This window comes from Leuciscus leuciscus (assembly GCF_965113295.1).
Source record: "Leuciscus leuciscus genome assembly, chromosome: 3".
Taxonomy (NCBI): domain Eukaryota; kingdom Metazoa; phylum Chordata; class Actinopteri; order Cypriniformes; family Leuciscidae; genus Leuciscus; species Leuciscus leuciscus.
In genome coordinates, this window is record NC_138727.1 from 8,707,954 (window position 1) to 8,829,849 (window position 121,896).

Genomic DNA, 121,896 nt, shown 5'->3' on the forward strand with positions numbered 1-121,896 from the left:
ACTGCAATCTCTAGAAAAAGCTAATAAATAATATTAGCTAAGCTAATAAAACAATTTCAATTCAAATTAATGTTTCATTATGTTTAATTGTAGTGTGATATAATGATCAATAATAACACATTTTTAGCATCTAAGCACATCTAGGCACTTTTTTACACCTGGGGTGGGCGATATGGCAATAATATCACAATTTTTGTTTTGTTTTTCAGAAAAAATCACGATTTTATCATGATTCTTTTTCATGTTGGTTTTACTATTTTGCATGTGACTGAGCATTACAGCCAAACTAATGTCCCTATTTTAAAAACAAAGCCTTATAACAAAATATAGGTAACAAAATATAAAATAAAAAAGAATGGCAGACATTTAGGTCAAAGTGGCGAAGCTAAAATCTTTGTCACTATTTTCTTTGTTATTAAAAATTAAGAACAGAGATACATATTACACATACACAACTTAATATACAAATGAAATAAACAGTGCTTTATTTTTTCAGCTATAGGTGTATTTAACAGTAGAATTGAAGAAAGTAATTAAATGGACAAATATGAAAATAAAACACAACAGACTTAAAGTTCTCAGTCAAGAGCAGTGAATGATTTCCTCTGTGTGTTTTGTTGTTTTATTAACATTAACGGCATAGTTCTCCCCCCAAAAAGTCATAATTTACTCTCTTAAGTTGTTTTAAACCTGAATAAGTTTCTTTCTTCTGTTGAAAATAAACGTTATTTGAAAGAATGTCAGTAACCAAACAGTTGATGTACCCCAGTGACTTCCATAGTATATTTTTTTCCTACTATGTATGTCAATGGGGACCAGCAACTGTTTGGTTTTGGGTGAACTATCTCTTTAAGGACAAGCGGCAGCATGTTTATTATTAGGGCTACTGTCTCTGTAAGAACTGCACGCGACGCGTCTAATATACACGCATATATATATTGCAAGCAGATTTTAATTAATTTTCTCTGTTTGCTTTCACTTTAGACATAACCAACTTTGTTTATGTAAACATTGTCTGTATTTGACAGTATTAGCGCAATATTAGACTCACAAGATAACTTAGTCCAGTAACAGGCTTTTAGTGCATGTGCGCGTCGAGTGTACGCGCTCAGTAAAGCGCATATTTGAACAGCGCATCAGCAGCGAATGACATGTTTAACCGGCAAGGCTTTAAAGCACATGCAAATAATGAACTTTTGTGAACTGCAGTGTCCCGTTCCTCTGCGTTCACATTTGATGTGAATATACGTCGTGCTGCAGTGTAGACTATAGATGAAGGCGCCGCAACTGATAAAATGCGCAGTTGTAAGACTTTCCCTCTCTGCCGTGCGTGCGCGCCCGGCGCGCTATCGGTTGGTTTGGACGACAGTCTCGCATGCGTGCTCGCTCTAGGTTCTGGGAGATTTTTAACTAATTTGCGCCATAACTAGTGGTACATCCAGTAGTTAAGAGCCTGAATTGTTTATAGTAATTCTGAAATTTAGTGCACATGAGTGAAAAAAAAATAGAGCACAGAAGAATGTCTATTTTTGCGTGAGATTTCTTTGTTGAGCGTGAGAGCGTGAGATTGAGGCTGAATGCGTGACTGTCACGCGAGATGCGTGAGAGTTGGCAACCCTGCTACTTAAGTGTGTGTCTGTGCGTGTGTGTTTATGGGCTACTGTTACAGACCAACTGGAAACTTTGGTCCATCTGTTACTAAAATGTGTTCTCTCCACAATTAGGTCTAATGGAGATTCCCTGGTAGAGAAGTTCTAAGTGCCGACCTCATCCCAAGCCTATTAAAACTTGCTAAAACACACACACACACACACACACACACACACACACACACACACACACACACACACACACACACCAACAAAGGTAATTAACTGTGACCAGTGCTTCACACTCTTCAAATTAATGATAGACCTTTTATTCCTTGCTGTGCCCGAGGAACGGATCCACTCGGAGTAGGTAAGTCTACTAAGTGAACTAAAAGTAAAAATTATTCAAGGGTTAGACATCCGCCCCCCTGGAGAGCAATTAGTGAGACTTATAGGGTATTTTAAGAAGAAATCACAGGGCGAGTATTTGAAAAAGATATAATCTGGATCAAAAGTGAATTACTTGACTGGATATTTCCAATTTACAGTGACATTTGAGGAAGTTAGAAAGTCACTTGTCTGCTTCCCACACACACACACACACACACACACACACACACACACACACACACACACACACACGAGCCACAGTGCTTTACCTGGGATGTATGTTCAACTTTGGCCTGGGTTGAATAGAATTGATTATATTGATCAAATGATACAAATTATAATAATAAATATAATAATAATACATTTTATTAGAATATTTAAAGAGGACATATTATGCATTTTTACATTTTCAACTTTCTTTAGTGTTTAATGTTGCTGTTTTCACTCCACTTAAAGTCCAGTTCAAAGGGAGTTGTTCTCTATATAAGTGCACACTATTTCTGAACTCCCTGAAATTCCTCAATTGTAGTCTTGATTTATTTTAATTTTTTTAATAATTCCCATCCATGGTATATGCAAAACGTTTTTACTGTTTTGAACTCACAGTTATGGTAAGGCGTGAGATGTTCGAAACACACACAAAGCAGTTGACCAATTACAACACACTGGTTCAGCCGTCCAATCAGAGCACATTGCGCTTTTGGAAGGAGGGCCCCTTCCTTATAATAGAATATATTAAAATAGAAAACAGTTATTGTAATATTTCACAATAATGTTTACTGTATTTTTGAATGAATGCAGCCTGGGTAAACATAAGAGACTCAAATACATTCAGATGAATATTTCTGACTTACGAGGATATGATTTCCAAATTTGTGACAAAATGTGACAGGGCTGAAATAATGACCCCAATAACTTTTATGGAAAAAAAAAAAAAAAAAAACTATATCTTTTGTGTTCCACTGAAGAAAGCCATAGAGGTTTGCACCGACATGAAGGTCAGTAAATGATGACAGAATTATGATTTTTGGGTGAAGTGGCCCTTTAATAGAATTGACCATTGAAATCCCCATATCTAAATATCCAATGTCTATGTATCAGTTCTGGCCCCGGTACTTCAGGCTTGAAATATGATTTTTGCAAGCTCAGCACAGCAGTAACCTTATCAAATGAAACTTCAGGCACAAATGGCACAGTTTTCTTGGAACAACCCATATGCAGTCACCCATTTGTGACTAATAGGTACTGTGTGTGAAGTTGTCAGGACGTCATGTATTGTTAGGCACGATCTTGAACCTGAAGAGCTGGAAACAACCAAACAAAAGTTGTCAGCCCATCAAACAGCAGCTTTTGTCACAATGACCCAATATTTTTTTAAGTGAGATGCTCTTTGTGTGTTGTTTCTGAAGTTTGGTCCACGGGTAGTCAGTATGTCAAGATGACATCATCGCTGCAGCCCACACTCTGACAAGTCAACACTCAGGAGATGCATATTAAATGTTGAGATATCACATTAAAAAATAAATATATAACACTCGCCATGAATTAAACATGTGGGGGCCACCTGTGTAATGTTCCAGACTTTCAACTGTCTTGTCATCCCCATCTCTCTCTCTCTCTCTCTCTCTCTCTCTCTCTCTCTCTCTCTCTCTCTCTCTCTCACACACACGAGAGAAACTAGGTCTTTGCATCTACTGACAGCTACATGAAATGCCCAGCAAAACAGGAAATGTTCCTTATTTATTCCCAAAATGCACAAGAGAGAAGCTAGAACAAGCAAGAGTAATGAAGTGTATAAATTCTTTCCATTTTAATAATAACAGCTCTACAAATAATAGCTCATGCTTTTTTCCATTATCCAATACACTCTATGATGTATGCAGTTTAATGGTGACACCTAAACATATCGAGTACATTTTAAAGCTGTAAAATTCACAAAACAACTTCATATATTACAGTCTGTTTCAAAGAGGCTGAGAGTAATCCGATTTCCCTCTTTTTGCACACGATTATTAATTGTGTCCAGCTTACTCCGTTTCTTAAGTTGATGTTAAAAATGATGAATATTGATAAGGAATGAGTAATAGTTGAAGTTCTTGTAACTAATCAGTATAATTTCACCATTCTCAAATATTTAGTTAGAAATTGAACAAATATGTTAATATGTTACACCTGTGCGACGCAACCGGTCTCGTATCTCTCGCGGAGGAGAGGAAGCATAAAAGGAGGAGCGACGACAGCGGAGGACGAGACATTTATGTTGTGTTTTGTTTATATGTGCTTTAATTTCGTTTTGTATTCGTTTATGTTATGATTATTAAAGTGTGTTAAATGTTCACCGGTTCCCTTCCCTTCTTCCCATAACAACATACCTTTACTACAAGTATACCTTAAAGCTACACTGTGTGATATTTTCCCCCATCTAGCGGTGAAATTTTATATGACTACCCAGTGAATATTAGTTTCTGTTCCTTTCAATTTCGAGGGCGTTTTAACTCCTACGGTGGCGTATTATTCCAAGATTAACATGGCTTCCAGTTCGACTTCTCCAATTGCGCCTTTAAAACTATCACCTGTGATCCGTCGCAGCACAGATTTATGTTACAAGGTAAACAATACTTTTTCACCATTGACGTGAGGAAAAGTAACGCAAGTTATACTAGAGGTCGTTCTGGCGTTATGCACAACCATGCTATGGTTAGACAAGCAATTATAAAACTTAGAATTTACACAAATAGGCTGGATTACCTCTCGAGAGGAAAGCAGGCAACTTCAGTGTCCGTTTTAAAATCTTTGCTCCTCGAGCTCTTTCCATCTGGGAAAAGTTACTCAAATATTGACTTTGGTCTTGCTGATTTGCGTTGACGTTTTAATTCTCTCTTTCGCTTCCTTGGCGACTCTGCTACATGTCCTCGAGAATAGGCGTGATCCTCCATCATCAATCTTTCAAATCTGCCGGCAGTCGCGAGTAATCTCCCCCTCGCATTCGTCACGGTGTCACTGAGTGTAAAGCGCGAAAGGCGAAGCTTGAATTTACAGGTATGTCCCTCTTTGGCTAATGTAGTTTCAAGATGGAGGGGCAACATGGCGACCGGCATTCGAACCCCTCACCCGTATGTACTTTCAATGGCAGATTATAAACTTACGAGAATACTTTATTACTTGAAAGAAGTAAATATACATTAATGAGCACATATATTTTTGAAAGAACTAAGTGTTTTTTGCTAAGAATCATCTAAAAAAATTACACAGTGTAGCTTTAAAAATATAATTTGTTATTCAAATGCTCATTTCTTTCTGTGGAATAAACGTAATAAAAATATATAAATCTTAGACAAAGATTAACTATTGGATTTTTAGACATTTATACATGTCCAACACAAACAAGCACTTAAATGATATTAAGAGATTTTACTTCGGTAATGCTTAACTGAATTAAATAATTAATGTATTATATATATAGCTACGTGAACAGATATTTTGCATTATAGCTGTTACTATTTTGTGAATTATTCACAATTGGAATACCATATCGACCAATCAGCATCCAGGATATCCATGTTTTAAAATACATAGCTAATTTTTGGAATGCGCCAATATTTAAATTCTGGCTAATACAGAAAAGCAGACATTTACAACACTGAACGGAATTATTTGTTAGATTGTATACATACTTCATGGCCAAAAATAGCCGAACAGTTTATCAAAATGTGCTTGCTGAACATTTAACAGCTACTATTCTTCTGGGAAGACTTTCTACAAGATGTTGGAACATGGCTGCAGGGATTTGCTCCCATTCAGAATTGAGCTTCAGTGAGGTCAGATACTGATGTTGGGTGATGGGGTCTGGCACACAGCCGAATTCATCCCAAAAGTGTTCAGTAGGATTCAGGTCTGGGCTTTGTGCGAGTTCTTCCACACCAGACTCAGCAAAATCCGTTGTGCATTGTCATGCTGGATCAGAGCATGCTTTATTCTGCTTAAAATAAGACTGCATGGCTGCACACACATACACTCTATTGCCAAAAGTTTTGGGACATCTGCCTTTATATGCATTCCTGATCCGTAGGGTTTAACATGGAGTTGGCCCATCCTTTGCAGCTATAACAGCTTCAGCTCTTCTGGGAAGGCTTTCCACAAGTTTAGGAGTATGTTTAAGGGAATTTTTGACCATTCTTCTAGCATGCGCATTTGTGAGGTCAGGCACTGATGTTGTACGAGAAGGCCTGGCTCTCCGCTCTATTTCATCCTAAAAGGTGTTCAATCGGGTTGAGATCAGGACTCTCTGCAGGCCAGTCAAGTTTCTCCCCACCAAACTCGCTCATCCATGTCTTTACAGACCTTGCTTTGTGCACTGGTGCACAGTCATGTTAGAAAAGGAAGGGGCCTTCCCCAAACTGTTCCCACAAAGTTGGGAGCATGAAATTGTCCAAAATGTCTTGGTATGCTGAAGCATTAAGAGTTCCTTTCACTGGAACTAGGGGACCAAGCCCAACCCCTGAAAAACACACCCACACCATAATCCCCCCTCCACCAAACTTTACACTTGGAACAGTGCAGTCAGGCAAAGACCCGTTCTCCTGGCAACTGCCAAACCCAGACTCATCCATCGGATTGCCAGACAGAAAAGATTCGTCACTCCAGAGAACACGTCTCTACTGCTCTAGAGTCCAGTTTCGGCGTGCTTTACACCACTGCATCCACTTGGTGATGTAAGGCTTGGATGCAGCTGCTCGGCCATGGAAACCTATTCCATGAAGCTCCCTACGCACTGTTCTTGAGCTAATCTGAAGGCCACACGAAGTTTAGAAGTCTGTAACTATTGACTTTGCAGAAAGTTGGCCTACCACTTTGTGGCTGAGTTGCTGTTGTTCCCAATTGCTTCCACTTTGTTACCACTAACAGTTGACCGTGGAATATTTAGTAGTGAGGAAATTTCACAAATGGACTTATTGCACAGGTGGCAACCTATCACGGTATCACACTTGAATCCACTGAGCTCCTGAGGGCGACCCATTCTTTCACAAAAGTTTGTAGAAGCAGTCTACATGCCTAGGTGATTGATTTTATACAACTGGGGCCATAGAAGTGATTGGAACACCTGAATTCAATGATTTGGAGGGGTGTCCTAATACCTTTGGCAATATAGTGTATCTGAATACATGCAGCCATGGGCGTCGGAAGCAAAAAAAAAGTGGGTGGGTCCTCCCCCAGAAAAATGTTACTTACACCATTTCATGTATTCTGATGCCTTTTAATTAAACAAGTAAACTAAACTCGCATCCACGTCGTGCATTACATGCACAGCTATCCGTGGATTAACCTGCTGATACCATGGTCATTTGCCAGCATTGACAACTTAAAGCTGTTATTGATGTCTGCAACGCAATATTTGACTGGAAGAGTACAACGGGCGTTTTTTTCGTCAGTTGCGGCTCGTTGAGAAATATAATGTAGCTATTTCAGCGGAAATGGAGTTTAATTCATTAGGGCATTCCTCAAGTGGAATGGATTTGACTGACGATGCTCTGAAAAGCGAACAGCTATGCGCTGAATGTAAAAGTAAGCGGGTCCAATATCATTGGTCTTAAAAAGTGGGTGGGTCTTGTCCCACCCATATACAATGGTTCTGACGCCCATGCATGCAGCAGATATACAGTATCTGAACCTGTTAATTAAAAGTGGGTGTTCACATACTTTTGGCCATGCAATGCGTTTATTAGACACCCTTCAGGCTTACCGTTTGAAAATGAATCAATTTATGTCAATTCCATTCCACAGAGTATTACTCTTTTATTGTATTGAAATTGAATTTCATCACGTTCTGCTTGATGGTATGTCTAATGGCGATATATTTAATCCAAACATTTTGACTTCTGCCTCCACCCGGGAACTCACCTAAAATAACACCAATTTGCATGCATTTGCATAAACTGTTCCCATTTGGCGCGTTTTTGAACGCAAAATTAGAGTCCTAACTTGGCTTTATTTGTGTGATCTCTCTCCCAAGTGACTATGAATGAACATATTCTGATAGACTGACACTCTCTGGGCACATAAGTGTATTCGCACTCAAACACATAATTGGGTTCACATGCAATATATCAGATTTAATATAGTTCACTTGATTCATTTTAAAAGGCTTCCAAATGGAATGTGAAATAACTTGCACTGCACATGAAGCCTGTATGTATAATGCATTATGATGGGATTCTTAATGCACTATAATGTACTCATTGTGCATTATAATACACCTTATAATCATATGTTATATAAATCGTAATCATTTTTTGAATAGTTGTGAACACAATCATATACATATAAATGCATATGATTCACGTTCAACCAACACATTGATCATTATAAGCTGTATGGCATTATGAAAATCTTTACAAATGGTTCAAAAAGCCTATAATTAACATGCTTTTATTAATCTTCACTGAAAGGCAATGATATATGCACAACGTGCCATCATTGACACAGTTAAGTGAACAGATATTTTTCATCCGTTATAATTTTTTGTATTATTCACAACTGAAATACTGTATGCCAATCAGCATCCAGGATATCTGTTTTAAAAATACTTTGTTAATTTTAGGAATGCACCGATATTTAGAATTCTGGCTGGTACAGAAAAGCCGATAGTAATTCTCATGTTATGCTCAATGGCCGCAGCCATTCCTCCCTGTAGCCCAAGACTAGTTGCCCACTGAAGCTAAGCAGGGTTGAGCCTGGTCAGTACCTGGATGGGAGACCTCCTGGGAAAACTATTGCTGCTGGAGAAGGCGTTAGTGAGGCGAGCAGACGGTACCCGTGTGGGTCCTGACTCTCTGTGGTCAATACAAATCCAATGGCATTTCTTTTAAAACGTGTAGGAGTGAATACCCAGCAGTGTCCTGGCTAAATTCCCTCCATTGGCTTTTATCAATCATAGCCTCCTAATAATCCCCACGCTTTGAATTCTCTCTTTCACTCGCTCTCCTCTCCAGCAACGCTTTGGGTGTACAGCAGTACTGAAAGCGCTATATAAATGACATTATATACATGTTATGATTCCTAAATGCATTTGTAGCATATATATACCAGCTGATTTTAATGTTACATATTTATTTGTTAAGACAAAATAGTATAGAATGTAAAAAAAATGTTTCTTGTTATAAGGTGACATACATTTTATTAAATAAATAGTTAAGAGTATGATGAAAGGTAGTCAAAATCTAACTATAAGTGGAAATGCACAATTAAATATCCAGTATCTCTAATATCAGCCAATAACTCAGCCAAAAAAATATTAACACTACATAAAATTATTTTGTGTAAAATGCAGATCAGGACTTAATTGTATTAATAATTAACTGGATCGTAAAAATTGGTGTTACATATGAATGGCACCAAAACAAATGTTTTGCTAAAACAGTGACAGAAAATTAACATTCCGAAAATTGACTGGAAATTTGATTACAGATCACGAAAGGCTAAATAACCTTTTGGAATAATGTGCACCGACAAACCGTTCACAGTAAGACCCAGAACTTAACTAGGGTCAATTTTGATTTCAAACGTGCACTGGCTCCAATATCCTGTACTTTGATTCGCCACATAATGCGACATGTGGAAATTTGGTCACACCGCATATGGAGGCCTGGAAGGAAAGTCTCACACATCTATCTGAAACACACGCACACACACACACACACACACACACAATCATAAAAGGTGGCGACTCTGAGAGTGAAATTTGAAAAGAGAAACCCTTGCATGGTGTGCCACGTGTGCAACGCTCCCCTGCTCGCCGAACGTCATCCTCTACCTCCTTCTCTCCATCTCTCTTCCTCCCTCCCTCTCTTGCCTCAAACTATCTTCCTCTGTATTTTTAGTATTGAAGAGTAGGCGTCGCGCCCTTATGAATTTTCATGGGTTCTTCTATGTGTAGGCAGAGCGCGCTCTTCTGGCAAAAGCTCAGAAATACTCACTCACAAATGCATGCACACAAACATACACTCATTCTTTCGAAACTGCAACCCAGAAGAAACTCATCATCCTCTCCTGTTTGGCACAAACACGCACACGTATACACCCACCACCACAAGAGCGAGATACAGTACACACCTAACACTACATGAACATTCAATGTCTCACAGTAGATTAAGCCAATAAGAAATGACTATCTAAAAATGGATATATCTGGGTCTCTCGGTTTCCTCGCAATCCCCCACACAGAAAAAAATCCCTTGACTCTTTACAAGCTCCATGTTAGTGACATGATAATACAATGTTAATCAGGTTTGGTGGCAGTCGTACTTCAGAGATTTATTCGGAGTCATTGACCTCTCAGTGTAAGCTCACACGTATGTGCGCTCACACGCTCGCAGTCGTGCGGCAAAGCGCACACGCACGATTACACGCATCCTGAACTTCCGCAGTACTTACTGACAGCAACCCCGCGTATATGAAAGTCATGTGTGAGTGTACATGCTAATATGTGAGCATATTATAGCTGTTCTTTTGCTCAAGGGGATATCACAAACGTCCACATTAGGGGCTTAATTATGCTAATTCTTCAAATTTGATTAATTTAGTGGCATTATAAAAAAAAAATGTGCTTGAATGTGTGTGAGCAATTAGTATCTCCAGATTCTCTCTCTCTGATATGGATCAATGTAAACACGTGTGGGGATGTGTGTGCAGTCTTACTGTAGGCTATAATGTTGTGCATATGGATAATGTCCCGATTAATTAGATTAGGATAAACTGACTGCAGATTTACGTCCGTGTATTTGAGGGTGTTTGTTTAAAGCAAATGATGAAAACTTCTTTGATAGACTCTCTTCTGCTCTTCGCACTGACTCCTCTCAGGCTCACCACAATACATCTGGACCTTTTAGCCCAGTGATGAGTAAAAGTAATGCTTTCACCCGTGTGCATCACTAAACACACTATGACACATGCATACACACTGCGAGAGAGACAGACTCCAGATTTCCGGAGAGGGAATGTATGGAGGCGTTTGGTCCTTGATGTACATTAAAACATAACAGATATTATAAATATAACTGTCAAAAGCAACAACAACAAAAAAATATATAAAAAAACAACAGCTCAAACATAAGGAGGGAGAGAGGAGAAGACAGATCAAATACAATGAATTTAATAAAAGTTAAATTAAATAGGTTTATTTAATATAATAAATAAAATCAGAAAAGGGTTTTAAGTACCCACCCAGAAAAAAGAAAAAAAAAAAGAAAAAAAATAGTACACTACAGTGTTATCATTCATTTAAATTATTATTTTTAGTAATTGAAATTAAGTGGAAATTACATTAGATTAAAAAACTCAACCAAAACGAAAATTATAAATATTGCCTTTGCAGCTCTTGAAATAAATAAGTTGAAGAACTAAAATTACTAAAACAAAAACTAAAAAAAAAAACTAAAAAAAAATCAAATGAAAACTGAAAATTGTAAAAACAAAACTAAAAAAAACCCTGAAAAAAAAGGCTTGTTCAAAATAGTAATAAATACTATAATAGTATATAAATAATACTAACAACACTGGATTGCAATGAAAAAAAGAAGAATCCAACTGTCAACAATCACATACTCAAAACTAATAATAGGCCTATAAATACAACTGTCAAATGTAAAATAAATAAAACAAAAAAGAGAGATCAAATAAAATAAAATAAACTGTTTAAATGAAAGTATCTAACTTCAAGCTGAGGGATGTTGAAAGATACTTTTTATCCACTTCATTAACACAGTAGGTATGCTTTGTATCAGTGTATCACTGAAATCATATAATTCTGCAGTATGGCCTACAGCGTGTCAAATGACAACCCAAGTCATTGTAAATTATAGCATTGAGAATCAAACAGTTCTGTAGTGCACTTACATCCTCCCATTGAGTTTCTCGCATGAAGTGCATTCCCTGCCATTAAAGTGCTCTCAAGAAATAGTAGGCCACAACTGGTTGAAATCTGTAAAGCATGCAAAGTGGTCTTTAAGCATCCATGAAAACAGTGATAGAGAAATAAAACTAGAAATTACCAAAGTCCTTTATTTCAGACCAAAGGGTCTTAATGAATACATAAAACATCATAAAACATGCATAAACATATAATAAATAACCATTATGGAGAAAAATGTTAAGAAATATGTCTGAACATGTATTATATGGTACAATTATATGATTATGTATTATTATATGGTACAATTCAGCCAAAGGCAAGTGAATGCTTGTTAAAGCATTCTAAAATTGCTAAACACGTCTAATTGCCTTTTTCTGAATTTGTTTTGAGAAAAAAAAAAAATCTAATTGGATTTTGAGTAACATTTTGAATATAAATATTGATTTCAAATAAAAAATTTTTTTTTTTTATCAATTCAGCTCTATATTGTAGAACTCACATTGACTGCATATTAAAATACTAATAAATAAATAAATAAATAGATAAATCAATTTAAAGCTGAAGTGTGTAATTTCTGTGCCAACAAATGATTATTGTAAAAAATAATTGTATACAAACAGGTTTCCTGAAAACTCCCACCATATTATTAGATGGACGAACACCCACTGAGTGTTGAGTCAATGTTGGGGTGTCAAACAAGTAAACAGAGCAATGTTTTGAAAGCAAATCTAATAAAGTTACACACTTCACCTTTAACCAGGACAGTTGGGATGTTTAATTATATTAATCTGAACAATAAATCAGAGACATTGTCTTACTTAGACACACTTTCTTATCTACCCAAAAAGTCACATACAGTCTTCACATATACTAGTCTTGGACATCTGAAGGAACAAGTGAACATAAACAGCATTTGTCAACTGACAGTGCGCACACACACACACACACACACACACACACACACTTGTACATCTATCTTTATGAGGACATTCATTGACACAATGCAATCTCTAGACGCTTACCCTAACCTTACCCATCACAACTAAGTGCCTAACCCGAACCCTAAACCGACCCTTAACCTAATTATAACCTTATCCCTAAAACCAAGTCTTGACCCTCAAACAGGCCTTTAAAGGGGTCTCAGAAAGTGAGGACCGGCCAAAATGTCCTCACTCCAATGGTCTAAATCTCAAACTGGTCCTCACAAAGATAGTTGTTCAAGTACACACACACACACACACACACACACACACACACACACACACACACACACACACACACACACACACACACACACACACACACACACACACACACACACACACACACACACACACACACACACTACAGTGCAGTGCATCAGCCTAACTAACTATATCGTTTACCTTGCACAAATATTCTGACTCGTTTATATATATGAATTTATATACTAGTATTAGCAAAACTAGTGCTGGATTCAGAGCATTTCTTACTTCTCTGAGCCAACTGTTGTGCCTATGAGATGCCAGATTTGTCAGGGTCTTTTGGCAACTACACATTACAGAAAAAAAATAATAAAATCCAATGCAAAGTTGTTTTGAAAGATCTGCCAAAAGCCCATCTTGTATCAACATCATTTTGTTTCGTTTAAATGGAATGGGCTATATTTCTCTGTAACAACATGACCAGGCTTATAGCAGATGCAAAATATGTACAGTATTGGTAATATTTATTTGATTTTGCTGCAGATCGTCAGCATTAAATATTAGTTACTGATACTACCAATATGTTCGCCTTTGTTGCACACAGAATCACTGTGGTCCTCACAGAGGTCTCTTTCATTTCTGCACAAATGATAAACCACAAATCATTTGAATTATTAAGCAGAGCTGAAAATAATTTTTTGGAACCGGTCATGCTTACAATTTTCATCGGATGGACGATAAATTTGGCGAATGTTTCCCTTTGACATTGAAGGAGGGACCGAGCCAGTCTACAGACAGGACTCTATCACCGAGACTTGGGTCAGGATGCCATTCAGAAACCACTCACAATAGTCTGACATTATGGCACTGCTTTCAGCATGGATAAGAAGCACACAATATTTCCTGTTTGCTATTTGACAAGTGCTAATGTAATTAGCAATTTTCCAGTGATTATAAGTAAGCTGATTAACTTGGCAAAAAAAACACAAAAAAAACAGTGGTTTTCTGCAGTTGAGTTCAAAGAAAATATGCACTACAATTTCATATTAAGCTTCATTTTATAAAGCAAAAATCCATTGTTATGCTCTTTTGACCAAAATATGTGAAAAACTACCTTTTAGCTTCACTAGCAAGGGACTACTCGTCTGCCAACCTGTCAGTTTGATCTTTTGATTTACTTGCATAGTTAAATTTCACCTAAAAGAATGAAACATACTGTTACTGGTCATTTTAAAATAACCTAAATTGTGGTTTAAACACTCAAGTGACAGTAAAAATATATTTAAAGGGAAACTTTGAGAAATGGAAGCAGTTACATCTCACCATTACCATTTGACTTGAACATTTTCTTCTTCAGTACATAAATGACTTGCTGTAAACAAACCTGCTGGAAAAAAAATAAATAGAAAAATAAATAAAACTTTCTCATCCAGTGAAATAAATGCATGTCAAAACAATACGAATAATAAGACCAAATAATATGTTGCACTCTATCATGTCTGTTTTAAGCTGACTCTATACTCTCAGGTCTACGCGTGGTTTTAACACACAATTTTTTCCAAAATTCTCCAAAACACACGAATTCAAATTCCACAAGGGAATTGTAGGAATACAGTGCAATTTTTGTGAGAAATGAAACGCAACATTATCATAATTTAACATTATTACACATTATTATTAAATTTTAATATAATCAATTGTAGATCAAGCAAGCGTAAATTAGTCTAAATTTGCATAATGGAAGCGATGCAAATGATGTAAAACAGCTCAATGTGCAAATAGATTTATTCAGATGGTCAAATCTACCTGTAAATACAAACTCATACTGGTTGTGTAAACCACTAAAATCTAACCACAACCCATCTACTCTTGACATTGAAATATCCCACGGTGTCTTGGATCTGGATGTTGTTGTCTACATTCAGATGTTCACAAGTGAGATGTTGATGCACACAGGCGAGGCCTTCTCCATGGAGGCTGATATGAAATATGAAATATGAATATGCTAGTACTTCGTAGACATTAATGAGGTTAAAAACAAACAGCTAATTTGAATATTTCTTGGGAGTGTAAACACAAGAATGCCAGTCCGGATACATCGGCAGAACCAAAATGGTTGGAGGCAAGCGTGTAGCATTATGACAGACTAACCTTATGAAAAATGCTTTTCTTTTCTAAAGCCACAATATATACGCTTTATTATTTTCAAACTGTGTTTGTGTGGTAATTCTAAAATACACCCTGAAATGTTAACCTCACTTGCTTCAGACACAGCATTTACTGAATACACAGCAAAGAAAGTTGATCCAGTTAACATTTGGTCATACGACAGTTTTATGTTTGTATTCAAATGAAAATCAAAATCACATCTGAGATGAATCCATATTTTCACATTCACTGTAAACATATACTCCCATTCACATCAAAATCAAAAAGGAACAATTCTAAAAGTTTGACCATAGAGAAGATTAACATGCTGCTATCTTTTGTCTTTTAAATATATACGCAATTAAATCACATTAATAAATTAATTCCACGTGTATAACAATTCATAAAATGAAAGGAACTAATAATAAAACATATTAAAACTAGGAAATTTCATACATAAATATAATATTGCAACCTGATATTGTGCATATCGCTGGAACGACCATTATAATTCAAAACAACCAAAAATATTTGTGAAGTATGAGTTTGTGGTTGGATTCTACAGGAAGTGATGTGTTTGTGTGTTTGAGGCAAACAGGAACTTTTAATATCTCGGTGGTTCTGTACTGACATCATTAGTTGGTGAGGGCTTTTATATGGTCTACGCCTTCTCAGGCGTCCCTTACGACCACAAGAAAGACATTATACCTCTTTTTCTGTCACTTCCCTGCGTTTCTTTCCTCCCGTCACAATAAATATACTTTGCACACCTTTCAGATATTTGGCAGTGTATAAAACGGTGTAAAAACTGTCTACCACTTTTCTCAATATTCTAGACAACTATAGAAATATGCTCAAGATGATAAAATTTAGATGAATGAACACTGACACTTACTACACTGTTGTGCTGTGAGCAGAGGAGTGTCTTCCTGCATTTGCGCTCTGCATGCAGGCAAGGTACGGACAGATTCAAGGGTGGGGAGGGTCATTGACTTTTTCCTCTTGGTGTAGACACAAAGGAGTCACAGGCCTTGTGTGCACCGTGTTTTCCTTCTCTGAAATCCTCTAGTGTACTTGATTTCAGAGATTACACTCGAGACTAATCATTCAGGTAGTGCATTTTGTCACAGTTCAGGTTGGGATTCTAATCTTAGTACTATAAGCAGTCTTTTTGGACTGTGTCTCAGCGCAGCTTTTACACCGAAAATGCATTCGTACACGCATTTATAACAGATGTTTTGCCACCTTTCCAAAAACTCAATCAGGTTTGGATCTGCTAAGCAATTATTTATTTAAGAGCATGTCATTGTGTGCAAGTGCACACCTGTCATTTATGCCATTACATTGTATGTGGTATTCGTTTTTTGGTCAAGAGAGATTCTATTATTATACCTAACGTTGTCCTTTCTGTGGTTCGATATCATGTATTGTTTGTGCCTCTTTCATGTGCATGTGTATTTGTGTGTGTGTGTAAAAGTGCAGAATGTGGATATTCACGTATGTTTTATTTATTCAATTTTTTGGTTGCTCATGTTGCGTGAAAAAGGAAACTCTTTGGAGCTGCCCCTGTACTTCCAAGCAGCTTTCGCTGCTCTTCCTTCGCTCGAAGGCGCGAGAGCGTCCTGCCCACCATTTCTGATGTTTTCTGGAAGACACAGAGCTGCCGCTCAACTAGAGGGGAGGACCTGATGTAAAGTTGAACTCTGGTTTCTGTTCAGACAGATTAAGTCCAAGAAGGGAAACAAAATATATTCCAAACTTGCTTGCCTTATAGTCATAAAGCCTTACAATCCTGCCAAGAGTTCCACGGTTAAGCCATATCCTGGTGGAAATATCCATGCATGTCTTTTCATAGTCTCTCAGACCTCTCTCTCTATCAGACATCAGACTCGATGCTCGGCATCCTCTTGTAGATACGCCGAGCGCCCCCAGCGCTCATTGCCCTGGGGGCAGTGTATGTGCCGACAGGGGGAGGGGCTACATAAGGCATCACATGCTCGGGGTAATAGAGGTCAGGGGTCACCATCCCCACACCGAGCATATTGCCATCAGCCTGGCCTAATGTGAGCGGCACCAGCTGCTTATAAATGTCTGTGGAGCTGCGGCCGTGAGCTAGACGCTGGTCGTCACGAAGCGTCTGGAGAAAGGGGTTTTCTGTCGGGCGCGCTGGATACATCGACTTGCTGCGACGACCAATCCCGAGTCCACTGACACCCACACTCCCGAGGGTGTGGTTTAGGTGCACAGACTGATTTTTTAGGGGCTTGTCTGGGATCAAAGTCGCCGAGGGCATGTTGGCATACGGCGTGCTGTCCTGCAGGCTCACCCGCCGCGAATTACTCTTCTGTGGCAGGTTCTCATACGAGTGCTGGCGGATGATCACGCCCTCGTTCTGGTAGTGACTAATAAGACCGTCGCCCTCTTGGTCACTCTGGGGAAGATAGGCTGTGAAGGAAGCATCAGGCTGGGGGAGAAAAGGAGAGAAGGACCTGTCAACACTTCCACCGCCAGTGCCCCGTCCATCTGGATGGAGGAACTGGTCTTCGCTGATGTCGTACAGGTTTCCAGAGTGCAGGCAGGCATCACAGCGATACTGAGGGGACCGTACAGTGTAAAGCCCGGAGTAACTGGACACTTTCGACAGGCAGCTTCGGCAGTGTGTCTGTCGTGGATCCTGAGTAGAAGCAGGCCCGCCGGCGATGCTCCCTGCCCCGCCGGACTTTCCATACGTGTTGTATTTTTTATCCTTCGCAACGGCGGTTTGCATCACGTCTGGTTCATGGGCCTGGGAGAGCAGACTGCTGTTCAGCTGCAAAATTGGCTGCTGCTCGGAGGAAGAAGGTGGCCGGTGCTTAGTGTCACGGTGGTCGTTGAAGATATCTGGGTAGTGCAGCCCATGCTCCTGGTCAATGGAGTCAATGGTATAAATCTGACTCCCCTGGCTGCTCTGAGAGTATATCTGAGCGCTGTGGTTGCTCTGCTGGCTGGGTTGGCTCCGCAATGTTGAAAGCTCCACGTCGCTCAGGTCCCGCGGTAGGCGGTTCCGTTTTCGAACCGTTTCTTTTAACTTGTGCTGCTTCTGCAAGTCCACCCGACCAGAGCAATCTGACATATCCGAGCGGGCAGGTGCATCTTCGGGCAGGTAGCGCTGGCTCTTCATTGGTAGGGTCTCGGTAGGCTGCGGGGCAGATGGTGGGGAATTTCCCCCAGGTTCTGGGTTCTGCCGTAGGGTCTCCACAGACTTCTTCCACAGAGCACGTGGCTTGGAGGCAGGAGGTCGTGTGGTCTCACCTCCGCCTCCTGAGCCCCCATTTCCAGCAACACCTGGCTGAGAATCCGTCAAGCTTAGGGCACGTTGCCCTGGCAAGAGAGTGTTGTTAAGTGGCTCTTTGTGACGGTTGCTGAGCATGGTGCTGGTATTGCTATAGGGCATGTTTTTCTGGGTGAGGTTGTTGCCTTTTCCTCCGCCCATAATTTCCAGCAAGCCCTGGGTAGGTGGGAGAATGCTAGTCACAGGGCGTTTGGGTGAGGTAACTCCAAGGGTGGTGATCTCTTTAGCCGATTTCAGAAGGTGCAACATGTTGGCCTGAGGGCTGAAGCCCAACTCTGGAGCTTTCTTCATTTCGATATGGACACCGTGAATGCAACTCCAAATCCCCTATAGGAGGAATGGAGACGGAAATGTTAACAGAAAGAAGTTCATAAGTGGAGGCTAACACCAAAAAGTATATATTAGCACAATATTTCTCAATATAGTCTCTCTGTATTTTTTCTGGGTTCTGAAATTCTATAAACCGATGGAATAAAGTAATATATCCTGCTGTGACAAACAACCGCACCCTGTAACTTTATTCCAGAGACGGCGGCTGGTGCTATTATATTCTGTTATATAAGCTCTTTCTTATTTCACAGCAAAAAATGTGTTTGTCAGCACATAAGCAGCAATCCCTACTCTGATGATGCTTTAAGATGACTGTGGTAAACAGCCACCATGACATGTTAATATTTCAAGATTGAGCAGATAATGGTTGCCTTCAGCAACGGAATCTCTCTAGTTAATTTACCGTAGTGTTTCTGTGACATACCCTGCTGATAGTGAAGAGAATTCCTGGCCGACCAGAACAGAGACCAGTGAAACAGTAACGTAGCCTCCAGTAGAAGAGGTGCTCCCAGACAAAAGTAATTAGCGCCAGAGCCATGGCAGCCGCAAGCATATAGAACACACCAGCCATATTATCCACATCCAGTTGACTGCTCATCACTTCATTCTTCTCATTATGACAGATACCAGTTAGCCACTGAGCCTCCAGCTCCTCCATCTCACCTAATACACAACACAAAATTACAGTTAATGGTTATGCATAGAAAAAACGATGCGAGCTGTTTACCTGGGAAGCATTTTTAAGCATTTCAGGCAACTTCCCAACAGAAAGGCTATATATTTTAAAGCAGGATCTCCAACGCATACGCTTAATGGATAAAGCACTACAAGATTTATTATTATTTAATGACTGCTAATTTGCATATTTGACTGCTGTTCCTGGCAATCAATCTCCTACACTGTAGTAGTTTTGCTCACTTTGTTGAGTGGAGTTTGCAAGTCTCTTATGCTCACCAAGGCTGCATTAACTTCATCAAGTAAAACAGTAGTATTGTGAAATATATGTTAAAATAATTTAAAAAAACAGTACAACATCACTCAAGTCTTCAGTGTCACAGTGAACAACTTATTTTAAATAGTCTTTTATCATATTATATATACAGTATATATATATATATATATATATATATATATATATAGAGAGAGAGAGAGAGAGAGAGAGAGAGAGACATATGTCTGTGTGTGATTTGTTTAATTCTAATTAGTATTTCATGTAAATGTATTAACTTGACTGAAAAATCTATCTATCACAATATGTGGGATATACTGTTACCTAGTACATGTCTTGTCTACTCATCAGATCACCCTAACAGGGTTTATTTTGCAATAATGACGACTAACTGTACATGATCCCTTACATATTTGTGTGTGCTATGTAAGTTTTGTGCTCCTCAGAGTATTGCGTCAATAACATGCCCTAAGTTAAAATCTATCCAAATCATGCACTTCATGCTATTTATGTGGCATCTGGGTGAGCGTTAACAGATTTGATTCCTATGTAGTGTGTTTTAAATAAATAATTCATGAAATTTCATTTCATTTAGAATGCTGTAGAGAGCAAGGAATCTCACTAAGGTTTGTAACAGAGATATTGTTTAATACAGAGGTCATGAAATAAGTGAAATAACAAGAGAGAAATGCAGAAAAACACTTATACCATCTCCAATGATCCCGAGGATAGCAAGGTCGACCAGCCGTTTCCAATAGGATCCTTTCTGCAGGGCAATGCCATATCCTGTTGTGGCAAAGATGTAGCCACTGCCAATAGTTACTAGCTTACAGCCATCATCACGCCCCGCCATGTAGTTGAGCACAGCCGCATCATATATGAAAGCATCCAGTTTACTGTATAAACCAATAAAGCACAATTATTGGCTTATATACATTTACAGAAATATTACGTCTACCAAAAAATAACCTTTTTGACCATGCAAGAAAATTGCATATCCCAGCCATACCCAGTCTTGAGGCTGACCAGTGCATCCTGAACTCCAGTTTGATGGTATTTCACCATGTACTGGTGCATGTCTGGGTAGTTTTTCCTGATGTTTCGCTCTGTGCTCCCATTAGGCACGGTCCCAAAGCGAAACGGTGGTGAATAGGAATAGGGACTCTGAAACTATGAAAGAGAAAGACATACATCAATTACATAGAGAGCTGTGAGGGCAGCTTAAACAGATACATGGAGAGAATCAATACAAGCTCAAATACAGAAATAAATCCAGTGAGATAAACCTAGTAACTGGTGTAGTTCAGACGCTCCATCTTGTAAATTTATAATGACATACGGATGCTCTCTTAAAACCTAGTGAGCTGCCAACCAGACATTGCACTGGAAAATATATTTTGTCAGGTAGCCTAAAAACTGTTCTTCATGCTGTAACATCTCAATTAACTGGCTTTATTCAAAACAGAGAAATTATTTACTGAAACAAATGGAATACATTAGGTTACACCAAAAAAATGTTTTAATGTAGAAATAGCTTCCTATATCACCAAATGTATATTTTTACTTTTTTACGGGGAATTTTAAGCATGCACTCAATGGATAAGGTAATCTCACAACGGATTTGTGATGAGCTAAGCAACAAATCATAGGCAAGATGGCTGACAGAGCCAAAGATGTTGTTTATAAATGTGTATAGTTCAAAAGTTGGGGGTCAGTAAAATCTATGTTTATAAAGAATGTATGTATACTTTTATTATGCAAAGACACATTCAATTGATAAGTGTTACTAAAAGGACAATTATAATGTTACAAAAAAACCTATAAATAACTTTCATCAAAGAATCGTAAAAAAAATGTATCACGCTTTCCACAAAAATATTAAGCAGCACAACTTTTTTCAAAATTATTAATAAGAAATGTTTCTTGAGCACCAAATCAGCATATTACAGTGATGGTAACATTTTATAATAACTGCACGCTGTTAATCGTTAGTTAAGCATTAGTAAACAGTTAATTCGTCATTTATAAAGCATTAATAGACATTAATAAGCAGTTTATAAATAATGCAATAAATTCTTTATTCTTGATAAACATATAAAGGAAATTTAAAGGCTCAGTTACACACTTCTAAACAGAAAAAGGAAACAAAACTCAACAGTGATACAGAACATAGAAATATTTAAGATGTATGAATGTACATTTAAATAATTTATTAATAGGAATATTTACTTACACTTTCTAAGTGATCTTATGAACCTCTGACAACTCCTAAATAACTGGTTTGTAAATAATGCAATATTTCATTTAGAAATTGATCATTAATAAAGTATGAAAATACAATTATTAAACACAATATAGATATGCTTATAAATCAAGAATAAAGCATTTATAGCTGTATTTATAAACTGCTTATTAATGTATATTAATGCTTTAGAAATTATGAATTAACTGTTTACTAATGCTTAACTAATGATTCATAGAGTGCAGTTCTTATAAAGTGTTACCGACATGGGTAAATATATCAAAGAAGAAAACACTAATAATATAAAAAAATATATACAAATATTCAAAAACTTTACAAAATGTAAATGACCCCAAACTTTAGAACAATGATGTGTCAGACAGAATAACCCAGTCACATATTTTAGTTTTTAGGTATACATATGTATATAGGTTAGAGAAGCAGTAGAGAGTAAGACAGCTTACTATATTTAAAGACACAAAAAATTACCTTTCTGTCACTGAGGCCTGTGACTTGGTCCACAAATTCCTCTTGGATCATAAAGGCAGCCAAGTTGGCAGTGTAGCTGGCCAGGAAGATCACAGCGAAAAAGGCCCATACGGATACAATAAATTTACTGGTAGTGCCCCTGGGGTTCTGTACTGGGACAGAGTTGTTGAACACCAGACCCCACAGCAGCCAGACTGCTTTACCAATGGTGAAGGAGGGTCCATGAGGGTCTTTAGAAATGTATAACAGAAAGAGGGAAAGTAGTGTGTGGAGTGAGTAGCAAGTTACAAGAGAATCGCGGTTCTACAGGTACTCAAGGTGCTAATTGTTTAAATGCTTAATGTTCAGATTTTTACATTTTAATCAAGCATCCTGTCTGTTTTAGATCATCTTATAGCAGACGGTTTTTGACTGTATATGGTTGATGTTGTGTATCATACCTTTGCCCTGCGCCAGGTTTCTATTGAAACCGAGCGGACTGATGAATTCAAAGAGGAAAACAGCGATTGCTGTGACGATGAGTAACATGACAAACATCATAACCCACACTGAAGCACTGAAGGGTTCTGAGGGAGGAGAGAGAATTGAGAAAATGCATGGGGGAAGGCAGAGATAAGAAAAACACTGATTCCAGAGGGATTTCAAAGATATAATTTAATCTAATACCTAGAAACGCAGAGGGCGACACTGTTCCATTGCTACGTGACACCATCACGCTGATGCCTGTCTCGACAAATGGGACAGAGAAGTCTATGACCTCTGACCGCTCTTCATTTATGGTCAATGAGCCCACGGCCATTATCGCCTTTTTATTGTATACCTACAGAGCAGGGAAAAGAAAACACCTCAAGAAAAAGAAATCACACTGAATGAAACAGAAATACACAAAAGTGGATGGATGGATGGATGGATGGATGGATGGATGGATGGATGGATGGATGGATGGATGGATGGATGGATGGATGGATGGATGGATGGATGGATGGATGGATGGATGGATGGATGGATGGATGGATGGATGGATGGATGGATGGATGGATGGATGGATGGATGGATGGATGGATGGATGGATGGATGGATGGATGGATGGATGGATGGATGGATGGATGGATGGATGGATGGATGGATGGATACCATAAAAAGATGATAGACAGACCAATATACAGATCGATAGATAGACAGACAGATTGATAGAATGATTGATAGACTGAACGATAGAATGACTGCTAGACAGATGGATATATAATAGATAGACCAATAGGTAGAACGATAGATAGAACAATAGATAGATACAATAACCGTTATATAGACAAATAGAACGATTAGGGCTGGGTACCGAACTTCGATACTTTTATGGTATCGAAAAAAATACTCCAATTCTATGAGTATCGAAAAATTCTTTATCTTTCGGTGCCAAATTTCGGTTCCATCTGAGCGCGTAAGCGCAAGCTTATCTGTCCTCTCTGCATATTGACAAAGAGCGGAGCTCCGACCCACACACACACGGAGAGGTGCGGACGGATTAAACTGTTTGCAGTTTTGCTGAAGTCACAGAGAGTCACGGTTGGTCTCAAGTGTGGTAACAGTTTTTTAAAACTTCACGCAGACAGCGTTTGCTGCGATATGATATTAATTTAATGGCGAGCAGAAAGCGGTCGCGGTGCTGTTGACGTTACACTTCCTCTTACTAAACAAGCAGCCACAATGGTGTTTTCTCTCCCCTGATGACTGACTGACAGGCAGTCATTTTATTAATGTTAGGCTATGTCTACATTAATCCGGATACATTTGAAAACGGCGTTTTCGTTTATAAACGCTCTCCGTCCACACTAGCGTTTTCAGGCGTTTTCGGACGTTTCAGTGTGGATGAGAAACTTTTGAGAAACGCCTGAAAACGCTTAATTCACCTTACTGCGCATGTGTTAATCCCCACCAAAGATCACTGATATGATTCAGATGGAAAAATAAATAATGAAGTTATCGCGCAATTCGTCTGACAGGATAATTTTATTTAGTAAAATATCTCACCATTCACTGATGCGGTCCAGGTCGCACGCAGTCACCGTATGTTTGGTCTAAAACGCAACTGCTCTCATGTATTGCCGCGTTTTCAAATGTATCCACTATGGAGTGCGTTTTCAAAAAAGCTTCATTTTCATTAATAAAAACGCCGTCTCCGTGTGGACGGAAGGCCAAAACGGAGAGAAAAATATACGTTTTGTGGACATGCTAAGTGAGTAGTTTTACCAGATTTTTTATTTTATTTTGATAACTGTTTTGATTCACAATTAAGGTGGAAAATAAAAGCTTTGTGTTTAATGTATTTTTGTTGATGTTGAAATTAATTTTAAAACATATGGTATCGAAAAAAGTATCGTTAGGAATCGGTATCGAAACTGAGGTATCGAAATTGGCACCGGATCGAAAAATTCTGAACGATGCCCAGCCCTAAGAACGATAGAACAACAGATAGATAGATTCGCTCATTAGGTCTTTTAAAGCGACTAACCTCCCCCAGATAGATAGATAGAAACAAATAGAACGATAGATAGACAAATAGAACAGTAGCTAGAACAATACAACAATAGATAGATAGAACGATACAACAATAGATAGATAGATAGATAGATAGATAGAGATAAATAGAACGGTAGATAGATAGATAGATAGATAGATAGATAGAACGGTAGATAGATAGATAGATAGATAGATAGATAGATAGATAGATAGATAGATATAAATAGAATGGTAGATAGATAGATAGATAGATAGATAGATAGATAGATAGATAGATAGATAGATAGATAGATAGAGATAAATAGAACGGTAGATAGATAGATAGATAGATAGATAGATAGATAGAACGGTAGATAGATAGATAGATAGATAGATAGATAGATAGATAGATAGATAGATAGATAGATAGATAGATAGATAGATAGATAGATAGATAGATAGATAGATAGATATAAATAGAATGGTAGATAGATAGATAGATAGATAGATAGATAGATAGATAGATAGATAGATAGATAGATAGATAGATAGATAGATAGATAGATAGAGATAAATAGAATGGTAGATAGATAGATAGATAGATAGATAGATAGATAGATAGATAGATAGATAGAGATAAATAGAACGGTAGATAGATAGATAGATAGATAGATAGAGATAAATAGAATGATAGATAGAACGATAGAACGATAGAACGATAGATAGATAGATAGATAGATAGATAGATAGATAGATAGATAGATAGATAGATAGATAGATAGATAGATGGATAGATAGATGGATAGATAGATGGATAGATAGATAGACCTGCTCGTTAGGTTTTTTAGAGCGACTAACCTCCCCCACCATGCCGTTCCAAACATTATTGATCTTCTTGCCATGTTTGCCATTTGAGACCAGGTAAAGATCATAGGTGAACTTTACATTTCTGGCAATCTTCTTCAGGATGTCTATACAAAATCCCTTGCAGCACTTCTTGACATAGGTGCCGTCCGTGACATTACTGCAGCATATACAGGCACAGAGATTTAGAAACACAGCTGATACTGAGAAAGATTGAAGAGAGCTCAATCTAATAAGTTCTAAATATAACACACTAAAAAGTTCATAACCACATTAGAGACAACACAATTATTCCACTATTCCCCAGTAAAAGAAAGCTCTCATGCTGAAGGTTAAGACAGGATGTATAATGCCTGCGGAACCAATTGGTTTATTCAAAACTGGTATTATCTGCTAAAGTTGTTCTTTAAAGTTAAATAAAAAAATAACTTACTCTTTAATGTGTTTCCTGCAAGGTACAGAGTTACGCATACATGTGCCAGTAAGAATGTCCACATCATCCACTATAACAAAGGGTCTTTCCTCTAGAGTCACAATGCTCAAGTGGTTCTCATCAGCGTCCGCGTCCCCGAACGAATTATAGCGCGGCCACACTGGAAACTTCAACTTCAATGTGTGGTTTTCCCATCGTCCCATCTGTAGAAATACACAAACAAACATTGACTCACAAATAAACAAGGTTTGAAGGTTCTTCTCAAGTGCCCTCCATTATTATGTTTTGGGATGAAAATGTGATTTTCCGCTCTTCAAAGCAAACCTAAAAATTGTTATTAGGAAAACACTGCATATTTTATCCGGCAAGCAAGTAAGCCACAATCTAACACTGGGACCAGATCTATCTTTCCTTCAGTCTTCCTCCTCCTTTGTCATCTCATTCTCTCTTTATTTACTATCTGCTTATGATTAGTTGACATAAAACTTATCCATTACATTACATTACATTTAGTCATTTAGCAGACGCCTTTATCCAAAGCGACTTACAAATTAGGACAAAAATTCAGCGAGTCATCATAAAGAGGCAAAAACAACAACAACGCAAGAAGTGCTCAAAATACGAAGTTCAGGTATTATTCAGAGTAGCATAAGCCTGATAAGTGATGTTTCAAAGGGAAAGGATTTTTTTTGGATTTTTTTTTTAATTTTTTTTATAAGGTTATCCAAGAATGTTTTTTCAATATGTAGATATTAGTTGTTTTTTTTTCTTCTGTTTTTCCATTTCATTATTTATATTTTCATTTCTGTAACTAATCAAGATTTCAAGTGTTTTTTTTTTCTTACATTTTTGCAGTACATTTTAAATCAGAGGTTCTCAACTAGTGATTTTTGACCCAGAAATTAGTTGCAGGTCTTTTCTGATGGATGGGGTTTTACTTTTAGCAGGAAAACAAACAAACAAAAAAACAATCCTAAATGCAAATATGGTAATACAAATATTAACCTAACCATATAATCGACCCCAGTCAGGATAGAAAAATGAAAATGTGCTTATCAATTTTTAAAAGGGTGGAGAAAATTCTTTCTATATATTTTGTTGATGACTTTAAAGGCCGGCCAATCAAACTTTATGGTATTTTGATGCAAATTCATCTGTCTCTTGCTAATATGACTAATACCAATATTATATTTGGCCCTGTATTTGTTCCATGTGTTAGGCTGGTAAATCACACTTGGTCTGCTGTTTATGCATTCGCAAAATTCTCAGTTTTCCTTATTCAGCCTATGTCATGTTAATAATTTCGCACATTGTTTGGCCTCTGTGATTCATGCTAATCCGATTGTTAAGTCTGACGTCACGCGTGACGTTTAGCCTTTTCCGGGTCCAAGCGCTCCTCTCGTCCAGAAATAACAATAGAGACAGAGCGTATTTAGGCCACGCCGACACACCCAGGGGGAAAACAATCAAACAGTCTCCATTGACTTTGCATTGCGAGAGGCTGCCTCCTTGTCATTTCTTGCTTCTAACAAAAGACAGACAAATGCCTAAAAGCTGCTGTGTGACAAGGTGTACAGCAAACAAGCTAAAAAACCCAGACATACGTTTTTATTAGCTCTCGACCTCAAAAAACGAGTGTTTAGTACATAAAAGTGGATACAGGCAGTTAAGACAGAGCGTCACGTGTCTCATTACTCTGAGAACTAACGTACGCCCGCCGGAGGAGACCGTAATCGGCAACACAGGATAGTTTATCTTACAGAAATATAATATATAAAACTGACATTTGGATATTTGACTCACCAGTGACCAAATGTTTAACTTACTGCACACATAGTGGATTTTAGTGCATACTGAGTGTCAGGATCCCACAATTTACCCATTCGTTCCAGCCTGTATCCACTTTTATGTCCTCAAACGCTCGTTTTTTGGGGTCGACAGCTTATGAAAAATTATTTCTGGGTTTCTTAGCTTGTTTGCTGTACACCTTGTCACATAGCAGCTTTTAGGCATTATTCTGTATTTTGTTAGAAGCAAGAAATGACAAGGAGGCAGCCTCTCGCAATGCAAAGTCAATGGAGACAGTTGGTTTGTTTTCCCCCTTGGTGGGCGTGGTCTTCAGATTATGACGCGTTGCGCTCTGTCTCTATGGTGGAACCTGTCAATTTATTTACGATCACGTCCTTCTTAGTGAGGCACCCTTGGCGGTCAAAAAGGGTTTAAATTCCTTTAACACCAACAGAGTGGTTAGTGTAGCTCATCACTCAGGTGGCATAATTAAGGGTAGAGTCCAGGCATCAATGAAAAAGAAGATTTACGAGGTTGAAGTGAGTTAGCTCGGGACACGGGACACAGCACTGCGGCATTGTAAAAACACTCAATAATAACCAAAACACTAGCGAAAGCGGTAGGTAGGTAGAGAGGACCTGGACTTTGGACCCGGAAAGAGTATTATCGGAGAGTGGTTACGTCACGACTTAACAACCGAATATTAATCAATGTCAGTGTTGGATTTCAAGATTTTTTTTTTTTTTTTTTGTACAATAAACAATTTTGGTCGCAACAAGATAATATTGGGGTCTAAATGGTCCTGCGGGATAAAAAAATTCATTTTTACAAAAGTACGTAAGTGTCTTAAAGGCACAATATGTAAGATTTTTGCATAAAAATATCCAAAAAGCACAAGCACAGTGTTATATATTTTGTTCACTTGTGCATTTACATTATCCCAAATGTTTCCAACCATTTAAATCCAGAGAAATTTGCAATTTTAACCAGTGTAACATCCCTCCTCATTGCGTCACCTGTCGATGGAGTCATGTCCTCAGTTTCTGCTTTTACTGCTATAGAAGCATGGCGACACAGTGAGTCTCATGAAAATATGCGGAAGTAGAAGTTCCTAGCACACCACTGTTGTTGTTTCGCACAGTCGTCATGGACCACAATTACTCGTTATCATTTGCAGCAGGTTCTGTCGCCAAAGATAAGTTGGTAAGAAACGTAAACATATGGGTGAATCAAATGACCCAAGAGAGATTTGGACAAGATGAGAAATCAAACACAGATCAGTATTGGTGTGGGATTTCCTAGATAAAAAGAGCTTCGGGACAAACTTCGACTAGACAGAGTTGCCGATCTTGGATGCGTTTTATTCATAGACTGTAATAAATATGGACGTAGTGCCAGTGACGTCACCCGTAGGTTTCTGAAGAGCATTTTTGAAGCTAAAAGTGGGAGGAGCCTGCCGTCGCCATCTTGGGAGCACGTCACCGCGCGTCACTCCAGCAGGGCTCGCAAAATTTCAAAATCGCTGGTAGCCCTCCGGGCAGGCACTCTTCAGATTTTGGTAGCCCGAAATGAATTTTACTAGCCCAGATAAAAAGACAATTTTCAATGTAGAAAATTGGTTTTGAGTCAAAACAATGAATCACAAAACAAAATATCAACAAATATGCATCTGGTTCTAACTGAACTGAAATGTGTGTGACAAGTATGGAACATGAATCAGTCATGTCTGTGGCTCAGCCCCCAATGAGGGTATGATCTTTTTTTTTTTTAAAGTAACACTTTAGTTTAGGGTATAATACGCACTCATACTCAGTCAGGGTGGTTCGGGGGTACCCCGAGAAAATTTTGATTTCTCTGATCTACATATGTGCATTTTAAGATGTTTTTAAGGCCAAAAAAAATGGATAACAATAGCTTTAAAACCATGTAAGTGGGCAGCTGATTATTTTTCTCTCCTCATCAGCGTCACACTCCTATTCTCTTTGTCTTCCCCTCCTAAAGCTGAGCTTTGACTGATATAGGCTTTTCATTTTTGTCTGTCAGTGAAGTAAACATAGGGTCATCTGATAGGTTGATTTATGAATCATTTTCTCAGACACATTAATTTACTGAAAGCTACTAGGAAAGCTAGGTAGCCTAAGTTTATTAAATTCATTCACAGTATGTACACATTCATTATTGATCTTATTCCTAATACAGGGCCGTAGACAGGGCTTTATAATCAAAGAGGTCCTACATTTAAGGTTATTAGTGGGTTAAATTTTGTTTTGTTTTTCTGATATGTCCATTTCAAGACATTTTAAGGCCAAAAAAGGATAAGAAATAGCTTTAAAACAACGTCAGTGGGCAGATTATTTGTCAATAATCTACTTTTTTTTTTTTTAAATCAAGACTTAAAACGCATCTTTTTAAAATGGCTTTTAGTACCCAGTAGTATGGTGGCACTTTTATACTTTTATATTTATTTTCATTTTTTACTTTAGTTTTTTATTCTCTTATCTATTACTGTACTTGTTTTTCGGTGTGTTGTTTTACATTGTTGTTTAATCTGTTGTAAAGCACCTTGGTTCACCTATCGGTCGATGGAAGGTGCTATATAAATAAAAGTACATTACATTACAATACCTGCTCTCACTTATCCATCACTCTTTCTTTTTCTCTCAGTCTCCTCATCTTGCCCTGTCTCTTCCCCTCCTAAAGCTGAACTTAATTTACTGAAGGCTACAAATTGTATATTAATTCTCAACATGTACACATTCATTATTAATCTTGTGCCCAACATGAAAACGGCTTTGTTAATGCTCTGTTAATGTTCCCTCACAATGACAGCAAACTAATTATTAGTCACGTTACATAGGCCTATTTTCAGTTCAAAATGGCGAAATTCGACAAAAGTATATTCGATTGTCTGATAATTTTTGTCATTCGTTTCACATTTATGACCTAAAAAAAACTGTCAAATATGAAATGTTTAGTTTAGCTACTTACATCTTATCTCGCACTTGACCGTAAACTGAAGTGAGTCGCTCTCTGCTCAAATTCGCGCTCAGAAGCTTCTGTGTATATAAAGCCCGCCTACTTTGATTTGATTGGTCATCTCAAATATTCTGACATTGACAGACCAATGAGACTCAGATGAACACACGAACACACACACCCTGTCCTCTGTTTCTGACGTGTGCTCTGCTCGGCGCTGCTGCGGATTGAAGATGAAGAACGCGCTGAATCTGATTATAACAAGACTGAAGCGAACAGTATTTCAGATAGCCCGTCGGGCAGGCCGGTTATGCATTTTGGTAGCCCGAATGGAAAACAATATAGCCCCGGGACGTCGGGCAGGCGATTTTGCGAGCCCTGCTCCAGGGTAACCAAAAATGGGCAAAGAGGCGGGACATGGGTGGAGCTGAGGTGCCTGGTTGCTGAAAACACACCCGCCTAGCTCGACGTGATCGAGTTTAGTTATTATACTATAATAGTTAAAAGACATAGCTGAAAGTGAGACTGTGTATTGTGATGCTGTATTATTCTGCTAGTTTAAAAATGTATTATGAAGTAACTTACAATATTGCTGTGAGCTTGTGACAGTAATTATTGTGCATACACAATTGTGCATCAGTAATTCTGATTTTGGCCGCCTCTCAAATGGGTCAAACTATAAATATTACCTAAGAAGTCCAAGTAAATGCGCTAGAAATCCACGCTCATTCAAGGATGTGCATTTATTTCATCGACGGAGAAAGCACTGACACCTGCAGGATTTCATCAGACGGTACTTTTTATTTAACACTAAAATATTAAATAAGCATATATAGTCTATCTGTTCCGTGAGAGCAATGGTACCGCAGAACGAGTGTAGCCTCTATATCTATAGACATTTTTAAATCTGAAAACTCCAAAAAGCAACGAAATTGTCAGACACCCATGAGTGCATGTTCACAGAGGAAAACAACTGAAAAACAGCGCTGATTCTCTCGATACTCAACAATGACAGAATCCAAAAGAGTGGGCGAAGGTATAATGCATGTATTAAATTGTATGAAATAATCCCGAAAAAAGCACTAACATGGCAGAGATGCAAAGTTCAGCAGCTGGAATTAGCTGAGGTAGTAACGTGACGCTAACAGACAGCAGACAAACGGCTAGTAGTGACAGCAGCGGCAATCCCCCTGTCACTCAAGTGGCCACGCCCTTAATTATGCAGAACTTTAAGGCTTAATATAATTTGAATGGATGAGTTATAAAAAAATTCACCCCCCTCACAGTTGTAATGAAGGGCAAAATTAGCTATATAGACCAAAACTACTTTTTGCACCAGGCTGTAAACATATTTTTTTCTGCTGTAAAGTTTGGCATTTTAACATGGGGGAGATACAGATTTGACTCCTTTCTGCAACCAGCCTCAAGCGGCCAATCGATGAATTGCAGTTTAAGTCACTTCCGTGTTGGTTTCAAGAGAGAGACAGGGAGGTTGCCGCTTGGTTTTATTAGATAATTGAGCCACTGTTTGGATTGGTTATAAACCTTAACAAGGTTAGTCTTATTGTTTGAAAGTCTTTTTTTCTTAATTAACTGCAAGTAACATGTATATATTTATTGACCAATTAATAATCAAGTACAGATAATCTGATTAGTTTAGTAATATTAGTATTAGTAAGTAATATTAGTAATAAATTTATTCTGATATATATGATATATTATTGCACTTGGTTTGTAAACCACTAAGCTTGGTTTGCTTAGGTAATTAACACTGTTTAAAGTCCCCCTGTGGTGAAAATCAAGCATTTAATGTTGTTTATATGTCTATGTGGTGTTTTAATATGCTTTAAGACAAACCGTGAGCAAATTCATAAGTCAACACCATTGCTGAGTATTTTCTCCTTAAAAGTGCAGTGAACCAAAGACAGTCTCAAAAACGCAGTTTGAAATCGCTGGTGTTTCTGACGTCACAAACTACCTTGTAAACAATCAGGTCAACGTGTGATCGTAAACGAGTGGATCTCTGAGCTGGTGAGCGAGAGGGAACGGTGAGTGGGAACGAATATTTGCATATTCATATAACTGAGTATACTAAATGAGGCAAATTACATTCAAGCTATTTTAAGGCATGAAGACATTTTTTTCCAAGGAAAAAACTTTTAAATATGTAATTTTAGTGATCAAAGATGAATTTTAAGGGATAAAATTATTGACTACAAGGGGACTTTAACAAATCTAACAAGTGAACAAGTCTATGGCAGTGTATTTAAATAGCCTACAGTAGAGTAGTAATTTAGCATTTAACATTACGTTACTTGCAGCTGATTAATTAGAATGAAATAAAAATCATGTGATCAAACTTAACGGTTGTAAAACTTCATTTCATTACCTCATCCATGAACATGATTTGTGAGTCCCAGCGGATTGATTTCCATCAGTAGTGGAGGTGAAGACGACAACTCCCATCATTCCACGCTCCTTCACAGCGTCATCAAGCTACGCCTTTGTTATTGTTTTGAATATGTGCCCTCTAGCGGCAAAAATTACATACTGTGCCTTAAAAACTGCATGCGTACTGATTACAACAGAAAAATGCTGTTTAAAGTAGTTTTAGATAGCACACCTAACCGCTGTTACTGCTTGAAATGTCATGTCAGCTAACCCATGTAACAACATAATGTATCAAGTTTACCCCATGTGTGTGCTCTGTAGTCTTTGCGCAATGGTCGTGTGTGCCATCATGTACGTGTGCTCGTCTATAAGCTCCGATAACACGATCGGCTCACACCCTGTTCTAGCCCCGCTGCAGTGAGAAATGATTAGTGTCACACTTTTCACACAATCACTGCAGGGTTTTAATGTGAGTGTGTGTGTCTTCACACACACACTGCAGGGCACTGTCAAAACACACAGCATCCAACACACCTCAGAGAAATAACAACTCATTAAAAGAACGCATGAGTGAGCAAACGATTACGAAAACGAGTGTGTGAAGCGCCGAGATAGAATAGGAGAACATGTAAAGCTAATTAGAGAAAGAGAGCAAAGACAGAGAATAGATTACTGTACAAAAAACAAGCAAATAATATATGCTAATAGCCAAAATAGAGAGAGAAACGAAAAAGGGCAATAAGCAGCAGAATCGAATTGGATGGAGACACATGTGCACTCTTCTCCAATTTAATGCTGGGAATAATTTCACAATAAATCAGTAATGAAACCATTGCGTTAATAAGGGCTATTTTGACTCTTTATGACTAAGTAAACAATGTTTTAAGTCATGTGCATGAAAAAACCCCGGGCTGTGAAATGGGAAGTACAAATGAAATGTTCTTTTTCACTAATAGCAAAGCCCAGTGCATTTTCAGTCACAGTCACAAAAAGGCTTTGAGCAAGTAAACAGAATATTGATTACTTATGGTTCCTGAATCCCCTTAAAGGCAAAGCTAACAGAAGAAAATGAAGATTCGGGAGGGATATAAAGATTAAAGGCTCTTTATCTTACCTTCTCCCATTCCCTCTGCGTGTTCAGAACAATGACAACCAGTTTGGGATTGACTTGGTAGCCATCGTCCATGAATGAATGATCTTTACCCCCTAGATTGACTCCCATCATATATCTGCAACACACATAGACACAGAAACCACAAACAGTTTAAACTCAACAAGGGTATTAAATGCTTTAAGGTTTACTTGTCATATTGCATTCAGACCAAAGTGTTTAGGGGCATGCAAGTCATTTAATGAAATATAAGTGAAAAGCTCAAAGGTAAGCAATATAAATCACATCTGATTGAATGCAATTTGGTGTCTTATCTATTTTACAAAGACATTAAATTACTTTTGTAATTTTAAATTACTTAGACAAATTGATCTATCCCCGTTCCATGTTTTTGTAGCCAAAACCCCAAATTCAATGAGAAAGCACATGAGCAATGTCCTACAAATGCATTTAGACTCCCAACTAATTCATTTTAAATGGACAAATTATGCATTGATGGATTTTTTTTTTCCTATGCTATCTTTCAAAGCATTACAAGTAAAGTATTTTAATGTGAAATTAATGTAAAAGTATTCTTAAACACACACACACACACACACACACACACAAACACACACACACACACACACACACACACACACACACACACACACACACACACACACACAATATGTGTTAACAATAACAATTAAGTATTCAATCTCCACAATTTATTATTTTGTAGAAACACCCTTTTCTCCAAAGACAAACACTTTCTGGGGTGTGTTTGTAAGAGCTTCAGACACACTGCAGGTGTTAATTTGCCCTTTAATTTAATTCTGGCAGATTTACTCCAGGTTGTTCAGGTTAATAGGATGACACTTATGCCGTTTGAAAAATAAGATTCACAGACTGACATTGTAGGACATTCAACTTTATGTTCTTAAAGGGATAGTTCACTCAAAAATGAAAATTGTGTCATCACTTACTCAACCTCGTGTTGTTCTAAACCTGTATGGGTTTCTCTGTTCTGTTGAACACAAAAGAAGATATTTTGAAGAATGTCGGTAACCAAACAGTTGATGGACCCCATTGACTTCCATAGTATTTTTTTTTCCCCATTATGGAAGTCAATGGGGTCCATCAACTGTTTGGTTACCGACATTCTTCAAAATATCTTCTTTTGTGTTCAACAGAACAGAGAAACCCATACAGGTTTAGAACAACACGAGGTTGAGTAAGTGATGACACAATTTTCATTTTTGAGTGAACTATCCCTTTAAACCTCTCTAATGTTTTTGATAATTTTTTTGTGATCAACAATGGCTTTTTTGTTGCAGAAACAGGTTATCTAACAGTGTTACCCTATATTTTTCAGCATTTCTTTTTCATCCATTCTGTAGCCAAACGATAGCTTTGTACTGTACAAGTAACAAATTAACACCAAGTTATTCACTCATAAATCTTCACCTCTGCATGGACTGCTTTCAGGGAGCTTCTTGACAGGAGTCAAAGACTTTACATACACAAAGAAGGTGCACTTACATTACTTATGAATGGGAGAAAATGCAACTTGCAATATGGCATAATAAGTCCCGCTTTCTAAATATAAGAGCTAATCGCTAATTGGTAAATTCATCGCATCTCTCATCTGAAAATCCGCGCTGTGTGAACACAACCAGACTGGACAACTAGTTGTGTCACATCATACAGTCTGAGTGAGCCGCTCTGCACTGTACAGACGCGTGTCTACCATGTGTTGCATGGTTTCATGTGTGGTTTCGGTAACTTACAGCGACGGAGACATGAGCTGTATATGTCATCTGAAGGTTTTAGATCCAGTCACTGTTCTCCACCGGAGGTGCTCCAGTCAGATTTGTGTTCTATGTGCGACTCAAATGCTCCCCTTTCCTCCAAGATATAAAAGCTGCAGTCAGTTAATAAAAATTTGACAGATGAACTCGCGTCTCGAATGGACTCTTGTCGTGTCAGAAGTGATAAGACTTTTCAGTTTTACGGATGTCACCATCTTTGATATTACTTTGGTCTCTGTCGCTATGTTAATGCCAAGAGAATATGGGCTTCACTCCTGTTGCATATACAGACGCTACTGCAAGCTGCTGTTGAACAGGACATTTTCAGACTCACACCTGCAAGTAAATGTGGTTGTCAATGAAAAAAACTGACAGTGTGAACGTAGCCTTTGAGCTTAAGAAACAACATTTACGGGTCAGTTAATGTAAAATGTTGTCGCTAATTTGAAATATGTTATTTAACTGTGCACTCAAAAAATGAAGTTTTACCTCTTGTTAAATTTAATTAATTAAAATAAGCAAAAGTAACACAATTGTTTAATATTTTGTCACAACTTAATTTAATTGTGTTCAATCAACCTAATATATTTAAAACTGAAGTTTACTTACTTAATTTGTGTGAAAACTACATGAATCACTTTTGTTGACAACTAACTGGGCAGTGGATCTGTAGTTCCCAGCATGCTTTGCAAGGGACTGCATTAGGAGGGTAAATTTAGGGATTAAAGTGTTATTTTATGTGTTTTTCTGTAAATGGAAAGATGTTGTTAGTTAATGTTAGTGTTTAATATTCAGTTATGTTAGAAACTTAGAGGACTTTCTGTAATGTTTTTGAATTTTGTGGTTACCATTATGCAGAAGAGTGGCGACTGTGTTTAGTTTAGGGCTGTGGGCACTCAGTACACACTATACATGCATTAAACCTCATTCGCAGACCTGCAAAAGTAATATTCAATATTACTCTGTAAAAAGTGGTTTTAATTAAACTGAACACTAGTAGCTTCTATCATTGGATATAATTGAGAGTCAAATTAGCTAAAATTATAATGTTGGCGATTTTAGGCAGGACAAAAATTAAATGTAGTCAACCTGACAAAACTTTATCTAGCAGGAATGACTAAATGAATTTAAGTTCATACAACAAATCATTTCAAACAAATTAGATTTTGTTGGGAAAATGTAATTCATTTTCGTGGAAAAGTTTTCCTTAATTTAAGCAAGTTCGTTCAACAGCTTATTTTTTTGAGTGTGAGTTCGGCAAGCAGTTTTTGAGATTTCAAACAGATATGACTTGGTCTTGGATGCCTGAAATGGCTGTCTAGAGGTGTTGCAAATACGCCCACCGAGTGCACAGACTTGCCCTGAAAGAGACTTAGCAGGGGCTCAACAGAACCAGTTCCCTTTCAAAGCCTTAATATTATTTAAAAATTCACCTTTTGGGTTCGACGGAAGAAAGAAGGTTGCACAAGTGTGGAACAACATGACAGAATTTTCATGTTTGGGTGAACTATTCATTTAATTATTTTTTTCCTAAAACGTTCAGACACTAATTAAAACATTACCTTAAAAAAAAACACACATTCTAAAATCTGACAAATTGGTTTCTTTTGCAACATCATCCTCCCATATGGCGCTATGATAATGCTTGACTGCCCATTCCATCTTTTACTTTGTTCTCAACTGCTGAACTCTGTAACCCTTTCAAAGCGATCACTGGCCTCTCTCACACATATCTGCTTGTTTGTGCAGAGTTTTGAGGAATGACCTTTTCTAGATGGTGTCTGGGGGGGTTTGTGATAGTTTTCACTTCTTCATAATTGAACAAACACCGCTGGGACATCCAAAGACTTGGACATTGTTTTCTAACCTTTTCCTAAAGCATTTGTCTAACATTATTTCTGACATACTTAGAATGCTCTTTAGTCTTCATTTTCACAGCTGTCCGTTCGATTAACAAGCTGAATAATTATACCGCAGCCGTGACAATTTTGTTTATCTAGGAAAGGTTATAATGACTCACAGGTATAATCCAGTTGTACATGTTTACATCCTCATCCATGAAATTTGTTTTGACTTTTAAACGTTTAACTTTAACTCAAACAAACTGCATTTTATTAACTAAAACTATTGACAACTGAAATAAAATCTAATATAAATGTTTGATGAAATGTTGCCTTGTCAACTTATTTATTTAAAACAACAAACTAAAAGTGAAATAAAAATAATTTGAAGCTAAACAGAAATATTAACAAAAATAATACAAATTACAAAAGCACATAAAATTACTAAAACATATTTAAATTGAACACTGAAAATATAAAATATAAAAGCTTATTCAAAACATCAATAAATAATACAATAAATAATACTAAAATAACACTGGATGATATAATCTCTGGATAATTTAAAGATGTGTGTAGCGTACGGGGGTCAGGGGACATGATTAAATGTGATTCCTTTCTTAATGCATTGTTTTTTTTTTTAACATGATTAATTGTACTAAATTGGCAACCATATAATTTGTCAATTTGCAGCATCTCCAACTTATTGGACACTGCATACGCATAAAGCATATTTTAGTTTGTATAAAGAATAATGACACGTTGATTATACTCATTAATTTAATGTTTCGGTGTTTATTTTCTGTTATTTACTTTACCTTCATGTTGCTCCAAACCTGTATAATTTTCTTTCTTCCGTGGAAAATAAAATGAAATTAACATCTTGACATCTGCCCTAAATCTCCTGGAAAAACAATCAACATCTTTTCAATTAATTGTTGATCCAGTTCACAAAACTAGTTCACAGGAGGGGAAGATTATCATTACACATATGGCTTCAGAAAATTTGGGAATACAAGTTTTATGGACTACTACAATAATACATGAACAGTGCTTTTGCATCCTTTGAAGCTTGAACGCTTCAGTCCCCATTCATTGTAAAGGCATGGAAACGAGCAAGAAATCCCGTTATTCAAAATATCTCCATCTGTGTCACATGGAAGATGGTCACACGGGTTTTGCTCGGCATGAGGGTGAGTAAATAATGACAGAATGTATATTTTTGGGTGAACTAATCCTTGAAGGGTCTGAATACTTTCGCACAGCCCTTTTCAATCACATACACTCCACTGAACAACAGAAGCTCAGTACTATATCTCTGTCTTCTCCATATAACGCACAATAAAGATTAGCTCAGCTGTGCACTACTCAGATGGCACAAACATACACACTCTCTTCGGAATTTAATTAAGAAACAGGAAAATAACTAGGAAATGAGGTTTAGCTTCAGGCAGAAATGAAAAGAACAGGGTCGGAGCTACACCTGCTACTCAGATACAGCTTATGTTGTGCGTGTTTGTTTGTAAGTGTGTCTTATTCTTATATTAGAGATTTCCACAGCACAAATTGAAAATGGATTTTTGTCATAGCTGTCACATAATATTCCCTTTAATAAACAAATCATTCTGTGCATCTCATCTCACTGATTAAGAAGTAGAGAGACGGGGTAATGTAATAGACTCTACACAGGGTGACCTTTATTTTCCATAGTCTTCTGAAAATTATCGAAAGCTTATGACTAATTATGTCACTGACAGTTAGTGGTTTATAAAATGTCATTTCAAATGGCTTTTTGTACACAGAGCCTCTTTATGATCTCAATTAACAGTGAAATGTTAGTCCGAGATTAGAGGTATAGTAAAATGCATATTAGGTGATGATAGTTCCACATGGAGCCGCAATTACTATTAATCTTTCTCTGGTCAGGGTCTTTGTTAGTGCTGTGCTAATCGTGACAAATTATTGCAATAGACTGCAATATATTAAAGTCCCCCTGTGGTGAAAATCAAGTTTTTAATGTTGTTTATATGTCTATGTGGTGTTTTTAATGTGCTTTAAGACAAACTATGTGCAAATTCATAAGTCAGCACCATTGCTGAATATTTTCTCCTTAAAACTGCAGTGAAAAAAAAGACTGTCTCAAAAACACGGTTTGAAATCCCTGGTGTTTCTTATGGAAGCATTTGGGTAGCAATATTCAATTTGAAATGTAATATGCAAAATGACGATGCAATGTGTAAAATGGCAATGCATTTCTGTATTTAAATTTACATTTTCCTTTACATTTGTGCAACGTTGGTGCAAAATGAAAATGAAAAATCAATTATATAAATTTACATTTGCCATTTCATACACTAGGTTTAATATGTACACTTATTTTAACGCTTTATAAGTTGCAAAATGAAAATGTAATACAGAAATGATAAGATATGTCTAACATGTTCAAGCAAAAACTGTAGCAAAATTTTCCTTAATTGCATTTACACTCACATTTAAGACACTTGAACGATTGCATTTTCATTAAATGTCCCGCAATGAATGTTGCCAAATTCAATGTGCAAATTGAAAATGCATTCTGAGCCGATCACGTCTCACGATGTTGGAACGTCTGGGATCATTTTCTGCCTAATTAGGCGTCAACACCCGTTTGGTGTCAACATTATGCTGCGCTGTTGTTGCCGGACTGTGTTAATGATGGTTTCGTTTTGTATAAAATATTCTCATTGTCTGATACACATATGCTTATCTTTATTCTTATTACTATTAACTATAATTACCCAATAATGTTGGAGATCATAGAGCTTTTCCTTACAAATGCATAGGCCTATTACTCTGAGATTACAGAATATGACGGGTCAAATTCATAGCTACCGAAAAATGTGACCGCTCTATTTATTCATAACTGTAATGTTCAATAAAGTGACTCATGTGATGTATGACCATCTCCCATTTCTATTTTATTAAGCATATTGATCAGATATTGATAAATTGGTAACATTACAGTAGGGTCAGAGAATCTGACGGGTCAAATTCATAGAAGACTAGCCTTTTTTGGGTGAATGTGGAACAGGTCGGGGGCTGGTGACGTCATCATCTATAATTCAGTGTCTAATATTTTAAAAAACGAAGCAGCACAAACAATTTTTTTACCGGCACAAACAAATGAGACTATTTTGCGTGATGTTGGAGCATGTGGGGGGCTGAGTGACCTCAGAATGAACAATAAAGAGTGAATCTGTGAGCTGGTGTGAGTGGAGGCGGGGCTAATTAGCATATTCATGGTCCGCGTGAAGTAAGGGTGTAGTGTTGCATTCAAGCTATTTTAAGGTATGAAAAAAAATTCACAGAAAAAAAAAAACGTTTAAATATGTCATTTTGGTGATCAAAGATGAGTTTTAAGGGATACAATTATTGACTACAGGGGGACTTTAAGGCTTTGTAATACAAATATCACACAGATGTATAAACAAATACATTTACAATAAATATTTAGGATAAAATAAAATATATTTGCATGAGTTACAAATATATTATGTCCACAATGTTGTTTTTTGGAAACCAGCCAAACTGTTATACTGTAATATTATAATATTACTGTAATATTATAGTAATATAATTTTTTTTACTATGCATTAGTAATACATTTCTGTGCTCATTTCTTTCATACATCATATTAAGGCAGTTCAATAAAACCCATAAGCCTTTATTTCACATGAAAGAAGACCTTTGAATTTCTTATGTTCTTCATGATAGTTTTTCAACAAATTATTCATTCCCTTAGAAAAAGAGCAAGTGGTTTATTATATCTCTTCAGTGGTGTGTCATTGACTTTGGATGATAACATAAAGATTTGCAATTATATGAATTAAGTAACACTGCAGCACTTTATGTTCACATTGCATGTTAAGCCTTTTAAATTTAAAGCATGGTTATCACAAATAACTGTGATCAGGCATTTATGTAATAATCCTGACAGACCAATCACAAACTGGGAATTAAAACCTAGAAACAACCATAAATACCCTAGCAACCACATGTGCTAAAACTCATGGTAACACTTTCTATGAAGACCATGAATAATGAACTATAGCTCCATTTATACTTATTTATAAGTATTAATATTCTATATATATGTTGATAAAGACTCATTAAGACATATACTGCATTACAAGAACAGTTATAGTTACATTTATATATTTTTTTATAATTACTTAAGTCATGCATTTGCTTTTTCAATGTGCTTTTTCAAAATCCATTATACACTGATTTATAAGTATTAATTAGTCAGTCTTGTGGGAATGTGTTTATAAAGATGCAGCCTGCATTGTTATAATGTTATTATATTATAGTTACAATGACTTTTTAGTATTTCAGATTTATTTCTGTCAAATAAGTGAATATATTGTTATTAATAGCCGTGTTGTGTTTATAATACAGTTACTAACCTCTATGCATCATTGATAGCTTTAAGTACAGTGAAAACATAGGATGCAATTTTCCTAAAGCAAATGTTAAGAAATCATGAAAATGTGCTCATTATACATTTTAAGTTGTTTATTTATAAATGTAACTAATGAACAATAATAATAAAAAGAAAAAACAGAAATCATTAATGTCAAAAATAAAATAAAATAAATATTTTTTAATGTTACTTACTAGCAAAAACACTGAATTTTTTTTTTTTTATACATTTCAAACTGCTATACCATGTATATGGCTGAGGAGATATAGATTTTAACTATTCAAAATTACCATTCATGACTTCTAAGGCAAACATTAGCCATTAAAGACAATTGATAACTAATTGGTACAGCAAACAAGTGTCTCTGGTACGATTTTATATTAGATCATTTATAAATCAGTGTATAAAAGATTATGAGCATGCACACTGAAAAAGCAAATGCATGACTTATAAATATTTTTAAAAAATAAACATGTTCTATAACTGTTCTTATAATACAGTATAGGTCTTAATGAGTCTTTATAAATATATTTATAGAATAGTAATATAAATACTTACTTATAAATAAATATAAATGGGGCTATAATTCATTATAAGCATGGACTTCATAGAAAGTGTTACCAAACTCATGATAATTTTTCAGCAAAAAATTATTAATTATTAACTGAATAACAGAGACCTTTAAATGGCATTTCGCTAGCACAGACTATGTAAGCGAACACAGGTTTGTCAGTAATAATACACAGGCTGACATATCCAATGCAACCAAAGAACTGGCCCAGCAGTTATTACGTTGTTTTGTGTGCCGAAAGATAATAAATATGAGGTCAACAACGAGGGAAAGCTACAACATAATGCTTCAGAATCGATTTTCAGAGATCTTGCCTTGCCTACAAGCGAAGCAAGTAAACAAGGCCAGAATCAAAGGACAGCAAGCGCAGAGGAAAATGTCTGATGAAAAACAGATTGGTGTTCACATAATACAGCGCTGCTACCGCTAAGGTGTTTAATGTTTTAAAAGTATATCAAACGTGGAAAATACCCCCCGATGAAGTCGACTTCAAATCTGTACAGTGAGAAATACAATATGTGTGACTTAAATCAAACCTGAGCGAGGGAAAGAAAAAAAAAGGGAAAAAAACCCACAAACAGCAGTTCTCAAGATGAGCTGATGGTAATCGATGCCATTTAGTTAATGTGTCAGACTGGGAATAATTTGGAGTAAAGAAGTTGCCACAACTCTGGCAAAACAAAAGGCAGACACTTTTGCCTTAGGCTGTGAAATCACTCAAGCTCTTGTCAGCCTCATGGCAGCGTCTTCTGTGTAAAGGTGATAATGTTGCAGGAGGTGCTTATGAAAGGAGTTGTTGTGTTTGTGATTGAGCAGGCACTGCAGGTCTGGGTTGGGCTCACAACAAACAGTGAGATAAACACAAACACAGACCGAGCTTACAGAACTCTCCAACTAAATAAAGTTTACACATCATAACTAGGGGTACATGATTTAACAGAGACCGTATCACCGTATTGACTAAGGATGTGCAAAACTATACACAAATCTGCATGCACATCCAAAGCGCGCACACAGAATGTGATTTTAATGTGATTTTAAACCATTCAAGCACAATGAGACTCACGCACTGTTTTCTGGTCTGCGCACACATCCAAAACGACAAGCGCAAGACGCCTCTCATACAGTATAGTATGCGATACTGAACTGAGTTCTCCTCCAAGTCTTTTTGCACTTGAACTGACAAATACACACAAATATGTCAAAATATCCTCGTAAACACAGTCGGTTATGTCTCAAGTGAATGCAAACAGTTGACAAAGAAAACGCATGTGTAATATATTGGATCCGTGCAGCTCTTAAAGGGGTCATGAACTGCATTGTTTTATTGTTTCATAATGTTTCCTGGGGTGCACTTACATTGTTAGTATGATTTTTACTTCAAAAATGGTCAGAATTTAGAAATAAAAGGCATTTTTCCTACCCTGATTTTAGCCTCTGATTTGAACGTTCTGTTTGAAGGGGCGTGTCTGCTGTGAGACTTAGTGTAAACGCCCACTGCTATGATTGGCTAACAGCTTTGCATATGAAATAGCTAGTATTTCACGTGGAACCCTCTCAAAAACTTTAAGCACGTTTTTGCTATTACAGCTCTTACTGGCGAAAAGTGATAATTATAGCATTACAATTAGATATATGGCATTATTTTTAGATCGTGGCATGAAAGGTTGCATTGATGAGCATAGCCAATCACAGACATGTATTCAGCGATCTCGTCATTGCAATTCGATTTCTGCACACTAATGAAAGCTTTCATCATAACAAACACAATGTAAAAAAGAGATTTGTTGATTATTACGGGAGTTTTGGCGCGAGTCCAGAACTCAGTCACTGATAAACAAGCGCTGTTTGATTGACAGCTCCAGCTATTGTTAACGAAGCGTTCATTGATCGCTTTCTATAATTCAGTCAGTTTAAATAACTGATTATTTACACCCTACTAAGAAAAACAATGTGAAGTTGACCGTTTAGTCACTGCTTTGATTTACTGACAGAAAGAAGAACATCTGACTGTAGCTATATGAATAATTTCATCAGAAATCACTGGTCACAGATCAGGCATTAGAATGAACAGGGTTACTTACATGTTGTGGCAATACTGTCTGTAAAGCCTGCGCTTCTTTGGGGACTGATTTACCAAAGAATCAAGTGAAATGTACCAAATATGAATAAATAATGTTCAACTGGAGACATTCACATTGTTGAAAATAAAGATCCACATTCCTAGCATTAGGATCCTTCTGAAGGTAATGTTATTTTTAGTCCAGTGAGTGACTCTATGCTCTTCTCTCTTCCTCATCTCACTAACGCCAGTGGGCGGGGCCAAAGTTGATGATCTTCTGCAGAGGCGGTCTTTCACTACCTTATTAAGTCATAAAGAGGCCCATTCCAGAATGAGTCGTTCACTGGCCCTGGTAACAATAAAAGCTGATTTTGGACTAACAAGAAAGTTTTCAGTTCTTAAACTTTCAGGATATTCTTATAATATGATAACCTCTTATACGTCAAAACCTCAAGGACATTTTTATTTCTCAGTTCATGACCCCTTTAAAGTGACTGCAGCCTAATATTCCTGCTAGTACCGTCTCTATAATAACATTAATCAAACAACAAAAGACAGAGAAAATTCACTCGCTGTTCTTGATTTATTTATAAAGTTTCTGTTTCTTAAAACACTGTTTATTTCGGTCATATCTTTGTTCAGTTGTATTTATTTGTGAAATAAATTTACTTGTCTTTAATAATGCCGGAAGTTTTTATTAGTTAGGCTAGTTGTTTTTACTAAGGTATTTTTAAACCATAGGCAAAAGTTTCTTGTGTAAGTGTTCTTTAGCCTGTTGATTTTTGTTCATGGTATTCAGCTACAATGATATGTTTTGTAATAAGACTTAGAAATAATGTGAATGATATCTACGTTTTTTTTTACCTTGTTGGAATCGAAATTAGGAATCGATAAGAATCCAAATCGATAAGCAGAGTCAGAATCAAAATCGTTAAAATTCAAACGATACCCAACCCTAGTTAAATGTAATTTATTAAAATATAAGTTGACTAAATTGCTATAACTTTTATTGCACAAAAACTCTAATTAAATCTAATTCATCACATCCAAAGATCAAAGCCCTCACAAAAACAGGAACCTTCAGATTATTAAATAATAATGGTTAGAGGTCGACCAATAATATATTTTGCCAATACCGATCACAAAAAATTGGACAATTTGGCCAATAACAATATTAACAATAATATAAATGAAAAAGAATGATTCACTCATTAAAGACATTCACTTGCTTCATTCCAGAATGAATCAATGTTTTTGAACAAATCACTTATGTTACTGAAACCCCACCACTAACACATTGGGCCCTATTTTAACGATCTGAAACGCAAGTGTCAAGCGCAAAGCGCAAGTAACTTTGTGGGCGGGTCTTGGGCGCTGTTGCTATTTTCCCGGCGGGATAAATGACTCTTGCGCCTGGCGCAAATCTAAAAGGGGTCTATCTATCTATCTATCTATCTATCTATCTAAATGTATGATTTGCAAAAATGAAAACTGCTGCTTCTGTGTAGATGAGAGAATCAAAGTGTATGCGCGTTGTGCACACGCTACATTGATTATGGCCAAGCATGCGCTCTTAAAATAGCATATGAATAACATGCGCAACGCGCCACTGACTTTAAACTAGTTTTTTTTCGGTCAGTGGCGGAATTGTTTTCTAAACGTGCAAAATAGCATCAGGGAACGTTTGCGCCAGAACACGCCTCCTCTTTGCGCTGAACCGCCCCCGGGAGCGCAAGTGTATTTCTTAGTTCATGCCACCAAAACCACCACAGCCAATTAATGTGTAAATTAAAGTGCTCTATATGTATATATTTAATTATTTCGGTCTTAAAATGCGTTAAAATAACATTTATTGGGGTTTCTTCAAAGGTAGCGTGTTTTTTCAGTAACTGGTGATGACGTCATAAGAGGAACTCGCAACCCATACTCTGCTAGATTCTTACTGTATTATGGCTATTTGGAGAACGACTGAGGATGTGGGAAACCATCAAATTCTTTATGGACCACAGCCCTACAATTTTATTAATGCTTGGTGTGAGGAGAATGAGTGGAGGGTTGGCCATGTGTCCTGGTGAGTAGCTACGTTAGAGCTAATCTAGGCTAGCCTGGTGCAAACTTAACCCCGATAATATAAGGGAACAAGCCAGTCTTTTCAAAAGTTTGCCGTCATGTAGAATAGCAAGGAGGGACAACGACTGAAGACATTATTTACTTACATGGTGTCAGTCCAAATCAGAGCTGTAGAGATGCACACACTGCACAGGCACCAATCGCTAGTCTCATCGACGCCTCAAACGTCATGTAATACCCTTCCTCAATCCACGCTATTTCTCACGATTTAATTAGCGATGTTTATTGTCAGAAAAGAAAAAGAGAGATCGATGTCCCCATCACTGTGTTTGTGTGGGCTATGTCACCCAATTGAATCAGCAGTGGAGAGTATGTGCTGCCGTGAGGTGAACGCGTTATGGAGTTTAGTGGAACAGCTCGACCTGTGACCGGCTGATCTGACGTGCCTGAACCCGGTGCCTGAACCCGTTTGTTTTGCGAATAGCTTATTCTCATTTCAGGCAGGATCACGGTCCCCTTGAAGTCAGCACACACGAGTATGTTTACAGCGGAGTTATTTTATCCATAATTTTTTTATCAAATAAAACATACAACCAACTTTTCTGTAGTTATGTAAGGCATCTATAGCTATGACTATGCCGGTAACTCTACTAGTGAGTTCCTCTTATGACGTCACGCCCCATCTAGTGGAAGGGAGCGGGAGCGGTTAAAACCACTGTTAAAAGTGCCAACTTTTCATATTATATTCAGCATTTTGGTATAAAAAAACAATGGTGGGCGGTTCTTATCTTTATGTTTAATAAACACATTGCATTATCTTCGTGAAAAATGTAACCTGCAATTTACACTTTAACCGACGTGCATCTGTGGAGGGAAAAGCGCGCTTTGCGCGGGTGCAAAATAGGAATGATACATGCGTCGGTGTACAAAGTCAATTGCGCTGGGTGCAAGATAGGGCCCATAGACTGTAAGTCTAGAAAGCGCAAACACAGACAAGTGAAGTGATGCAAACAATTAAAAGTTGGAACTCTGCTTGACCAACCAAATTCGAGAACGGAAACTAACTTTTTATATAATTTATACTATTTTCATACAATTGTATATAACAGCAGCACTTATTTGCTTGTGTGATATTACTTGCAGGGTTTCCGTTGTCCGGTAATTACCGGACATTGGCCGGAAAAAAAATGAAATGTCCGACAAAATTAAATCTCTCCGGTCAAATTGTCCGATTAAAATGACCTAATAATCCCGCCCCCCTAACACAATCTGAATAAGCCTAAAATGTATAAAACAAAAATACACCGACCTTTGGCTTTTATAAAGGAACAGGCTCTACCGTTTGAAAGTTATTAAACAACATCGCATGCTGCATTTCAAATAAAGCGCACGCCTAAAACGGCTGTAATATAGACCTAAACAACGACAACGAACGAATGAGTGAGACGTTTCAAATATGGCCAGGCCCAGGCAGACTAGCCGTAAAAGCTTTTTTCAGAGGCCAGACGCGACGGACGATGGTGAATCAGGAACGCCTGAAGCCTCAGATGTCCAGACAGCTCCACCACCACCGGAGAAAAAGCAGAATCGGATCAAGACGAAGCAGCGAAGTCGCCTTGCGGAGAACAAGGTTACGCGGCTTATGCGCATTGCAAGTTGCGGAGAGACACTAGCCGCGTTTCCATTAGGCTACCCTTCAAATTGAAATTGCGAATTAAAAATACGCACAATGGAAACACGTTAATTTCGCAAAAACTCCCGTTTATCGCAAGAACGTTTTTATGCTCGCATGAGGTGGTTTTTCAGGCAATTCGAAAAAGGAATATTTCGCAAAACTGCAATGGAAACAGTTTTTGCGCATTTGCAGTCACCTGACTTAGAAGACGCGGTGTGTTTGAGGTCCACGTATAGCTAGGCAAATAATAATCATTTTATATTATTTTATTATATTATAACATTTAATAAGCTATATTTAGAAGACGCTTTTATGCAAAAAAGGAACAAAGCTAAGTGTGGAGCGCGCACTGCATGGCACGGAGGCGCGGGCGTGACCACTTGCATTTTCCTATTAACAGTGGAAACAACTTAAAATACTCTGTCATTTCTGGTCATACAGAAAATAATAATACATTATTCTCAACTACTTTTATTTGTGTAAACTCACAATAACAAGAAAACGTTGTGCTTTTGTAAAATAAAAAATAAAAAATCAGACGCACTTTCATGATCTCCATAAACTGGAGCGTGAGAATTGAAACAAAATATAGCCTAGGCTAAAGCTTGAAATGTCCACTTTAAAACGAACAAATTCGAATCGAAAGCTAATACCTTCTGATTATGTACCTAATCTGTATGAAAGGTGCATTTCTCTCTAAAAGCGCATCTGCTTAACAGCGGAGATGGAGATGTGATTTTAGCCGACACTTAGAAAACAATAGTTTATTTATAATAGGCTATTAATGGCTCTTCTCATTCAGCACTGCGGGAAAAACATCAATTCCAGGTTCTAATTTGGCCTTTGAAAACCAGTAAAATCTACATGTTTTCCATATTAATTTGTGAATATGTTAAATGTTTAATAAAGGGGCAAAAAGTCATAAACAAAAATCAGAAAATGCGTCGGTATTTACTTTTTTTGCGCAGCAGTTTGTGTAGCCAGTTCAAATTAAAATTTTGGTGTTCAACTTTGCGTTTTAAAAAGACAACAACCGTTCATTTTTCGTTTTTCAATTACGGGTTAAAAAAGGAAAAACGAATGGACAAAAGTAGCCTACATGGATCGTTTGGACAGAATACGAGACAGAGTGCTTTATTAAATTCATAAAAGAAACAATAATTAGCCTATATAGGAATACTGGATTCTAAATCTCAAATAAATGCCACAATCAAAACCTCGGAGCAGAAATGAGGGCGAAACACCCAGAAACTCCTTATGTGTCGTTCGCAGTACAAGGGTCTTTCCCTGCCATTAATGCTTGGATAACACGCCACGTCTCCTTCCATTAATCATAATAATAATGTCTAATGCGGTGGCAGTGATATTATATAAACCAACGTCCGTTGCCGTGATTTTTTAAATGACTTATCGTGAGAGAAAAAAGGACGTTTAGTCGCATATAACATCGGTTAATGGAAACGCCGTCATTTCGCAATAGTTTTTTATCGATATTTAAATGAAAATGCGGCTATTTACACCGCGAGATATTCAGATATTTTATGTGGGGAAGGGGGATTGGTTTGTTAAACTATGAATGTGAAACCATAGTAAAAACAATTGGCGTTGATTGACGCCAATCGGACGTTCATGTTTTTTTTTTCCGTCTATTTGAAAGTTAGGCTAATAAACATGTTGCGTTCTATACGGCCTGATTATGTCTTTTTTTTTAAGTTACATAGCCTGCCTCCAGTTTTCCTCAACTTGACTAATTAAGAGGCAATATTTGACCGGCATATCATCAAAATGTCCGGAAAACGAAATCTCTGCCGGTCACTTTGACCGGCACCATTTTTTTCTAGCGGAAACTCTGATTACTTGCATATAATTTCAGCCATAACATAAAAATCTGTATTGGCCAAAAGTTCTATATCTGTGTATTTCTACAATACTAACTACATACGAATATAGGGACTAATTGCAGCCATAGATGGCAGCTGTATGTAGGCTATACATACTGTATGTGTGTGTAGCGTGATATTATTAACAGACTTAATTAAGACAACATATTAGTCAGAAATGGGTTTAGCCCCTGGGCAGACAGAAGGACAAGGGCCAGAACTACACCTGCTACTCAGATGCAGCATTTTAGGTTTGTATGTGTATATGTATATGTATATGTATATGTATATGTATATGTATGATTGCCTTAAGATAGAGAGCCAACTGTTTTATATTTTCCAACTTTCACTGACATCTTACCGAACATTACACCAGCGTTTTCGATTACAACACGAAGTCTAATTCTCTTTAATGATCATTCTGTTATATAAAATACCACTGCTCACATTACAGTATGTGTATACTTGGCTATAACAAGTATCACAACACATCTATCCATCTTTCTTGGAGGCATTTCGAAGGTTAATTCTAGCTCTGTGGATGGTGGCGTCATACAAAATGCTCCCACATTGAAGAGTCTGCAGTGTCCCAGATACAGACAGCCTTAGCAACGAGGGAGAGATCAAAAGGAACACCTACTCGGAGCAGACGGATACCAACGCTGCAAACAGCTACTGATGGTAACCCATGGCAACTCCTGATAACTGTGCATTCTGAAAAAAAAACAAAAAAAAAAAACAGCAAGTGCCTTCGCAATCTAAACTAACAGTAGATTTTGTTTCAGACTACCGTGTGCGATACGGACATCTTCATAGCCAATGTAGACATCCCAGGGTTGCCCTCGCAGCTCAGAACGGAACTGAAAACCAATTCAATCATTGAGATATAAAAGGAACTGGGCAGGAGGAATTAAATGGGATCCAAAATAGCAATCTTTGTGCTTCCTTAAATATCCAGCACCTCTCAAATGGAGCAAGAAAATGTGTTGCCTGAAAAAACTCCTTGTTTGTCACTGCTTAGTAAGCTGAGAACCAGAAAGAAAAACATTTACAGACATAAAAGACAAGAAAAATAAGGAAATTCAAGCAACAGTACATGCATGGTATCTGCAGTTTCAAATTTAATCAAATTGAAGACTTTTTAAAATATTTTTATGACCTGCACAAATAAAATCAATATGTCCAATTTAGGGATGTCAATTTACATGTATTCCCATAATCGATCATGGATTAAATTAAATGAATTGATTAATCATTTACCTTAACCTCTTAAATCCGAAGTGTGGCCGCTACCAAGTAATCATGTCGCTTAACCACTTGCTTTACCAACACAAAATAGGCGTAATTTTAAAGCTTAAGCTTGGCTTTACAGTGAATATAGGGAATATGACCATAACTTAACAAGTGCCCTTAAAAATTGCTGACATATTAGAAGTGCTTTATTTTCATAGCGTGAAAAACTGCTTCACATGAAAATGTGATCTGTAAAATCATAGTACATAACAGACTTGTGTCATGTATCGCTGAAAATGTCTCAAATAGAAGAATACAAGCATATTTGTATGTGTTTGTATGAAAAAGCGCAGCCGACGCACGTATAACAAGTATACACATGATGCTTTTGTGTCAAGTTTTGGTTTGTAACTTAGTAAAACAGTAAACTAGTAAATCATGTATCTTTATTTAGAGCAGGTGGTCTCAAATAAGCCCAAACACAACACAAGACAACAATGCATAGATCACGGAGTGGCATGACAAGCTGCTTGGCTAAAGCTAGGACTTAAGGGATCTGATCGCAGCATTGTGATCATGACACAGTTTTTCCCAATGCCATTTAAAAGTTCAACCAACGGAAACCGGATCTCAGGTATGGTGAGTAGGGACGATGTGTAGAGACCAATCGGACGATGTTTTACAACTGAAGAGCGGTTGGATTGGTTTGGTTTGTAGCTCAGATTGACAGGTCTTGATTTACCATGCACCATATAATATGAGCACAGCTGAAACAGCGCTGGAAGATAATCAATCATCAACCAGGATCTTATTACTTGTTTATTCTACTTTCACTGTGACGTGTACACAAGTAGTTCTTATGTTCAGTAAAATCCCTTGTTTGGAGGGTTTATTGTTTTGAAATAAAAGACTAACCTACCTAAATCCATTGCATGGCTTGAAGACATTAATACACTTACAACTACGGCGCGCTTGCATAATTTTTCCTTGTGTGTCCGCTGCATGTGTTTTACGCATGAGTCGCATGCACCATAATGATGACCTTGCTTAATCGACCATCGATAAATACACCAGTACTCTTATTTTGAAATGTATCTGACTGACCCAAAGATTAAATATGCACTCTTACAACTATCTTCAACATATTACAGTATAAACACCATAAAGTAAACATTGTCATAATTCATAAAAAATGTATCATAAACAATCACTTTGCATAAATGTGCACTACTTATTGAATTCAAACTGTTCTGAAACAACAAGCATGTAGAACGTGCAGCAGTGCTGTTACTTTAAAGCTTGCAGCGCTAACGTTCAATAAAGACATTCTTTTGAAGTTTAATAATTATATTAAAATGTGACACAATTGCTGTTTTTCCATCCCCAAATTTAAGACCTCTTAAAATTATAATTAAGACATCTGTTATACCATTTAACTCTTTCCCCACCAGCATTTTTGAAAAAAGTTGCCAGCCCGCATTTTGTCTCACAAATGAGACAAATTTGTCTCACTTGCTTGCTATTATTATATTTTAAACCCCAGATTGTCACAGATGTTCATAGCATGCACACTTGTGACAGACTCAGAGTGGTCGCATTTTTTTTTTTAAATCTGGCCAAACGGTCAGATGTGTGCATTGGTGCGTCTCTGAGCAGCAATGACCAACAGCCGATAAGATTTCCAGGAGAAACAGCGCTAGAGGAGGGCGAGGCAGTGGAAAGTCGAAGCCAAAAAAATTAAAAAACATCAAAGTGGCCCATGTCTGCTCCACCACTGTCTCATCCATATTGTTTGTCTCTTTTTTTCCCCATTCTGTGCAAATGTTGTCAAGAATGGACTAAATATGAGTTACCATGTGCACGAATTTGTGCCTTGCGAAGGGTGCTGAGTTTGTGTCTTGTAGTGCGTGGAGGTCTGTAATGCCTGGAGAAAGCTGTCCGTTAGCATTCATCTCAATGCCAGTTGGTCGGTCTTCTTGGAAATACGCAATTTGAATTCTGCCATCTTTGCTCACAGCCACTCAGTTCCGGACACAATTGTTTACGAGTCAATCAGAGGCTAACTGGACCATGTTAAACAGCCAAACCTTGACCCCTCGCTGTGCGCCTGTCCATATTTGTCTCTCAAAACAACCAATTTGATGGCATTAGCCTCTCTGTTGCCCCCAAAACTCCAAAATGCATCCATATTGCAGACTGACCAGTGTGCACAATGTAAGTTGAAAAAAATTGTTCTCTGGAAAAAATGTGAGTTTTGACAGCTACAATTAAAGGGTCACTTATGTACAAAAAACAGTTTTTTCTATGCCACTCGTATACTGAACATTATTTTGACACTTTTGTCAAAAGCACTCCTCATTTCTTTAAGTACTATTCTCATTTTGAAGTGCACCTATTGCAGAGTGGAATAATGTACCCTGAAAATCAATGTTAGCCACTTTGCTGTATTGAATTACAAGAAACAGTACTGATAGTCAGAGTTAGAAGCTTGTAAAAGGAACTGCTTGCCCAAAGAAATAGGTGGCTGAGTTGTAGTCCAGATAAAAAGAGTGTCTAAATAAGTATGTTGAGATTACAGAGTTGGAACAAGATCATGCAGTATCATGTTAACATCGATGCTGGAGTATAACTACCATTGCATAGTACATTTAAGACATGTCCTTTAGTTTACTTCTACATTTGTGCATGTTCATCCATTTCATTATGCAAACAGCTATAAGCTTACCTGCGCAGAGCACTTGCCGGCACCTCTGGCTTCTCAGTTTGGCCGTAGCAGCTAGCTGTACCGTCGGGTATTCGACCTTCCTCTCTGAACATGGCAGCGGCCGCAGAACTGATAATTCCCACAGCATCCTGCACGCGCTTCTCCAGGGGATAATCCCATTCGTCGTACGCCACAGAAATCATCCCTGTCGGAAAGGCTTCCGGGGTATGTTCGATATTTCCTGTCGTCAAACTAGGAACAATCCACACAAAGCCAGCCCCGGTGAGCCCTAGCGAACGGGCTTCATCCATAACCAGCGCTGCTTCGTCTTTGGAGCAGTAGAGGAGGATGACGGGTGACTGGATACGTTTAAGCTGCACGTGGGCTCGGTCCTCAGGTTCGCCAACACCGTCCAGCGTCACTACGCCCTGAAGGTCCCAACGAATGAAGCTGTGGTCCACCGTGACACGTACGGTGGCTATGAACTCTTGGAAACCTGGGAACTTGGTGGTGACCACTGAGAATATGTGCCAGTCGTACTCCTCCATTATAGAAAGCATCAACAACGCCTCCTGCTGGAGCGAGGCCCCAAACTGGAAAAACGAAGAACTGGCATCCTGGAAGAAAGAGAGAGAAAGACATAGAGATAGCAAGAGGGAGGGAGAGCCAGAAAGAACAGGTGGTGGGAAAGAAAAGGAGAAAGGGAAACATGAGTAGGAGGGAAGACAGAAAAGGAAAGTTAGATAAAGAAACGCAGGGAAATACAAACCATCAGTTGTCACATCCGACTATATTAGTTGGGTAATTGTACTTCCACCTGCATTTTTGCCAATCGACAGTTGTCAGTTCTGATATATCAACTATACTACCTTAGCTGAGCCTTAACAAGAAAACCTCAACATTTCCATGTTAAGCTTAACAAGACATGGTAAGCCTTTCTGTAAGCCTTTTATTTCATTTTAAATGTGCAACGTATCATGATGTGGTAAATAGTGAGGTGATTCTCAGTGTTACTGGGAGAACAAGGAAATGTGGAAAAAACTATGAGCTACACGGTGTGAGGATTTCATGTAGCCAACTCAAGTACAAAGAGACAATTTTAATGTTACTACTAATGTTTCACTGATGCTGTTGCAGCACATTATTCTCCCGTTATTTCAAACCTAATGTCGTTGCAGACATAATGTTTCCATCTTCGCCATTATTTACACTGCATAAATCTACACCAAACTCACATCTGCAATTTATCTTGTTGTATAACATTTGGTCATTATACATTCACGTTCATTTGGTTAGGACTAGAAAGATCCCTTTATTTGATGTTTTTTTTTAATGTCCATGGAAAGTATATGGAATAAAAAGAGCATGAAAACAATGGGAACATTCATTGCACACAGTAAACAATAACATTGCACATATAGAACCATTTTTACTCATAAATGTAGGTTTTTTTGGGGGGGGGGGGGTTTGTGGTGTATGCCACTGTCTTTATCTAATGTTGTTTAATGTGCTATGTGCGCTCGTTTATAGTATATTTTTTTCATTTCCTTAATAAAAAAAACTACTGTTTGAACTGCTGTTTTCACACATAAAAAACCTGTATGAGAGAGAGTGTGTGTGACCTTACACTGCTGCTCAAAGGTTTGCTGGCAATACGATTTTTTTTTAATTATTACCCTTTATTCTGCAAGGATGCGTTAAATTTATTAGTGACTGTAAAAACATTTATAAATGTTAAAACGTTTCTAAATCAATTATATGCTGTTCTTTTGAACTTTTTATTTATCAAAGGATCTTTAAAAAAATGCAACAAAGTTTCCACAAAAATATAAAGCAGCACAACTGTTTTCAACATTGATAATAATAAGAAATGTTTCTTGAGCGGCAAATCAGCATATCTGAATGATTTCTGAAGGATCATGTGACACTGAAGACTGGAGAAATGGTTGCTGAAAATTCAATTTTGCCATTGGACTAATACAAATACACTTTAAAACATATCAAGTAGGTATAACATTTATTTTATAAGAGAGAAAAGAGATTTTCATAAAAAACTTTTTTTTTTTTAAATACCAATCCCAAACTTGAATGGTAGTGTATTTTGATATTTTGTGTCTAATGCAATGATATTCATACATTTTTAAGCATGTCTTTTTGAGGCCACTGTATGTACTCCTGTAAACCATAAAATATCTACTTTCATCCAGTCGTATAACATGAAATTATTTTGCTTTGTTTCATCACCCCTGAAAAACAATTGAAACCGGCTGTTTCTCACTGCCGCTGATAAAGCAGAAGTTTCTTTACCCTACTGTTGAAGCCGTCAGCTTTGCAAACTTGGAAGTGTGAAAAAGGTCTATAGAGGGAACAGGAATGAGCAAGAGAGAAGGGCATGGATCAGGAGCAGACAGTGAACCGTTGAATAGCGGAGAGGGGAGAAAGACAGAAATTGCTGCACGCTGTCACACTGGAGTCGCTGACTGAGTTAAGAATAATGACTGCATCCTTGTGCTGTGACAGCTTGATATCTCAGAATACAAAAACACATAAACGGGCGACAATGGGACTTATGAATATCATGGTTCACACGCTGTGCAAACACACAGACGCTGATCTGTCCACCATGGTGCTGTGACAGATTTAAAATACTGAGCTTAAGCAAACAGTGACACACAAATAAACAGGTAAAGAGGAGGTATTCACCAAGGATTAGCACCATACTTTGAGCAGAGTAAAAAAAAAAAAAAGAGGCCAAAGGCAATTGAATTTACATGAGGTAAATGTCTCATCCAAACTGTACCTCACTGTAACTGAACCTACTGAGAAAATTGAATCTATGGCATGTAACTGAGTCACAAAGCAATACATCTCCACTGATGCAAAACAGAGCGAGCACCGAAATTCACATAAATCAGTTATGTCACGTTCTAAATATATATCATACAAACAATTCAGGAGATATTAAAACTCTGTCCCAGATACACTGAGGAGTTAATAAATCAATGCAAATGTAGTGGCTGCACTCAATGTTTTGGATGGTCCCTTTTGCACTATGAATGCAGCACTTCAGGGTTTAAGAGGCTCTAGGATGAAACTAGATTAGAGGTATGCACACAGCTCGGGCACGCTCATATTCAGGTGCATGCGCACACACATACACACGAAGGCCCACACCAATCTCAGGTGTAAACGAATATAGGCAAAGGTACACATCTGCACACGTACAGTGTGTCTAATCAAAAATACCTGATTTCAGACCAGGTTTCGAAAATTAATCATAGAGACTCACACATAAGAATAGGTTGGGGGGTTTTTTTGGTGCTTGAGGTGCTGAGAGGTTTTCCAGTTTGGCAGGAGGTTGATAAGCATGTGAAGAGGGTTAGGATTTAGCCGCAGAGCTAGAGGTTTGCAGGTAGATGCACACACAAACAAACACATAAAAGATGTGTGCGCCTGGAAATTGCTTTAATCAGAGAGGGTATGAGGGTCAGAGCGTGAAAATATCTTTCCATTAAAGCACTTCTTCAATCTTGTCATCCATTTGTCCACACATCCTGACCTTGGAGCTGCCATTTTCTTGATAATGCATGCATACTAATGTTGCTTAATGAAAACACTTGATTGCCACTATAGATATACATTATAATCATTGCAATCATTGCAACGCTCTGTAATCTTTCTTTTTTTTTGGTGCTTTTTTTTTGTTTTACAGCTCTGGAGTGTCATGCAAATTTAATTTACATTTACATTTAGTCATTTAGCAGACGCCCTTATCCAAAGCGACTTACAAATTAGTAGTAGATAGATTAATAATAGAAGAAATGGAAAAAAATCATATCAATAATTCAACATCCTCATGGATCTTTTGAAGTAATCTCAAAGGATATGGACAGACTCCAGAGTTTATCCTGATCATCCACACTTACTGATGCTTACTAAACACACATTCTGATTAGACACCAACAGCCCTGAAATGCTCATTCATATTTGTATTTCCAGAATACAGTTTATCAAAGATTATATTATTTGTTTATGATGGCTGTTAGCATTATGATTTAGAAGATGACGCTTGGGAGTTTTCTGTCCTACGGTAATATATATACATATATTTAAATATAGAAGTTTAAACACATTAGAGAGTAATGAGCTATTCTGGCATTAAAGACATTTGGAATAAATCTTTCTGAATGAATGCTGTTTGTCCCAAAGCAATCCCATTTTTTTGGTGGAAATGCCTGCTGTTCTCACTTCATCAAAGAGGTAGAAGAAGAGAAAATGCTCCCTGTTCTGCTTTTACTCAGCAGAGACTGGCCAGGATTTGAACAGATGTTTGACTGACAATCCAGAAGAAAAAAACAGACAAAAAAGGACCTCAGGACCGGGGAAAAAAAGAGACCAGCATTCACCCCCATTACTTTTGTATTTAGAAGAATGATGGAGGAAGTAAGCAGTCTTGAAATTTCAGGGTCGACTTGCTTCTCACTATTTTTGTAAAAACGTAAAGATGCCCAATATATCAGTAACATATTGGTTATCAGCAAATATTAGAAATGTTTTAGATCATCAGTATTGGTCGTTATTGGATATTTAATTGTACATGCTCATTTTCCTTATTTTTACATTTAGATTGAGTGCTTAGTAATGACAAAGGCAAATAAAATCTTTGAACACTGATAATATAAAAAAAAAAGTATGCTAAATGTAATCTTGAGTAACTGGAGATGTTCTATTTATTTGTATTAGGTACATCCGTGCCGCGAGAAAATCCCATATTGCTTTGCGACGTGTCAACGGTCGCTTTGGCCAGGTGGTATTTATAGCATAGGGGGCGGGACGCTTCAGATTCAAGAGAGCATTTAATTGGACAGAAGATGTGATGAGAAGCTGAAGTCTGCGGTGATGTCATAAAAATCAGTGATCCATTTTAGCGTAAGTGAGGGACTGTAAGTTTTGAATGCTTACATCTCCTAAATGCGAATTATTCATTGGTTTGGAACACACCAGCTTATTCATAACCTTAAGGTTAACATTCATACTAAAAGTTAAAAAACGTAAAATTTGAATTTAGGGGGCCTTTAAAAATAGTGTGAACATTCAAATTAAATGTTTGGCCGATATTAAACTCTGATTCGAGCTGTAAAGTGTAACAACAACAATCCCCAGGCCGTTGGCGGCCTCAGAAGACATTTGTTATAAGTAACGTACAAGTTAATTGTTTATATTATGTAGATTACATAATGTATTTTATAATTTTCTTGCTTTTGATACTTTATTTGAACCAATTATTGCCTCGTTATTATATATGTATTTTAAGTCATTTTAAAGTCTATGGTTCGCTACCACAATTTTTTTTACTGATTACTCAATTAATCGTCAAAATAATCGAACAATTACTTGATCACCAAAATTATAGTTAGTGGCAGCCCTAGTTTTTACTGTTTTATTTTAAATGTATTCAGCCAAATAGTTTAGAATTCAAATATAATGTATCAGCTATAACAATAATTATAGGCTTATCACTGTCTGCCAGAATTTTAATCTCAGTGTATCTCTATAAATCTTCAGCTTTGCCATCACAGGAATAAATGACATTTTAAAATAAATTACAATAGAAAACAGTTATTTAAAAATGTTTTTACTGTATTTTTGATTTTTAAAAATGCAGCCTTGGTGAGCATGAGAGACTTCTTTCGAAAACAATAAAAAATCTTACCAACTATAAACTTTTCAATGGCAGTGTAGGTTTTGAATGGATGAGGAGAAAATGCAGCACAACAGTATCAACACACTATGGTATAACACATAGAAAAAAAAAGAAGAAGAAAAAATTATATATAAATTATGCTTATGCACACATTAGACTCATTTCAGCAAGTAAGAGAGGGTAAAAGACATTCCATGATGTTTATTAATTTAGACAGTACTCGGCCAATTATCTCCTCCAGTCTAATTTAGACCCAAAAAAAAAAAAAACTTGCATTTTTGGTTCAACCCTTTAGCATCCCCAGCTCTTATTTGCTCTGATGAGTACAGTTATGAATGAAGGAGAGAATGGGGCCGTACTTCCTTTTTGGCATGAAAGTGGTACCACAGGCATTCTGCTGGAAAAACTATCTCTGCCACTGGGTGTTATTCCACCATTGACCTCTCAGATCAGATCAATAAAGGACACTCAGAAAAGATCACCTTCGGTACGCTGTCAGCCCCCACCTTTGAGCTGATGCTATGAGCCCTAGACTTCAACCTATACCTTCATAAAGACATATTAGAGTCTGGATCCATCAGTCAGAAACTGCCCCTTGCAAAGTCCAGATACAGGAGGTACATGAAGCCTTAGCAATCAAGTGTACTGTTCTGGAGCCGTGATAATATCTGTGATAGTAATAGAAAACCAGACTCATCTGAACATGATTTTTTGTGCATGGGGCCACCTGACAACCCTTGACCTCACCACCTGTGCTACAGCCACTGACCCGGAAGCTTGCCAACAAATCTTGCCATCTTCACCTCTGCCACTTCAATGCACAGCATGAGACCCACTGGGAACACCAGTGAGATGATTTCAAATCATTTCATGTAGACTGACCCTAGTATCACTATCTGAAGTAGTTGCATTGCCATTTTGTGTTAAGTTCAGATGAAAATAAATAATTTTTGTGCGATAATACCCTGGCGAAAAATAAATATGCTACGAACATTACATTTTGGAATACTCTCATATGGTATTTTATGGTATAAAGTTATGCTGCCATGTCAGCAAAAATATAAAAAGTTCATCTGCATTTAAATCATGTGTAGATTGATTTTGGCAGTTCACAGAAAAAACAAGTCCTATACAACCCATGCAATTTGGTTATCTTGTTTAAAAGTCTGTCTTGCTGCATTCAAGATAAAGCAACAACAAAAACAATCCAAATTGCAAAAAATTCACAATCAATGACATTTAAATGTGCATTCTATCATGACTCCACTGTAGCGATAACACTGTGTCTTGGGATTTTTTCTGAATCCTGCTTCTATAAAGACTCACTGAAGGCAGCAATGGAATATTTCAGTAGTATAAAATTACTCTTGCACTGAGAGGGTAAAACAAATGATGAAATCTCATGAGTAGGAGATAATGAGCCAGTTAAGTTAGCAAAACTGAGATAAATAAGATAAAGGCAGACCAGGACAAAATGACAGTGAGGAAAAATGTGCAGCAAGAAAGAACCTGACAGTATCCGAACCATACAATTTCATCTTTGAATAATGGCCTTAGGATCAATGGTATAAGGGTACAACTGGTTCTCTCTCATTTGTCACTGTTGGCGATTAGACTGTTGGCTTTTATCCACAGAAATGCCTTAAAAATCATTGGATGGGACTTTATTTGGCAGCATGACTATAACTCTGCTCAGGCACCCTATGAGCATTCAGGCTCAAACAACAAAACATGTTTAAAACAATTGTTTAATCTGAATCCAACTGTGTGTATTTGATATTTGAACGACAGCAAACAAGGAGGCACTGAAGGTGGCAACAGTACAAGCCTGGCAGAGCATCACAAAGGCACATGTCCAATGTCTACAGTATGAGTTGTTAGCTTCAGGTAATGAACAACTGCTAAACTATAGTATGACTCCTGCTTTCCACAGTGTTGTGCAAAATTCAACGTAGAACTGATTTATAAAATATTATTTTATATCATATATATATGATTGTAATAAATAATAGGCCAACTATTCTAAACAATGTATTTTAAGAACTCATTTGTAATCTTAAGATACACACTTAAGATTTTACAACATTCACTGATTTAGCTGATTTGAACATTGAGTTTTGGCTTTTAGGAAGTTCCTTCAACTTCTGTGAAGGAAAGAAATGCACCAAGTTTGCACAGCCCTAGTTTCTTGCTGTCATTGTCATAGGTTTGCACGATCTATCTATCCATCCATCCATCCATCCATCCATCCATCCATCCATCCATCCATCTATCCGTCATCTTCTTTTTTGGGGCCACTCTAGGACTATAATCAAAGGCATCTAAATGTCTTTACTCATACTAGCATTATACCAGTTATAATTCCTTTGACTATAGGTGTCACAAGAGCTTCTTTTATTCCTTCTTTTTCGTTTATTCATTTGAAAGTTGTCTTCTAATAAAGAAGTTCACTGTATCTCCTGTCACTTTTCCTGTCCTCAAACTTTTTTCCCCAAACATTCTCTTTTTTCATTTAGAATCAGAATGCTCTTTCATTTCTAACATCTTTCTGAAAATGCCTCCATGAAGTACATTCCTTCCACCACTCTTCCCAAATATTCTTTCATCAGAACACTGTACTTGTTTATTTCAACCATCCATCATCCACCAAACCATACTCTCAGCCATCAAAACGTAACGTTTTTCACTTCACACACACCTCCACCCTGACATCTCTCCATTCCTAAAGCCCTTTATCACAACAACCACTCATCCATCAAATACCACTATGATACACGCTTACACACATAGAGAGTGAGAGATATAGGCAGGGTTTATATTTTGCCACATGTGTCACTTATCACTTATGTGTTCTCTCTTTTGGAAAAATGCAAGATATATTATATAATTTAGTATTCAGTATGCATACAGAAACACATGGGCATGCGCGTGTACATTAGTTCGGTGCTGAGTCTCTCTTTTTGAGCGGAAACACATTATTATTTCTGCTTGCAGAAACAATGCCTTTTTAATGTCTATATTATTCTCCCCTTAGGCCATTCAAACCATCAAATACTCAAAATCTCAGAATTCATTATAACTTCATTACTGTGGAAAACTCAAAGTCCAATAAACTTATAAGAGCAGAAGCATCATGCGACTTAAGGAAGACTGAGTTCACACCGTGAAGTGCCATTCAACCAAAGTAAGCATTTCTTCCAATCCCTGCCCTTATTAGATCACACGTAATGAGAGCTCTATGAGAAAAAAAGAAATTCAAATCCCATATTAACCACTACCTATGACTGGGCCCACACAAAATTTTCATGCCTTTGCACATTTTCTGCTCTGATTGTGATGGGAAATCTGCGGAACGGATTGAAAGTCAACATGAAACAGTATTCACAACCTATTTTATTTAAATAATGTGGCACATTTGAAACAGAATATTACAGGATAAACAAAAAGTAGGATGGAATTTTATCCACTGGAATTGAGTGGACTGAGAAAAGTGGTTACAAACTAAAATGAAGCAAATTCACAGCCGAAGCAAAGCAAGTAAATATATATATTGTTTTTTTATTAGAACTACATGCACCAAGGATGCACAATAAAACCATGAACATGTATTAAGCATGTAAATAGGGTCCATTTTGATTTCATGTAAACTTTGCTGAGTCTAACTATCAGGAGGTGGATCATGTGAGATCTATCGCCTTAAGTGCACTATGTAATACTGACAGCTAGAGGTTTTGTTTTTTTCCCGTCCACTCCTCCTCAGACTCGATGTTTTGCCAGACTGAGGACATGTAACAGAAATAAGTGTAATTGACAATTGGAAAGCGACAAGCTTGACAGTATAAGTTGTTCAGCTAATGTACGTTTGCAATATTTTTATTGCCGAGGCTTTTTATGTTGAGCAGAATTTGCGATCTCAGACACAGTTTTTTGTTTGCTGGCTTCCATTGTTGTGTTTTCCGCCAACTGGCAACCTGGGATGTCGAAATACTATAGGGTAAATTGGCAGTGGGTGGGATCACATAGACCAAAACAAAACAGGAATTTCTCTTCACTGCTTTGAAAACGCAGTGATGTGTGGAATCACTTGATAAATGCAGTTAAGTGCAAGATGTGCGGCACCAATCAGCCATATACATAACATTATCAATAAGAACACGATTATAATAAAATGCTGTAACTTTATGCTTTAGTTCATTAGTTTAGTTCAGTGCATTATTGATAATCTAGCAGTTCTTTTTCTAGTCATATTTTCCTATTTTGACAGACATTTCCATTTCATATTTGTCCATATATTTTTGTTATTTTTCAACATTCATTTTCGTAACAGTCTTTTAATTAAAGTGCCCCTATTATGCTATTTTAAAGGCTCTGATTTAGTTTTTGAGGTCTTCTACAACAGGTTTAGATGCATCAAAGGTCAAAAAACACTTTCATTTTCTCATAATATAGATAGCAAATCACCACATTTTTCAATGATTCTCAAATGACTCGTTGGATGAATAAGTCCCTCCTTTACGCAGGCCTACTCTGCTGATTGGCCAGATGACCCAGTCTGTTGTGATTGGTCTACCACTTACAGCGCACGTCGGAAACAACACACATTACCATTAACATCAGCTCTGTCCGGAGGCTTTCTAGAGCTCAGCAATTGAACACACTGTAAAAACAGTAACGATGGCGTCGATTTTACCATATCAAAGCGTGAGTTTGATGATAAAACATTGAAAGAACTAGTTATTCAACCCGAACCTCCATCGCAAGGACGACTTGAGCAGGACGTTTCTCAGTGACACTACTCAGTTTGAGGTACGTTATGAGAATACATTATCTTTACTCTAAGCAGTAAGAACGGCAGACAATCTGAATTAAGGGACACCGTTTTAGGTAATAGTGGCCCACAGCTGATGTGAGTTAGCCGGAGACATACACAATATAAAACACAAAACTTCGTATTTTGAACTCCAAGTATTATATAATACTCGAGTACTCGTTTTTGAGAACCATACTCGAAATTAAAAATTGACAAAAACGGCCATTCCTAGTAGCTAATTGGCCAAAATATCTAATGAAAAACAAGGTGTATGTGCATATGCAGAGCTTTTTATGTGGAAACTATGCAAATTATGTGGAAATCTTTCCAGGTTTCTGCTGGTTGCCAATTCCATGCAGGCCTACCTATAACCACTGCTGTTATGCCCTTACCCCTCGTCAGCGCCAGGAACACCATTTATGGCTGGCTGCACCCGTGTTGTTGCTCTTTCTTCTGCTTCTGTCAGTAGAGCCCTGGCATGCCAAGCAGCCTTCCCAGTATTCCCACGTCAACTATATTAAATTTATGCAGCAGACCCAGAACATTAACACCACAAAAGAAAGCAGAAAGGCAACTCTTGATAGCAAAAACAAAGCCTCATGGGAACAGAAGTCGTCGTGGTTAATTCCAGACATTAAAAAAAGACATAAATAACATAAAAAATAAATAAATAAAAATCAATGACAAAAACTAAACTAAACTAAGTTTTATTTAGTGGTGGTTGATAAAGTAACTTTTTTGTAAGCACTGAGTTATTTTGTAAACTCTGACCTGTGCGTCTGTGTGGTTGAACCTCCCCACCTGCAGGTGGCGATATATATTGTGATGCAGGCTAACTAAATATTTGTGAAGAGCAACGAAGTGGCAAAGAAACATAGACAGTAAAAGAAATGGACACAGCGACCCCATAGACTTCGACGGAGACCAGTGAAGTCAATTAGAAGCACTCACTTCCTGATGGCTGAGCGTACTGCGCAGACTCAAACTGAGCTTGACGACGTAGATGTGACGTGAGCAACCTGTCTGACAGTTGTAAGTCTTCTAGTAGCTGTGCCAAGAGAAATCCGAATCATTCCCTTCCGAATCTTGCAGAGACGGAGTCCATGAGCAGGAGCAACTTTTTAAGTATTCTGATGAATTATTTTGTCATTTTGCCTCCACGTCCCCCCGATTGCTTGCGAGCTTCTCCTCCTGTCTATACGGTAATTTCTCTACTGTGCAACAGAGAGTCGCGTGGTTATGACGCAATCGTTAGCCTATTTTTCTACAAAAACGGCTTCTACGGGGCCATAACGTAAGATACAAGGTAATGGAGCCTTTTATACATTGTCGTGTTTCTTTAGAAATAAACAATGGACAAATAGAGTCTTTAAACGCCTCATATGTAATGTTATTCATTATTCAAAGTGATGCCAAAATGAATGGGAGTCATTGGAATGCTAACAGCAGGTGATGGCTTGTTAGCCAATGGATGCCCCCATAGAAGGTACGCTTTCCGGATGCTGGATTACCCCCTTGCAAAGAAAACAGACGAATGATGGCTTCAATTATAATCAACGAAGATTTGTTGCGAGCACAAATTTGTTGATTATAATGGAAGCCATTCAATTTTGTTGCATCTCAGCACTATATTGCAGAAAAAATAACTCATCTGATTTCTCCTGCGCTTTAAATGCATTTAAAAGTACATCTTCATTTTAAATGCAAATGTTTTGCTTGATTTAGAGGTAAACCACTGTGAACGTTCACTCACCCTCATGTCTTACCCCATATGCTATACCCAAAGGAACTGAAACAGTACATTGACTATAAATACTAAGACTTAAAACTGAATTTAAAGCAGTATTACTATGGGATTACTTTTAAAAACTGAAGAAGAATTACAGTTATTCACATAGGATATTAGTGATTACGTATCTGCTTTTTATTTCTAATAATAAATACAGTGCCTATCGTCTGGATGAGCAATACAGAAGGGCATGTGCTCTGGATGCATTTATAATAAAATACACAAAACTTAAAAGTAAATTATATAATCACATAATGTAACAACTAAGGAACATAATTAATTACGGTTAGATTGATATCTAACGCTGCTAAAGTGGCCATTCTGAACAGTTTTTGGGATTGGACTCTCTTTCTTGATTAAATTCTATTTTTTAAATCAGATGGGATGCTAACTAAAACCACCAACTTTTCCTAGAAAGTTGGGGGAAAAAAGTCCAAGTTCATAATGAAGGTGCATGAGGCATTGTAACAACTTCAGTTTTCAGCCTTAGTTATGCTACGCTTACGATAAAGGTCGAACTAAATGAAGGAGAAGCATTGTGAAAAAGTTTTTATACAACAATCACATACATTTCTATCCCAACAGGATTAGATTTCTCAGAGGACCAGATTTAGCTGAAAAACAGTACATAATTTGCCAACGCTACGTGAGAAAAACACAAATGCGTTTGCTTAGGATGGAATTAAAATCTATGAAAAAAATGTGTCTGTGGAAAATAGCCCTGAATAGGGCTTACGATACATAAGTAAAAAACTGTGTCGATGAAAAAAAAAAAACCTACACTGAAACTAATTAAAATTAATTAAAATTAATTAAACTGACCTTTAAAAAATATTTAAAGTGTTAAATTATAAAATCCTTATACACAGGCACGGAGATAAGCACACATTTCTTCACATTCTTATGCAGAAAGTATGTTAAACTCAAATCACATTAGTCAGATCAAAGTTTCATGAATATTTAACCTTTCCCAGAATAATGTTTTCTCAACATTCTGTCTAGAGACGTGTATGACAACCGACTCCTATCCAGTTCAGACAAATACAGACACTTCAACAATATGGCTCATAGAATGAAGAAAATGCTTCATTCTGATCTAATCTTAATCATTCACACCCCCACAAACATTTAGTTATGAGACCCTTACCAATCTCTTCATCACATCGCAATCACACATACCAAACATGATAGGCCAATTAATTAATCAGACCATCAAACAATGATTAAAACGCACACTATGCTAAAAGCGGTGAAAGGAAAATCTTCTGTACTGTCTTCCTAAAAGAGCATCTGCCTTAGTATTAAGTGTGTCTGCACATGGTAATGACATGTTACTAGCTTCTGAAATCTAAAACGCATTCACTGAATCTTTGTAAGTGCTGCTGGTGAGATTGCTGAGGGCTAAACAGTTTGTGCCAACATCTTGCTTCAGCAACGTAAGCAAAATGTATATTGAGCTTGATTAAAAAAGCCCATTAAGAACCACTTCCACAAAAGTATCTGAGGCACTTCTGATGGAGCATTTCTTTTTCAAAGGAACACTTCCTGTAATTTAGCTATCTGACTACTATGCAAACGATTATTGGACTGTCACAAATAATTTGCATATTTCAATACCAGGATATTAGACAGACATCAAGCTAGAGTGTGTTGAACAAAACTATACAGTGCAACAGGAGTTCAGTATTTGCATTTCTGTTTTTGCTATAAATAAAAAAGAAGGGGAAAAAATACAAGAAGTTTTCCAAATGCAAACTACTAGGATATGTGCTAACGGAATAAGCTGATTCATGTTGTGGCCAATAACTGATAAACGGCTAATATTAAAGGGGTCATGAATTGAGAAATAAAATTTTTCCTTATCTTTTGACATACAAGTGACCATTGTACAATAAAAATATCCAGTAAGTTTCAGAACTCCAAACTTCCTTGTTAGCCCAAAAACAGCATTTATTAAAACTAAGCTTAATGAACTTTATTTTTTAGAAATGTTCCAGGTCGCGTCAGTAAGACACTGCTCGCTTGATCAGTTCATTTTACTGCAAATTAGTTTTTTAACAAGACACCTCAGGTTTTCCGAGAGACCGAAAATAAAAGATGTTGCAGTGACGACTATATTGGATCCGACAGCAATGTCGCAACACACAAGTGTGAGTAACAATTTTATCATGTGTCATTATTGCTTTGTCTGTTACAAATTTTATGATATGTACTGAGTATTTATACTATAGCGCCGCGTCAAACTGATTTGCTATTCTCTCATTTGCTTTGGCATTTATGGGGTTAATACGTTGGATTATCGGATACGGAAGAAACCAGGTAGAGAATGCTGCTTTTGTTATTGTTTTGTTTTATTATAATCCTTATTATAAATATAATAATAATAATAATAATATTATATACACATATATATCATGTAAACAAAATATTTTATGTTAGATGTGATTAATCGTGATTAATCGCGATTAATCGATTTGACAGCACTTATATATGTGACCCTGGATCACAAAACCAGTCACAAGTCGCACAAGTATATTTGTGGTAAAAGCTAACAATACATTGTATGGGTCAAAATTATCATAACATTTTTCTTTTATGCCAAAAATCATTAGGATATTAAGTAAAGATCGTGTTCCATGAAGATATTTTGTAAATTTCCTACCGTAAATATATAAAACATTTATTTTTGTGAGTGAATGCAGCACAATCGTGAACATAAATGGACAACTTTAAAGGAGATTTTCTCAATGTTTCGATTTTTTTACATCCTCAGATTACAGATTTGCAAATAGTTGTATCTCGGCCAAATATCGTCCTATCCTATAAAAACATACATCAATTGAAAGCTTATTTATTCAGCTTTCAGATGATGTATACATCTCAATTTCAAATAAATGACCCATGTGACTGGTTTTGTGGTCCAGGGTCACATATATATATATATATATATATATATATATATATATATATATATATATATATATATATATATAAATATATATTGTTTTAAAATACATAAAAACTAAAACACTAAAGAACTGCAATAAGGACAGACAGACAGACAGTACATGAACCCCTTTATTATTGAGCAACTTAACACTAAATACATGGACATAAAATATTAATTTGAGCTGAATTTTATTTATTTTATTATGTAAGAAAAATTAAACCATGTGTGTGATATAAGAGAAATGATACTGGCACACTTTAGGAAATTGGCTGTAAATATTCAATTTGATGGCCATTACACAAAAATATTAGACCTCAGAATGCCTCACTTGACCAATTAATTTCAGAGAGCTGCATACTAAATTCCTTAAAACCTTACCAAAACATCTATGCCTGGTTGCATAAAGCACCTCAAGTTTTTCCCTTAAAGGGATAGTTCACCCAAAAATGAAAATTAGCCCATGATTTTCTCACCGTGAAGCCATCCTAGGTGTATATGACATTCTTCTTTAGAGACTAATACAATCGGAATTATATAAAAAAATGTCCTGGCTCTTCCAAGCTTTATAATGGGAGTCAATGGGTATATTTTTTTGGAAGTCCATCAATGGACTTTGATGGACTTCCAAAAAAATATACCCATTGACTCCCATTATAAAGCTTGGAAGAGCCAGGACATTTTTTAATACAATTTCGTTTGTATTCGTTTTGTATTCTGAAAGAAGAATGTCATATACACCTAGGATAGCTTCAGGGTGAGTAAATCATGGGCTTATTTAAATTTTGGGGTGAACTATCCTAATTACAAGACTTAAGGCATGATTTCCCCTTACCTAAGTGAATGACTTAAGGGTGTTGCATATAATCCCTTAAAGGGGATGCCCATTTTCCACAAGTTGGTATGATTCTTTAGGGTCTTCATGTAAAGTTTGTAACATACTTTGGTCAAAATTCCTCAATGGTTGTGTAAAACAACACCCTTTTTACCTCATCAAAAACAGCTCTGTTCACAGTGACCCGTTTCGGTGCATGTCTCTTTAAATGCTCACCCCACCCCTCTCTTCCATGGGGCGTGTCGACACGAGACACGTAAAGTACTGCCTTGGCAACCTGCCTTGATGGACAGTTTACAAATGGCTGAGAGCAAAAATATGCTAATACGGGACAGTCCGTCAGTGGTCGTGGGCGGAGCATGAGCAATATGACATCATGATTAAAATGTCAAGTGAATGGATTTTTTTCATTGTCTGGTGGTTGTGTCCACAATGTGCAAAGACACATTTATGTGAAAACACCATATAAAAGTGAATATTGCATCCGATGACCCCTTTAAACGGTTATTAGGTGGGAAACCGTTAGGTGTTTCACGACAGCGACTCAGGATTTGCCGTTATAAAATTAAATTGTTGCCATGTACACATTATATACAGATAAAGGTAAGTTTTCACAGAAAACAACATAACATGGATAAAATGTCATATATGAAAGAGAAGGACCAGACAAGACAGAAACTCAAATAGATAGTTCACTCAAAATGTTTAATTCTGTCATCATTTACGCACCCTCATGTCGTCAAGAGACTTTCATTCATCTTTAGAAACAAATAAATATGTTTTTAATATTTTCTCATCTCTCCTCAGTCCATTCACTGAAAGACATAAAAGTAATCCATATTATTCAGGCTGTTTCACCATTTAAGATGTGCTATGTATGTAATTTGATCAATGTTTATATGGGCGATTCCACAGTTTCTGTCCACAAGGGGTGTAATGAACAATATAGATTGAATAATGCCCAGTTGTTGTCATTTTTTTATTTTTAGTTCACTATTTTGTTAAAGATAGATGTAAGAAATAATAAAGTTACTTTTATCCCACTAAGCCTTGGAATTATCGTGTAATGAGACTTTATTTTATTTCCGTCCCAAGAAATTGTGGATGTCATGGTGGGACATTCAGTGCATCTGGATTTTTCCTAAGTCATTTCTTTCATTTCCTTTAATAAAATCCAGAATTTTGGCGCATAACATTTATTTTGGTGTGTCTTCTACAAAATACTACTACTAACACTGAAAGTATAATTCCCTTAATCCACCACAATGCAATGGAAACATTTACTAACGTTCATTACACTTTCTGTCCAAGCAGTTACGCACGTTAAACTATGATTCTAAAGGAAGCAGAGATATAATTTTTCCATGTAATTCTATAAGTAGCAAAACGATAAAAACATCTTGTGTGGGTTATATTCTCATATGCGTTGCTACATGATAAATTGTTAATAAATCGGGATAAAACGGGGGCCGAGATTTTCTGTCCAAAAATCATAACGCTCGTACATTTTATTCTGACGCTGAATTTCCATCTCCTAATGTCTCAACGGTTCTCATGTCAGAAATAAGATTGTCTAGGTCACGGTCGCTCTGCGTGGAAGGAAGAGTTAACAGGATTTCACGGATTTCGACGAATGTGGGTAAGTTTGTGGATTCTGTCCAAAAGTTTACGAACGTTAAAATGTTACGAACGTGGTAAACTTTGGTTAAGTAAACATTAAATAGGATCATTGTGGTGAGAAAGGATAAAAGAGTGTGCGAGTCGGATGATTGCGAGTGGTTTCGGACCGAAAGCGTCGTGTTCATCGTGAAAGAGCATGCATGAATGGTGGTTTTACATTTTGACAGATTCTGCACATCTCGTTCGTAAATTAGACGGAAATTTTCAGTCTGTCCAACTTCGAACGTTGTTTTCTGCGTATTTTTTACTCATCCTCAACTGCCTTCCATTTACTTCTGCAGTAAATTAATTGTCCTTTAGTTAACAAATATTCAGGGCTACTTTGCATAAAGTATTTGTAGTTATTGGTGCTCTATTCAGCAGAATTACTCATTTTATCTGTCCACGTTACAAATGTTATTTCATTCATGATGTATGATCTTTAAATTTGATAGTATGATAACAGGTTATTTTAATGTGTTATGAACTTGTTCTATTCTTTGCCAGTTTTCATGAAATGGTATTATTTTGTGTTACTGAGGCAATCTTGCAGGATTGTTGAATTTTTTCCGTCCACGTTACGCACGTTATAACTTTGCACACTTGTAGGAGTTCCTTTGTCTTCTACATTTGGCAAATACATTTGAAAAATATACCTGTGGTATTTTTTTTTTTGTAATTTTGCTGGCTTTCAGTTTATGAACATACCAGACTCAAAAATGCACCTTTAAGTTTATAGAACAGATTATATTAGATGGCCACCCTGCCTGCATGGAAGTCCTATTACCAGTTTTGTGAACCATACACAACGCATGACTCATAACTATACCAAATTAGGAACAAAGCAAAACATGAACTGGGATTCAACCAGAATTTTATTAAGATGAATTAGATAAAGTACACTTTCTGCTTGAACTTACACTGTTTTTCTGTCCATGTTACATACGTTAAATATAACATCAACTCAACTTTGATCAAAGTTTACTAGTTTACCATTTCCAGATTTATCCTGCCTTTCACACAGCTGTACCCCATTTTTTCTCAGGATGTTAACCTGAGGACAATCCCTTTCTCCATGAAGATTGATTTTGCAGGCTGTTTGTCCTTGCAGTTAGGCCTAAACTGTGGAATCGCCCATATGTGAATATACGGCTAAATTTAAATTTGTTTATCATATAAAAGCGGCCAAACGTGTCTCATTAGAAGACTTGGATTGAACCTGCTCGCTCCATATAACACTTAAAGTGAAGTTTTCCAAATCTTATGTTATACTTAGTAAAATGACAGTTAAGGGGCTTTATGCAATGCTTATAGTTTTTTCGGTGATTACTTAAGTGAAAAATAGATACGTAAGGGAAATTCTGAGGGTATATGACGTTAAGTAACACTTAAGGGTTATTTTCTGCAACACCCTCAAGTTTAAGGAAAATCTAAGGGCGAACTTAAGGGAAAATTACACTTAAGGTGCTTTATGCAACCAGGCACTGAGCAACAGCTTCATTAATAGTACATGGCTAAATATGAATTAATGTGTACTGTACATGAATGGAACAGTGCTAAAAAATGTATGAATGTAAACACTGACAATAATTAACAGAAATTAAAATGAAAGGTACAATAGTTTCTTGCTTTGACATTATCTGTGATCTGTAGTTAAAAAAACAGAGATTAAACATACAACAAGAAAGGTTATATATTTAACTATTTATAAACCTCAATCAATAACATCTGTGGCATGCTACTGATTACCAATTTTGTACGGTTGCATTGAAACTTTAATTGAAAATGTAAATATTATTTTGTGTGCCAATGATGAAAGAAAATAACTTTGATTAGAACAAAATGAAAGTGAATGCATTTTAAATCACTTCAGCTAAATTTTCTGTGCATTTATTACATACATTTAAAGGGGAAGGGGATGAGCCTTGTGTTCTGCGAAAATCTGCAGAGCTTTTCACGGCAAATCTGTGGGAGCAGATTTCGAGCAGGATTGCAGATGACTTCAAGTATCTTCAAGTATCAAGTACAAAATCTTATCAGATTTTCAAAATGTGAAACATCACAAAGATGAAAATAAAAAAATCTTACATTTAAAGGCAGGGTAGGTGATTTGTTCCAAATAAATTTTTTGTTAAGCTGGTTGAAAGTCTTTTCACATCCTGACAGCAATCACTAAGTTAAATGGTTTACATTTATTTATATGTATATATCATCTGTGGAAGGCGCAGCAAAATAAAATGTTTGCCCATATCCTACCTCTCTGTCAACATATGTATTTCCATACCTCCGCACACCGTGTTCGCGCAAACATCACACGTCATCAGAGTGTTTCATGCTATGCAGAGTTAGACAGACGTCAGTCACTGAGCAGCGCAAACGAATCAGCAGCCACCTTTTACAGTTCCTCCTGAACCAAAACAACAAGCTTATGCTGCGTTCACGCCATAACTACTGTAATTTGGATGAAAGAGATGGAAACCCGTGATGTTATATAGGGATGGGAACGACACGGGATTTGGGAAATCGACTGTCGAGGCCCATGTGTCGACTTTTTGTCGGATTGTCTGCCTTTTTTTTCTTTTTTTTTTTAAAGATCAGCAGCAATGCGGAGGGTGGAAAATATTCTACATTGTTGTACTAGTTTATTCTAGTCTCAAAAACATGGCTCTAGAGTCAAATTTTGACCATTGAAGCGGTAATAATAAAAACGAGAGAGAGAGAGTAGGCTAATTTAAAATGTTTATTCAACAGCCTTACAAACACATAAGACGTAGGCTACTTTTTGCCGTTCGGAATTTACAGAAATAAAACGGCCTGTCCATTAGTTAATTAGCTCTGTGCATGATGTAGCCTAAACAAGATAGTTTTCCGAATGAAAAAAATAACACTCTATATTATCATTATATAACATTAACATGCTTATCAAACGTGAAAATAAGCAACAATTAAAATTGAAAACAGCGTGCCCATTTTTTTTTAAACCACAGAAAAGGAGGCAGCATAATACCATCAACTCAACATAACAAATCAGCAGTGAAAATAAAATATACCAATAGGTATCTTACCATTTAGGACTAATTTTTGTTTAAGAACAGAAGCATATCCACATGTTTGGGTAGAAGGCGACTGCGGAGTCTACTCACGACCAGTCCCGCGTAGTGGTGCAACGGATCATCATTGATCCGTGATCCGTTCGGATCAATATCTTCGGTTCGGCACTCATGTGATCCGCGGATTGATTTATGAAAAAAAGTTGTGCGCATGTTCAGTCCACACACAGCGTGGTCATGGCGAGCGTTGTGAGCCGCAGAGAGCGTGACGCCTCATTCGCGCCGCAAAACCTCCAGACGTGCGTAAACGCGTCTTTACGTTACTTCACATTGAAATCACTCGCGCCAGACGCTCTATTCGCGTTTGGTGTGAACGCAGCATGGGTGACGGCAAGAGAGAGAGAAAGAGTGCCTGCGAGTGCGAGCGAGCAAGGTAATACGTTGTCAAATATGTTTAAACTTAAATGAACTACATATACAAGTAGTTATGTCTCTTTGTATTAATTTGTCCTGTTATTGACATAGGCCTAATGCACGTCATTGACAAAATGCGCAACCAGATGTTCGAATAATTCGAATATGTGTTTTTTAGAGGGAATATTCGAACGTCATTTTTGAGCAATTTTGACAGCCCTATATGACAGTGGAAACACATAAAGCATTGGTCCATGTTTAAAGGAAGGAGATGCCTTTTTATGTTGCACTTTGTTGTTTTTCATTAATTATGTTAAAAAGAAGATATTATGCCTTGTGCACTTTAAGTTGATTTTATATATTTTAATTTAATAATTTAAAAGTGTTAATACATTTTTTAATTTTTTTTTTGCTGATCCGAAAAATGATCCGATCCGTGACTCTGATCCGAGAAACGATCCGAACCGTGAGTTTTTTGATCCGTTGCACCCCTAGTCCCGCGGCTGAAAACACTCTTTCCGCTGGCATCCCTGACGTGGATGTGTGGAACGCATAATCTTTGCCGCACAATTTGCACCTCACTATCTTATCATTAATTTTGCTAAAACTCCCCCACACCATGCTCCTGTTATTTGCCGCTGCCGCTGCCGCCATGTTGACTCTGTCGCCTGTCACACACACACACACACACACACACACACACAGGGTCAACGGTCAAGTGGCGATCCCATTTAGAAAAAAATGGATTGTTTTATTTAAAATGTTTTATTTCATTATGGGAAGAGTGGCCCTTTATGATGTGTATTTGAATAGGAAATGTAATAAATTAAAAGCCCCCCAAAAAAATAATGCAATTTGGAAATCCCACAAGCCCCGCCCCCTCGACACTCTATTTTTTTTGTCGAGTGGAGCATGTGTCGAATGTCGGTTGTTTTGTCGAGAAAAAGTCCCATCCCTAATGTTATACTCAAAGCGGTTCGTGACTCAAATTTATGTGTTTCTATGTCAACACTATCAACGCCGAAATTAATCTGCAGCAATTAGTGGTACAGAACAGTGCTCTTTAAATTGTTTATGTTCATTATTATAGTGTTGTTATGTGCTTTGAGACATGAGGTAGTTTAACGCCGTCCCTTGTGGTGCTTTTATTTGCCCCCTTCTGTATGCTTTCATGTGTTTTGGAGGAGGTGTGGCTTTGGAAGTGCTCTGAAGGGAGGGTGGGATCTTATGCTTTCAAAGCTGGCTCGCTATTGTTAGCCTCTCCGAAAATGGCCTACCCTACCTTTAACAGCTTTGTTCTTATAGTCTGTGAAGTGCCGCAATATGACCAAGACAGCACACCACACATTTTCCACACAGATTCCATTCACAAACAACCAGAGTCCCGACTGTGAACATAAAAAATCCCACAAAATCTCTCAGTCAAACATGACTTTAGAGTAAACAAACATGGCGGAGGATGGGCAAGAAGAAATGGCGATAGTAGTGTTTGGACTGCTTTTTAAAGAAAAATTGCGGTGAAAAAGGTTTAGATGAAGTCATGTTATGCTTATCGTGTCTTCTGTCAGCTTGCTTTCTGATTGTTTCGTTCCAATCTAAGGAGTATGTGCGCGTTTGTTCTCAGGGTTTCCCCCAAACAACAGGATTTCTGATCGTAAATATTCAACATGTTGGATATTTACGATTTGAGATCAGTGCGGCCCCGAAGTTCTCAGAGCAGATTCAATCACTCTTAACACACCTCACACCACAGGAAAATCTGATAAGATAACCTGTAGAACCATCAAGATAATTGGGACTTTACCTAGGATTGTCGGAAGAGGAGAATTGGGCCCAAAGTCGGCCCGATTATCTTGTAATGTGTGGGTGCCTTAAAACTGCACTCCCTTACATTTACATTTATTAATTTAGCTGACGCTTTTATCCAAAGCGACTTACAATTGCTATATATGTCAGAGGTCGCACGCCTCTGGAGCAACTAGGGGTTAAGTGTCTTGCTCAGGGACACATTGGTGTCTCACAGTGGATTCGAACCCAGGTCTCTCACACCAAAGGCATGTGTCTTATCCATTGCGCCACCACCACCCCTTAAGTTACCTTAAGTTACCTTAAGTTACCTTAAGTTTTAAGGTAGTCATTATCATGAGGCTCGATGTTAACTTTATTAAAAAATCTGTCAGTATAATTTTGAAAGATGTGAAAGAAATTAAGACTGACTGAATCTTCATTCTAGAATATTGTCATGTTGTCATCTCTTGAGCTAGAGCCAGCAAACATCCACCAAGTAATACAAGAAGATTCACTCAACACTGCTTTGGGATAAATCATAAAGATTATTATGAGTAATGCTTCAGACTAAGTGGGATAAAAGGGCAGTAACAAAGACTGAGCAAGGGTGTAGATGATTACAGGAATGGAGAAGCAGCTGGCTCTGTTCAAGTTTGAATAAACACATTGGAGAAGCAGGTGCATGAAATAGATCACAATGATATTTTGGAAAACTAAGAGGATAAATAATGTACGGTTTGTCTGGGACAATGAGAATGCTGCCTAGACTGAAAAATATATTTCGTCATAGTCTAGTTCCCAAGCTTGGGACATTTCCTTGACTGAGAATCTACTATTCGATGGGACTCTACACTAAAATACTCTGACAACGTTTCTTATGCTACTATACATTTACATTTATGCATTTGGCAGACGCTTTTTCCAAAGCGACTAACATTGTATTATCCTATACATTTTATACATAGGTATGTGCAATCCCCTGGGATCGAACCCACAACCTTGCGTTGTTAACGCAATGCTCTTACCACTGAGCTACATTTGACTCCTAAATCATTCAGAGTAGTAACTAAATCTGACTCACCCATTAAATCACAAATGATGTCCAGATTTGAAAGTCAAAGAAATTATTTAATATGTCTGAATTAACCTGACTATATTGGGTAACCATGAAAAGGCACCTTTTTCAGGGTCAGATCATGTAGAAATAGATTTAGGCAACAACTGCATATTTCCACACTTTTTACTGCACTTTTTATCATTTGGAATCAAACCAATAACAGAGGGTCCAAGAGGTTCTGGAGCATATGGTGAGAACTGAAAATTTCAAAGGTTATGTGAGTAATCAGTGGCAGACACGGACCCTAGTGGACACAGTTCATAAATGAAACCAACTGTTCAAATTGAAACATATATTTGCACTGTATTTAAAGTGATAGATACCCAATAAATGATAAATCTGACATGATGTCCTCAGCCTCAGGTCACTCACTTTTTGAGACTTCTCTCCAAAAACAAAGCATATAGGTTGTCTTAATTCAGTAGTTAAAATTTTAATAATTATAATTCAAATATATAAAAAAAATAAAAAAATAAAAATCATAATTTAAAAAAAAAAAAACATCATTAAATATCAAATTTTTTTTACATTATATTCTTGCATAACATTTCTCAATCAAAACACATTTATCATATGACTTTAGAAGACAATGACTACAGTGCACAGTCATATGGATTACTTTTAATAGTGTGCATCTCACAAGTTCAACTATGTGCGTAAAACCGAAGTATGGAAATTCTGCTGAATCGAAATCTGCTTTTTGTGTTCCTTTGAGAAATAAAATCACATATGCTGAGCAACATGAGGGTGAGTAGATGACAGTCGATGAATATCCCATTTTAAGTGAACTACAACTTTATATATAAGCTTATATCTGCATGTGCACAAATCGCCACACATTGAAGCCAGCTAATTTGGCATAGTTGAAACACCAGCATAATTCTGCAATTAAGCATTTCCCTCTTGTAATCGTCCTGCTAAATCAGTGAAAACTCACTACACAGGGCCATAAGCAAATAATTCTGGACCACACCTTTTTGGAAATAAAATACAGTCATGGTGGAGAGTTCACATGCTCCGATATGTTTGCTTGGTCGTCCCCAATATTAAAAATATATATATATTTATTAATATTTCATAGTAGTATTTATTTTTTAATTTAAGGTTATGCTTGTTTATGCTTTGTGCTGCTACGCCTTTCTTTTCTTTTATGGAGAGAAGAAAACGTTAGCAGAGATGGTCTAAAAGAAGGGAGGGTGGCACTAAGCCCCTTTTTCCTCTCAGTATCTATCCTTTTTATTTGACCTTACTGGCGGCACTGTCTCTCTCTCTCTCTGTCTCCTATCATTACTTTGTGCCTTGCTTTCACCAAGGGGTTGTCTAGAGTCCTGCTGGCCAAAATCTATGAAAGGCGCTCAGCTTATGCAGCCTATTTCATTCCTTCTACAGGGCAAAACAGTACGATTGTTTTTCAGCTGCCCCAGTGCTCTTTCTGCCAACATGACACCAGCTAGCACCACCCAAAAAAATTAACATTGTATATTTAGCATATACTATATAGCATATAAAACTATATTCCGACTTTTATGAAATTCTAAGTTTTATTTGCATAAAAACATAAATATTGCAGGGCTTAAAACAAATGTGCATGATCATCAGACGTAGGATGTAGTGACAGCGCAGAGACAGATTTGGCAGTTGTGTCAAATGGCCTAAAACTCTCTCACACTGCCCCCGGGCCACCGGGCCACCGGACCATTATTATTGTTGAGCTCTGCTCTATGAATCTCTCTTCCTCTCGCACACAAACACAGTCAGAGCCATAATTCAGATTTACTGGGTTCGATTCACCAAAAAGGCAGGAGTCTTTTGTGTCCACTTATAGTGTAAATCAAAGCGTCTTGCATCAAAAAAGTCAGAATATAAATTATTCTAAAATTCTGATGTGGTGCTCTAGAGACATTTCTTATTATAATTTATGTTGAAAACAGTTGTGGAACTTGATATTTTTGTGGAAATTATAATACATTGTCTCAGGATACTCTGATGAACAGAAAGTTCAAATGAACCGCATTTATTATGAATTAGATTAATTAATTTAAATGAATTATGTAAACGAATGAATTTAATTAATAATTAACTTGCATTAAACTACTATTTGACTATTGGCAAGATTTTAGAAAGTCTGCATTACCTACACCAGTAGCCTAAAACAATACCTTTAAGGCTATTTGGCTTTTGGTTCATATTTTGTACCTGCCCACATGACATCATACAAAAAAAACATTTGTTTTAGAGGGAAAGGAAGTTAATCACTGACCATAGACCAAAAACATGAATTAAAAAAGCAAATGGGGGCAATTTTGATTTCATGTTGACTATGTGTGATGATGCAGATGCTAATGCGATCCTCTTTTAAACTTAGAGATGGTCACACAGTGAGGTTACACAATATACATCCAATACTATTAAAGTGGACGAACGACGTGTATTCGCCGATCCATCAATGGAGTGGAACTCAATAATGATCAATCAGGATTACGTCTGTAAAATTGAGGATTTCTCCATTCTTGTGAAGTACAAAATCGACGGTTTGTGCGTAAACATGAGTGTGTTATTCTTAGAGCATCAAGACTCCGCTGATGGAGAGAAATAGCTGCTGCAGGCTACTCATGAATAAAACACCAAAGTTACTCAAGAGCATATCTATTCACACACACATGCACAAATACGGAATCTAATGGGAGCTGCATGACTTGGTTTACACACTTTTTACACACATACACCCACAAAGAGGGTGCAAAACTAACATAAAACTGTCAAAGAACTACTATGAGACGAAAACAGCTTTGTCAGTACATACAGTTCTGTTGTAGAGGTTTTGCACGTTGAATTCTACCATAAAGTTTGCTCTTGAACGTCTTCTGTGTGGTCTTGGCCCAATTATTTTGAATTTACTCTAGCTCTCTAGAAGTGCAACATCATAATGTCTGGATGTCTGGATATCTGTCCTCACTAAGTGACCTCAAACTCACTAAATAATTCATTGGGCTCTGGGGTGCATTAGAATGTTTTTGCAACTTGACAAATGTTGTTTCTGCAGCTTCAAAGACGAACTGACCGAAACATCAGAGGCCAAGATTTGCGGTCTCTCATTTCCTTTGACCAACACAATCATAGCAACAGGAAATGATAGACATGGGGCATTTTGAAGGATCCACAGAAATGGGTCTCTGCACTGCAAATAATTTGGTTCATTCAGATTATCCAGAGCTCTTTAAGGTGCTCCAGAAATCCCATCCCTTTGGGTAAACTCCAAACGGATTAGACATTAAATTCATTATTTTCAAGGCATAACATCAAGCGGCATTGGAAAATTTAATCAGAGTCAAGTATAAAATTACAGACTGTCAAACACGGTTCATTTAAAACATTCTGCACAATACTAAATGCACATATGGGGCAAATAAAACAAAAGCTTTTCAAACGTTTATTTGGTGTGCTTGCCCAGTTTAAGTTGCTGTTATTGCATTATGAATTATGACTTCCATTTTATGCATTCTGACCCCTGCATACGCCTACACTAGGACTATACATGAGATTTAGAAGAAGGACTGATGAATAATGAACAATCCGCTTCCAACAACTTTAGTTTCCCGTCTGGACCAAATGTACCAGCAAATGAGCATAAGCTTCCCTCATTAAAGTAGCCTACAAGTTCAGTCTTCTGTTCCATATCTCAATTCCTGAAATATAACTTTTGCTCCATTTAGTGCATATCCAAAGTTTAAAGTTTTAGCTCATTCCACTCAAGCACAAATTAGACTTGAAATATCATATAGGCACTACGAATCAGCATCAAAAGGAATAATTACCTCTGTCAGCACTTCTTATTCACTTAATATTATGACTCACACTTCTTATGGACTTCGTTTGTTAGCAGAATTAAGCAGATAATAATATCTTTAAATTGCCTGCACAAATTGGTATTCTGAAAATAAAAAGGCGGATAAAATGGCAGATTTGTAGCAGAATCTAACAGACACATAGAGTAACCCGACAGGTACCTGCTTTGCTTTCATCCCATGTTACTAATGGCTCTAAAGCTTTCATCTTCCACCTTCTGACATATTGAGATTGGTGCACAATCCATGCAAAGGTTGTGCCAAAAGACCGTAGTTCAGAGCTGACCAGCCAATAGCAGCACAAGATGAAAGCAAAGGCAAGAACCTGACTAATTTTTTAGGAATTATGATTTCCTTTGACTCCTTTTAGACCGACTTTAAAATTACCCCATTGTGCAGAGGATTTTCAAAGTTATCATCATCTTTACTCCAGGGAGATTATATGATCAAAAACTTTTTTTAGTTCCACTCTCATGGTCTGGATTATTTTAATAAAGTTTGGGAAACCTTTAGAGTGTACTGAGAACACATTTAGAAAAAAAAACAATACTGAAATCTTAATAATAACACATTTTGACACAGAAATAATAAATATTAACTTAAGAAATACTGTATATTGTGAACATTTTACAACATAAACAATAGTTTTTACAGAATTTATTAATCTATGTTAATGATTATTCATAAATACACTCTTATAAAAAAACTGTCAAAAAGGTTCTAGGAGAAACACTTTATTTCATGTTTAATGATTATTTAATTTGTCTTGTGCTAAAGTGTGTTTACTAGCTGCTTAATTCATACAATTTTAAATGAAATTAAAACTAAATTAATTCATTAAAAATAAATCCGTAAAATGATATGATGGGAACCCCTAAAATGTTCTATACTGTATATGCAACGCTTGATAAAACCCTATAAGATTCCATATAGAACCTTTTCTTCTAAGAGTGTATGTCATTGTTCATTGTTAAATTATGTTCATTCAGAAACCTTAATGCTAACTTTAACATTAATCTAGATTAGTAAATTCTAACAAAGTATTGTTCTTTATTAGTTCATAATAGGCCTACCAATGCATTGGCTAATGTAAATAACACATATTCATATATTTTTTAACATAAAGCTAATACATTAGGTATTATGAACTAACAATGAATGCATATGATTTTTTTTTTTTCATTTGACATTTGTTGGACATGTTACATTGCAATTTTATTGAAATGTTAGAAATCCATTTTTTTCGATAGATATGCTAGATAGCACCTTGAGGGGGCAGATATTTAACATAAACAGGATATAAGCCTATTCTATCTGAACATTATTCATATTTCATTGATATGTTAAGAAATCCAGCATTTTTTCATATGCTAGATAGCACCTTGAGGGAGCAGAGATTTAGCATAAACTGGAAATAAGCCTATTCTGAACAGAATACATATATACTTTTTTCTACTTAAAACCAATATGAAGCACAGAGAGTGTCTTTCCCTTGACCTTTAAAATGTCCCTTTCTTTCCAGATCTCACTTGTGTTGACTTTCTTATGTTAACCTCGCATAAACATATTTCAATAGTAATTACATTCAATCACAGCAAAATTATATTGATAGATTAGAAAACAGTCTTCACCGTGTAATAAACACATTTATCCATCAAATATATTTGGACAAGTAAAACAATGTCAGACTGACAGGGGTGGGTGTGTGACCTGAGCTAGTATGTGATCAATATTTCATTGGATTTGTGCAGTGACAGTAAGCATATCACTCTGGCACATGCTGCTGCCTTTCAATGTATTTGTATGGCATTGATAAGCACAGTGTGAGCCCAGCCATTAGAACAAAGCCCTGCTGCTAAAACACACACTCCATTGTCTCTCTCTCAATCTGTTTCTCCTCTTTTCTTATTCTTTTACTATACAAACACACACACACACATACACAATGCCATGCCATTACTGCACTGCTGGTTGCTGTATTATGCCTAAACACACACAGCAGTGAGCCAAAGACTTATTCAAACACTGTTAGCATGTTAGAGGAATCATTCATGTTCATTTGGTACGATATATTTATTTGTGTGCAAGAATAATTTAAGAGTTTTCATGAGCTCTGTGCATATGAAATATCCTTTTTATATTCATGCTACTCTGCAGTAAAAAGAGGTCAGCTGGTGTTACCATCGACTGTTTGACGCAGAGACATCACTGCTGACTGCACAACTGACAAATGTCAGTCAAAAAAGGTTTTGTTACCCTTCAGCGATTTGGATGTTTTGGAATCTGAATCTGAATGAATGTGAGCAGAAATCGCATGGTCTACAGCAGTGATTCCCACGCACTGAGTACTTCGGCAGGTTCCAGGGGGTCCTTGGAAAGATTTCAATTTTACTTTGTTAAATCTATATAAAAAAAAAAACAATACCCATGATTTATTCAGTTTCTTACAAAAAATACAAGCTACTTTGTGAGTCTGTTTTTCACTATAAGGCTGAGGGGGTACAAAAGAACAAAAGGTTGAGAAAACTCTACACCATATAAAACTTTTGGAATACAATGGAATAAGTAAAAATTAGGGATGCACTGATGAATCGGTATCGGCAGATAAAAGCAATTATTTTTACAATCGGCCATCGGCTGATTGTTTAAAGACGGGGCAGATTATATCCTGCCAAAAGGGTACAGAAAAGCATTTCAGACTGCAACTCATACTGTGTGTGAAGAAAATTTCTCTTGTCCTGGATTTAGGGCTGTTGGAATTAACACCACAAAGCACTAACAGACGTTAAACCAGGCTCTATTTGACCCTATGAATCACCTATAGTTCAAGCCACGGTTGCAGGTCCGTGGTTTTTCCCTACACCAAACATTATTTGTAGTGCCTCCCCCATCCAATAATCACAAAGAGCTTTGTGCTTTGATACTTCTGTTGAGAAACAAAGTCTCAGCTTTCAAATTCTGTCCATTTTATCACGAAATTGAAACGATAAATGGCGTTTTTAATGAGAATTTGTTGTCTGTGTTTTTGCTTAATGTATTTGTGTTTTTATTTTATTTTTATTTTTGGGACAGTGAGAAATAAATAATTGCTACTACAATTTAAAATATTTAATTGGACCAACGACACAGTTTGGTAAACAACATTTTTCCATTGGCAAGTGATGAAATTCAATTAACAGAAATTCAATTAGGCCAATTAAATAAAACAATTCTAATAAATTTGGATGTGACCAGTCACAAGAGAATTTGGAGATGGAGAGGTGTACAGTATATATGTATTTTTTGAATAAATTTGTCATGAAGACAAGTGTTTATGAAAACCACCTTATATGCAACTGACTTGTATACAAACATTTCAGTGCAATTATTATATCTGAAAATATATACCAGACTATAATGGTTTGGGTTCTGTTGTTAATTTTAATATTAATATTAATACTAATATTAAAGTAATGTACCAAATGAGAGGTTTCCCTTTATACTTTACATATAGGTACAACATTCAGTACATCTCTAGTAAAAGATTTATGTATTTTGTACAGATAAAGACAAAAAATGCTACAGTACAACCCTGTTAATTGGTTAACTGTATACACTGAAAAATTGTAAATGGTTTTAACATTGCATTATATGTAATTTTAACATAAAAAACTGGCAAATTTATGTTTTTTGCAGCTAAAAACTATGAAATACCATATGATTTACTGTGAAAAACAGTAAAGGACATTCCCAGAAATTCCTGTGTTTTATAATTTATATAAAACATTGTAATTTATATAAATACTTTTGTTTCTTCTTATTTTTTTTATCAATGTTGATTTGTTACATTTTCTGTTATCTGGCGAATGTTTATTGCATTATTTTAGTGTCGTGTGTTAACTTGATGTTGTCTTTCTGTGTTTAACCCTGTGCTCCACTTACAGTGAACTTGTATTCATCACGTGGCCTTTTGTTTACAGTGGCTATTCAAACATTTTAAGGTAAAAAGCTGAATAAAAGTATACAGCTATAAGTTAAATAGTTAAATAAGTTGAATAAGTGAAATACAGGAAATACTGTCACAGCATTTTTTTATGGTGAATGTCTGGCAACCACAGCTGTAAATGTAATAGGATTTTTTTTACAGTGTAGAACTGAATGAAATAAGAAAACAGAAAACAACACAGCATAAAGTAATGTTACGCAACTCACAAAACCAATTTCAGAAAGCATTCCTGACAGAAAAAACGATCCGTTTTTCCTCAAACGTGAGTGCTTAATGTGGATCTACGTGGTAGAGGTTTCACTGCCTTTGAGGATCGTCCAAAGCATCCCTCATAAGATGATTATGTAGTGTAAAGAGTATATGGTGCACTGCGCTGTAGAGGGATGAATGATAAAGCAAAAAAAATTCCCATGATGCTATGCGTGTTTGCCTTGCCCCCATGGGGGCTTCATTAAAAGATCAAACTAACAAAACCAACAAATTTCTTCCTCACTCAACCCTTCTTCTGCTATACATCTCTAACCGTGTCTTTCTCATGTGTGCATGTTTAACAGCTTTGAAACAGAGAAGGTCCCAGAGGTTTCGTGTCCTTTTTCAATATGAAAATTCTAATAAAGGAGTAACATGCGAGCAGAAGTGTATATCCCTTCTTGCATGCATGTCGATTTTGATCTATCGGTTCTGAGAGCCCTTTGAGAGTAACCGTGTGATTGCAAGTGCACGCGTGTCAGGATGTGGGTGCACATGTTGCATGTAATCCTTTTCCTGGGGAAAATTCCTCCACAATCTTCACAGTAACAGCTGAGGTTACCATGACAACACCCCATTACTGTTGTGCTAACACTCCGGTAGCCTTGGCAACACCGTGGTGACACCATGGCAACGGAGCCTTTTGACAGAGATAAGAGAGGTGGTTAACGCCGCAGACATGGAGCATTTAAATTCATCACCTTCTTCTCGCATCGCCCCTCTTGTGTGCCACTGTTGGCGCATTACTTTTATATAAATTGGATTCAATTCATTTTCAACGCAACTGAAATGCTTTACTGTTGAAAAATGTGATCAACTGAAAATGTGGCCTTTGAGAGTAAACCCAAATGCTGGGCAATGTTATAAAGATGATGATTCTGCCACGCTCAGGAGATCGTCTAATATTTATCATCTGGCCCTCGATCTATACGTCTTCATCTGCGTCTCTCCCTCACTGGTGCGGAGGAGAGTTGAACAGTCAAGCTTTATTCTGTCAGGCTGTAATTAGCTTTCAGATTCGATGACACTTCTTTTGTTTATTCATCCTTTGCGGTGTCTTTTTCCTCACTGAAGCGTGGCTTGGAGGAGTAACATCCTTTATATCAGATGAGAAATAAATCCGTGTTTCATATTCTCAGAACACTCCCTCACTTCTCTCAGAATTCTCCCTGTTCCCTCACGCTATTCTTCTCAAAGACTTTAACTTTTACAACGCAGTCATGTTTCCTTTCTTTCTTTTTTTCATCCCACTCTCCCTGTTGTCTTGTTCTCCAATTCCCTTCCTCCCTCCTTCCGTCCATATGTTTGTTGTGCTTATCCTCTAAACTCTTGCTCAGATCTTTCTCTCTCTCTCATGGCCTCTCTTAGCTGATACTAATGTCTGTTTGCTGTTTTTGTAACTTCCTGTAACTGAAGCCAATCTCTACCAGATATAGGGCACTCAAGGAAATAAAGTCAACAATTTAAGTTGTCACTGTGAACTCAGGGGAGACGGTCAGCTCGCTAATGCTATACGCTGTTCTGCAATCAGACAATCCTTAATGCATTCGACATTTGTTCTGTCTGACCCTGCATGCATAATTCCAGTACTGAATGCAATCTGAAAATCTGCCTTAAAAAAAAAATAAAATAATAATGACTGTGATCATAGGGAATAAATACCTGAATTGAGAATTGCTAATCTTCATTATTGTTATTATTATTGTCAGGGCTTGACATTCACTTTTTTGCTCACCAGCCACTGTGGATAGTGGTTTTCCTAAGTTACTAGTCACTGGCCACAATTTTGACATCGATACCATGGACCACAAAACCAGTCACAAGTCGCATTGGTAGCCTATATTTGTGGCAACAGCCAATAATACATTGTATGGGTCAAAATTATAAATTTTTCTTTTATGCCAAAAATCATTAGGATATTAAGTAAAGATCATGTTCCATGAAGATATTTTGTAAATGTCCTATCATAAATATATAAAACATTTATTTTTGTGAGTGAATGGAGCACAATCGCGAACATAAATGAACTTTAAAGGCGATTTTCTCAATGTTTAGATTTTTCTGCACCATCAGATTCCAGATTTACAAATAGTTGTATCTCGGACAAATATTGCCTATAACAAACCATACATCAATGGAAAGCTTATTTACTCAGCTTTCAGATGATGTATAAATATCAATTAAAAAAAATGGACCCATGTGAAATGGAAAATGGTTTTGTGGTCCAGGGTCACATTTAGATATTTTTAAATCTCATAATTTGGCAGACCAGCGTTTCCCCTAGGATTTTAGGGGTGGTAAACAGCTAGTGTCGCGGAGCGGGTACGGATATGTGGTGTAAAATTTTTAGTTATCAGAAAGCACGTCTAATTATTTGAAATCATGTATTACAATTTTTTTTTTTTTTTATCTATAAAAAAAATTCCCACACTAATTCTGTGTTGTATTTTTTCTGGTAATCAAATGAAGACATAGAACACTGATTTAATTAATTTTAATCATATGAAATTAAACAAACTTTTTGTCAATAACATGCTGCACAATGAGCTTTACTGTTAAAATTAAAACATGAAAAATTGGTTATTCCTTAAAAAATAAAGCTTTGATGGTAATTTATTTGTATTAGTGTTAGTATTATTACATCAGGACATATCTAAATTCTACTGTACAACAGTAATATTTTTCTCTCAAGTTAAACCAAACTTTTATTTTGACGAGTTGCCGTGACGACCTTTGAGTTTCTGTGCGTTTATGACATGATGATAGTTTTTCTCAAATGAAGCTGTTAAATGCTCACAAAGTGACTTTCAGAGCGGATCTAGAGTCCGGAGAGGAAGTTCATGCATTGGCTGTTTTATGCAGCCAATATACTTGGCTTCATGTGCATGCACTTTGGGTGTGAGCACAAAATCTGCGGTAATGAGTAAAATTATGTGCAATACATGCAATCCCATGGTGAAATTTTAGCTCTGTAACACCAACAATATTCATATGGAGCAAATGAATGGAGTGAGTGAGGAGAGGCGGGTTTGTGTATCAACTCTCTGAGAAATGATAGAGAGAGAAAGCACAACTGGTAAAAACTGTGTATTCTGCAGAACCTTTTTTTTATTGGATGAGTTTCTTATGATTTCAGATGCCTTTTTAAAAGACTACTATTGAAAAAAAAGTATATTATAAAAGTTAACCCACCAAAGTGGCTAGTAGGAGTGACTGCGTTACACGCCACTGCTGAAATCCACCCGCATTTGGTGGGTGTTAATGTCAAGCCCTGGTTATTATTATTAAAATTATTTTACAGCTTACAAAAACAGCTTTCAAATTCATCAGTAAAAAAAGAATAAAATAAATAAATAAAAATCTCCATTTGCTCTCAATTTAATCCCTTTTCTGTCTAGGAGAAACAATTGAGATATTAAAAGAAATCTCATTTGCGATTTTTCTTTTCTACGGGTTGTTTTTTCTGCACCATTTAACACAATTAAGTCACATCCTCATGAACTTAAACAGTTTTAAGCTGTCTCATAAAATGTAGAGTTTGGAAATGCTCATTTAGAAATGAGTTTAGAAATCACTGCTAATGCTAAAATCAAAGTCCAGCTTGTTTTTCCAAACACTTTATTCAATACTTTGCCCACTCTTAGTAAACCCACAGAAAAGACATGGCAGATGTGATGTCTGGTAACACCTAGAATCCATTTGCAAGAACTGAACATCCTGTCTAAACCAGTCATGACATGACAAGTTTCCAGCAATAAGTAATGTGTCTCTCCTCACTCGTGCAGTAAAAATGCTGCACGACATGGCATAAATCACAGCCAACCAGAAAATATTTCATGTTTAATACAGAGTTATGTGGAGAGTGATTCTGAATCAGTAAGATTTTACTGTGGGAAATAGCTAACAAAAACCGAAACCAAGATACGCCTCTGCTTGTTGTGGCTGGTCAGGACAAAAACACAAATTAATTGACAATTTATATAAATAATATTTTTATATAGGTTTAAATACAAGTACATGAATTGGGACGCACCTATAAACTTGGTTTTTATACATATTATTATTTTGATTATAGTATAATGTTAAATATAAATATGTGCCCGCAGCTAAAATGTTACTGACAATAAAAACTAAAAGCACATAGGGTTCTTCAAACTGCCTGCACTAAAAATCATTTAACAGCAATATAATTTTGGGTGGGTGTCAGGATCCCACGCATGAGGACACAAGCGATTGAGCAAGCCAGTGGTCAGCCATTAAAAATCTTTAAACGGTTGCTGTCTATGGCCTAAAAATCTGTAACAAGAGTTGTAAATGGACCAGAGATCAGTCACTAATGAACTGTGTAATATCGTTGAGCCACTCATCCATAAAGGGAACTACACTTACTTACAGTTATTTGGTCTGAACATGAGTCTTTTTCTTTTTCCCGTATTGCCTGGAGGAGTTGTTTAATTAGTTTAAACAAGATGTATTATTTCTGGGGCACAGCTGGCTATCAAAGAACATCTGAGAGAACCGTGACACTGTTCAAAATAACGATTCTTCAATGTTTCTTTTTATCACCTCGACTTCAACAACAACAAGAACAAGAAACTACTCTTTCAAGAATCATTTCTGGTCTAATTGATTAGCTCACAAATAGGTTAGACCTGGTCCTCAAGTCAATGAAGAAAGTTATAGTTTAAAATGACATGATTGTGAATAAAAATTTGAGCCATTATTTTAAAATCAGCATGAAACAGAAGCTGCAATAGACTTTTTTTCTTTGCTATTATGACGTATATTATAGTGAAATGGCTTCTCTCACAGGCAGTGTTGCCAGATTAGAAATGTCGAAGTATCGTACCAAAACCTCAAAATTATCGTTTTTTGAGAAAAATTATCGTACACGAACCAAACGCATAAAATATAGCTATTTTCCAACAATTTTATTTTCCAAATAATTTTACAGCCAATTTAAACAAGCTGTGTAATACGCTCACACTAACTGGAGGAAGTCTGGCTACTTAACTTTTTTTTGCCAAAGTGCAAAAGATATGCCGACAGTCCACATTTTGAAGTCCACAATATTTTTAGCACTTTACTGCTTCGTTTTGTTAAACTGATCTAAACTGAACTGTCTTCTTCGGCAAAACTGTAGTGTAGTGTTGACGTGCAGGCGACACCGTGTGGTGCCCATGGTGGTGTCTGTGTGTGTGTGTGTGTGTGTGTACACACGTGCTTGCGTGCAGGCAGGCGAGCCTGCGAAATGATTCGGGGTCAGAGAGAGAAGCGGTAGGATGTGTGTTTGGACGAACGACTGAGAAAACTCTGAAATTATCGTACATTATGGGACTTTTTTCATTATTGATCGTACATCGTACAGAGGTCAAAATTATCGTACAAATACGATAATTATCGTACATCTGGCAACACTGCTCACAGGAAATATTTTAGGGCGGGACTTGATTTTGTCCATTGGGAATTGATTGGTTTGTTGGATGACTGTGGTTTGCTATTGCTGTGATGTCATGTGAGTGACAGGTTGCCCCGCCCTCATGCCAGTAAACACGTCATCGGAGAAGGGATGACGCTGCAAAAGGGAGGGGGAATTTATTTTGAGTGAAGTTTACGAGGACACATGAATTAAAATGTGTACAGATAAACCATTTATAATAAAAAATGTAATATTCAACAAAAAAAAACAAAAAAAAGAATTTTCCATTTTGCTTTCATGGTGACTTTAAAGGATGACATTTTTACTGGCTAGTAATGTTTGGAACTCAAGACCAGCCACAAACTTTAATGTGAACCAAATGGAGAAGTTACAATGCAATGTTATTTGTCTTTCCAAATTGTCTTTGTGTGGGGGTGCAACATTTTTTAAAGGCTCTCTTTTGTTTATTTATTTTTTATATCACTCACTCTCTCTGTATCTGTTTGGTGGAGGTCAAACCAATCATGTCAAACCAACTGTGTGATTGTAGGAGTGAAGACTGAAGAACTGACTCTTTTCATGAGTCACGTACTCTTAAATACAATAAAGAAACTGAATACTGATTCATAACATTAACATATTTACCTATTTATTACACTAATTCTGCTGTAGATAATCAGAACTAGCCAAACTGCTGTACTACTCAAACTACACACATTCACAGAAATTAATCAAAACAGCTATATACACACACAAAGCATCACTACTAGTACTGCTCGTACCTTGGGTTAGGGTTTTTCAAATAAATGATACCACAAATCATGTTGGTTGCGGAGGAGAGGTGTGCTATTACACTTCTAAGTGATCAGATTTATGTTTTTGCCTGAGGCATAAAAAAAATAAATAAAAAAAAAGTACCACAAACTTTCACTGAAGGAAGAACCCGAGCCATATCTAGTAACTAGAACATCAGAGACTTTGGGGCAGGCTCTTTAACCGTAACAACTGCACAGCAACACACTCAGAACACATTAGCGAACACACAGAAACGTCCTGGCAATCATCCCAAACACCCTAGCAGACATTAAGAATATCTAAGCAAGAGAATTTTCATTTTCATATTTATTTTTAAAGCGATAGTCCACCAAAAACGTAATATTCTGTCATCATTTACTCATTCCAATCTGGTACGTTGGTAACCAAATGGTTTGGACTTGCATTTTATAGACAAAAAAGAAAACACTAAAAGTAACATTTCTCAAAATACTTTCTACAAAATACTTTCTTTTATGTTGCTCAGAAGAAAAAGTCATACAGGTTTGCACATTAGCGCTATCCGTTAAATTTTCTATCAGACATTTCTCAGCGATTGCATCTTACCCTTAATGCCACAAGTGATTTTTTGAAAGACCCTGAAATAATGCAAATAACTCTCAATTAGTCTGCCTTTGTTCATCTGTGGCATATTAATCATAAGGGTACTTGGGATTAAATCCTAAATGGAAGTTAAAATAAGCTAAGATATACACATTACCTTGTATATTTTAACCTAAAATCTTGATGTTGATTAAAATAAATTCATGTGCACATTATGAATTAACTGCTTTTGGGTTTTCTTGGCAAACTTTCATTAATAGCTGAGCATGAAATAAAACAGTGTTTAACTTCGATATAGTAAACTCAGCAGGAATGCTGGCAAAATGGCACCTCTAAGACTAATAAATGAAGAATTTTCTTGTTCTGAAATGGAACAGAGCTACTGTATCTCCCTCTCTCCCATCCCTGATTTTTTTGTAAGTGTGCGAGTGTGTGTTTATACTGCACACTTCCCACGCGCAGTGAGCCTATGACTTGCATAAGAGAACCTCACCTCTTTAACTCTCTCTCTCAAACACACACAAATACAAACACACAAATACACACACAAACACAAATCAAGCTCTTCACTTACTAACCAGATATTTCATTAAAACCAATAAAATAGGCAGTTTTTCAAAATGGTGGAAGATGCTGGAGAGCCGATCGCAGGAATTGCTGCACATAAATATCACACAGCAATGACAAAACCAAATTACCGACAAAGGAAGATAAGCAAACCTCGATAAGCACAATAAGCTTTAAGTTCATGGTTCAGTTCACTCATAGCATATGTTTTGTGAACACAAAGATGAGTGAGTGAGTGAGTGACATAACGGCAAGGCCAAGTATGGTGACCCATGCTCAGAATTTGTAGTGAACACACGCACACATTGCAAACCGTGGACACACACACCCAGAGCAGTGGGCAGCCACTTTGACAAATATTACAAATATTTTTGGGCATTACAAGTTACCTTATGAATGTAATGACACAACAACACAGAAGATGGGTGACTTTTTCTACTTTTATAGAGATGACAGAATGAGAAGAAAGGATTAAGCGGATCGTAGTTGATCCGTGATTCCAGGCCTCACGGTTCAACACGCATGTGATTCGCAGATTAAATGCAAAGTTTAACTAGCCTGGTTGACACCAGACCCTTCTCAGTAGTAACTGAGAGTGGGTCTGGGGAAGGTTCATTCACAGCCCATTTCCAAAGGGGCGTCACCAACGGACGTCGCTCAAATGCCTCTGGGCGCAATTGGATAGACCTAAAACCAGTCAGAGCGATGAAGGAGATGACGTATGCAGAGCGACGCATAAACATCTCAACCTTTGCTCGGTTTTTAACAAAAAGGAAACGTTCAAATCGCTTAAAACGAGTGACGTTCCGGATGTTCCACGGCGGCAGCCATCTTAGTTATGTACAAAATTTGCTTCAACATCGCTGCGCTATCGTCATCGTGTAAAGCCCGCCTCATCGTTTGTGATTGGTGCCTCGATTCGGAAAAATTGGAAATGGGCTTACATGGGCTCTTGGCCAGACGGACTTGCAGAGCAAATCTCAAATGTACCGGAAGTTCGTCAGGGTTTTCCCAGGCTAAAGTTTAACCATCACAGAGTGAAAGTTTATAATTTGCACATGTGACTTGCACATTGTAGCCTGGGTTTCCCCATGCTGCCTTGTGCGCAGCACGATTTTTTTCACGCTGCTAGGCAGCCTGGATTCCATGGACTAGATTTTCGCCTCAGCGAGGGAACCAATCACAAGAACGGGGAGGGAGCAGCAAGACGATGAAGACGTCTGCGACACACCGAAGCAGTTCGTTTATATCCATGGATCTAACATGGCAGCAGACGCGAAGTTACCTTTCGATGCAGCCTTAGATAGTGTTCTAAGCATGGTTCTAAGTAGTTTAGAACGCAAGTTTATTTCGTCTTCTTCCTCGTCGAATTTCTGTCGCTCTACAAACGTCATCTGGTATAATTGAAACGATTGGCTATGAGCTACGTACAGGCGCATTTGATAGACATTCGTAGCGTCCAATAAACGGCTCTGGGCATTCGTAAACCACGACTCAAATACGAGAAAATGAACATGTGGTTCCCAGACCACGTCTCAATGAGAAAGAAGTCTGACGTTAGCCAGGCTAAGCACATTGCACATTTCTTGCCAATTCAAACATTTAAGCAATTTTAAACCATTAAACCAGTGCAAGAAGAGGCAAAAGGGAACTTAATTTGTTACTTGTGTGTAAGTCTCAATGGACATCCATGACATGCGGAGTCCCTCAAGGCTCAATTCTTGCGCCACTCCTGTTCAACCTGTATATGTTCCCAATGAGCCAAATAATGAGAAAGAACCAAATTGCTTACCACAGCTATGCAGACGACACACAGATTTACTTAGCCCTATCGCCTAACGATTACAGCCCCATTGACTCCCTGTGCCAATGCATTGATGAAGTCAACAGTTGGATGTGTCAAAACTTTCTTCAGTTAAACAAAGACAAAACTGAAGTCATTGCATTTGGAAACAAAGATGAAGTTCTCAAGGTGAACGCATACCTTCACTCTAGGGGTCAAACAACTAAACATCAAGTCAGGAGTCTTGGTGTGACACTAGAGTCAGACCTTAGTTTCAGTAGTCATGTTAAAGCAATAACTAAATCAGCATACTATCATCTGAAAAATATTGCAAGAATTAGATGCTTTGTTTCCAGACAAGACTTAGAGAAACTTGTGCATGCTTTCATCACCAGCAGGGTGGATTATTGTAATGGACTCCTCACTGGCCTTCCCAAAAAGACCATAAGACAGTTGCAGCTCATACAGAACGCTGCCGCTAGGTTTCTGAGCAGAACCAGAAAATATGAACACATCACACCAGTCCTCAGGTCTTTACACTGGCTCCCAGTTAAATTTAGGATTGATTTTAAAGTATGAATACTGGTATATAAATCATTCAATGGCCTAGGACCTCAATACATTGCAGATATGCTCACTGAATATAAACCCAACAGATCACTCAGATCATTAGGATCATATCAGCTAGAAATACCAAGGGTTCGCTCTAAGCATGGTGAGTCTGCTTTTAGCTATTATGCCAGCCGCAGCTGGAACCAGCTTCCAGAAGAGATCAGATGTGCTCCTACTGTACTCACTTTCAAATCGAGACTCAAAACACTTCTGTTTAGCTGTGCATTTACTGAATGAGCACTGTGCCGCTGTTCGTCCGACTGTTTGTACTGTAATGTATTTTATTTTTCTAAGCGGTTTTAATTATTCTTATAATTATTCTTTTAATTATTTTAATTTCTTCTATGTAAAGCACTTTGAATTGCCATTGTGTATGAAATGTGCTATATAAATAAACTTGCCTTGCCTTGCCTTGCGTGCCGTTATCTGTGCGCATAGAATTGATTCCTCTTTCGCGTTTCCTGTCGCTTGGACAGACACATACACACAAAAATATGTCAAAATACCCGTCTTGGTCAGTATTTTAAGTTATGTCTTTAAGTGAACGTAAACAATTGTGAAAGAAATAGGATGTGTATCATTATATTTGACCCATGCATTAGGTCTTAAAGTGACAGCAGCCTATAAATACCTGCTGCTTAATGTTACTCAAACAACAAAACACAGCTTTAACAAAGATTCATTTAATTTATAAAGTGAACACATAGTCACGGTCATGTTCTGTTTAGTTTAGTTCCTGTCGTGTCTGCATGAGATCTTTTTAGTTTTCATGGCTACACACACCCCCCAAAATTATTTATTTATTTTTCTTGCGAAAAAAAAAAGGAATATGATCCGAACCGTGAGTTTTGCGATCTGTTGAACCATTAATGAGAAGTATAGTAAAAAGGAAACTAGACAGGCTTAACCATATCGAATTTCAATGCAGCGTCCCAATGTAGAAACCGTTAAAAAGTCCAGAGTCATAAAGTCTCCAAAAAATCTATTTTTTTTAAAAGAAATAAATACTTTCATTCAGCAAGGATGCATTAATTTGATCAAAAGTGCCAGAAAAGACTTTTATAATATTACAAAACATTGCGGTTTCAAATTAATGTTGCTCTATTCAAATAAACATATCGTGGTTTCCACAAACATATTACAATAATAAATGTTTTTTGAGCACCAAATCTGCATATTACAATGATTTCTGAAGGATCATGTGACACTGAAAACAGTTTAAATTGTCATTCTATTCCACAATATTTATGTTTTGTTGTATTTTTGATTAAATGAATGCAGCCTTGGTGAGCGTAAGGGCCACAATATACTCGCTGAGAACTCATTCAGGGGTAAAACAAAGTTCGAAATACGTGCCCAGTGATATACTGTTATCGAACATCCGACGACGCCTACTCTGCTGAGAGCAAAGTTTAGATGAATATGTAAATATGTTGCTGCGCACTTTCCTCTCAATAACAAAATAAACACACAACAAAATTGAGAAAACAGCAAGCATTTTCATGCTTCAATTAATGAACCAGAAAAGATTTTCACGTGAAAGGCGGCGGAGCCTCCGCGCACACCAACCTATTACGTAATCGCCACATCAGACCAATGATAGTACGAAGGTGTTTAGCAGCTGGAGCGAACTTTTCTGGAAAGTTCGCTTTGGCAAGCTGTTTTGAAATCCCAAAAGAAACTCAAAAAAATCTTCGTTTCAGCCTGATTTTGTTTGAAATGACGTCACATCAGTTTCTTCGTCGATTTCGCTTGAGGTTTATTGGGGCCCGAAGAGCCAACTTTCGAAAACGTTTAAAAAAATAAATAAATCATAAAGACCCCAAACTTTTGGACGGTAGTGTTATATTGTATAAACCTTTTTGAATATTATATTTCTTCTTAGTATTATGAATAATTTTGAAATATTTTTTGAGGATAACTAAAATGGAACTCAAGTGTGGAATCACCTAAAGAGGTGACTCTCAGACTGGCCTGTAAATAATATAACGACAAACTGAAGCGGATCATAATACTGATCGTATGTTTGCAGTCAATCCCCTTTTCTAGCTTGCAACAGCCTTGAGTAAACCTGTAACCATGGTGACAGTACACAGAAGTAAGAAATGAGACCTTTTATGGCATCTTTAAGAATAATTTGTATTCCAAACAGTTTGGCATTTCAGGCAAGTCCCGGTGTTTTCATTCTTTCAGATGTGTGTAAAAATCCATTTGTGCAGTTCAGATTTTTTCTTCACTATATTCCCACCACCTAACAGTTTTATCTCACTCTCAAACACAATACCCCATTCTCTGCCATTTTTCATAACCGGAGAGATGCTGACAGCCCTAATGTCAGTGATTGACAGCAAAGAATAAACCACGAAGTGCATGCTAATGTCATGTGCATGTCAATGACTAGCTTACTGTGGTTCATACAGCATTTTATCAACTGAACGTTCTCACAAATGTCGCTGTGACTACTGAAAATTTAAGTAAGTAACTTTGCTTACACAATAGTTTTCTCTGAATTGTGTATTAAACATAATTCAAATAGGACTAACAAACCACATTATGCTGCTGTGGGAATATAGACATGCTATCCTCTCACTGTTCAGTGGCAGATTTGTCATCTGTATTCCTTCTGCAAATGTAATACGTTTTCTTTATCCTTCTCAAAGGACTCTAGTACATAAAGCAGCTGGACTGAGAATGTCATTTGACCTTCTTCTTAAATTCAAAAGAACATTTTACCTTTTGAAGCTAGTTGGTGAAATGTCCACTTGTCAATAAAAACCAGATTTCTGCCTGAGGCATTGTGGGAGAACTGCATCTCTCTCTCGCTTACTCTCTCTTTTCCCCTTGTACTCCTAAAGGCATTTAGAGGACACTCCAATGGACAAAATAAATAAATAAATCCTGTAGCTAGAGAGTCTCTTAACTAAATCTGTTTATTTAAGTTACATAAGACCAATTTTAATTCTATTTAGTTTGATTAATTAAAAAACGTGATAAAAATGCAATTACCCCTGATCATAAATAAATTATGTTACATTTTATGCAAATAAAATAAATAAAGCCACTTTTAAATCAAGTCTATTCAATGCTTTCGCTGGCCACATTAATGTAACTTCTTTAAAATTATCTTAATTTTCTGGGCTTTTCTCAGCAAATATTGATGTACACAATCAATTTGATTAGTTATTGACATTAGTCATTATTTTAATTAAAATATTTAATCGATTAACAACCTATTATGCACTAAAATCCATCTATAGAATCTAGGCTATACCTGTAGAGCAACAACTGTGCAATTAATATGTGGACAAACATGTTGCTGCCAAAGGTGTTTGTGTATGTATTTATGTATGTATCTTTTGATGTGCTACAGATCAGGCACGTAATGAACTAATACTGATTACATAATCATCATTTAAAACTTGTTGACAGTAGCACACCGCAGCACACTGTTGGTTAATTAATAGTGAAAAACACTCCTGTTGAACATGCACTGAGCAAACACTTGATAAGAAGATGAGGCAAAGGACGATAATGACGCTTCATAAAAGTATTATGCATGAAATGTTCTCTTTCGGCAAATCTCTGGCAGACACACAGACACATGCACACACAGACTGAGGACGGGGATGAGGCACAAGGTCAGCCAAACTGCAGCCTGCCTCGAGCAGATGGGACTCAAGTGCCTTGCTCAAGGGCACAATGGAGGAAGGTTGTAAGGTACAGGGTCTTTCAGATACATTCTTCAAAAAAAGGTTGTTCAATGATTCTTAGATTAAGTGAAGAACCCACTTATCAAGAATCATTTTCCACTTTATAGGGGGCACTTGAGGCTATATGATTCTTTATTATTGGTTTTTGATCCAACGAAAACATTCCTCAGAGGTTCCTTTTTCAAAGCTTGAGAGACTTTATGGAGTTCTCAGGGTTTTTACTGAATTGAAAATGAATCTTTGTCCCGCCGTTCTGCAGTACCTATACCCGCGGATAGCCGCCTGCTTTAAAACGCTCCCTTGAGTGTTTGTGTAAGTGCTCTGTGAAGAGCGTCAAAGGTTTATTTTTACAATGTTTTTGCACCTTTGACGAATGTAGCCATACACAGACATCTCTGTTGAGCTCGCGAACGCAATGGCCAATCAGATGTGTTTAAGTTAGTCAGAATCCGCTCAAAACGGCAGGGTTTTTGTACAGCGTAAGTTCTGCACAATCTCGAATCATTTCATTATAATCAACGAAGTATAAACACAATAGCCGCGTTTCCACTGTCGGGCCAGGGCCAGGCCGTGCTAGTGCGTGCCAGGGCCAGTCGCGTTTCCACTGTCACTTCCGGGGCTTGATCGGGGCTTACTCGGGGCCAGCGGCCAGGATTTCTGGCCCGTCGAATACCTTGGGCCAGAGTGGGCCAGCTCGGGCTAGAGGAGTGGTTACGAACAGAGGCGGAGTTCACCTGAGTCGGGAGACGGCAGCGCCGGATGATTCTGTCAGCATTAAAGACTTTTAAAATAATTTAACTCGCGTTCATGTTTGAATGCCTTCTGTTTGTGATGCAAAAGACTATGCGCGCTAACCATTACCATAGTAAACATCGTAAACGCTTGAAGATACGCATAGTAAAAAAACATACGCTTGAAGAAATCCGACCAATCATAAAGGCTATCACAGTCATGTTTTTATTTTATCTGTCAGTAGCCTACGTCTCGTCTCTTTATACCGGACTATCATAAAATAAAGCAACTTTTTTTTCGGGAGCTTCCTCTGTTTCTCTGACTGAAAATATCTGCATGGGAGTCGAGAGAGTGCTAAAGCTCCTCAGGTCGTATTTTTGGTGGCATATATTTGTAGAAATTATCATTCTTTCTAAATGTGATGTAAATATGTCCTGTAACTACCAGATAAACAGTAACAGACGCGACTGAAGTAGTAAGTGTGTCCTCTTTCTTTTGTGAAATAGACCTAACGGTCATTTATTTCTGAGTGACTAATGTGCAATTTTGACATAAATTAATTCATTATGATCAATGTATCACTTTTTATTGTAAACCTGTGGTAAAACATCGATGCTTGGGTTTTAAATATTCAAGTAAACAACAAAAATGCCAGCAAACGGCCGCATTTATCATGTTTGTTTTCAACGCTGTTTCCAGTGATTTCTGATTAGTTTTCTGATAAAACTTCCATTTGTTGGTGAATGGGTTAGTGTGACGTTGTTCCAGAGAGGCGTGTTACGGGTGTGTTTTAGTGAAGCGCTGTGGAGCTTCTGGCCCGACAGTGGAAACGCAGGCCTGGTGCTATTAGCCCGAGGCTATCAGCCCGGCACGGCCTGTTTAAAGCCCTGGCCCGGCCCTGGCCCAACAGTGGAAACGCGGCTAATGTCACTAAGAGATTCATTGCACAGCTTCTTTGATTATAACAGGAGTTTTCGCAAGCGCAGCTTTGTGTAAACCTCGCATTGAACTTTAATTGTAATTGACAGCTTCAGTGATTATAATGGCAGCGATCTTTGCTCGCTCTCCATATATAATACATATTTTTCATGCTGCTGACAACACACTGCAAAGTTTATGAATTGACAACCGTATTTAAATGAGCAATTGAATCCGATTGATAGGGTTAACCATAGCAATGGATGGAACAAAATCTGATACTGTATGTCAAATATGCATTAAGTCTTGGAGTGCAGGCGCAAAATAATAGACCTGCCACTTGTTTTTGTAATGTGTTACTTTGTTTTTCATTGAATTAGCCTACTAACTTTTTAAATGTCACTTCAGATTTTTAAATATAAAATAGTTCTAAGCACTTTGTTTTATGAATGTTTTATTTTTTATTTCATGAATAAATAGGATACGTTATTAAAAACTGTTTCTTTGCATTTATTTAGGATTTATTGTCAGTACTGGGCTTGCAGTTCACATGGGCAGGGTACTTTTTATTGTAAGTGTGTATGCCAGGGCCAGCCGTGTTTTCCACTGTCACTTCGGGGGCTTCCTCAAGGCCAACGGCCAGCGGTTTTTGGCCCTCCAAATTCCTTGGTCCAAAGTGGGCCAACTAAGGCTTGAAAAGTGGTCATGAACAAAGGCAGAGTTAAACTGAGTCAGGAGAGGGTCAACACCACTGCTCATCTGCCATGCTGTTTTCACATCAGGGTACCAGCTAACAATTTTCAGCTCAAAACTCCCTTTCAGACACCAGCGAGTGTTTGAAATAACTTCTGATTGTGATCTGATGGGGATTCTGTTCACCGTATGAGACAGAAATATATTTATTTGCCATGCTAAAGGCTACTTATGCAAACAATTGCGATAATAAATACACTTATGATTATAGAAAATACCAGAGACAGCTTGAAGAAAGTAAACAAATCATATGTGATTATAATCGTGTATTTATTTAATTTTGTGTTTCATCTGTCTCTTCCCTGTGCCTTTGTTGATACCAGACTAAAGCATCCGCATATGGTCATAAATTATATATACTCCGGGTGCTCATAAAACTCCTGTTTTCTGCCTGTGAGTTCCTCTGTTGCTCTGGCTGAAAGGATAACAGTATAGTGATACAGGAGAGACCGCTCAAACCTCCTCTGATCGCATAGTTTAGTGAAAAATGAATAGAAACTATCATTCTTTCTAAAGAAATGTGACAAACATATGGTATTTTATCAATATATTTCTATATGTGAAAGCCTTTGGACTTAACCTTAATGGAGTTATTTTGTGCATTCCTATGATTACAAATAAATGGAAGCAGGTGCGACTGAATAAGTGTGTTCTTTTTTATGCGAGCTAATGATAAATTCCAGTTTGATTCAGAATTATTTATGTGCACTCCTTACACAGATTAATAAATTACTGTCACTGTAATTTATTCTTTTTGCAAATCATTAGTCAAATATCGATGCTGGAGTCTTAAGTCTTTAAGCAAAGGTGAAACATTTGCTTCTGTCATGCTCATTTTGAGGTCTAGCTAGTTTTCACTCAGCTAGCCCAATGCTGGTGAAATGGTGAGACTGTGAGACATTTTTATATAGAGGCATGTTAATTAAGGGTAGGATTTAGGGTAGCGCTGCGGGGCTACTGGCATGACAGTGGAAATGAAGCTTGATGTTGGTCTATTGGCCCCGTCCGGCACGTTGTTAGCCCTGGCCTGACAGTGGAAATGCGCCTAATTGTTGACATCCAGGAAAAGTACAGAGCTTAATTTGGTAATTTTGCAGTTCTTGATGAGAAATTTTGAGAAAAATTGTTTGAATACATAAATGAAATCAGTCTGAGGCACTGAGATCTCATCTGAAACTCTTGAGGTGGTACATGTGAGATTACTGGGGTCTTTTTCACAGGAAGGAAAATCTAAGAATGAGAACTTCAGCAATCTTCACCTACTTTTCATTTAATCTCAAAGATGTCGAGGAGTAGCAACTGAGATATATAAAGAGGTCTCATTTGCGATATTTCTTTACTATCGGCAAACTGTACTTGGATTTAACAGGAACCTTTATTTTCAAGAGTATAGAATCTCACCACTTTGTTCCTCAACCTGATTTTAAAAAAAGAATGTAAATGTACTGACATACAGTTTGGTAACAGAAAAGTGAGAAATGCAATCCTGCCTGAACAGACAGAGTATGGAAGTGAATCATAAGGGGTGATCAGTCCCACACACAGCTACTGTGGCCCAGCGCTTTGAACAGCTACACATTTCTACATCTAATCCTACGCCAGGCAGTCTTTGATCATGCGATGACTGCTAGACCATTATGACCAAACATGGAAATTCTCTAAAGTTGCTGCTGTTCTATGAAATAGCACCTGAAAACAAATAAAGACACAGTCTCTGGATAAGTATTTATGTAATTTCAATGACAAATACCAAGCATTAAGGCACATTAAGCCATGCCCTGGTGCATGCTGACACATCGAGTGTGAGTTTGAAACCAACTTGTGAATTGTACCGATACTGTTGCAGTGTTGCAGTCATCTGTGCACAAGTAAAACAGTGCTATTGTAAACACGAATGTTCAGACGTGTTTAATGATGCAAATACGCTATACCAATTCCAACAATGGCTTTGACTGATTTATCACAATAATGTTCTGCTTGCAAAAACATCTATAACTCTAGTTGTCTGCTTGAAAAAAACCCTATCTATCTATCTATCTATCTATCTATCTATCTATCTATCTATCTCTAATGCTCACCAAGGCTGCATTTATTTGTTCAAAAATACATTAAAAACAGTAACATTGTGAAATATTTTCATAGAAAACAGTTCAATAGTTCAGAAATCCTTCTAGATGCTGATTTGGTGCTCAATAAATATTTATTTTAATATATTTGTGAAAATTTTGAGATTTATTTGAAATAGAAATCTTTCTATTTCTTATTTTCTCTCAAGAAATTTTTTTTTCGAGCGGTCCTGTATATAGCAGTGACTTAATGTTTTCAAGGGCAACTTAAGCTGATGCACATAAAAGATTCAACATATTAGCATAATCTCCCAAACATTCATTGTCTGTCTTTATAAGTCAGTCTCTCACACTCACACACACACACAAAAAGCCTATGGCCTAAGACACATCTGAAAAGAAAAAAAAAACAGAAGGAATTAAAGCTGCAAGCAGCGATGAAAGGGCCCTCGCACTCGTGCCATCGTCACTCGGTGGCTTTAGAAAGACAGAGCATGGTTGGGCAATGTGCATTTAAGGAGGTATATATAGTAGTTGCTAGCATGTTTAGTATGTTTCTAGCATGCTTAGTACACAATAGTTATGTGGTTAGTACTGCATTACTGTTTTAACCATGTCAGTTTCTGTTGCCAGTAGGTGGGGCTATGTCTACATCTGAATATCGCTATGTAGATGTGTTCAGTGCAGGACTTTTATCAAACATGTGAAGTTTGGGGCAGATTGGACATTGTATGCTTGAGTTACAACAACTTCCTTTAGCATTTCTTGCATATTTTATGATGTTTATAGCATATTACATATTAATTTTGGGGTAGATTGGACATTGCATGCCTGAGTTACAGCAAATTCATATTTAATTGCAGTAATAGCATGCTTTAACACTTAGCTAAGTATTTGATAGCATGTTTCTAGTATGTTGCTAACATGTTTAGCAGTTGGTGGCACTTTTTTATATGTTATTAGGAGTCCAGAACAATGTTAAACATCACTTCCTGTTGCCAGCAGGCGGCGCTATGACTATATCTGAATATGAGCATGGACTTGTGTTCAGGAGATAATTCTTATCAAACGTGTGAAGTTTGGGGTAGATTGGACATTGTATGCTTAAGTTACAACAACTTTCTTTAGCATTTCTAGCATGATTTAGAACTTAGCTATGTGTTGCTAGCATGTTTCTTGCATGTTACATATTAAGTTTGGGGCAGATTCGACATTGCATGCCTGTGTTACAGCAAATTCCTATTTAATTGCAGCAATAGCATGCTTTAGCACTTAGCTAAGTGTTTGCTAGCATGTTTTAGCATGTTTCTAGTATGTTGTTAGCATGTTTAACACTTGCTGGCACTTTTTAATGTTTTTATATGTCCACAACAGTGTTTAACATGTCACTTCCTGTTGACAGCAGGTGGCGCTATGACTGTAACTGAATATGAGCATGGTCATGTGTTCAGGACAGAACGTTTATCAAAAGTGTGAAGTTTGGCGCAGATTGGACATTGCCTTCTTGAGTAACAACAACATCCTGTTTCATTGAATTAGCATGCTTTAGCACTTAGCTAAGTATTGCTAGCATGTTTTAACATGTTTCTAGCATGTTTAGAAGTCAATGGCATTTTTAACATGTTGCTAGAACGGCATCAACGTGTTAAACATGACACTTCCTGTTACCAGTAGGTGGCGCTATTACTATAACTGAATATTCTCATGTAGATGTGTTCAGGCCATGCCTCTTATCAAACGTGTGAAGTTTGGGGCAGACTGGACATTCCGTGCCTGTGTTACAGCAAATTCCTATTTAATTGCAGTATTAGCATGCTTTAGCACTAAGCTAAGTATTTGCTAGCATGTTTTAACATGTTTCTAGTATGTTGTTAGCATGTTTAGCACATGCTGGAACTTTTTTATATGTTATCAGGAGTTCACAACAGTGTTAAACATGTCACTTCCTGTTGCCAGCAGGTGGCGCTATGACTGTAACTGAATATGAGCATGGTCATGTGTCCAGGACAGAACGCTTATCAAAAGTGTGAAGTTTGGCGCAGATTGGACATTGCCTTCTTGAGTAACAACAACATCCTGTTTCATTGAATTAGCATGCTTTAGCACTTAGCTAAGTATTGCTAGCATGTTTTAACATGTTTCTAGCATGTTTAGAAGTCAATGGCATTTTTAACATGTTGCTAGAATGGCATCAACGTGTTAAACATGACACTTCCTGTTACCAGTAGGTGGCGCTATTACTATAACTGAATATTCTCATGTAGATGTGTTCAGGACAGAACGATTATCAAAAGTGTGAAGTTTGGGGCAGATTGGACATTCCATGCCTGAGTTACAGCAAATTCCTATTTAATTGCAAAAATAGCATGCTTTAGCACTTAGCTAAGAGTTTGCTAGCATGTTTTAGCATGCTTCTAGTATGTTGTTAGCATGTTTAGCACTTGCTGGCACTTTTTTATATGTTATTAGGAGTCCATAACAGTGTTAAACATGTCACTTCCTGTTGCCAGCAGGTGGCGCTATGACTATAACTGAATATGAGCATGGTCATGTGTTCAGGACAGAACGCTTATCAAACGTGTGAAGTTCGGGGCAGATTGGACATTCCATGCCTGAGTTACAGCAACTTCCTGTTTCATGGCGAAACATCGAAATTTGTCAGGCCGCCGAGGACCCGCCCTTCGACGAAAACTCAAGATCTTCGCAATTTAACGTCGCAAAGGCCTTAAGATTACACTCACCAAATTTGAAGATGATCAGATTAAAACTGTAGGAGGAGTTCGTTAAAGTACGAGGCCTGAAAATGGCAAAAACTGCACAAAAATCTGAGAGGAAGTTCAAAATGGCTGACTTCCTGTTGTGTTTAGGGCTATGCTCCAAGAGACTTTTTTGTAGGTATTAGGTCATTACATGTATGTACCGAATTTCGTGCACGTACGTGGAACGTTGCGGGAGGCGCACTCCGTTGAACTTTTATAGGTGGCGCTATCGAGCCATTTTGCCCCGTCCAATTCTGAAACCTATATCAGATGTAAATTTTCGCCAGTTCTGACGCGTGTGCAAAGTTTTGTGAGTTTTCGAGCATGTTTAGGCCCTCAAAAATGCAATTAAATGCGGAGAAGAATAATAATAATAAACAGAGCAATTCCAAGAGGGTCCTCACACCATCGGTGCTCGGGCCCTAATTATGAGGTTACTGTTTCACTCAAAATGATTTAGCCTGTGTGTCTACTTCACTATACAATATTCATAAAGTTAGTGTCGCACAAAACGCAGAAGTCTGCGGAACAGGGAGTCTAAACTTAGACCTTAAAAGCGGCTTTCAAAGGTTTTTCAAGTTGTTTCACCCGTTCTTCTCCCAAATAGACTGTCATTTCCAGTGAAGGCAGCACTAAGAGGGAAAATGACCTCATTCGGTCCTGAGCACAGCCACCAATCTCCATGTTAGCCGATTGTCCTTTACAACCCGGGGGAAAGAAGCGGCGAGAGGAATAGGAGGAAAGAAAATAACTGAGGACGAGAGAGACATGTTGGTGGTCTGCCAGGGAGAGGGATTCTTTGTGTAGACCCTCTCTTCTGATAAACCCTGAAGGAAGAAAGATAGAGAAAGAAAAGAAAATAGAACAAGAAAGAAAGAGAGAGAGAGATGGGGGAAAGGAACGGTTCACATATAGTGGGATTGCAGAGATTAAAAGAAGGGACAGACTGAAACTTCACAAAGGTCTGAAAGCTTTATATTCTAAGAAAAGACCTGTAAAGCTCCGTCTGATTCTATAGTTCACCTTAAAGTGACACCAACTTGGCTAGGGATTTGTTATACAGTGTCCTATTGACACTAAACGACTGTAAATTAATATATAATTTCAAATCTTTGTAAGAAAAGTGCATCTATAACAGCATCTAAGAACTGCTGGGAGTCACTTTTGGTACATCCCATAATAACAAGGTGGCCATTAAGGCGGGACTGTCGGGAGAGAGAAGGATTTATCAGAGTATTGAGCGATGGCAGATCGTTTGTCCACTGTGTCCCATTCCGGAGTCTTTTAAAGCATCTTAAATTAGATTCCGGTGTAGGTTCGCCAATGTGACTTTATTGTGGTGTCTGCTTGAAACGCAGCAATACATCACACAAAATAATGAAGAACAAGTTTATTTTGGCGTTTACAGGACTTTCACTTAAGCAGTTGTGATCCCTCCTTGGGGGCATCTGGGAACACAGGAGCACAGGTAAAGTGTAAACAAGAGCTGGGTGAGCATTTTAAAATGACACAGAATGCTGTTCCAAGCTAAATAAAGACTGACAACTATTTGACGTGTAAACATCCAAACTTTATTTTCGTGCTATAAATATTTTAGTAACAGATACACTACCATTTAAAAGTTTGGGGTCAGTACGATTTTTTTTTTCACTGATACGATACATTTAATTCAGCAGGGATGCATTATATTGATCAAAACAGTGACAGAAAATACATTACTACCAAAAAACGTATTTAAAATACTGTAAATGCTGCATCTTTAACATTTTATTCATCAAATAATCATGGAGGGGGAAAAGCATCATAGTTTTCAAAAAAATATGAACTGTTTTCAATATTGATAATACTAAGAAATACTTCTTAAGCAGCAAATCAGCATATTAGAATGATTTCTGAAGGATATGACACTGACTGGAGTAATGATCTGAGCCAGTGCTGCGAGTTTTATTGTAGCTGACATCATCAAAATAATGTCACGGTGACATCAGCAAAGTGTCTTATAAGCTTGTTGGGGGATGAGTTGGCTTTCACCCTTCAAGTGGGTTTTCTGTGTGTTACTGTGTTTTTTTATAGGCACTTATTTGGCACAGCTGATGACATCATATGATCTAATGTGCCAGTGCAACCTCAGTCTATTGTTAAATGAATAACAAGACAATTTGAGGGTGTGTGGGAGATGGATAAGTGAAAAAGAAAAGGACCCTGCATGTGTGCACGTCCGCCTGTAAGTGTATGTTACATATTTAATATATGCCAGCCCCTCTATTTTGTTCTCTTCTCCCATAATGCACCTCTCTAATATAGATGGGATAAAAACAGCTTCAATGGGGCAGAAAACAGCTTTAGTGTTTAACTCTTCAGCCCTGGCTCTCTTTCCTTCTTTTGCTACTGTTTTCTTTCTTCCTCTCAAGCACACCATATAGACCCTAAACGCATAAGCCCAGACCTCATTCCAGAAACTGAACATGCGAACCACATAAAGCAGCTCATAGAATATTCAGTCCTGCCCCCACAGTGTGCGTTAGTGCTCCCTGCCCTTTACTTCCCACATGGAAGGCGGAAACATGGTTAAAAAGATGCGTCCCCGCGCCTTCATTTTTAATAACGTGAGAAGGAAAACCTGGGTTTACAGCGGAGCGAAGCATCCTCCAGGACCCTCACATACATGCTCTCAAAACACACTTACGCACCCCCATGAGTGCACCGCAAAAAAGACAAGTAGTTGAACTTGATCAAAGTAGCCCAAGAGACACAGAGGTACAAGAGAGAAAGGATGTATAATACTATAGAGAGATAAAGGCCATTCTGAAACATTTTAAAGGCATAGTTCACCCCAAAATTCATTATTTTTAAGACATTCCAAACCTAAAATCTGTCATTTTTTTGTCCATGGATCACTGAAGAAAACATTTTGAATAATCTTTACGTGGTCCTGTCCAACTCCTACCAGTTCAAATCTCTCCTTTTGTGTTTACATACAAGTTATGAGGGTGAGAAAATAACGACTGAGTTTGGGTAACTAATCCGGGTGAATGTCATCATTTACTCACCCTCATGTATCCAAAAATAAATCACTTTCTTTCTTCTGTGGTTCTAATGTTTCAGTGTTATTTATGTCTACACAATGCAAAGTTAATGATCACCAAAACTGTTTGGTTACCAACATTCTTCAAAGTATATTTTGTGTTCTGCAGAAGCAATATTCATACAGGTTTGTAAAAACATGAGTCCAAGTAAATGATGTAAATAATTTTCATTTAGGGGTGAAAAATCACTTTTAACAATACTTCAAATATATAGGCCTAAATTTATAATCAATATACATATACATGAGAACCAACAGAATTGTGTATACCACATAACAGGCTAATAATCGGTGTGATGGGTCTACTGATAAATAGTGCTTATCATAGTTAATGTACATAATTTAGCCTACGTAAATGTTTATGCAGCCAGAGTTCACAAAATCCACTTTCACAATACTCCCGACAGTATAGTAACATTATAATCTTTACCTAATTTTCACCATTAAGTACAATTTGTGAAAAAAATTACTCTTGACAAGACAAATATTATATGTAGAAACTATTCTAATAGCATCATGCATGCAAAAGTTACAATTTAGGACTGTGCTATACAATGCCAAACATCAATGTGCTATACAGTAGCCTATTTCAATTATATATATCTAACAGGATCAAATTTAACACAGTTAACACATTTACCCTAAATTGACAATGAAGCGGTTTCATTCTGTTCAGTCTGATCAGAAAGACCAGAAACTTCACAAGCTGACCTTGATGTAATGGTCAGAGGATATTATATAAATAACTGAGATATAAATGCTGAGAAAAGGCTTACTGTATTTGTTTACAAATACCATTTGGCTTGATATTTTGATACTGAATGCGAGGAAATTCATACATGCTTTTTTGTGCCACTGTACACTACCATTCAAAAGTATAGTAATATAGTTATTTCAAAGAAATTAATACTTTTATTCAAGCAAAGTTACAAAAGACTTAATATTGTTTTGTTTTTCTATTCATCAAAGAATTATTCAAAAGATCCTGGAAACATTTTTACAAATATGTTGAGCAGTTTCTACAAAATATTAGAGTAATAAGAAATGTTTCTCGACATTTCTCGAAATTGTATTTCACAACATTACTGATTTTACAGTATTTTAGATCAAATAAATGCAGTTTTGGTTAGAGTAAGATACTTCTTTCAGATCCAATAAAAATAAAATGTGTGTGTGTGGGGGGGGGGGGGGGGGGTGTTCACTTAATTCCTGATTAATACACATTATAACTGTAAAAAGGATCTGATAGTAGTTGTGATATTGTGATATCTGGTGATAAATGTGTCTTTATATTTCTGTTTATTTCAGACTTGAAAATGCACTGTGCTTGACATGTTATTGCACAGCCAATACAGCAAGGCCTGAGTATCAAAGGGAACTCTGGGAGATGATTTAAAGAAGGGATGAAGAAGCGTTGTGGGAACAGCAAGCAGGGGGCCTCTTAATGTTTGAGTTTCATTCACATCAGCCCCAGCATTTGACTCCCTAAGCAGCGCTTCCCTCCTGAAGAGTCTCTTCAATTATTACCCTCCAAACTCTACAGCAGAACCGGGGCCTAATGTGTCAAAGCTGGAGTTGGAGGATGTCGCTCGGAGGAAATTAGATAATGAAAAATCGGAACCTTATGAATTCTAAACACCTTTCAATATATACTTGCCATCACAAACAACTCGTCATACACACAATAAGAGAATACTGTCCCAGGGTTTTTCCTCCTGGGTCAAAAATGCTCTTCGGTGGCGGCGGATAAACATAATCATCCACACTCACAGTAAAAAGTACCCTACCAATGTGAACTGCGAGCCCAGCACTGACAATAAATAAAAAAAAATAAAAAAAAATAATCCTTTTGTAATATTAAGTTATCTCATCCTATTTGTGAATAAAAAAAATTGTCACTGCCAGGACAGATCATAAAATAAATGTGCTTAGAACTATTTTATATTTAAAAAGAATGTAAATTTAAATGTAAAAAAATAAATAATAATAATTAGAGTGACTGATTTGAATATAGTGAACAAAAAAGTAACAAATTACATCTAAAATAATAGAACTGCCACTTTTTCTAACACTCCAAGTCTTAATGCACAGATCATTTGATATAGTATCAGATTGGTTTGTTCCGTACAATGCTATGGCTTTCACGATCTATCGTATTCAAATGCTCATTTACAGTAAATACGGTTGTCAATCCAGAAACTTTGCAATGTATAGTTAGCAGCATGAAAAATATATTATATGCAGAAAGCGAGCCAAGATCACCATTAAGTTGCCATTATAATCATTGAATCTCTTATTGACATTGTGTTTATACTTTGTTCATTATAATGAAAGGATTCAAGATTGTGGAGAATTCATGGTGAACAAAAAAACCATGATTTTGAGCGGATTCTGACTAACTTAAAAACATCTGATTCACCATTGCGTTTACGGGCTCAACAGAGATGTCTGTGATTGGCTACATTGCCCAACGCTGTAAAAGCTTACACAAACACTCAAGGGAGCTTTTTAAAAGCAGGCGGCTATCAGCGGGTGCCAGTACTGCAGAACGGCAGATATCGTCACATTAAATTATCAAATACATCAAATATTAATCTTGACGGCCACCAAAATATTTGCAATGCAGGAAAAACCCTGTGTTTAAAAATAAATAAAGCAGCTCTTAAAAAGTATCTATTAACTGTACAAAACAATGCATAAGAATTAAAACATTCAAAAGATTGTCTGGTTTAAACGGGAAACGTTCCTAACCACGACAGAATATCACAATCCACTTACTCTGTGGTTATTTCATCACTGTTAAAAGAGATTGTGCGTTCATCTAAAATTATCAAATCACTTTTTGGAGGGGTAGTTCGAAGTGAACTCAGCCAGATGATGCAACGGGATGACATGGTCGCCTACAAGAAGTTCCTACAGCTTATGTGGAAGAACAATGTGTAGTAATAGCCTAATAGTCAAATGTATCTTTTTAATAATATGAACAATGTTTAACGTAAAAAATGAAAGAATCAGTGAATCAATGTGCAATCATAAACTCTTTCAGCTTCAACACTAAACTCTTTGTGGCAGATCTGTCACTAACCCGGCCACAGGTTTCTGTCACACCCACACAACTGCTATTGATTTTGCTATAAACACAGCTCATCGCCAACTTTGCAGAAACAAATAGACAGACAGAGGGACAGTGACAGAAAGACTGGCAATCCGTCAGGCTATATCTGATGCAGATGGCATGATGATAAAGAAAATCTGCCAGGTATCTGAATTGTGTCTCGTTTAATGCCACACAGCTAGACAGTCCAAAACATGGCAATGAATATTTGAAATGAAGCTTTCTGTTTAGGCCTTGGTGGAAAACACCTGACTGATGCCAGATATGATGAAATATTCTGCGGTGGGTTGCTGTAAATGCCTAAGCAAAATAAAAATGACAAATAAAGCGCATACAGCCAGCCAGGGAGGAATGCACGCTTACCTTTTCGGCCATGGTCATGGCAGAGCCGCCATGGATTCCCAGTATGGGCATGGAAGTTTGAGAGGAAACAAAGTCCAGCATTTGTGCCACTGCTTCCTGGTCCGTGCCGTCTCCATAGACCAGCCCGTGCAGTCTCTGTCGGGACATGAGTTCACACAGGTGTGTAAGCATGCTTCCTGGGTCCGTCTGGTTCACCTGGACGCTGAGTACAGTCACTTCCAGAGGCGCACCTATCCCACGAGCCGGACGCAGGGCTGATTCGGATACGGTGGGGGTCTGGCCCAGTATCACAGCTACACTCAGGGATGGAGGCTTCTCTGCAGCCTGCGACCAACCCAGCAAAGCCCATAAGACCATTAACCAGACTACAGCTCCCATCATTCCTGGCTTCAGCCCCTGTGAAGATGAGAAGTTTTAGAAGGATGCAAAACATGCTCAGATATCAGATCACATCAGGCCACAAATCAGGGTTACTAGATCTAAACTAGACCAAAATCAGATAACGCACAGACATAAATTACATTCGGCCTATTACTTTTCAAGCAATGATTCAGTGAGGGGGTCTGGAAAGCAGAAGACAAGCTTTTAAAGGTTAAGATGGCGTGATACTCTGTTCAACTACTCAATCATTTCAAGTCAATACTTTTCAATTAGACTAAACAGTTAAATGGAACAGTGGTTCAGTTATTAGCAATTAACTCGGATGTACTGTCAGCGTGGTTGCATTTAAATGGCCCGTCTAATTGATAGGACTCTTCAATAGTTTATTACGATTCTAGGCGAAATTTGATGCTTGAATGATTCCAGATGGCTAGTGTAGCGGTCTCTTAAATTACAGTAATAATTGATGACACCATGCACTAACTGGAGTGCATTATAACTTCATGAGTAAAGAACAGCTTACACATGGTTAAATTTAAGTGCACTGATGTCAGCGGTTCAAAGATGGTTCAATCTCAGGAGATTAAATGTACAGTAAAAGTCAACTTCAGAATGGAGGAATTCCATACCACTTATTTTCCTGTGGAACACAAAAGGAGATGCATTCCTGTATAGCAGCTCTATTCCAAACAACATAATGGTAAGTCCATACATACTCACAGTGGTAATTCAATCTGCACCCATTCCTTTTCATTTTCACTGAATGGAAAACAGCGATGTGAACAGCTCACAACATCTCCTTTTGTGTAACACAGAATAAACCATACAGGTTTGGAACGACTAAAGAGTGACTGACTGATTTTAATCCTTCAAAGTTAAAAAATATAGATTTTTTCATTTGGCCTCTTTTATCAAGGTAGAGATACTCTGTCTGCTATCAGACATGCTTTGATAGCAAAATTGATCAAATTCACTCTGAACTTTTCACTCTCAGAAATGTCACTGGATACACCTGCTTCATCCCTAGAGTTCAGTCATCAGTCATTTATGCCTCCATTTCATTCACTGAGTACTGGGCAGCCACCAACCACAGATGTAAAAGAACTCTGATGTTGAGAATTATCTTATAATAAAAATTGTCAAATATTCTGTTTCTTATGCTTGAGGATGTCATTGGCACACTGACATAAACAGGACATATAACTCCATGAAATAGTGTCAGTTTGTCTCTTAATATACTGTATGTGCCAGGGCATGTAATTTAAAATCAATCCTCATTCCACATCATGACAAAAATCAATTAAATGAAATGAACCCCACAGTCTCTACAGCTTCAATTTGGGGAGTTTGCTTGGTGTGCTCAGCAATGAACGATGTGATAAGAATGTGCTGCCATCAGCTTCTGCAAATACTACCATTTTATATCACCAGTCCTCGACAAAGGACAAAGCTTAATACAGAAGCTCATAAATTCACAGCTTAACAGAAAAAGTCTTACCCTGAAAAGTTACACTGAATATATAGCAAATGCTTCTATGAGTAGCTGAGATTTAATAGGGTTTTCAACTTCACAAAAATATCAAATGTATATTATTTCTATAAGACGTAATATATTTCTATAAAACAAATATAATTCTAATAACTAAAATATATTTTTACAATTTAATCACCTTCAATGTGACAAACTTAATATAAATATTCCATGTAGTCTTTTAATTAAAATTATGTAATAAGCCAGCATGCATAATAATAAAAAGGAAAATCCCTGTGCAAAATGCTATTTAAAGTAATTTTAGATGGTGTACTGTATATTATGTCACACACCTACGTGTGTGTGTGTGTGTGTGTGTGTGTGTGTGTGTGTGTGTGTGTGTGTGTGTGTGTGTGTGTGTGTGTGTATATATGACCGACCACAATTAATTAAGTATACTGATATTTATTACTTATATGTTATCGCAACATCAAAACATCAATGCAGGAACAGAAAAAAAGGGGATGACTGATATCGGCTGATGTATTATATAATTCCTCCTACAATGTCATTTTCAAATAAATGAAGCAAGACTAGTTAGCAACACTTGACAAACTAATAATTTATTGATGCGTTTTCAATTGTTGGCAAACACTCACTGCAGATAGCAAGAGGTTTTAGCTTCTGACAGCTAAAAACATTTAGCTGTATTGTGAAGCATACTAATTAGTGCCAATCACATAATTGCCTAATTGCTTTTTTGATGGTTGCACTGGTAGTTGGTGAAAGTCAAAAAGTCGTGCATGCCTCAATGGATGCATTAAAGATTCCAGAGGCTGGCAATTGTGCTCTGTTGTCCCTGTAACTTTCTCATTTTGTATACTCGCTAACATCCGTAATTGGCATCCTCATCCCCAGCAAAGCATCCATGCCCTTAAGTCTAACCCGGAGTAGCACTTAGTGTTTGCAAATGTAGTGCATCAATCTGCATCTCGTTCACTGCTTCTGCATGTGCAACTGTCAGATTTGTCGGACAAACGGTAATGTTTTCAGTCACATTAGGCATCACCTTCACCCTAGCTTGCAGGATACAGCTGAAGAGCAGCCAAGGTTCAAAATAAAGACAAGTTCGTTTCGCTGACATACAAAACAGACCCATGGCTCTTTACGCATCACAATTTAAGCAACGCTGCCAAAAACATCTTGCCAATAGGAGTGTTTGTACGAGTGAAGTTTGAGTATATGCCTGGAAGTACCAACCACAGTTTTGATGGTCTGTCACAGCCCATATTTCATAATTCTAAACCACAGCGTAAAGTGCGAAGTGCAGATCGGCTCCTCTGTTAGCAGAATATCACCGCTGAGATCACTTCTCTACGCAGGCGAATGGGGAGGTTGTGGGTGGATTTCTGAGTTTGACTGTGTGGAAAGGCGGAGGGGTCAACAGTTATGAGTATTCTCAAAATAAGCACCTGCACTAGGTCCACCTCCCCCATCTATCTCTTTCTCTGACCAACACGTATGCTCATATATTCTTCTGTTTAAGGCCTAAACATATTCTACCTAAATATGTGAACACAGACACTTCTAGCCATGCAAGCTTACGAAATTTGTGGAAAACTGTGGTACCGCTGACATTACTCTTTTATGTTTAGTTTTCTCTCTCAACTACTGTCATGCCGAAGCAACAGTTTGAAGAGAATCCTGCCTTGTAAGTTTAAAGTCAGAATGTTTATAGCAACTTTAATTTTTAATTGCACAAAATTTTGAAGGTAACTCCTTGGGTCATGAGGTTTGTTACCAGCAAGAGAGCACATCAAAAATGTTCAACAGGGCATTTCATTGGTTAAGTGCTCATGTCTATGTTTGAGTACTTGCGTAAATTATTTTTCCAGCCTAAAGCGTAACAAGAGTTGTCTCAATATAGCAAATGTAAGAATGCATTGCTTTATGTCTGGGTGTTCAGTTAAGGTCATTTTTTCAAGATGTGCATAAGTGTCTCTATACATGCATGTGTGGGTAGAGAGGGGGCGGTTTTGATATATTTCAGCTCCTAAATTTATATCCTCCAAAGCAGGAAAGACTATTTCAGGACTGGTCCTGTAAGCAAGAGGAAAACATCAAAAATGTGCTTGGACAACGTGACTGCACCCAAATCTGCAAGTCCCTCATTCCCCATTTAGACTGAACCCACGAAACAACGGCGCCCCCTGTCGAATCTCCCTGTCCGCCGCTTCACACCAATTACCAAACGTTCAATATTTAAAACGTATCTTACCTTGCGTGTCACGAGGTGTCAGTGAAGAAGACTCGCCGTGGTTGAAATGTGCCATCTGTGAAACTGACCGGTGTCTTGTGAATGTTATCCACGAAGATTTCCTCACAGAGAAGGCGCGTTTCTCGGCGCATTTTTTTTCAGACCTTCGGCGAACCACCTTGACAGGAGCTTAAGTATTCACTGTTCTGAAAGAAAGTCAACCAAAATCCTTACACTATGTTAACAAACATGACAGAACTCATTATTTAGTGCATTTCAATAACTTCTCGCTCGTGGGCAAACTGATCTGCGTGGAAGCGTAACGGTCCCCCGCACAGAACCAAGTAACCTCAAAGATGCTTATATTGCCAATATCACATAAGCGTGTTTTAAAGAATACCCATCAGTGAGCTTCTATGGTATATAGTCAGCGATGCAAAGGTGAGACCTGGTGTGTTTAAATAACGGCCGGTGTGGTATTCCCCTCACGCGCGCGCGGGGTTTGTCTCTATGTAGGGCGCTCGCTCGCGCAGCAGGTGTTGCGCATCAAGGCGGTTGAAATAATTTCTCCCGTCACGAAAATAACCCGACGAATTTTGTCAACGGCAGGATCCGACGACTCCCATTTGAATGAGAGAGCGAACCCACATTTGGTAAGGATATTAATATGAGAATAATAGGGTCTTTGATGTTTTATTTAAAGTAAAAAGAGAACAACTTACCGAATATCCTGGTTATACATTTCCAAAATACCAGTCAGGAATTACACCGTGTTCGTCATCGTATAACCTTGCTCTTTTTCTTTATAAACAAATCCGTCAAGTTCAGCGCTCTTAACGGCGTAATTCCACCAGTGCCCTTGTGTTTACCGTGTCCATTCCTGGCAGAGGTTCACCAGAAAAAGGGGAAGAAAAAATACGTTCAATGTTTTAGTCGACATAAAACGACCACATGGATTTTTCACCCTAATTATGTATGTTATTTATTTCAGGGTCTCGAGCGCTTTCCGCAGAGGAACAGGTCCGCGTGTCTCCTCTGAGGGGATTCCGTCAATATCGCATCCTTTTTGGAAAAAACTGCAACATGCCGTATTCATACGTTAAAACGTCGATAGCAGGGATGAGATCTATTTCAGATATAGATTCCTCTGCGACACCATCGACTGAACTCGAGACATCATGGCAAACTGTCGAGCGCGTGTACGCTCCTTAACATCTCAGCGCGGAATTGAGACTGTACTGGCCAATGCCTCCCACGCGCTCCGCGACAAATTCAACTAAATTCTCTTCCTTCGCCACCTGTAATTAAACGTAAATATACGTTTTAGAGGGGTATATAAACTGATTTTCTATCTGTAAACGCAAACGGATTGTATTTGTATCTCTTATCTGAGGAAAAACATTTGGTTATGCTCGTTCATATTTCCACCCAACTTTACAGACCATTGCTCTCAGACGCACACTCCATGAATCAAGTAGATGTTAGATTGAGGCGCGCTCTCTCTCTCTCTCTCTCTCTCTCGCTCTCTCTCTCCCCACATCACACACATGAATACAGTCAAATGATAATGAGCGCCATTAACAGTCCCTGCGCATGATGGGCGCGTCAAAACTGTGGAAAATTCTCAATCACACGACGCCTCAGTAAACAACTCATTTTCCCTCTCGATGTTGCAAAACCATGTCCCATCCACTGTCGCTTCCACGTGTTAAAGAGAGCAAAACAGTTCAACGAACCGACTCCTGTCTGTCTCAATGAAAACGCTGATTTTGAGCTTGCTCCGTTTGCGCCAAAATTGGTGGTTCGTTATGAGTCAGACGCTCCCATCTGTGTACTTTCCCTGTAGGAAATCCATGGGAGCCGTTATGATCCCCCAACTCGTGCAATTAAATCAAATTATTTTATGCTTTAAGATCATTTACCCAGTCAAATGAAAACTGCTTGACAAGTCTATTTAAAGTCTTTTAAACTTCAGATTATGACAGTGTGGACAAGTATAGATATAGCCTACAGAAGGCAAGTTTCCCCTCAGATTTTTGAGACAAGCATATTTTAAATCCAAATATTTGTAAGCTGCATTGCTGGGTTTTTCAGAGGAAGTGTTTGTCTTCTGGCGCTGTATTACAAAAACGTCCTATATTAATTCTTGATTTAAGATTTGCAAAAGTTATTTTTCCTAAGCGAAGTTACCATGGTTACTAAACAAATTCAATTGGATTTTGAGGATGTTTCTGTCATTCAGCCCCTGGTCATGTCTAACCCCACAAAACCTATGCCAGCACCACAGAAAGTTAAGCAGAGTTCCACAGAATTCATCAAGTTTATTCCGCACCTATTCTACTCAAACCTATTTAGCCTAATTGCATTATTCCTTTAGCTGTCAATTGGTATAATACTCTTAGGTAGCCTATGTTTTAACACATTTTACCATACTGAAATTCATTTCAGGACTGCCACTGGTACCCCTGAAAAAAACTAGTTACACAACATCCCTGCATAGACACATTTAGCATAATGACACATTTCTATATTCCAAGAGAGATAGATAAATCTTATTCTAAATGTTTAGGTCAGTTTAATTTTTGAAAGCATTGCTAGCACTTTATACTGCTATTCAACAACACAGTCTGGCCAGCCTACTATTTTATGTTTACCAGAAAACTATATTTGATTATGATGTAATAAACACTACAAAACCATTTAACACACATATCATTTAACAAACACACAGGCGTGCTTACACAAGTTATATGCCTCAGGAACATTCAGTCTTGCTGTTCGTCCTTACAAGCATAATAATGACTCATTCCCTGTAAGTCGACCTTTATATACTAATTCTTATTTAGAAATGACCCATTTTGACAACCTGCATTGATTACATTGATTTTAATGTACTGCTGAATATAAGCATGCAAACCTCTATAAACTAGTTTTGATGTATCTAAACTTATACATTCACATATCATAATGCATTGCTGCTATTTGTTACCCCCAGCGTTTTTTGTCTTCCTCAGCCGGCCAATCATGTTTCAGAATAGGCAGGAAAAGGACGTTTTACAGTCCACTGAACAAATTTCAAGATGATAAACTTTACCATTTGTAACAGCAGGTCCATTGTGATTATCCATGTCTGTGTATCTAAGTTTGGAAACCTATGCCCATTATCTGCTTGCTTGAGCAAATAATGCAAATTCATGGCTCAAAGGGAACTCTGATTTGCTTTGGCAAGAGAGATTTATCTTTTCTTTTTTTCAGTTTATACATGATAGAAAACACATCAGAACAGCTAAAAGTTGTTAGAGCCCCTATTATGGATTTTTGAAAATGACCTTTCATGTAGTGTGTAACATAACTGTAAGTGAATGAAAACATCCTGCAAGGTTTTAAATCTGAAAGTGCACCGTATATGAAGTTATTGTCTTTCAAA

The 121,896-nt window shown here is 37.3% G+C and overlaps 1 protein-coding gene across 7 annotated transcripts; it reads right to left on the reverse strand.

Moving 5' to 3' along the window:
- Nucleotides 1–11,870: 11,870 nt before the first annotated feature.
- On the reverse strand, nucleotides 11,871–120,724 carry grin2ab (glutamate receptor, ionotropic, N-methyl D-aspartate 2A, b). Of its 7 annotated transcripts, XR_014204534.1 has the most exons (16): nucleotides 119,192–120,724; nucleotides 118,491–118,675; nucleotides 114,361–114,756; nucleotides 54,931–55,526; nucleotides 34,622–34,736; nucleotides 26,353–26,555; nucleotides 25,914–26,079; nucleotides 23,226–23,379; nucleotides 23,000–23,125; nucleotides 22,560–22,789; nucleotides 20,838–20,998; nucleotides 20,537–20,724; nucleotides 19,304–19,542; nucleotides 14,400–18,876; nucleotides 14,185–14,267; nucleotides 11,871–11,955 (listed from the first exon to the last, which is right to left on the reverse strand). XR_014204534.1 is itself a non-coding variant. In XM_082164617.1 (14 exons), exons 3-14 carry the CDS (start codon nucleotides 114,739–114,741, stop codon nucleotides 17,095–17,097), a joined length of 4,341 nt encoding a protein of 1,446 aa, XP_082020743.1. In that variant the 5' UTR covers nucleotides 114,742–114,756; nucleotides 118,491–118,675; nucleotides 119,912–120,724; the 3' UTR covers nucleotides 13,264–17,094. The 7 variants fall into 7 exon arrangements, 3 of the variants coding, with proteins under 3 accessions (XP_082020743.1, XP_082020742.1, XP_082020741.1); XR_014204535.1 differs by having other exon boundaries at nucleotides 14,185–18,876; XR_014204536.1 differs by having other exon boundaries at nucleotides 11,904–11,955; nucleotides 13,789–18,876.
- Nucleotides 120,725–121,896: the final 1,172 nt, after the last annotated feature.

Coding starts and splice junctions, on each gene's coding strand:
- grin2ab (XM_082164617.1), bottom strand. CDS start 114,741: ATGATGGGAGCTGTAGTCTGGTTAATGGTCTTATGGGCTTTGCTGGGT. Junction 20,999..22,559: donor CAGGCCTCAGTGACAGAAAG/GTAATTTTTTGT, acceptor TCTCTTTCATAG/TTTCAGAGTCCCTATTCCTA. Junction 20,725..20,837: donor CTGGTCAGCCTCAAGACTGG/GTATGGCTGGGA, acceptor TGGTTTATACAG/TAAACTGGATGCTTTCATAT.